This window comes from Haliotis rubra, unplaced genomic scaffold (assembly GCF_003918875.1).
Source record: "Haliotis rubra isolate DU_JTF1 unplaced genomic scaffold, ASM391887v1 Scf154, whole genome shotgun sequence".
Lineage (NCBI taxonomy): Eukaryota > Metazoa > Mollusca > Gastropoda > Lepetellida > Haliotidae > Haliotis > Haliotis rubra.
The window spans coordinates 110,570-241,812 of NW_025765492.1; the positions used below are offsets into that span (position 1 = coordinate 110,570).

Genomic DNA, 131,243 nt, shown 5'->3' on the forward strand with positions numbered 1-131,243 from the left:
ATAAGTGGCCATGGTAGTCTGTGATTCGTAGTGAAGTGTAATGCATCACGTGTAGCGTATGATATAGCCTGTAATGCATGTATGATATGTATTGCATGGTGTGTAGTGCATGGTGTGATATGAAATCTGTCTAATGCATGGCATGATAAGAACCACGTGTAATCATGGTGTGTAGTGCTTGGCGTGAAGAACCATGTTTCATGCATGGTGTGTAATGCATGACGTGATGTGAAGCATGCATAACACTGAATTTGTTACACGGTATAAGGATTTCACAAGATTTCTTCAACGTGAATACTGATTTCATTTTGATATACTAGTACGTGTTCTCATATTTGCAGGTATTGGGACACACACACAGATATGTATACATTCACATTCAAAATAGTATGCACATAGATCGGTTTGGGTGAGTAAACGAGTTTAGGTTTACGCTATGTAGTGTTATTATAAGTGTTTCTTAACTGATTTTATCCTTGTTGATAAATTTATTGATTTGTTTCTATCCCTCGCATAATGTTTTCTTCTACATGGGGGCATGTTACCTGCATGGACCCTAGGTGGATCTACACCATCCCTCTGGCTACTGGCGATTATAAGAGAATTTAGCCAAACGATTAAGACAAGCAATTATACTACGGAGTCTTTGAAAGGCATTTAGAAAAGACACAGATAAAGGCGAGAATTTATGGATGTCAGCTTCTTTATTAGAGGAATACGACGTTTCGTAGTAAATTCTTACTATTTCGTCAGGTGTATGAAGGACTCAACATTATCATCAAGTTTCGGTGTTTTACGTCCACTTCTGAGTGTCCCATTTTCGTGGACGGAGCGAGGCTAGCTAATGATTTTAGGATAATAGAAATTAAGAACAGGTTAGATTAATAAGTAATAAAAAAAACTGTCCCCAGAAATATATAAAAAAAAAAAAAAATTATAGGTATACAGGGCATATTACTAAAGGGTAAAAAAAGATAAACATTTTATAAGAACCTGCATTAATAATTATAATCCAGAGCGATCACTCGTCACCAACAGACCGGATTGATGACTGAGAGACCACGCTCAGGTCGTCCAAGGGTGACAACTCCCAGAGAGGACCGATACTGGCCACCCTAGCCCGGCGGAACAGGTTCACCACAGCCAGATCTCTCAGAATGACCTCCAGAGAGTTGCTGGGAACAGAATCTCCACACAGACAGTGAGGAACAGACTCCATGCTGAAGGTCTCAGGTCCCGAAGACCAGTGCAACGTATCCCACTGCCTGCACACCATCGTCAACAGAGACTGAATTGGGCTAACCAACGACGTAACTGGAGAGTCAATCGCTGGCGTAATGTTCTCTTCACAGATGAGTCAAGATTCTGTCTGGACTTCAATGATGGTAGGGCTCGTGTGTGGAGAAACCGTAACGAACGATACGCCAACTGTACGATTGCTGAACATGATCAGTATGGAGGTGGGAGTTTGATGATCTGGGCAGGAATCCAAGTTGGACGACGAACTGATCTTGTGGTCATCAGACGAGGTACCATGACAGGTGTGAGGTACCGAGACGAAATTGTCACACCTGTGATCATTCCGTGGGCTCAGCAAGCAGGTCCTAACTTCATCTTCATGGATGACAATGCCCGTCCACATCGAGCAAGAGTTGTCACTGATGTTCTTCAGACCAACAACATCACCCATATGGACTGGCCTGCAAGGTCTCCTGACCTGAATCCTATTGAACATGCTTGGGACATCCTCGGAAGGCGTGTGTACGGCCTCCACGTTCGTCCTCAGACTCTGGATCAGCTTGAACAGGCATTGCGGAGAGAATGGCAGAACATTCCACAACAGACTCTAGACAGACTCATCTGGTCAATGCTTAGACGTCTTGAAGCGTGTATTCAGGTCAATGGTGGCCATACACGTTATTAAACTTTGGATCAGTGCTCAAAACTGACAGTAAAAGTGTTTTCAGACATTTTCATACCCTGATGCAACACATTTTGCACGGCTTTTTCAGTGACACTGTTTTTGATGATTTGCAAGTCAGTTATTGTTCAATGAATTTTGATTTCTTTGTTGGAAAAAGTGTGTGGATATGCTTTATCTTTGTTATGTTTGATTCAGTTGTAATGATCATGAGTAAAGGCATATGTACTGACCAAAAATACACTTGTTGCTTAATTTTTTGTGAGGAGTATATAATAATTTAAAATAATTTGAGAAATTGTGGGGTGATGTTGATATTTGAATGATAGCGGCAAAGCGACAAAGAAAAGGGGGTAAAACGTTACTGTTTGGGCTTAGTGGGAGGCGCAATTGGGGGTAAAGGCGGCTTTTGGTGGGTGAGAGTGGCGAGGGAGACTTTGACATAGGGTTGGGGTTTTTATGTGCGCTTTAATCGAAACTTTTGGGTTGTATGACTGAAGGCTATTCTATGTTATGGATGTACAGATTTGGGGAGATTTTATGTGTGCCTCTTTTTTGACAGATAATGTGTTTGAATGGGGTGATTTGAGAAGTAATGATGTGGGGTTTGTATGTACGCTTTATTTGAATTGTTTCCTTATGTAGGGAATTATAGTGTTTTTATGAAGGTTGGTATGTTTGATGAGGGTGGTGATTGCTGTGGATATTTTTATGGGGTTTGGGGTGAACAGTTTTTCGAGGTAGGTCACAGATCACTGATAGCGGGGGCATGTGATGTAGATTATCAGTGATGTTGCAGTGAATGCATTTGTCGGTGTGGTATAGTAAGTATACGAGTTGGTAAATGTTTTGCCACTGTAGATTTGACTTATAACTTTGTAGAATTTTTGAATTTTTATAGAAAGGTGATTAAGAATAGCATAGCTTATTTTATCTGGGCCTGTGGCTGGGCCTGTTTTTGAGGGCTGATTGTACTTCGTATAGGGTGAGGTGTGCCTGAGGTGGTTTGTGTGTATATCTCAGATAGTTTTGGGTTTTTTGGGTTTTTTTAATGAAGCTGTGTGATTGGTGGAGCTGTTAGTTTCCCAGAGGTTTGCAGCAATTGCGTTTGCATTTTCTTTTGTTTGTGGCTGTATTCGGAATATTTGGTGATGAGGTAGACTCATGTAAATACAGCTAGGGTCCATGCAGGTCTCCAGTATGTTGATCTAACTACAACTGCTGGTGATACATAGCCCGGTCATATATTTCACTGTCCATAATAGTGTTCTAATTTTAATGTTATATTCTAGCTAGTTTTAATTCTGCCTGTGACATTCTATTTGTTTTACTGTGCTTTGCTGACAGATTTTTAAAATGAAACATTTCTTACCAATATATAACTTGTTTCGGTCACACGATATGGGTGAAATATTGTCAATGTGACACTCACTCACTCACTCACTCACTCACTCACTCACCCACGCACTCACTCATTCACTCATTCACTCACTCACCCACCCACTCACCCACCAATATCTATTTGGTGGGAACATCAGCTTTGAACAGAACTGTACACAACGTCGGGTCGGACCGTGTTTGCAATATCTTCAGTTACATTCAGAAAGCGGATCACTTGTGAACCCGCTGGATGGAGTCCGCAATGCGGGCATCTGTTGTCTGTTCTTCGCTGCTGATTCTGCTGGCTGCGTCCATAGATGGAACAAAGGCATTTGATAAAGGAAAGCGAGCAGACAAAGCATTCGGTGTTAATGTTGCAGTTACACATCAGAAGCAGGCGGTTTCTCATCTCACGTGGAAAGCAGAGGACAGAGGATCTCCATTTTGTAAGACAAATGGGTTGATCGGTTCTACTTCGTCCTGTAACTCGTACCATCTCTTCGCCCCCAAAGAAGAAGGCAATCCAGACACACAGGCACATGTGTCTGATGTCAGATTCTCAATCACGAAAGGTAAGTAAGGCCGTTTGTAATCACAGACTTCTTGTTTGTTGTTTGTTGTCTTACTCGACAGTATTCAGTCTATATGATGACGGGCTGTAAATCATCGGGTCTGGACCAGACAATCAAATGATTTACATTATGCACATCAATCTATATAAATGCGAAACGATGACATGCTTAAATTCAGTCAGTAAGTCGGACCACTTGATCCCGTTTGTTGCCTCTCTCTTGTCGACAACCATTGGTTGCCGAAAACGGTTCTAACCTTGATCTCCACGGATCTGGAGAGAGCTCAGCGTAAGATTTAACCCTGCTGTCTCAGCTTGATGTGGCAGCTGTATTGTTTCAGTTTGTAGAATCAATCATAGTTTTGTTACTTTGTTGATTGCTTATATATACTGTTTGACAGAAACTAGGGGCTTTCGAATGAAACATTTCAAATTCGTGCGCCTGATTTGAAGAATTCCATGTCTAAGTGTAGTGTTATTCTCACTTCTGAGAACAGGGTGTCATTAAATCAGACTAAAACAGTACCAGAAATCGTGATAAAGGTTCACTTATATTTTAAGCAGGTAACAGTAAATTTGACAAGTAATCAAAGCCCCAAACAACACTGATAGAAAAAACGGAACTTTGATTACGATCAGGCATACTTGGCATAAAAGGTGCAAGTATACAGTTAAGAATACCTAGGATGGCGGGATGGTTCCCATGGAAGATTGTACAGTTTTCATGCTGGTACTGCAGAATGTACATTCATTATTTTAAAACACTTATTTGTTTACAGTTAACGTTCATCACATTGGGTTTTTTATAAACAGATTGGTTTGGGATATATGTTTTCCAAAGGCGTTTGATGAAAGGGCAGAGGAAAGTGGAATTCATTGCCAACATCAAACATGTCAAGGAAACTGGATCTATTGTCAAAAGATCGTAGGCGTCATGTTATCTTTAAGCTATCCTTTGAAAGGCCTATGGTATCGTAAGAATGTCCTAAATCTTAGATACATGCCTGCCGCAAGTGTGTTTCATGATATGGACAGAGTTTGCCGTAGGGAACGATGAATGAATTGAAGAAAAGTGGCAAAACCCTTTCAAAATTCATTATAAATGACCAAAGTGTTCCAGGGAGAAGGGAGAAGAGTTCCGTCATTTAGTGTTGTGCGATAGTGGTGTACTTATAAATACAATCAAATATGGGTTCTTTCTTGGGACGTGAACAAAATCAAGCAAATGCATTCAATTTCAAGCTGTATGAACTCTAGTTGACAACTCGTTCACAACATCGGTTAGTCATCGTAGATGTAGGCCGAACGTTCATGACTCTTCGTGTTTCATGTTGTTTATCATTTGGAACAAATCCTCACAACAAAGGTTATCTATAGGTCACTAAGCTAGTAAAACCAAACAAATAAAGTACTCAATTCTGAACAACTTTATTTGTAGAAGTTGTTCACAATGACAGTCCTTCTGCCTCAATTTGCCGGGACATGTTCCGATCTACCTGTAGGACTACAACTCCACGTTGGGTTTATCCACTTTTAACAGTAAATAATGATGGAGGAAAGACCTAAGTAATGCAGCTGGTAGATGTTTACCACTTTTTTGACACCCTCGAGTGAGTGAGTGAGTGAAAATTGTACATCACATCGGCACTATGACGACAAAGTCAGAATATACTGAGAATAAATATGTTTATACTTTTTAAAATGCTTTCAGCGAAGGACAGTATAACAACTAGATTATCACAAACTAATTAAAACTAGTTTGTGATCACTGTAAAATGCTCAGTCATTTTTCAACATTTTTCAAAAATCGGGCTAGCAACTGAGGGTAGATCACCATACGTTACTTTTGCTACCTACAAGGGCCCTACCTGGATTTACATCATTCCTTCAGCCATGAATTAAAACAAGAAAAAATCTGCTATTTAAACTCTGGCAATGATAAACGTACATTGGATGATGTGGTCTTATAAGTACCCTCTTCGCAGGACAATTATGTTATGCTTCAAACCTTCCGAGGGTACAGCCACTAACAATCATAGTATTGTAATCGTTTGACAAAGGGCCGGTGGGGTAGCCTAGTAGTTAAAGCGTTCGCTCGTCACGCCGAAGACCCGGGTTCGATTCCTCACATGGGCACAATGTGTGAAGCCCATTTCTGGTGTCTCCCGCCGGATATTGCTGGAATATTGCTAAAAGCGGCGTAAAACTAAACTCAGTCAGTCAGTCGTTTGACAAAATGTAAAACGAACGTCAGTACACAATCAAAATTTATGAATCAAGACAATTTCCTTTAAAAAACAAGAGTTAAATGAGGATTTAAATTAAACAGATTCTTTAAGGATGATTCTGTGCAATAACAATCCCTTGTAATGGCAAAATCAATAGAGTCGATCAAGACATGCCTGACTGTGATTCGTTCATCACAACGACTTTTAACAAATCGAGTGCCTTCATGCAGTTGGCTTTTAGGTATTTAATGTGTGGCATGATGGTTAAATACGAGTCCAAGATTAGACCCAGGAACTTAGTTTCCTTTACAACTTTGATGGGTCTTTATGAGACTGACATTGTTTGCAAAAGTGTATAGAATTAGTTTTGAAAATTTAAACCAGTTCTCAAGGCACCATCTATGAATTTTGTTGATGCAAATTTGTCAGTGTCTCTCTTATTGGTTTCCAAATTACTGAATTATTTACTATCCGTTTCATGGTTTTACAGACACAACTGGTTAAATATATGTAATAATTTATTAGAAGGATCTGTCTGATACCAGCCAGGCTTTGGTATAGGTACTACAATGGCATTATGCCACGAAATTGGAAAATTCCCTGAACTCCATATTTTATCGAATATGTCCAAAAGGATCTCTGGACACGATTCAGGCAAGTGCTTCAGGAGATGATAGTGAATATTACCAGCCCTTGTTGCTGCATCATGATCTTATGCAAGTGCAGTATGTAGCTTATGTAATGAACATATGCCATTGAAACTCGGGGACAAAATTTGACGAAAAACAATGTGTGCGCGAAGCGAGGGATATATAGTATGACCAGAAATTATTGAGAATTTTAGGAATATGTTTAATTATATTTCTAGTATAAACAACCTTGACCAGCTTTCAAGTGCTTGGTTTCATTCAAGAGAGACAACCCCGTTAATCCTTTTTCATTAGTTTGTGAAGAGTTATCCCCCTTTGTTTACTTGCTAGCAGACGACATTTTCAGTGATCCTCAGTATGGATGATTTAGAGAAGAGGAAGTTGATTTTAAAGTATTAAAACAAGGATATCAGATCAGCTAAAGTGATTTCAAGTAGAACAGGCATCCCTTCGTCCACTGTTTATCGTGTTTTGAAAAATATTGCAAATGGATATGGCATTGAGCACCAGGGAGGCGCAGGTAGGCCCAGAAAATTGACTGTCGGTGACAGGAGGCGGCTTGGTATACTTGTTTCTAAAAACAAACGAAGGAGTTAAGAAAACTTAAGGCTGGATATGATTGAAAGAGGAACTGTGGCTGTCTGTAAGGAGACAATTAGAACTGAGCTGCATGCAATGGGTTGGCAGAAAAGTCGAGGAATTCCATCACCGATCATGAAACCTGAACAAAAGGAGCGAAGGTTGAACTGGTGCTTACAGCATAGAAATTTTAACTGGGACAATGTGGTTTTCTCAGATGAAAGTTCTGTGTGGCTGTTTCCTAATACACTAAAATTTTGGACCAAACAAACTGAAAAACCTTTGTATCAGCGCCCAAAGTACAGTCCGAAATTTAACGTGTGGGGTGGCATATCTGTGTTAGGGGCAACGCCCCTCTGTGTATTTGAAGGGAATATGAACAGTGAGCGGTACGCAGATATTCTCGAGGGACAGTTACTTCCATCTGCTCACGTGTTCTGTGGAAATGTTTGGATTTTCCAGCAGGACAACGACCCAAAACATCGTTCAAAGCATTCACAGGCCTGGTTTCGGACCCAAATATGACATTATTAGATTGGCCAAGCTATAGCCCTGACCTAAATCCAATAGAAAATGTTTGGGGACTTATGAAGGAAAGTATCAAGAAGAAAAATCTGACAAATATTGCTGAAATGAAAGAAGAGGTGGTCCGATATTGGGCATGGACCACGACTTTCTAACTTCTTTGATCAGTAGTATGCCCCGCCGCATTGAAGCCTGCATTGCTGCCCATGGTGACTTAACAAAATACTAACTGTTCACCTGTCTTTGAATCTGGAGTTATGTTCTGCTAATATTCACATTTAATACGTGAGTAATGAGTAAAAAAAAAAGAAATTACAATCTTAAATTCTCAATAATGTCTGGTTCTACTGTAGTATTAGGCTCCATCCGTCCGTCCGTACGTACATACGACTTGGAATATCTTAAGAACCGTTGTAGATTCTTTTCATACATGGTACCTAGGTCCATCACAGTATGCGAAAGGGCCCAGTCAGGTTTGGTGACCTTGACCTTCATTTCAAGGTCGCAAGGGGACATTAACAATTTACCCTTGACAGCAAGATATCTCAAGAACCAATCATTGGATTTTCTTCACATTTGACAGCAAGCACGCTTCCCGTAATGTTCAAGAACAGCGACACTTTGAAGATTTCAGCATGTTAACCTGCATGTTAAGCTTGTCAGCAAGATATCTCAAGAACCGTTCACTGGATTTTCTCCATATTTCACCAAGCTTCATTTAGGGAATGCGCAGGGCCCAGTCGATTTTGGTGACCATCACATATTTTTCAAAGTCACACCGACACTTTGAAGATTTCAGTATTTTAAGATGGTCAGCAAGATATCTTAAGAACGGTTCACTTGATTTTTTTCATAGACTTTCAAGACTTCTCTTGAATGTACCCGTGAAGGTCGTGGTTAGAATGCACCTTCAGTAACCTGCTTGTAGTAAGAGGCGACTAACGGGATCTCACTCACTCACTCACTCTTGAATGTTTTTTTTATAAGGAATTTCTTTATTACAATTTTGTGCATATTTCATACACCATGACATTCATGTCAAGGTCAAAGTGTCTTGAAAATATTTGTGTGTTTGATCAGCTACAGAACAAGATAGCAAGAGAGGTTGACTGGTCATGTTTTTGTTGACATTCCAACTTCATCTTAAACTACGACCTTCACTTTCATGACTTTTTAAGTTTGATTTGATCATTTGCGGCGGGGGATTATGTCACCTTAGTAACAACTGCTTGTTCAAAATTGCCTCTGTTCACCTAGCAAAAAAGGTTATCTCCCATTCTTCAGACAGCTTAAGACAAGAACATTAATTTACGGTCTAATGCACAGCAATCGAGAAAACTGTTACCTAATGGAAGAACCCAGTTAAATATTTCAATTGAGAAAAGGAACACAACCACATTGACATATGTATGTATATAACTTATTCATATGATAGCATCATGTTGTCATGTATAACATGTTATCAAGGTAATGATATGTTCATATATTGTATGTTTATCTCTATTCATATATGTAAATTACAATTAGGTGGTACATTTTATGCTCTTTTGGTAGATTTCTCGAAAGCATTTGACTCGGTAAATAGAAATAAACTATGGAATCTTTCACGAATGCATGGTTTGAGTAGGAAGATGAATTAGAGTACATCTAGTGTTATAGTTTATGGTTAATGTGGTAGATTCCCGATGCCTATATTTTCTCAAGTTAAGGCTATCAAATACTGGTTAAGATTGTTGAACGTGCCTGCACATCGATTTGCCTAAAGGTGTGTCAATATGATGATAGTTTATGACAATAATGGAAAAATAATTGGGTAACGAATATAAAAACATAATGCTGTCTAAAACTGTTTTTGGTAACGCATGATATGACCCAAACTTTAGCTGATACCCTAATTTTATCATGTCACTGACCCAAGGACTTAAGGATATTTACGGGTTGACACGGTTTGAATCGCTGACTCTATCAAACAAATGTTTCTATTACAAGCTTTTTAAAGCGCAAATAAGTTTGGAGTGGTACCTCTCTAAGATAACAGTAAAGAAGTTCCCAGTTGCATTATCACGTTTTTGATGTTCATCTCATGATTTATTTGTAGAAACTGGACATTTTCCCTAATATTAATCGACAAGATAGACTATGTTTGTCCGCAGTACTCAGATCTTAAAGGAAAGATTTACCAAGTTATTTGTATAGATATCCAAACGTTATTACTAACAAGTACAAACATTTATATACTTCCTGCAACATTGCAAAGAAAGAAAAATAATAATATTTGAAAAAAATGTAAAAGTTACTACTAGGGCGATATAAATGTATGTATGTATTATGTACTATAGGCCTGTGGCCCCTTTTAGTTCGGAATAAAAGTTGAGTGAGTGAGTGAGTTAAAATTTTACATCGCGCCGGCAATATTACAGCCATATAGCGATGAAAACAAGGTAATCATTTTAAGATATCTTTTTGACAAAGGTGAGGTGAGGTGAAATTGGGTTTAACGTCGTGCTTGAGAATATTTCGCTCATATGACGACGTGCATGCGTGTGTATGTGTATGTGCGGCTGCTTGTACTAGCCCGGACTTAAGCTGGTTTTATAGTGCTAGCCCACTGAGATACCACGCCGCAGTGAAGCATGAATACCCCACTCAGACACATTATACTGACTCCGAGCCGACCAGTCTGTCGACAAAGGACAGTAAAATAGGTGTATATATCACAGTTTTTAAAATAAAACCAACCTGACCATAATTAAAATAAGAAGAGAGTAGATCCAATAGATGCATTCGTACCAATTAAAACTAAGCTATAAACCACCAACAGCCAAAGGTTGACCACCTTACTGGGGATCAAAGGGACTTACAGTGCTTTCGCTTCCTACATGATTTCCAAGCAGGATTTATGCGATCCCTTTGTCTATCAGTGGTTGTAAGTTATGCTAGCCAATATTTAAAATGCTCAAGCCAATCAAAATTCTAAAACACTAGACAATATTATGAACTTTGATCAACAATAGACTTATATTTCACTGGAAGAAGGACAATATTTTTACACTACTTTAACCCTCTTAGTGACACCGCCATATATGTTCTCAGTTGATCATAATATTAATCCAACTTAAAACACATATCGATTTCAAAATTTATCTATCAGTTCAATTTCACTTAAAAAGCCAAGTATAAAATGAGCATTGACATTTCTAAAAAGATCCATTACACAAGTGGAATGATAATAGAGATCCCTTGTGAGAGAGAAATCGACACAATCTAGCAAAACATGCTTGACATTGATTCTCTCATCACAAGGGATACAGAAAGGAGGATCTTCAGCTTTCGACAAGTATTCATGTGTATAACGAGTAAAACCAAACTCAGTCAGTCAGTATAACGAGTATGGCCAATGCGACACCGTCGAATAATGACCTCTTCAAATCTGGACTTACAGCCTAAGCAGGTGTAACCGATAGTTGGTTTTATTGCATGTAATTTATTGAAACCTACTTGGGTGTCCCACTTCTTCTGCATCAGATCACGGATATAAGATCTAATGACAGGTTTGAAATCACTATATGGTAGAAGAAGTGGTGTCACAGATTTCGTGAGTGCTTTTTTTTGCTGCATCATCAGCCATTGTGTTTCCTACAATGCCAACATGGCTGGGCATCCAACAGAAGACAATGTCGTATTGGCTAGTGGCAAGATCATTGTATAGTTCCAATATATCTAGAATGACGGGATGGTCCGAAGACATGTTTTTCATTGCCTGAAGACATGACAATAAATCAGAAAATAATACAAATTGTTTATGATGAGACTGACGTTTAATGTATTCCAAGGCTGTCTAATAAAAGTTGAATCTCCGTTCAAAAATCTCTCTACTCTCCTGAGCACTGAGTAGGCTAATTAAGCTGTTTCATTATTGCTGTGGGGTGAGGGTAATTAATCCCTCGACTCAAGTGTCTGAAGAATGACTGTCTGAAGAATGGGAGGGCACTGCAGAAAATGGGTACCCGGTGGGATAAGTCATGTGACTATTAACCTTCTAGCGCAGCTTGGGTTATCCGGGGTTATGATATTCAGATTGTGTTTGTGCGCTTTGACCATGCTTAGGCATGGATATATACGCGGTACAAATATACTATTAATAATCAATTTATGTCAACTTTATTAGTCAATAAAGTATCACCGTCCTAGAGATGTTGAACCTTTACCTTTATTGTTTATATCATGTTCCACGCCTTTGACATGGGTGTATGTGAATACGTTTTGGAAACATAGATCCTCGAAGAATTTGTTTAGATACACGTCAAGCCTTGGCATTTGGAATTTATATTGTATCTAATTTAGGATGTCGGCGAAAATATTTTTTTCTGCCTTCTTCCTACACTTTCTGGTTAGTTTGCATTCATTATTAAACCATAGTTTACGAATATGCGGATTTGCAGAGGACTTAAGTATTGTTTTAAATTGTCAATACATGACATCTCATATAATGACTAGTTGGCCATGGTGAAGTTCCTTCGTGATAAAGCTGTCAGTTAGACTGTGAGTTAATAGCTTCAAGAATGGTGGGTAAGTGATCACTTCCAGATAGGTCATCATGGACCATCCATTCGAATTCATTATACAGGTTTGGGTTTCAAGGGTCAGATCGAGGGGAGGATATGTTCCAGTAGCTGGGTGTAAATATGTGTTTAAATCATCAATATATACACAAACATTGTTGTCCTAGAAACTCTAAAGAGCCAATCTTCCAACCATTAAAGGACCAACGTTACTTTACTTGAACTTATTATGCACAAGAGCACAGTCCACCACAATTTACAACTTCCATTTAAATGGATTAAAGAATAAACGTTTCATGAATACAAAGAGAACAGCCAAACCGTCCAACTTGAAAATATTGCACAAGCGTTGGTAAAAGTAAGTCAATAATTGTACGATTCCGACCATATCGTGAGTACTTTCGTAATGACTGACTGACTGAGTTTGGTTTTACGCCGCTTTTAGCAATATTCCAGCAACATCACGGCGGGGGACACCAGAAATGGGCTTCACACATTGTACCCATGTGGAGATTCGAACCCGGGTCTTCGGCGTGACGAGCCAACGCTTTAACCATTAGGCTACCCCACCGCCCCTATCTTCGTAATGAATCACTATCAAATACCACTATCACTAAGCACTGGAAAACGAGCTCATGTATATCAGCATAGGTTTGATAATATCCCATAGAAAACTCCATACATAATAACGCGACACACACATACATTAGTTGTATCATTATATATCGATTCACCTTTTTCAAGACACATTCCATCAACTACAAACTAGAATGATAAGATATATTGAACTATATATGCGAATACTTTTCAGTGTTATCTCTAAATAATATCGTGAGAGCCAGAATTTGAACCTGTGATCCATCTTGATGTTCTCATACGTAAAGATACATTTTCCCCGTTGATGCTATCTGTGTATCAAGTATACAGTTGTTGACGTTGTCAGATGAGAATGCAACACATGCAATAGATTTTCCCAGAACACATTTGGTTATCTGGATAAGCCTACTTCCGATAAAGCTAAAACTTAGTCGAATGCATTCAAGCAGAATTGGGTTTCAGTGAAAAATGTCACCGGATAGGCAAAACGTATGATGAGAATGTTCAAGATTGCCAATCTTTCATGTGAGTGAATATTTTCCCAACGCCAAGTCAATCTTGGAAGATCTTAACTGAGTTACACGTATTGTATGAATGGATTTTAATCCTGTTATCTTACCCATATTCAAAATGCGTCACGCCGAAGACCCGGGTTCGAATCCCCACATGGGTACAATGTGTGAAGCCCATTTCTGGTGTCCCCCGCCGTGATGTTGCTGGAATATTGCTAAAAGCGGCGTAAACCCAAAATCAGTCAGTTAGTCATATTCAAAATGAGTATGTGATAATTATATTATAAGTCATCAGTGTGTTTGTTTGTTGTTTAACGCCGCACTCAGCAATGTTCGAGCTATATGACGTCATTCTCTAGATAATCGAGGTTTGACCAGATAATGCAGTGATTGACATCATGAACATCGATCTACACACCTGGGATACGATGACATGTGTCAACCAAATGATTTAGCCTGACCACCCGATGTCCCCTTAAGACAAGCATGGGTTGCGGAAGTCGGAATTCTAATCCGGATCCTCACGGGTAATATGACATAAGCTTGCATTTCTGAATCACCCTTAGAAGTGATGACACCAGTTGTGCGCGAAAATATGAGATTATCCTGTTCGGGCACCCGACACAAATACATGCAAAGGCAGATCAATTGTTCACTTGAACAGACCTGGGAGCAGATGGTACAAGACAAAATAGTACATTGTAAAGGACATCATCTGAATCAAGATTCCGTCAAAATGTCCTCCACAAAACATTCTGAAAGTCTTCGATGTTGTAACCCTAATCAAACATCGTGTTAATATTCCAAATCTTAGAAACAACATGCTTGGTTGTAATCCTGTGAAGACAACTAAGGTTTGAGCTGATAGAATACTGATCTACATACGAAATGTTGACAATTGGAAGTTTGATTTCTTACAGCGGTCTGGTTTGGTCACTCTGAATATGTCTGGTTAGATCAAAATGCAAATCAATTGGTGGTATCTACGTCTAGTTTAGGTGGATAAAGTGAAAGTGTGAGTGAGTGAGTTAAGTCTTTACATCACATTACTAGGCAATAGAACACCAGCAACCAAAGTAAGACCACCTTACTGAGGATCATGGGGACTTACAGTACTTCAGTGCCCTGCATGATTCCTAGCAGTTTTATACGCCGTCACATTGATGTACAAGACAAGAATGTAGAACTTAAGGTTTGTTTAATTCCATGAAAATGTTTATAAGTACGTTAGTGTTCCACTTCGCTTGAATGAACTCTCTGGTATACTATTTAATACAGGGCCCTAAAATCAGAATGCGTATTAGTGAAGGAACCGGCTTATCAAGAGCTGCTTTAGCCGCAATACGAACCTGGCTTGGCAGCCAACAGAAGACAATGTCAAACTGGCCAGAAGAGAGTTCATTGTACAGTTATAAAATTTGAAGTATGAAGGGATGTTTTGGAGGTAAATATTCAAGTGCTTGAAGGCAGGAGAAAGTTTTATTGAGATTAGTTTTGTCTGTGTTGGATCGCTTTGGCTTCAGCAGTAAAAATGGAGCTGTTATCTGGCATCTTTGACGATATAAGTTTAGATCCGATGACATCAGCAATTGAGACCAAGCCTTGATCTTTGGATCTGTATTTAGTTGGTTTATTCATGTTGATATATTAATTAATTTGTTTTTACGATTTAGTCAGAGAATGAGAAAGTCAGAGACCTCTCTGATTTCCAAAGATAAGTGGACAGAACATGTATAGGGGTAATATATCCAAGTCAACATTAGCAGCAGTAATGTGGGGATTCAAGTGGCGTGACAAGCATTAAAGATATTAATGTAGGCTTGATTTCACATTCAAAATATCGTTTTAAACGATGTTGTTTGAGGGGAGGTTCATCAGCCTCCACATATAAACTCTCTACTGGAGAGGTACCAGAGACAGAGCCTCAGTCGTCGATGGTGTATACTATTTTTAAATACTCTTGGAGGCTCCACCATCGAGCCATAATCTAGTTTAAATCGAATTAGGGATCTGTACAGGTAACGAAGGTTGTATGAACATCTCTCCACTTAGATATAGCAACAACATTTAGTAGATCAAGAGCCTTCAAGCACATGGTTTTAAGATATTTTATGGGATTAAGATGTTAAATGACCGACAAAAATAACACCGTAATGTTTGGTCTCCACTATTACCATCCAGGAATATGTCTATGTCGTTATGCGGTTGATAATTTATACAAAAATGTACACAGTTGGACTTTGTTTTAGAGAACTTAAAACAATTCTCAAGTTACCAATATTGGATTTTATTGAGGGAGAGTTTCTGTTGTAACTGCCTCTTAATTGCCCACATACTTTTTGTAAATACAAGAAAGAAACGCAAATCAAGATGTTGATTACAATATTTAGGGACATTTTATTTTTTTTAAAATTACAAGGAGGATTATTCAGTAGTCAAGGCCACAACACAAGGGTGCAAATTTCATAATGTCACGTCTTGCCCGAAGTCCTGCTTCTCGTAATCGGTTCCTAACTGTTTTGGCCGATATCCTACGCATAGCAGGTATGTTTGATGCCGTAGATGATGCAGTTGTGGTTATGTCTCGTAGATGACGTAAAGTGATGTACCGGTAATGGCCCCTGGTAGTCACTCGTGGTCTCCTTGACCTCGGTCGGTCACGGTTTGTTTCTTGATTTTGATACCGGTTCCAGTCTTGTTATGGTGCGGAAAAACACTCTGGCTACTGCAGAATGTGATTCGGCAGCTTCTGGTCTACTGATAGCGTTGTTCCTCTATGCTTCGCTGAGTCGTGGATTACGAATCAACTGAAAACCCCGCGCTTTGTTTTTTGTTAATACAAGCATGTTTCACGTGCAGTTCATGGATGTGTTTGGGTGACATGTTTAGCATGTGGCTGCCTTTTGGTCAATTTTGCATGTTGTTCTCCGTGAGCAATTCTGAAGGAAATTTCCATCTCAACGCAATTGGTATTTTGTACCGATAACTCTTTGGGGGGTGGGGGGTGTATATGTAAATATCATCAATAAAATGTGACCCACCAATTGAATAAATTAATACCTTTATTTAATACTATTTTCCCTGGAATTAATTGCATGGTCTGGTTAGGTAAATGTTTTTGACTAGAATTTTTTTTTCGAGTTTATAATAATTTTGTTTGATAAACCAGCCGACATTGTTGACAGTTGTAGGTGACGCGTGCGGGCGTGGCCAAACTCGCGGGTTTTTTTAGGTGACAAGACACGAAGGATGTTTAAAAATACGAGTTCATAAGCAGAATCTGAACCCATATACATTCAAAGAAAACGACTCAATACCTAAATAATGCAGATCCTGAAAAATGATCACAATACTTGTATTTGTAATTGTACCCACCCTTGATGAAACCGGAAGCACGTACGCCATGGCACCCCCATATGGAGGTAAAATATGAACGAGTTTCTAAATTGAAACAAATTCTCGTAAAATCCAAATTAAATATATAGTAGAATTAAATTTTTATCACCTTCAATTGGTTACTGTTGGCTGTTTTCAACACTAGTTGTCATTTTTGGCTTGTGTTGTATAATTTTCCCCTCAATAATGCCGCCGGTGCGTAATGAATTTCGCGGTCGGTGATTTTCGAATAATGTTCTGACACGGGGAGATATTTTAAAATGTCAGTTATTATCATAACAATAACATAATATTGTTATGTGTCTATCGTCACAAGGACAATTCTGATGATCGAAGATGTTATGCATGGATTCTTTTTCCTTTCACAGAAACGGATGAAACCAGATCTAGTGTAAGAATGTAATATAACTGGATTTCTGATAAATTGGAATGACGGGATAAAAACACATTCATCGTCTGTGTGAATGCATTTCACTTAAAATCTTATTTTAGATATTAAAACAGCTAAACAGCACATCTTTTGTTCACCAAGTAGGATCAAATTTGAAATAATTTTGGTGCCTCAAAAACAGAGCTTTCAATTCTACCTACTCGTTTTTCACATTGTTTAACGTGTGTCCATTTTAAAACAAAAAAATACTGGTCAACTGAGCCGATGCATGGCTCGATTTAGCATTTGGAATTTGCACTAGTGCAACCTAAATCTGCAAAATGTAACCTCATATTTATACCCACTTCCACACTGTGCCTGTTCATAATTTGCTGTTAAAAACAGATTTCATCTGGGAAGCAGACTGATAACCCAGACTTGCTTCATTATAATGGTCAGGCAAGGTTCTTCCCATACAAACTTGATATCTTTTGAAACATTGGTCACAAATCGAAGCAGGTAGCCTCTTAAACCACAAACATGTAAATACCATGTTTCCAAATGTTATCACAAGTTTTGTCAAGATACAAAAGATAGATACAGAATGTTGTTTTTTGACGAAGGCATTTTGATCATTTTTTTAAACAAACTTTTCTCAATGTACTAGATGGTCGATAGTACTTAGATGTCAACCCAATTGAATGTTTGAAATCAGATTATTGGTTTTTAAATGTCACACTAAACAATTATTGACTATTCGAAATATAGTTTCCGGAGTTAGGTATAAGAACAAGAATGTCATTACGCCAAGAATGGATCTATATTCTTAAAGTCCAATTGAAATTGCATTAAATATGTCTAAAGATATTGCAAGACATGATTCAGGTAAATTCTTCAAGAGCTAACTGTGAATATGAAGGGCAGATTGAAAATGGCGAAGACTACATCAGCCACAGAGTCGAAATTAATGTGTTTTGTTTGCTTCTGTCATTTCTGAAATTTCGGGAAGATAGTTTGCTGAAGCCGAGCGTTTAGCTACTGTTGAACCAAGTTTATTTGCAATACCTGACGCATCGTCCAGAAAGTGACTCCCTTACTTAACATAACGCATGTCATATTTGGGATTAAACTTTCTCAGTTAAGTAGTTAAGTACAGATTCTAAGACTTTTGTTGGGTTGAGTCCCCTCCATTGATCTTAAATACTACTACTGCTGGAGTATATCATCCCAGTATCCTTGGTGATACTCTTTTGTGGTGGGGAGCTGGGGTGATGAACGTTTATTAACTTACCCCCAAAATAATTCAAACGAGTGAGTTGATATTTAACGTCACATCGGCAATATTTCAGCCATTCCGTGACGACACATTAAACCTAAATGTATCTAGAACATAAAAACCGTCAATGGAAAGTACAATAACTGGAGTGACACAGTTATGATTAAAGTAACAAGTAACATTGAAATAATGGCACTTTTAGGACAATATAAAAACAGGTTATAGTTTAATAAATGGTTATGGTTATAAATTTAACGTCACCTCGGCAGTATTTCTGCCATATAGTGACGAGAAAGGTTTTGCATGCACAATGAATAAAATTTGTCATCGAAGGACTGTAAAATAGCTAGAGTATCACAGATGATGTCTAAAGCTAGCGTGTAAATCTAAAACTGTTATATTTACAAATACAATATAAGATAAAAACAGGCTATAGATCGCCAACAACTGAAGGTAGATCACCAAACTATGGACCATGAGGACTTACAGTACTTTTGCTACCTGCATGGACCCTAGCTGGATTCACACCACCCCTTCAGTCATTGGTGGCTGTGCTTAGATTTAGGATTAAATTAAAATGGCAATTGTTCTGCGATTTAAAGCTTGGTAGATCAAAGTTAACTTTGAATTTTTGGGACTTACGTATCCTCTCAGGAGGACAATAATTTTGCAGTTCTATAACCCCCTTTGAGGATACAGCCACAAATAATCTCCATTGCTAATCCAATCTATCAATCATAACATAACAAATGTATATCTAGAAAACATATTAATCATCATTTTTCAATCAATTCTATTTCTTTTAAAACATTAATGATGAAACGAAAACTAGCCCATTATGTATTTATTGCCTAGACTGGGCCACGGGTGAAAAGTAGTCCTATGTAAAGTAGCCAAATGTAAATGAGGCCAGGTCTGTTGTCTGTCTGTGGCTTTCATTGCTTGAAGATATGTACCATTTGGATTGAATGAACTTAGGAAATCCCAACTTTGCAAGATGGTGAACATTGAAATACAGACATATCTATCTTCAGAGGTTCAGGACAATTTGTCAAAAATGAAAGCAAATGCAATGTGAATTTTACCGAGAAAACGATATGTGAAATGCTGGACTTTCTCATTGATAACATCTATGTGAAATTTGGAAACATTTCTCCAAGAAGTAGGCATCCCTATGGGCACCAATTGTGCTCCCCTCCTTGCGGATCTGTTTCTTTATGCATGTGAATCAGAATTTCTGCTTAGGTTGGCATGTGAAGTTTACCGAGAAAACGATATGTGAAATGCTGGACTTTCTCATTGATAACATCTATGTGAAATTTGGAAACATTTCTCCAAGAAGTAGGCATCCCTATGGGCACCAATTGTGCTCCCCTCCTTGCGGATCTGTTTCTTTATGCATGTGAATCAGAATTTCTGCTTAGGTTGCCAAAATCAAAACAATATAATTTGGCCTGGAAATTTAACTTAAGCTTCCGGTACAACTAATTTCGTTCAATAACGATCAAACAGATCTAGCCAATGTCCTTCCCCTCATTTACCCACCTGAACTTGACATTAAGGAGACAAGTGAAACCGCCTCAACTGTTTCATATTCATATCTATGCATAAAGATTAAGAGTGAGAAAAAACTCTCCACAAGGCTGTGTGGCAAAGGCGATGATGTTAACTTTCCAATGGTCAACTTCCCTCTCATGTCAAGCAATATTCCAACAACTCCAGCCTTTCGTGTTAACATTTAGACGCACAATCGACCGTGCACGTTTTATCAGGATTTCACACAACTCTTGCTCAGAAGTTGTTTGATCAAGGTTACAACATTCAAGGTCTCAGTAAAGCTTTCAAGAAGTTTTATGTAGACATATGGAGGACATTTCGAAATTCGATGCATCAGTGACAAAAATGATGTCCGATGCAATTCCCTATTTTACCTCATACTATACGTTTCCGAATTATTTCAGGTGAACAATTGACTAGATTCAGCATATGTTTACGACGCGTGCCACCGGTGGGGCAGGATACGCGCACCTTTTCGCGAACATCTAGTATCATCAATATTTCATAGTGGATTCATAACCACATGCTCTGTCATCGTATCGCATGCTGACAATCACTGCACTGTCTGCACCAGACTCGATTTCCGATTTGTTTACACACAACATCGTACAGCTGTAATACTGTAATACAAATACATACTCATGCTATAGTCACAATTGTACAATCGACTCTGCTTTAAGCAGACATTTCTTATGGATGTGGTAATTGTTTTGTCGCTTCTACTTACCAGCTGTCTCACAAACTGTCTAGTCTATGTCATTAATCAAGGCAACTCAATCACATAATTATGTCTTGTAAATAGCTTCTTTCACAAAGTTCTTGAAGAGAAATGTGATTGTATGTTTGTAAAACTACCTAATCAACGCTTTTAAAGAAAGTAAATTATGGTGCATTCATTGGGAATTAAGCCTATGAGAATAATACTCCAAATACCTTTCAAGTTTCATTCCGAATTACATCTGTGCGCTTAGTATACTAGTATATGGGAAACCATTTACGTGGTCATTTGCAATACACACACTTTCAAAATGAAAGCAGGATTCGCACTTCTAGTCTTGTAGAACCATCATGTGCCATTATTTCATTTACCTTTCAGTGGATGAAAGCAGCGGCGTATATACCTTTGATCTTAACTACGGACCGAATCAAAATGACCGTGAGTATTTGGACTAACACAACACATTGTCTTAGCAACAAAAGTTACCTTTAGCTCAATCGAGTGAAATCAAGTGCGCTCATTTTGTAACCGTTTTCTTCCGCCATTCGTCTAAAACACGTTCTCCTCGCAACCACTGAACTAACACAGTTGCACACTGTGCCTGGATATGTTAAAACGTTCCCAATTCGGATTACAGCAGCATTTATTGGATCAGTAGTAGGATTCAGCTGATGTATTACGCGACTTAAATTAATATTACCTAAAGTTGACCACTCTTTCATAGCAAGAACGGTACACTACAGTATTATACTTTCTTGATGAAAACTTCTTTCTTATATTATGATGCGACGTTTTGGTATACGTTCTGACCCTACGTAATGAGATCCTTTACCGATTGCGAAACGTCACATCATGATATAATAAAGACGTTGTCATCCATAAAGTATCATGTCTCTTTTATTATTCATCAGCTTCTAAAATGTCAATCAAACAGATCACTGTTTCATAGTCTCACAACATATACATTGTCTACATCAACTTGTTCTCCTCTGAAACGGGCAGCCTCAGGGTGGTTAATGTCGTATATGTTCCTTATGATGATGACTTTTGCTTCTCATACTGAGATTGTAGTGTAAGGTTTTATGCCGGGATAGTTCTAATATCTAATCTGAAAGTAATCTTTGTTAAGCAATATTTTTGTTGACATCACTTAACTGTTTACTTCATATGACTTTTAGCTTTTGTGCCATGACTTAATATGTTCGAATGTTTGGATTGCCATTTTCAAACCTATAGGACGTACATAAATCAACTCACTTTAACACAGTCATGGAAACCAAATATGATTTGGGGATTTGTGATATAACTTATTTTGTGTGAGAAAATAGTATTACTGTGAATTATTGGAATCAAAACGAAAATATTCAGGAGTCTTTGGTTCGTTTCGTTGGCTGTACAACAGAATAATACGCTCCTATATAGAGTCCATTACTCCTGGACACACCAATCACTGTCGAGTGCCTTTAGAGTGATGTAGGCAAAGGTGAGGTGAGGTGAATTTGGGTATCACGTCGTGTTTGAGAATATTTCGCTCATATGACGATGTGTATGCGTGTGTATGTGTATGTGCGGCTACTTGTACTAGCCCAGACTTAAGCTGGTTTTATAGTGCTTGCCCATTGATAAAGCATGCCTCAGTGAAGCATTATTACCCCACTCAGACACATTATACTGACTCCGAGCCGACCAGTCCTTGTTGTACCCATGAATGCCGAGCGCCAGGCAGGGAACAAAACAAGTACCATATTTTAACGCCTTTTGGTATGACGCGGTCGGGACCGAACGCGCGACCTTCCTAGGCAAAGAGAGGCTGTGGGTAACCTAGTGGTTAAAGCGTATGCTCGTCATGCCGAAGGACCGGGTTTGATACCCTACATGGGTGCAATGTGTGAAGCCCATTTCTGGTTCCCCCGCCGTGATATTACTTGAATATTGCTAAATGTGCGTAAAACCCAAATCGCTCACTCATTGTATGCAAAGACGTATGTCCACGAATGAATAACGATTTTTCCTCAACATTTAGAACGGAAGTATTCCGATGTCAGAGTGTTCAATGTTTTATGACTGTGGACGACTTCTTTGGCTTTTCGTTTTTGTTTTGTGGGGTTTTATTTGCTTGGTTGTATTTATTACGATCGAGGAAAACATGAAATCTAATCAATACCTATTAGATGTAAAATGTCGATGTCTTATATATTAATGCTTTATCGCCCTAGTCATGCATTGTGTGACTCCCGCCAACCTGAGCCACGCGAAGCTAGCCCGTGTAGTGACAACCACAATCAACACAACACTGACATACACCTGTGATCCCGGGTACAGTAACATTGGCTGGGATGACACCATCACCTGTCAGGAGAGGTTCCTTCTTCTAACTTCTTCGCAAAACATTATATTTAATGTTACCCTGCCTATATATCAAGTTAGGGTGCAGAACCACTGTGCTTGACCCGCTGATATCTCTGGGACATTCCCGAAAGTGATTGCCTCTTTCACTGGACTAAGAGTGAGTGGAGTGAGTTAGTAAATATTTAAAGTTACATCGGCAATATTTCAGTCATATCGTAACTAAAACAAGTTATAAAGTTATAATAATTAAATGTAATTTACAAAAAGCTGTCAACGAAGGACAGTAAAACAACTAGATTATCACAAACATAAATCTAAAACTAGTAATTAACTTAAAACATTTAAACTATAAATGACAAGACAATATACAAAACAGGCTATAGAATGTCAACAACTGAGGGTAGATCACCATACTAGGGACCATGGGGGCTTACAGTACATTTGCTTCATGCATGGCCCCTAGCTGGATGTACACAATCCCTTCAGCTATTAGCATTTTGGACAATTTTAGCTTGAAATTTAAATAACATATATACTTCGAATAAAAATAGTAGTATGCTTAAATTTATTTTAATTGTTTTGGGACTTACGTACCCACTTTGGAGGACAAGTTTACAATACTTTAACCCCCTTCGAAGATACAGCCTCTGAACATCTAAGTTGAAACTTAAACTCTACACAATATCATAATTTATCAATGAACTCAATTTCTTTTAAAAATCCAAGTACTAAATGTGGAATAACATGAATTAAAAAGATCTTTCATTGTTTTTACATCGAAATATGTTTCCCTTGTGATGGAAAAATCAATACAGTCAAGCAAGACATGCTTGACAGTTTTACTAAGAGTACCGTCTAAAATTAAATCCGGGTCTATGCGAGGTGTATATACTCGGCCTCATTAATTAACGGTCAAGCTATTGGTAACACTATTTTTTAAACGTTTAAAATCTTCTTTTTGTTTGAAATATATACAACTGAATAATTTACAAACTTTCTTAACAGTATGCAAAAACACACCAGGTCGTTGAAATGTCTTTATTGTGTTTCTTAACGTCCCATACATTCTGTTACAAATGGCACATTTTTTATTCAAATTGTCAATATGGAAATTCGCCTGCCACTTAATGTCAATTATTTGCACGTGCAAGTCGCCCTAGCCATGGAAAGTGGAGGGCAACACACATGCATTGATGCATTTTGGAATCTGGTCAAAGTCAGCAGTTTGCTGTCCACTTTAATGTGAGTCAGAGTGCTTTTGGTAGCACGTCGACCAGGTCGCTCAAGAGTCACAACAAATCCGCGATGATAGGCACACGATTAACACTGCGCTACGTAACAGATTCCTTTACGCAGCAGAATCTTCAGACAGAAGACTTCAATGTTAACAATTGAAGGATATCCAGGAGCGCCATTCATCGATGCTTAAGGGCAGCCGAACTCCGCTATAGGCGACCTGCAGTTCGTCCACCACTAACACCACGTGACCGGCAGGCGCGTTTGTGATGGAGAGGACATCATGGGTGCTAGAATCAACGTCAATGGTCTCGTGTGATCTTCAAAGGTGAAAGCAGATTCAATTTGTCCTTCCATGATGGTCGGCAGAGGAGATATTGTCGCAATGGAGATGGAATGACAGATGCCACTGTGGCCACGCACAACCAATTGGGCCTGGTTTTGGTCATGGTTTGGGTAGGGATGACTCCTACTGGACGTACTCCTCTGCACGTGGTCAACGGTAATCTTACCGGACAGCGTTGAGATTCTGGCTTCTATAGCAATACCATTCCTGCAAGCTATGCATAGCTGTTATGGTCGACCCTCTTTACTGCAAGACGACAACGTTAGGCCTCATACGACCAGGATTGTCACGGGATTCCTTAGGCAGCAGGGTGCAGACCGGATGAAGTGGCCAGCATGCTCGCCAAACCTCAACCCAATTGAGCATGCCTGGGATGAACTCGGTCGACGTGTGTACACCCCAGAGCTCTTGAGAGGAATGGAATGCGGTTACGCAACTTTTCTTTATGAACTTGACATAAGGAACATGAGATCAAGGTGCACCTGTGACTTCTACGCGCGAGGAGAGCGTACACAAGCTATGGAATGACCAAGTGCTTCATGTTTGTAATTTTCATTTTGGATGGTTAATCAATACAACTGATGTTTGCTGTGCTGTTTGAACTTGTTGTCTGTATGTGACGATGTATCACGTTTATCAACCCCTTAAACATTATGATGGCACTGTTAGTTCTATTATTCCTGAGAAACTTTTCTTTACTATATATCATCTGTGCTATATATCATTTGACCCTTTATTAATGACTCCTAGTATAGTTCTTTAGCAAAGAAAACAATACAATTAAATGGTATCAGTAAGTCATTAAAATGTCACGGATATGTGTAAAAGGCAGTTGTATGATAAATGTTTAGTCTCCCCCAGTGGATTGCGGACCTCCTGACAATCGGAGCAACGCTGAACCCAGCCGTGTGGCAGCCACCACGTCAAACACGACGGTGACTTTCACGTGTGCTAAAGGCTACAGGAACCATGGGGCTAATGACACCATTGTTTGTCAAGAGAACGGTCAGTGGTCACCTACATCGCTGGACTGCCAAGGTAAACCTCACCCTTTTATTCATTACACCCTTAAGATCACTAGTCGTACATCGCAACACTATTGAAGTCTTCGCTTATGTCCATGAGTGTGTTCCAGTTGAAAATTTGAAAGGCATTACTTATGTCTGGTAAAATGGTAAACGTCACAATACATTGTTATTAAATATTTAATGCGATCTTTATCAAACTATATCTTATACTATTCAATTATCATTTATTAATGACGTTCACTATATATTTAGCAACATCAATATAAGACCAATTTGCAGAAAAAAAATGTGCATTTATATTTTCAATATTTTCGCCATTCACCCCAATACACTTACTCCATTTATCCTTCAAGTTTATTAATACAACTTTTATAGAAATCCGGAGATTGGCCTTCTTACCACGCCTCTGTGGCAACCTTTATGCCTGGAAGCGTCTTCCGCGTAAATCAGATTTCATTTGCTGGAACAGCAAATAGTCACTGGGGGCTAGATCTGTGCTGTAGGGTGGGTGATTCAACAGTTCGAATCCACATTCACGTATTTCGGCTCCTGCAATTCTCGACTTGTGAACCAGTGCGTTGTCATGCAAAAGTAGAAAACCACGTGTTAACATCCCACGGCGTTTCTGGCCAATACATTTTCGAAAATCTGTCATTGAATTAGCATAACACTGTTTTTGATTGTAGTTTTTGGTGGCATATATTCAATCAGCAATATGCCTCTTGCATCCCAAAATATGCTGGCCATTACCTTGCCAGCCGATGGTTTAATGCGAAACCTCTTCGGAGGCAGAGAAGTGGTGTGCTTCCATTGCATGGATTCCAATTTAATTTCTGGGTCCCAGTGGCGGATCCATGTTTCACGATCTGTCACTAGAAAGAAATCCGGCTTCGTCAGCAGTATAGAGATCCTCGACAATTTCCAGTTCTCTGATGGCGATCTTGAACTCTAAGGTTACTAGTTACTCATCATGCAGATACTTTGGACATACCAAGATCCTCATGAATAATGGTTTCAATAGTTCCAACTGATCAATTTTGAATTCCTTAGAAAGTTCAGAAACTTTTATTCGTTGGTCAGACAAAATTCTTCTTTCTTCAGCGGCTATGGCTGGGTAGCATCTGAAGACCTTCCTCGCCTTGGGTCATCGTCTATGGACTCCCTTCCCTTTTAAACTGCATCCTTACCCATCACTTTACACATGCGGTCATTGATTTCTTTTGCCTTGCATCCCTCCTTGGTAAGGAACTTTATTACAGAGCCCTGTTCGTGTTTGAGAGAATACATGATTTTGACCACCCTTAGGTGAATGGAGCCATCATATCTTACTTATTGTCGTGTCTGGAACTTGTTATGACACGTGTCAACTTGTTGTTATGACTAGTGTCACACCGGTCACAAGTTGACATTGTTTTCTTACACACAAATACCCAAGTTGCAAAACTTATTGAACGCCTCTCGAAGTTGCACGTTTGTAGAAATTAATACCAATATTCTACATTCCTGCCAAAATGTTCCCTCATTCGCATTATACTCATTGGCATCAAGTGAGGTAATCCACCCAACTGTTCCCTTGTGTTGATCCAATCCGTCATTTCGTCAAATTGTAAATTGTGGTCCATGTTTATAGGAGGACAAAAAACAATCAAGATGTACCATGCAAAATGCCTTTCATTCACATTGTCCTCTCCTTATTCAAGGAACCAGCAAATAGTGAACATATTTCACTAACTGCAATAGATCCAGATTCTTGCATCTTGGTTTAACAGGTTCTAGAGCTCTAAACGAAAATATTCAGGTATCTTTAGTTCTTTTCGTTGGCTGTACAACAGAATAACACGCTCCTATATAAAGTCCATTACTCCTGGACATATCAATCACTGTCGAGTGTCTTTAGAGTGGTGTAGGCAAAGAGAGGCTGTGGGTAACCTAGTGGTTAAAGCGTATCCTCATCATGCCGAAGGACCGGGTTCGATTCCCTACATGGGTACAATGTGTGAAGCCCATTTCTGGTTCCCCCGCCGTGATATTACTTGAATATTGCTAAATGTGCGTAAAACCCAAATCGCTCACTCATTGTATGCAAAGACGTAATGTCCAGGAATGAATCACGATTTTCCTCAACTTTTGGAATGGAAGTATTCCGATGTCAAAGTGTTCAATGATTTATGACTGTGGCCTTTGGACGACTTCTTTGGCTTTTCGTTTTTGTTTTGTGGGGTTTTATTTGCTTGGTTGTTTTTATTACGATCGAGGGAAGCATGAAATCTAATCAATACCTATTAGATGTAAAATGTCGATGTCTTATATATTAATGCTTTATCGCCCTAGTCGTGGATTGTGGGACTCCCGCCAACCTGAACCACGCGAAGTTAGCCCGTGTAGTGACAACCACATTCAACACAACACTGACATACACCTGTGATCCTGGGTGCAGTAACATTGGCTGGGATAACACCATCACCTGCCAGGAGAACGGAACTTGGTCTGAAACCTCGCTGGACTGTAGAGGTAAATTAAAATACAGCCTTTCATGTATTTATAACACGTGAATCATTTACCGTATCTAACATAATACTCACAATCTATCAGTGTATTACCTCCCCACTCTGAACGCTTGGATACTAAAGCAAATAGACCTTGTGGTGATACTTGTCAGCTAACGCATTTAATACAACCTTTAACAACATATTCTTTAATTCTGATCAAAGATCTTTTGATCCTTCAAGTCGACCATTTTGTCTTCATGCAACCACAACTATTCTCCAAATTTACAGTTACTTATGATAAAAAATCAAGCATCTACCAAGTCCACAAGACTGTCCACCCGATCCTATCAGTTGCCTCTTACAATAAAAAGGTTCCTTCTTCTAACTACTTCGCAAAACATTATACTTAATGGTCCCCTGCCTATATATCAAGTTAGGGTGCAGAACCACTGTGCTTGACCCGCCGATATCTCTGGGACATTCCCGAAAGTGATTGCCTCTTTCACTGGACTAAGAGTGAGTGAGTGAGTGAGTTAGTTAATATTTAAAGTTACATCGGCAATATTTCAGCCATATCGTAACTAAAACAAGTTATAAAGTTATAATAATTAAATGTAATTTACAAAAAGGTGTCAACGAAGGACAGTAAAGCAACTAGATTATCACAGACATAAATCTAAAACTAGTAATTAACTTAAAACATTGAAACTATAAATGACAAGACAATATACAAAACAGGCTATAGAATGCCATCAACTGAGGGTAGATCACCATACTAGGGACCATGGGGGCTTACAGTACATTTGCTTCATGCATGGCCCCTAGCTGGATGTACACAATCCCTTCAGCTATTAGCATTTTGGACAATTTTAGCTTGAAATTTAAATAACATATATACTTCGAATAAAAATAGTAGTATGCTTAAATTTACTTTAATTGTTTTGGGACTTACGTACCCACTTTGGAGGACAAGTTTACAATACTTTAACCCCCTTCGAAGATACAGCCTCTGAACATCTAAGTTGAAACTTAAACTCTACACAATATCAAAATTTATCAATGAACTCTATTTCTTTTAAAAATCCAAGTACTAAATGTGGAATAACATGAATTAAAAAGATCTTTCATTGTTTTTACATCGAAATATGTTTCCCTTGTGATGGAAAAATCAATACAGTCAAGCAAGACATGCTTGACAGTTTTACTAAGAGTACCGTCTAAAATTAAATCCGGGTCTTTGCGAGGTGTATATACTCGGCCTCATTAATTAACGGTCAAGCTATTGGTAACACTATTTTTTAAACGTTTAAAATCTTCTTTTTGTTTGAAATATATACAACTGAATATTTTACAAACTTTCTTAACAGTATGCAAAAACACACCAGGTCGTTGAAATGTCTTTATTGTGTTTCTTAACGTCCCATACATTCTGTTACAAATGGCACATTTTTTATTCAAATTGTCAATATGGAAATTCGCCTGCCACTTAATGTCAATTATTTGCACGTGCAAATCGCCCTAGCCATGGAAAGTGGAGGGCAACACACATGCATTGATGCATTTTCACTGTCGTTCACTGTTCACCTATTTGAAATCGCAACTTAAAATGAGATGTTATTGACACTTGCTGAAAGGGGTCAGTCTATAGGCCTTTGGGAATCTGGTCAAACTCAGCAGTTTGCTGTCTGCTGTAATGTGAGTCAGAGTGCTATTGGTAGCACGTCGACCAGGTCGCTCAAGAGTCACAACAAATCCGCGATGATAGGCACACGATTAACACTGCGTTACGTAACAGATTCCTTTATGCAGCAGAATCTTCAGACAGAAGACTTCAATGTTAACAATTGAAGGATATGCAGGAGCGCCATTCATCGATGCTTAAGGGCAGCCGAACTCCGCTATAGGCGACCTGCAGTTCGTCCACCACTAACACCACGTGACCGGCAGGCGCGTTTGTGATGGAGTCGACATCATGGGTGCTAGAATCAACGTCAATGGTCTCGTGTGCTCTTCAAAGATGAAAGCAGATTCAATTTGTCCTTCCATGATGGTCGGCAGAGGAGATATCGTCGCAATGGAGATGGAATGACAGATGCCACTGTGGCCACGCACAACCAATTGGGCCTGGTTTCGGTCATGGTTTGGGCAGGGATGACTCCTACTGGACGTAATCCTCTGCACGTGGTCAACGGTAATCTTACCGGACAGCGTTGTGGGGATGAGATTCTGGCTTCTATAGCAATACCATTCCTGCAAGCTATGCATAGCTTTTATGGTCGACCCTCTTTACTGCAAGACGACAACGCTAGGCCTCATACGACCAGGATTGTTACGGGATTCCTTAGGCAGCAGGGTGCAGACCAGATGAAGTGGCCAGCATGCTCGCCAAACCTCAACCCAATTGAGCATGCTGTTTGAACTTGTTGTCTGTATGTGACGATGTATCACGTTTATCGACCCGTTAAACATTATGATGGCACTGTTAGTTCTATTATTTCTGAGAAACTTTTCTTTACTATATATCATCTGTGCTATATATCATTTGACCCTTTATTAATGACTCCTAGTATAGTTCTTTAGCAAAGAAAACAATACAATTAAATGGTATCAGTAAGTCATTAAAATGTCACGGATATGTGTAAAAGGCTGTTGTATGATAAATGTTTAGTCTCCCCAGTGGATTGCGGACCTCCTGACAATCGGAGCAACGCTGAACCCAGCCGTGTGGCAGCCACCACGTCAAACACGACGGTGACTTTCACGTGTGCTAAAGGCTACAGGAACCATGGGGCTAATGACACCATTGTTTGTCAAGAGAACGGTCAGTGGTCACCTACATCGCTGGACTGCCAAGGTAAATCTCACCCTTTTACTCATTACACCCTTAAGATCACTAGTCGTACATCGCAACACTATTGACGTCTTCGCTTATGTCCATGAGTGTGTTCCAGTTGAAAATTTGAAAGGCATTACCTATGTCTGGTAAAATGGTAAACGTCACAATACATTGTTATTAAATATTTAATGCCATATTTATCAAACTATTTCCGATTATTGTATGCAGAAAACACCAATGAAAATGAATAGGACTCAATTTAGATGATATTAGTCTTATACTATTCAATTATCATTTATTTATGACATTCATTATATATTTAGCAACATCAATATAAGACCAATTTGCAGAAAAAAATGTGCACTTTTATTTTCAAAATAATCTCCATTCACCCCAATACACTTACTCCATTTATCCTTCAAGTTTATTAATACAACTTATATAGAAATCCGGAGATTGGCCTTCTTACCACGCCTCTGTGGCAACCTTTATGCCTGGAAGCGTCTTCCGCGTAAATCAGATTTCATTTGCTGGAACAGCAAATAGTCACTGGGGGCTAGATCTGTGCTGTAGGGTGGGTGATTCAACAGTTCGAATCCACATTCACGTATTTCGGCTCCTGCAATTCTCGACTTGTGAACAAGTGCGTTGTCATGCAAAAGTAGAAAACCACGTGTTAACATCCCACGGCGTTTCTGGCCAATACATTTTCGAAAATCTGTCATTGAATTAGCATAACACTGTTTTTGATTGTAGTTTTTGGTGGCATATATTCAATCAGCAATATGCCTCTTGCATCCCAAAATATGCTGGCCATTACCTTGCCAGCCGATGGTTTAATGCGAAACCTCTTCGGAGGCAGAGAAGTGGTGTGCTTCCATTGCATGGATTCCAATTTAATTTCTGGGTCCGTGGCGGATCCATGTTTCACGATCTGTCACTAGAAAGAAATCCGGCTTCGTCAGCAGTATAGAGATCCTCGACAATTTCCAGTTCTCTGATGGCGATCTTGAACTCTAAGGTTACTAGGTACTCATCATGCAGATACTTTGGACATACCAAGATCCTCATGAATAATGGTGTCAATAGTTCCAACTGATCAATTTTGAATTCCTTAGAAAGTTCAGAAACTTTTATTCGTTGGTCAGACAAAATTCTTCTTTCTTCAGCGGCTATGGCTGGGTAGCATCTGAAGACCTTCCTCGCCTTGGATCATCGTCTATGGACTCCCTTCCCCTTTTAAACTGCATCCTTACCCATCACTTTACACGTGCGGTCATTGGTTTCTTTTGCCTTGCATCCCTCCTTGGTAAGGAACTTTATTACAGAGCCCTGTTCGTGTTTGAGAGCATACATGATTTTGACCACCCTTAGGTGAATGAAGTCATCATATCTTACTTATTGTCGAGTCTGGAACTTGTTATGACACGTGTCAACTTGTTGTTATGACTAGTGTCACACCGGCCACAAGTTGACATTGTTTTCTTACGCACAAATACCCAAGTTGCAAAACTTATTGAACGCCTCTCGAAGTTGCACGTTTGTAGAAATTAATACCAATATTCTACATTCCTGCCAAAATGTTCCCTCATTCGCATTATACTCATTGGCATCAAGTGAGGTAATCCACCCAACTGTTCTCTTTTGTTGATCCAATCCGTCATTTGGTCAATTTGTAAATTGTGGTCCATGTTTATAGGAGGACAAAAAACAATCAAGATGTACCATGCAAAATGCCTTTCATTCACATTGTCCTCTCCTTATTCAAGGAACCAGCAAATAGTGAACATATTTCACTAACTGCAATAGATCCAGATTCTTGCATCTTGGTTTAACAGGTTCTAGAGCTCCAAGCGAAAATATTCAGGAGTCTTTCGCTCGTTTCGTTGGCTGTACAACAGAATAACACGCTCCTATATAGAGTCCATTTCTCCTGGACACACCAATCACTGTCGAGTGCCTTTAGAGTGATGTAGGCAAAGAGAGGCTGTGGGTAACCTAGTGGTTAAAGCGTATCCTCATCATGCCGAAGGACCGGGTTCGATTCCCTACATGGGTACAATGTGTGAAACCCATTTCTGGTTCCCCCGCCGTGATATTACTTGAATATTGTTAAATGTGCGTAAAACCCAAATCGCTCACTCATTGTATGCAAAGACGTAATGTCCAGGAATGAATCACGATTTTCCTCAACTTTTGGAATGGAAGTATTCCGATGTCAAAGTGTTCAATGATTTATGACTGTGGCCTGTGGACGACTTCTTTGGCTTTTCGTTGTTGTTTTGTGGGGTTTAATTTAATTCTTTGTATTTATTACGATCGAGGGAAACATGAAATCTAATCAATACCTATTAGATGTAAAATGTCGATGTCTTATATATTAATGCTTTATCGCCCTAGTCGTGGATTGTGGGACTCCCGCCAACCTGAGCTACGCGAAGCTAGCCCGTGTAGTGACAACCACATTCAACACAACACTGACATACACCTGTGATCCTGGGTGCAGTAACATTGGCTGGCATAACATATACTTTAATTCTGATCAAAGATCTTTTGATCCTTCAAGTCGACCATTTTGTCTTCATGCAAACCACAACTATTCTCCAAATTTACAGTTACTTATGATAAAAAATCAAGCATCTACCAAGTCCACAAGACTGTCCACCCGATCCTATCAGTTGCCTCTTACAATAAAAAGGTTCCTTCTTCTAACTACTTCGCAAAACATTATATTTAATGTTACCCTACCTATATATCAAGTTAGGGTGCAGAAACACTGTGCTTGACCCGCTCATATCTCTGGGACACTCCCGAAAGTGATTGCCTCTTTCACTGGACTAAGAGTGAGTGAGTGAGTTAATATTTAAAGGTTACATCGGCAATATTTCAGCCATATCGTAACTAAAACAAGTTATAGAGTTATAATAATTATATGTAATTTCAGAAAAATTGTCAGCGAAGGAGAGTAAAACAACTAGATTATCACAGACATAAATTTAAAACTAGTATTTAACTTAAAACATTTAAACTATAAATGACAAGACAATATACAAAACAGGTTATAGAATGCCAACCACTGAGGGTAGATCACCATACTAGGGACCATGGGGGCTTACAGTACATTTGCTTCATGCATGGCCCCTAGCTGGATGTACACAATCCCTTCAGCTATTAGCATTTTGGACAATTTTAGCTAAAAATTTAAATAACATATATACTTCGAATAAAAATAGTAGTATGCTTAAATTTACTTTAATTGTTTTGGGACTTACGTACCCTCTTTGGAGGACAAGTTTACAATACTTTAACCCCCTTCGAAGATACAGCCTCTGAACATCTAAGTTGAAACTTAAACTCTACACAATATCAAAATTTATCAATGAACTCAATTTCTTTAAAAACTCCAAGTACTAAATGTGGAATAACATGAATTTAAAAGATCTTTCATTGTTTTTACATCGAAATATGTTTCCCTTGTGATGGAAAAATCAATACAGTCAAGCAAGACATGCTTGACAGTTTTACTAAGAGTGCCGTCTAAAATTAAATCCGGGTCTTTGCGAGGTGTATATCCTCGGCATCATTAATTAACGGTCAAGCTATTGGTAACACTATTTTTAAACGTTTAAAATCTTCTTTTTGTTTGAAATATATACAACTGAATATTTTACAAACTTTCTTAACAGTATGCAAAAACACACCAGGTCTTTGAAATGTCTTTATTGTGTCTTTTAACGTCCGATACATTCTGTTACAAATGGCACATTTTTTATTCAAATTGTCAATATGGAAATTCGCCTGCCACTTAATGTCAATTATTTGCACGTGCAAATCGCCCTAGCCATGGAAAGTGGAGGGCAACACACATGCATTGATGCATTTTCACTGTCGTTCACTGTTCACCTATTTGAAATCGCAACTTAAAATGAGATGTTATTGACACTTGCTGAAAGGGGTCAGTCTATAGGCCTTTGGGAATCTGGTCAAACTCAGCAGTTCGCAGTCCGCCTTAATGTGTGTCAGAGTGCTATTGGTAGACTGTGGCAGAGACTTCAAGCCAATGGGTCCGTGGAATATGCACGTCGACGAGGTCGCTCAAGAGTCACAACAATTCCGCGATGATAGGCACACGATTAACACTGCGTTACGTAACAGATTCCTTTACGCAGCAGATCTTCAGACAAAAGACTTCAATGTTAACAATTTAAGGATATGCAGGAGCGCCATTCATCGATGCTTAAGGGCAGCCGAACTCCGCTATAGGCGACCTGCAGTTCGTCCACCACTAACACCACGTGACCGGCAGGCGCGTTTGTGATGGAGTCGACATCATGGGTGCTAGAATCAACGTCAATGGTCTCGTGTGCTCTTCAAAGATGAAAGCAGATTCAATTTGTCCTTCCATGATGGTCGGCAGAGGAGATATCGTCGCAATGGAGATGGAATGATAGATGCCACTGTGGCCACGCATAACCAATTGGGCCTGGTTTCGGTCATGGTTTGGGCAGGGATGACTCCTACTGGACGTACTCCTCTGCACGTGGTCAACGGTAATCTTACCGGACTGCGTTATTGGGATGAGATTCCGGCTCCTATAGCAATACCATTCCTGCAAGCTATGCATAGCTTTTATGGTCGACCCTCTTTACTGCAAGACGACAACGCTAGGCCTCATACGACCAGGATTGTCACGGGATTCCTTAGGCAGCAGGGTGCAGACCGGATGAAGTGGCCAGCATGCTCGCCAAACCTCAACCCAATTGAGCATGCCTGGGATGAACTCGGTCGACGTGTGTACACCCCAGAGCTCTTGAGAAGAATGGAATGCGGTTCCGCAAGTTTTCTTTATGAACTTGACATAAGGAACATGAGATCAAGGTGCACCTGTGACTTCTACGCGCGAGGAGCGTACACAAGCTATGGAATGACCAAGTGCTTCATGTTTGTAATTTTCATTTTGGATGGTTAGTCAATACAACTGATGTTTGCTGTGCTGTTTGAACTTGTTGTCTGTATGTGACGATGTATCACGTTTATCAACACGTTAAACATTATGATGGCACTGTTAGTTCTATTATTTCTGAGAAACGTTTCTTTACTATATGTAGATGCAAGAACAAAATCCGATACTCGCATCAGAGTTTATTACATCCGTGCAGGTTACAATTTAACAATTCATCAACATTTCATCCTTGAAACTTGGTGAACACTTGGACAACGAATCAGGCTACGATGAAAACTGATGAGCTCTGATGAGGTTAAAAAAACTACAATATAAGCAGAAACAATTTCATAATCTTTGCTCAATAATGCACTTTAAACATATTTACTTTTGGCATTAATAAACTCTACAATGCTTATTGAAATTGTACAAATACATTTGGATGACTAAACATTTAAACAACATTTCGTTGAACTGTTATCAAAATTGTTTATCAATAATTTATTATTAATACAAATGATAATAATGCAATAAAGTTAGAAATACTATGAGTTGAAAGTAACTTACATTTGTTTCTTGACATGCAGTTATTCGCAGACAGTGAGGTGAAGCAACTTTCCAGCATGGTGGTCAGGCACAGACTGAAGTGCATGCTTTTTTAGACCATGTGCTTCCTTAGGGATGTCATGTGATAAACAAGTGTTAGAAATGAGGCTAATTTAAATACTTTATGTAAATTAGTTAAATTAGTTACAAAAGTTTAGTTGGTGTAAGTGGGGTTTGAACTTGCAACCTTTGGATGACAAATCCACAGCCTTAACCATTAGACCAATGAGTTAAGATATTTGCATTTTAAATTTTAGTAAATTTAAGTTTAAGATTAAATTTAAACTTTAAACAATATTAACACATAGAATTTAAGGGAATATTGAAACATGCAATCTTGCATTTACACTATATATCATCTGTGCTATATATCATTTGACCCTTTATTAATGACTCCTAGTATAGTTGTTTAGCAAAGAAAACAATATAATTAATTGGTATCAGTAAGTCATTAAAATGTCACGGATATGTGTAAAAGGCAGTTGTATGATACATGTTTAGTCTCCCCAGTGGATTGCGGACCTCCTGACAATCGGAGCAACGCTGAACCCAGCCGTGTGGCAGCCACCACGTCAAACACGACGGTGACTTTCACGTGTGCTAAAGGCTACAGGAACCATGGCGCTAATGACACCATTGTTTGTCAAGAGAACGGTCAGTGGTCACCTACATCGCTGGACTGCCAAGGTAAACCTCTCACCCCTTTACTCATTACACCCTTAAGATCACTAGTCGTACATCGCAACACTATTGACAATCAGCGTCTTCGCTTATGTCCATGAGTGTGTTCCAGTTGAAAATTTGAAAGCCATTACTTATGTCTGGTAAAATGGTAAACGTCACACTACATTGTTATTAAATATTTAATGCGATATTTATCAAACTATTTCCTATTATTATATGCAGAAAACACCAATGAATATGAACAGGACTCAATTTAGATTATATTAGTCTTATACTATTCAATTATCATTTATAAATGACATTCATTATATATTTAGCAACATCAATATAAGACCAATTTGCAGAAAAAAATGTGCACTTTTATTTTCAAAATAATCTCCATTCACCCCAATACACTTACTCCATTTGTCCTTCACGTTTATTAATACCACTTTTATAGAAATCCGGAGGTTGGCCTTCTTACCACGCCTCTGTGGCAACCTTTATGCCTGGAAGCGTCTTCCGCGTAAATCAGATTTCATTTGCCGGAACAGAAAATAGTCACTGTGGGCTAGATCTGTGCTGTAGGGTGGGTGATTCGACGGTTCGAATCCACATTCACGTATTTCGGCTCCTGCAATTCTCGACTTGTGAACAAGTGCGTTGTCATGCAAAAGTAGAACACCACGTGTTAACATCCCACGGCGTTTCTGGCCAATACATTTTCGAAAATCTGTCATTGAATTAGCATAACACTGTTTTTGATTGTAGTTTTTCGTGGCATATATTCAATCAGCAATATGCCTCTTGCATCCCAAAATATGCTGGCCATTACCTTGCCAGCCGATGGTTTAATGCGAAACTTCTTCGGAGGCAGAGAAGTGGTGTGCTTCCATTGCATGGATTCCAATTTAATTTCTGGGTCCCAGTGGCGGATCCATGTTTCACGATCTGTCACTAGAAAGAAATCCGGCTTCGTCAGCAGTATAGAGATCCTCGACAATTTCCAGTTCTCTGATGGCGATCTTGAGCTCTAAGGTTTCTAGGTACTCATCATGCAGATACTTTGGACATAGCATGATGCTCATGAATAATGGTTTCAACAGTTCCAACTGATAAATTTTGAATTCCTTAGAAAGTTCAGAAACTTTTACTAGTTGGTCAGACAAAATTCTTCTTTCTTCAGCGGCTATGGCTGGGTAGCTTCTGAAGACCTTCCTCGCTTTGGACTCCTTTCCCCTTTTAAACTGCATCCTTACCCATCACTTTACACATGCGGTCATTGATTTCTTTTGCCTTGCATCCCTCCTTGGTAAGGAACTTTATTACAGAGCGCTGTTCGTGTTTGAGAGAATACATGATTTTGACCACCCTTAGGTGAATGAAGCCATCATATCTTACTTATTGTCGAGTCTGGAACTTGTTATGACACGTGTCAACTTGTTGTTATGACTAGTTCACACCGGCCACAAGTTGACATTGTTTGCTTACACACAAATACCCAAGTTGCAAAACTTATTGAACGCCTCTCGAAGTTGCACGTTTGTAGAAATTAATACCAATATTCTACATTCCTGCCATTATACTCATTGGCATCAAGTGAGGTAATCCACCCAACCTTTCGCGTGTGTTGATCCAATCCGTCCTTTGGTAAATTTGTAAATTGTGGTCCATGTTTATAGGAGGAAAAAAACAATCAAGATGTACCATACAAAATGCCTTTCATTCACATTGTCCTCTCCTTATTCAAGGAACCAGCAAATAGTGAACATATTTCACTAACTGCAATAGATCAAGATTCTTGCATCTTGGTTTAACAGGTTCTAGAGCTGCTTGCTTGTCGTAAGAGGCGACTTACGGGATCGGGTGGTCAGGCTCGCTGACTTGGTTGACACATGTCATCGGTTCCCAATTGCACAAGATCGATGCTTATGTCGTTGATCACTGGATTGTCTTGTCCAGCCTCGGTTATTTACAGACCGCCGCCATATAGCTGGAATATTCCTGAGTGCGGCGTAAAACTAAACTCACTCACTCACTCACTCTTGAGCTGCTAATCACAGGGTATGATGGTATAACAGAAGTGAGAAACTGCACAGGGTGCAACAATGCAATAGACTTACAAAAACATTTAAATGTACCAAAATGGTATGCTTAAATGTGCGTGAGTCCCTGTTTGCAAAGCACATGTATATGACATCAGCCAGTCTTGAACCGATTCTTCAAACTTGAGACAAAATTCGTGCTTAGCAAAGAGCTAAGGTCACATTACATAAATGACTTTAACTATATGCACCACGGCTTTGCGTTACATTGCTATTACCTTAATGTTCTTGCGCTTGATCGTCAGTAGATTGCATACGTGCTTTTAATGGGGCAGAACAGTACTCATTCAGATTTCTGACTTTGGGTAATTCTATGATGCGGTACATCACAGCTCTAGTCTGAACAATATCGACGTATACTTGACAAAAGTTGTATCAGGATAATTTCTGCAACTTTCATATACTCTACGGATCCCTAAACCTGTGTTTGTAATTTTCAGATGCACGTGCTCATGATATAGTCGAAATTGTTGTTACAGTTTAAAAACTGCTCTGATAAAAGACTTGTGAGTCTCCTTTAAACCAGCAAAACAAAACACGGAGTCTATAATATTCAATTATATATTGTACTAAAAATAAACAAGGTTACAATGAATGACAGTACAGATTTCTAATAAAATACTATTGGGTCACAAATCTAAAATATTAACTAAATGTCTTTAGCTACCAGGGTCTTGATTCTTGTAGATGCAATGATAGACGTTTGTTGTCAGCTGTTGAAAGTTCAATGTAGACGATGTTAGCAGACAGATGAGCGTATATCCAAAGTAGTTCCACCATACATCTCAGCAACAATCCCGTACATACCCTTTTATACAATTCCAGAGAAGTCTAGCAAAACCCACGCCACGCAACTAGCATTTAGAAATTACTGGAATCCCACGTTTTCCACCGAAAACACTGGAAAAATAACAAACAAAGGGGAGGCAACTCCCCAGCCCACTCTCAACAGCACGAAAATACATAGCATATGTTCAAGGTATGAGTTTAAATCCACATTCAGCGCTTTAAACTTTGGTGACCCATAACAACTAAAAGTTAGTAATGTGACACTATCATTAACAAAAACACACCCACATAACACTCTTTCCTTATGGAAAAGAAGGTTTCAAAGAAACTTTCTATTACAATCATATTAAGATAGCTCACATCATAAGATGACTAACATGAAAAGCATTTTTCAGAATCACCATAATATTATGCCGATACAAACATACAGCATCATCAAGTCATTATGCATTTACAGGCTGGAAAGTGCAGCAGCAGAAACATTGTCTTTGCCTTTAATATGCCTAATCACAAGATCGAACCCTTGCAAAGTTAAACTCCACCTCATAATTCATGCTCTTGTTTTTCTGAAGAAATGTCACGGGATTGTGATCAGTAAAAACTTCAATTGGAGAGTGAGTGAGTTTAGTTTTACACCGCTTTTAGCAATATTCCAGCAAAGGGCTTCATGTGAGGAATCGAACCCGGGTCTTCAGCGTGTCGAGCAAACGCTTTATCCACTAGGCTTGGGACTTTGAAGATGATATTACATAGTGCGTTGTTATTACATAGTGGGTTGCTACATTCCCCACCGCCCCTTTTTCAATTGGAAAAGTAGAGGTACCTTGGTGCAAATGCTGCAAAAGACCTAATGTATATTTCTCATGGTAGAATAATTTCTTTGATGCCTGTCATACTTCTTGGAAAAATAAGTACTAACAGTAAATGAAACACATAACAGTAGACTCTAATAATGAATGAAACGAATTACTGTAGACTCTAACAGTGACTGAAACAGTGAAACAGGAGATTGCGTGCGTGTCTGGGGATTTAAGTCGACCGTTTCAGATTAATGTATATAAACGTATATCAATCATCTCCTACAGGAGATATTAAGTACTACGTAGGAGATACTATGTCCTACGTAGGAGATACTATGTCCTACGTAAGAGATGCGTAGTCCTACGTAGGAGATGCTTAGTCCTACGTAGGAGATGCTAAGTCCTACGTAGGAGATACTATGTCCTACGTAGGAGATGCTTAGTCCTACGTAAGAGATACTAAGTCCTACGTAGAAGATACCCACTTAGGAGATACTAACTCCTACGTAGGAGATACTAACTCCTACGTAGGAGATAGTAAGTCCTACGTAGGAGATATTAAGTACTACGTAGGAGATACTATGTCCTACGTAGGAGATGCTAAGTCCTACATAGGAGATATTAAATACTACGTAGGAGATAGTAAGACCAAAATCCTTTTTCACCGTGGCCCTACTACGCTTCCGTAGTCTGACAAGTGCTATCCGACTGAAATGTTACATTTTTCCCCAAAATGTTTGTAAGTGGCGATACTACATCTGAAAGATTTGACAAAACTTTCTGTAATAGCCTGCCATACCCACGAATCTCATGAATTCTTTCTTAGATTGGGGTACTGGAAAATGTACAATAGCTTCAACTTTAGCATGAACAGGCTGTACCTGGCTGTGCGCTACAACAATGCCCTAAAATACAACTTGTGCATTTCAAAATTCGCACTTTGCAAGATTCAGTCAATTCTGCTTCAGACAGTCTTTGGAGGAGAGCACGGATTCTCTCCAGATGGCTCCCCATGTCGTAACTGTCATCATCATTCATGTAAGCTTCGACACTATCAAGACCAGATGTGACATTGTTGACAAATCTCTGGAACGTCGCTGGTACGTTCTTCTGATACAGTAATCTGATGTAGCGAAGGCGGATATTTTCTTCGCACGGTCTGTAAGTGAAACCTGACAGAAGCCTTTCAATAAGTCAAGCTTACTTATGTATTGAGCTTGATCAATGCAATCTTCCACCCTCGGAATTGGTTAAGAGAGCTTCCACCCTCGGAATTGGATTGACAGCTTGTATGTCAGCACAGCAGCGCCAACCACCTCTACCACTCTTCGGCACAAGAACACAAGGTGACTTCCATGAACTGTAACTGGGTTCAATAATGTCATTGTCTAACATGTATTTCACTTCTTTCCGCAGAATTTCACTTTTCACAGGATTCATCCGATACGGATGTTGTTTTACGGGTACAGCATCGCCTACATATCATGGCTAACAACATAATTTCGGCCAGTCACATCAGGAAATAAGTGAGAGAACCCACGAATCAAATCTGACATTTGAGCTTTCAGCTCAGGGGATAAATGTGATAACTTCCCATCAAGTTGAGCTAACACATCAGAATTTCTTAACTTTGGTGAAACATTATCACTAAGGTCATCAAACTTCATATTACTAACACCCTTATCAATATTGTCAACATGTGTCGACTTGCCCTGCCATCTGAGCTGTCTAGATGAAATCTCGACTCATCAGTGAACAAAACACCATCCCAGTCTCCTGTACCGTAGATGCCGTCTGCATCAGGCAAGACGTGCCTGACGGTGACGTTAGAGCAAAACTGGACGCATTGCAGGTCGTTGTGCTCCCTCAGTCGGTTCCGTACACTCCTGTAACTGATTGGAGGTAAGCCAGGGATGGTCCGACCAGTCAAACTGGCAGTCTGGAAACGATTCCTTTGATGGATCGGTCTAATGTGGTTCTCTTGTTTACGTGTTCCCATTATATTGAAAACGTCTCCATAGAGATGGGATCGTGTTTCGATGGACATCAAAATGCCTGGCCACTTCATTTTGGATCAGTCCAATCTCAGGCATACACACGGCGCGGAAAAGCTGACTTACTGTAAGCCGAGGCATGACGTACGCCCAGTACAGGTTGAAATTAACATGTTTTCCACAACATTTAGAGGCTATAGGATAATCAACCGTTCTTCAATTTTCAATATCAGGTGTGTGAACTTCAAGTGTCAAACATCATGCAAAAAGTGAGTTAGTTCGCTGTGCCACGTGCCACGCGCGGTACGTGACATCAAATTTCATGCAAAATACTAAAAATTGCTACATGTTTATTTTGGGTTATTTTATAACTTTTCAAATAACTTTTATTTTATGTAATGCACACTTACTTTTTCCGCTAGTATATTTAGGGGTACTCAACACTGTCTCCAGGTGTAGATAATATGACTGCCATTTTCAATATTGACAACAACAAAAACAACAACGGGAGGAGTCATTCGTGCTAATCATCTTCTCTGATTCAGCTGAACCTTTGCTTGTTCTCACCCACAGTTTTATACCTGTTCAGATATTCTATTTGTGTCTTCAATACTTGAATAATTCTAAATTGACTATATTTTAATTATCTTTGAAATAACCGTTGGCTTCATCTCAAGATAACTTAACACCCATCTAACATTACTTTGCCACTATATTTTGGAACATATAATAAAGTATATGTGCAAATTTGTACCCAGTGGTGCTAGAAACTCAAAACAGTAACTTTTATGTGTTTATTGCATTATCTACATGTCCTGTATTGCTGCGTCACGACTGCCTTTTGCAACATAGCAACACTATGATGATATCATTAAATTAATAGTTGACATAGATATTGTGCTACGGTATACATAGTGTCGACAGATGCACAAAACATTACATTTTCATTTCATTAGATCCAAAATAGAAATATAGGAGATATACTATCGGATAACTTCCATGAGTGGCATTTGAAATATTGTGAATTACAATATAGACAAACATTATGGTTGAAAACTCAGTTTACTTACGACATTTCGATACAGATTGTTGAAGCGTTGTCACGAAAGCCTCTGAAGGGAGGGAGTATGTGTAGAACTAAACCACTATCCATCCCAAAGAGTCAAAAGAACCATTGCTGCAACTCTCTCACTTTCTTCCATTGAGCCCCCATGAAGGTATCCATTCCCTACATTGGTAAATCATCACATCTAATCAGCAGACTCCTGAAACAAACAAGCAGGGATAGATACCACCTTTTCCGCACCACCCAGCCTCAACAAACTTTTCCATGCTAAAAACCGTCAACAGCGACAACATTTATACAATAAACTGGGATTGTGGACAGGGATACATTGGCGAAATATCCCGACCCGAATGAAAGAACATCAGTCTCCCATCACCAATTCCGACAGCATATCAGCCATCTCTGATCACATCAAATCGAAATATGTGGGTCTATAGACCATATAGGCTTGTATGACATCGCCATTCTTGCGAAAAATCAAAGGGACTTCAAAACGCAAACTCACCGAAACCAGTCACATCAAACGCCAAAAGCCCACCATCAACTATGAACAAAGATACTTCATACGGGATACACCCGAATCGGCCCCAAGCCGAACCGGCCCCTGGATATTTAACCCAAACCGGCCGCGCACCCGAACCGGCCCCTGGGTTAATTAACGGTAATCAGACAGACAATTAATCAGACAGACATGAAGATTTCAATTAATTTATTATATATATACATACAGACATGAAGATTTCAATTAATTAATTCATTATATATATACAGACATGAAGATTTCACTGCAGGCACTGTTGTCTTTCGCGGCATCTCAATGAGCAGTAAACGCAAGAATCGGACACGTTATCCATGATGAACAAATTATGAATCATGTCCTTCAGATAATGTCTTTTATAAGATTATACGCAAGGTGAAGATAACAGTATACGGTGCAGTTGACATTGAGTGAACGCAATCAGTGTCAAGTAAGAGCATACGCTTAAGACAACATGTACATTAATTCGCTCACGATAATCCGTTCAAAGAAATATTAAAACAACACATTCACTTTAATCGCTCAGTGAGACGTGCGTAAAATAACAGTTTAATTTTGGAGCTGAAGAATGTTTTAGTTTTCATGATGTTAGCAGAATTCACTCTGTGAAAGGTGGTTAATGTGTGTTGAAAATCTTGACAAATTTTCCACACATGGAAACATGCGAAAAGATGAAGGACGACATTATTTTTCGTTACTGGAAACTTGGGCATAACAAAGGTGAAACGTGAATTCATTATATTGGATTTATGTGCTATTCTTGTATTGAATTAATGTGTCAATTCTGTGGATACGATACAACGAAATGTAAGTACACGTTTTACTTTAGTATTGTTTTGCAATTGATCTTTTAGATTCTTAAAATAATTACATAAAATGTCCTCTACCACGGGATCTCCGTGATCAGCAGCACTTGCATGTTCACTTGCCTCTCATCGACACTAATATTCGCTAATATATTTTCAAAAATCGATATTACATGTAAAGACATATGAGTAATATGTTTTCGTCATTTATGTTAAAGGAACTTTAATTCATATGTCAATGTAGAAATATTTACTTCTCGGGGCCGGTTTGGGTCAAATATCAGGGGCCTGTTCGGCTTGGGGCCGGTTCGGGGGTAATTCCTTCATACCATCCGCTTATGATGCACTCCTCCACAAAGCCCAATCAATTGTATAAACATCTCCCCCTTTTTAAACTACCCTTTTGATTTGTACGTCTCTGGCTTCCACGCATGTCCCATTGTTAACTCACTGGCTTTAGCTTACTGCATAGCCAATCATGTTAATTATGTTGTTTTCTTTGTTACAGTCAGTATACATGCATTTCCTTCATTGCAAGTTACATTCCTGCTTGACAAAGGTACACTCACTGTATCGAAACGTCGCACTCACGAAATGAAAGAAGTTGTTATCCATAAAGTTTGTCCATATTGATTTATTATCGACGAAACATGTCTGAATATGTACTGGAGTGAGTGAGTGAGTGAGTTTAGTTTTACGCCGCACTCAACACTATTCCAGCTATATGGCGGCGGTCGAATATGTACTGGAAGTACATCACGTAACTACTATGGAGTAATCCAGGACATGGAATTTAGATCAGGGAGGAAATAAAGCAGGTTGCAAACGTACGAATGAGAACTGCCGTATATTAGTCATATCTGTGTGGTATGTGTATGTCTGCAGCCATTGCAAACGCGATCACAACGAAGACGTTGTCTGCTGGACCCGCGACGCTGACCTGCACAAACCGGAAGTCCAAAAGATCTGGGCGGAAGGTGTCAGCATCTTGCCAGAAGGATGAGGTGCTGACAGACTGCTCCTCCAAAATAGAAGTAATGCTTTATGTTTTATGAATATTAGTCGTTGTTATAACACATTATCACACACATAATTGTTTATGAACTAGCTTTGTCTGTTTCTTTTCCAACCAAAGGTAAGACTCCAGGCCTCGCTACTCGGGAAACGTTTGGTAAATAGAAATATTTGTTTCTATTAAAGCGACATAAGTGAGTGACCCGTGAAGATCCGGATTAGAATCGATCTTCAGAAACTTGTCGTAAGAGGCGACGATCAGGCTCGCTTGTTGGTGATTATCGGTTCCCAATTGCGTCGATGGTCCAGACTCGATTACGAACAGACTGCCGCCATATAGCTGGAATATTGCTGACTGCGGCGTAAAATTAAACTCACTCACTCACACAAGTGCGTGAGTTAAAATTTAATGTCGCATCGGCATTACTTCAGACATATAGCTTTTCAAGAGCGGTGGGGGCTAGCCTTTGCTGGGTGATATAGGGTGTCGCTTTTTTGCCGCGAGAAAGCAATAGCAAGAGACGAGAAAGCGATTACGCGAGACGAGAAAGCGGATATTTCCCATAATTCCACCGATATTTCCCATAAATGGCGTCTTGCCTGCACATGACGTAATGTAAAAGGAGGCTTTATTGCCATTTGTTTTTGTCGTATAGAAACAAATTACACGTTTTCAAAATCCTGTCATTTTTGTAATTGATCCTTTAACCGTCTCTTTTCGTTGCAATAAATGAGTGCTTTTAAAAGTCTCTTTAAAGGATAACAATCATTATTGTGACATCGCTAATTAGTCCCGGCTTCCATTTGTTTATTGTCATTTCCCTTGTTAAATGCCACCATTGTTATCTCATCAGTCATGTCTGGATCAGTAATCCTTGGCTTCCAGTTGTCCATCAAACCTACCAACTTAGCGCAAATTGACCAATATTGCTGTTCTTTCAAATGTACTGTTACAGCTGGCACTTGTGAAAAGCAACTTCCTCGTGTTGAGTGCTTGGTAATGCTAATGGCTCTTACTGAACTGACTGAACTGAACTTTTATTCACTCAGGCTGCAAACTGCAGCATAAGAGGTACATAAATAATATTTACATTTATACAACATAAAAAGTATATACAAACGGTATGATAGGTGCAATGTACATCAAGCTAGTTACATATTAAGTAAATGAAATTATTTCTTAAATAAAGCCATAATTATTTTACAAAAAAATGAGAGTTTTCTTAAAGTTCCTAGTTTATTGGTGTTAAATAGGATATTCACTTTATACATATTTGGTCTAATATAATAATACTTCTGGATATATTTTTCTCTTTCTAATTCTAATTTAGGACATACAAATAAATAATAAAATTCGTCACCAATATCATTTAGGTTACACATAGTACACCTTCTATCATTTACTGGGATTCGTCGCCATCTACCTGTCTCGATTGGAAGAAAATGATTTGAAGTTCAAAATTTCAACAAGTTATTGTAATGCAGAAAATTTAGGTATGGTTCAAAGTTGAGAGATGGATTTTTGAAAATGTTATGAATGGATGCTTTGGATGAGGTTTCAATTATTGAGATCCATGTTTGCTGGTAAATATCTTTTAATTTACTTTTGATAACTTTTTTTTGGATTTACTTTGATATAATCGTTGAATATTAATTTATATATTAAGAGGCATAATTTTGATGATTTTCCGGTTAACAGTTTAGCCCAAAAACATACCATTCTGCTTTTGATAACATTTACAAGAGGGAATCTACCAAACTCGCCATACTTTTCCTGAATGATACTAAATATTTGTGAAAGCGTAGATGGACATTTTCAAAGCAAGAAGTATTTTCAAAACCCCAGACCTCACTAGGGAATCGGGGTGATAATAATCTACATTTTTAAATTTTCCAGGATAGTATCTCCAATATTGAAAGTTCTTTTCCATATTACGTTTGGGGATCCACCGAAAAAAAGAATTTTGTATTTGGATGTGTTAATTATAAGTTTCCATTTTTTATAATAATTATGAAAAGAATCTAATATATTTTGCAAATCACAAGGATCAGAGGACATAAGGACGGTATCATCAGCATATAGCAAGGCAAAAAGTGTAATGAGCGTATCTAAGCGGTTGTGGAAATCACCGGGTTTAAGTTGTAAACCACAACATGAATCTGAAGCTAAAGCATCTTCAAGATCAGTAAGAAATAATGAAAACAAAACTGGAGACAAGTTCTCTCCTTGGCGGACACCTAGTTTACATAAAAAGAAATTACCGCCGTTACAAACACATGATTTTATATTTTGATACATGTTAAAAATGACCTTAAAGCATTTCCCAGATATGTTATTTTGTAAAAGTTTTTTTCCAGAGCCCTGATCTCCAGACGGTATCAAATGCTTTTTGGAAATTGATAAATGCGCAATACAATTTCTTTTTGCGACATTTTAATAGTTCCGAAAGGTGAAATAAACTGAAAATATGGTCTGTTGGCGAATATGCTTTTCTGAAACCAGCCTGAGCTTCAGAAAGAATTTGGTTTGATTCGATGAATTTATTTAATCGGCTGTTTAAAATAGATGTGAAAAGTTTTCCAAAACAGCTTAGTAGTGTTATTGGTCTATAATTTTCAGGGTTTTTAGGATCGCCTTTATTTTTATAAATTGGTTTGATGATACCAGTTAGCCACTTATCTGGGAAGATACCAGTGTCAAGTACAATGTTAAAAAGTTTAACATAAATATCTAAGAATATATCAATAGTAGTAAAGATATATTCATTTACCACATAATCAATTCCAGGGGCTTTACTATTTCTAAGATTTTTAACACATGATACTATTTCATCATTAGTAATTTCAGAGTTTAGTATAGTGCTATTCCCAGTGTCGACATAGTGAAGATTATCATCATAATTATGTTCGACAGGTGGCTCTTCATTTTGCGATTTAAAAAAGTCAAAAAAAGAATCAATTTGTGGAGAATGTTCTGAGCCCGTTTCTGCTTTACATTTTTTTAGTATTTTCCAAAAGGCACGTGAATCATTTTTCCGAAATTGTGATAGTTTATCCTGGATGGATTTACTATGTTTATTAGAAAACTTTCAAAGACATTTTTTGTAATGTTTACTGGCATTGTGCAATCGAGATTTATTCTGGGATGATTTAAAATTTTGGCATATCCTTTTTGCTTCAAAGTATTTTCCCCGTGAAATTTTGCATTGTTTGCCAAACCAAGGTTGATTAGTACGCCTTTCTAAGGGATGTCGACGCGATTGATTTTTGCATTTAACGCCAAAAACCTTACCTGCTGTAGAGACAAGCACATTGCTTATGGCATCATTAACATGAGTGATTACATGGAGTGGGTCACGAGTGCAGACTCGGTGTAGAATAGGTCCACAACAGCTGGTCGTAAAAGGCGACTTAAATTGGGCAACCTGTTTGCCGTGGCTTGCGCCCCCTTGTCGATGGAGGGCGGGATTCTGGTGGTTGGGGCACTGGTTCCAGGAACAGTGTTTCTTTGCCCTTACGTCATCTGGACGGGTGGTAGAATGGTGGGCATTGGTCGTTCATAATTCCAATGTACAAATTATTAATATCTTTAGTTGCCTGGAGTCCTATGCCAGAAGACCCATGGACCAATATGGTGGTATTGACCTTTGAATGATGTATGTCTCCAATTTCTTGTCAAGGGCTGAACCAGTATGCCAGTGAATTACTAGACAAATACAGCTATACATGTCATATTTGCTTGAGTATAATGCCCCTGTATACCCGGGGTCAGCATCTTTGATATCCGATGCAATTTGACACTGTCCTTGTTGACTCTCCATGGGGAGCAGGAGTGCTGAATCGTTTTCTTTCACCATGTCATTACTACATGCTGGTTCTCGCAATGAAAACAAAAAGGCGTTTACAGGATTTAGATCTCTCAAATTTAAATATTTCTCCAAAACAATGATTCCTGGTCTCGATTTCTGGTGATCGAGGCTGCTGATGTTTTTACCCATTATGCTAAACTCGTTTGCTATCTCCAAGGCTGTATCTGGGATTTGTGGTGGGGTAAATAACGTTACTCGTCTGAACTTGTTATGGATCAAAACATTTGCAAATATTGAGGTTGCTGCGTCTGTGCACTGAAAACTAAACTTTTGTCGAGGCATTGTTCAGGCCCCGATTTCTCGAAACAAACTTAAGTCTGAGTTTTGACTTAAGTTAAAGTTTTTTACTCAAATTTGAGAAAATGCATTTCGCAGAATGGTCTGAAATCGATATTAAGCTCAAACATAGAAGACAATTTGAGTTTGGTGGATAGATTACTTAAGTTGTTTGGGCTTTTTTTATTTATAAAATGCAGTTGAGTTAAGAATTCAGCTGTTTCAAATTGTCAAACTCAGTTTGAAATTTGAGTAAAAAACTTAAGTTTGTTTCGAGAAATCGGGGCCAGGACAGCTCGTTGCCTGTCACGACATGGCTGAGGAAGGTGTCGCTATGGAACAGGCGGTAACCCCTGTTGACACAGTAAAACGGTTTACAATCAAGAAAGATGGTGTCATCTTAAATACAAATTCTTATGCGATGACATTTGCTCACGTATCCCTACCTGAATCAACCAAGGCAGGATGTTTCAATATCAGAGTGGAAGTGGATGTCCCCAATCAACTCCGATGCTACAAATGCCCACAGCTCGGCCATGGGTCTCACACATGTCGTAACTCTGTGGTTTGTTACCGCTGTGGTGACAACCATGAGGGCACTGGCTGACAGAAAGAGTTCAGGTGCCGTAATTAAGACGGCAAACATGCTGCATCTTCGACGTTTTGCCCTGTGTGGCAAAGTGAATCTAAAACATGGAAATTAAAATGTTAGGAAAACATTCCCTATCAAGAGGCAAAGAAGCTATTTCGAACTCAGTCATCAACCTCACCGGCGATATCCTACTCTGGTGCAGTATCTAGATCTGTTTCAACATCAGCTGTATAGTGCCAAACTGACTTTACATGGGTCAAGTCAGAAAAACCTGTTACTTCAGCTACTCCACCAAACTCACCAGTGATTCCACCAACGTCCCAAGTCACTCAGTCTTCGTCTGCATCTCAGACAGAAAATCAGTCTGATATGCAATCACAAGCGCCTGTTAAACAGCCAGCCACAGTTCAATCAACCACAAAAAAAAAAAAGGAAAAACCTAAATAGAAAAGAAACACTTCACTACCATCACTTCATCTCAAGAGGTTTCTTTACAGAACTCAACTGAACCTGACTTTCCCTCCAGACATGGAGGTTACTCTGTCCTCGCAGAACAGGAGAAGGAATACAATGTAGTTCCTTCTCACATTCACGAGAGAGATATCCAATTGAGCCATCATGTATTAGTTGTCCAGTATAATATAATGGAATTGCAGAGGACTAAGGAAGACTTTTAATGAAGAATATATTATTTCCAGATTATAAACCGGCAGCAATGTGTCTCCTAGAGACATATCTTAAATATGCAGATACTTTTGAACTGAGGCAGTACCAATGTCACCATTCATTTTCCCATATTGATAAACCAAATTATTTTAGTAAGACAAGATATCATTCAAAGTAGTGTATATCTGAATACCAATCTTCAAGATGTTGCCCTTCATACTACCTTGCATATTGCCATAATGCTGTGCTCTTTATATATCCCACCTTCGTATGCCCTCCGTCAATGTGAACTTCAGTATCTGTATGATCAGCCAAAACCCTGCATCATCATGGGCGATTTAAATGGGCATGACCCTCTCTGGGAAAGTACAAGCACAAATAATAAGGGGAAAATTATCTAAGATTATACTTCGGATAACATTTTATGTGGGTTTTTTATGATGACTCAAACACGTATTTACACTCAGCCACTGGGAAATATTATGTCCTCGATTTGTCCGTTGCAGACTCAAACCTGTACAATGAATTCGAATCGGCGGTTCATGATGATCTATGTGGGAGTGATTACTTCCCAACCATTCTTAAAACTATTTACCCTGTCGATTATCCACCTTTATCAAGAAAGAAGTTCACCAAGCGGATTGGTCATCATATGAGGCATTATGCGTTGAACACTTAAAGCACGACCTTTTCAGGAACAGTGAAGAACCTATACAGTCAATTTCGGATATACTAAATAACACTCCTGACTAAACAATTCCACAGTCCTCTGCATTTCCACACATTCGTAAACAATGGTTTAATAATGAGTGTAAACAGGCCAGAAAGTGTATGGAGAAAGCTGAAAAGTATTTTCGATGACATCCTATTGTGTTTAATTTCAATAACGTTACAGTATTAAATGCCAAGGCTCGACGCGCATTTGGAGAAAATATTTTTTCCAAGATCAATTCCCGCACGCCTATTTCAAAGGTGTGGAACATGGTACAAAGAATACAGTTCACCATCTGAAGGATTTACAATTTATTAACTGATAAAACCGACATTGCCAATAAACTTGGTGAAACATATTTTATTCATGAAATTTAAACATGATATGAATATGGATTGGCACATCAAGCCAGCGGCTTATGTAAGCGCCGCTCCATAAAATATAATACAATACAATCAATAATTAATTTCAAACAAAGCACAGAAGCAATTATTCTCACAAAGGCATGAAATGCATAATAACAGGAAAAGTCTACAACTGACTTACTGAGATTGGTTTTACGCCGCTTTTAGCAATATTCCAGAACATCACGGCGGGGGACACCAGAAATGGGCTTCACACATTGTGCCCATGTGGGCATTCGAACCCGGGTCTTCGGCGTGACGAACCAACGCTTTAACCATTAGGCTACCCCACCGCCCCGAAAAAGTCTACAAAATTGCATTAAATGATTTATAGTAATTTCACACATAAGAGTTTAGAATAATTTGAATCTATTTGAAAGTAGTATGTATTTATGAACAGAGTCAAGAATAAACTGATTTATTCTGTTGCTTGAAATTTGATTACCATGAAGAATTGAATTTAAGTCAAAACCATTAGTGTAGAAATATTTATCTGATCTTATTAAGTCATAACAAGGGCAAGAAAAGAAGTAATGGAGAGAATCTTTCCATGGATACCCACATGCACAGTTTGGATTATTTGAAATATGTCTATCAAAACAATGAGCGTTCAAGTCACTGCAACGAAAACTGAGGCGAGCATGGGTTATTTGACAAAATCTAGAGCCAAGGGTTTTTTTTCTAAGAGAATATTTCCTTGTTTGGTCTGTAATCGTGTTTTGAACGACTTTACTGATTGTGAGTTAATTGGTCTAGACGTATGGTCTAGAAACCAGACCCCCAAAATGGTGAAAATGTGGTGCAGGTCTGACTAACGAATGGGATGTGATTTTTCACAATCAGGAATGATGTAGCTTTGATTTAAAGCCGGTTGTCATCAGCTACCGTGCATGACAACCGTGCAGGGGCCCTTTACGGTGCATCATGTCATGTCAGTTATGGCAGTATTTTAACAGATAACTAGATGGTTTAATTAAATAACTCTGGTTTGGTTTGACCGATTTTAATCCCCAGAAAAGGTTTTGGAATGCTCAGACCATGATTTAAAATTGTGGAGAATTATATTACATATATGCTCAAAAATAGTTGGTAAGGTCAAAGGTCAATTTTAATAGACAGGGCATTTGATGAGAAACTTCACAATTTGAAGGTATTTTTTTCAAACAATTATGTTTTTCGGATTCAGCTATATCATCTGAAGATCATATATACCTTTGGTTAGCATTGTATTCATGAACAACCATTACAAGGAAACAGAGGTTGGTACTTTGTATTTAGATCAGCAAAATATAAGATAATTTTAGTTCCATGCTTTACAAAGTATCAACAATACTGAATATGTCAAAGATGCTGTTGAACTATCATACAAATTTGCGTTTATGTACATTCTGAAAGAAACAACAATTCAGCTGATATGTTTTGGTGTGCGTCAGTATTACACTGACATGCCGGGAAACCCTTAAAGCTGGTGAATAATAATATGACATCCTTGTTTTAAACATATTTTATTCATTCAAGAAAAGGATTGTGCACAAGTTATCCAACTTAGAAAAGCCCTCTCCAGATAATTACACAATTCATCTTACAACAAAGTACACAAGTGACAGACATAGGCTAGGATATGTACAACAGATGTTAACTGAGAAAGCTTTTTGTTTGAGAGATATAGATATGTACATATTTGAAAACATTCTGGTTGTCAGTGATTGAGAGACCTGCATTGCCTTGTAAGATAAGATTAATATCAATCAGTGTTCTATTTTTGACAATATGTTCTAAAGATTTTAACAGTTTATGTCTTTGAAAAGTATACAAAGGACATTCAAGGAAGTAATGAAAAACATTCTCACTTCTATGGCCACATTGACATGATGCGTCATTTTATACATTTATTCTATATAAATCATAATTAAGTGTACTCGTCATATATCTTAATCTAGTGTGCATAACATTGAACTTCCTTATTCCATATGAATAATATATAGGTGCACATTTTACCTTCACGTGTATATAAAATTTAAACGTGGCAACAGAGTCGCAATTTCTAATAGCTAAGGGAATATTATTCCACACTTTAACTGTTGATGGAATAAAAGATGACGTTGAGTACCTCAGTCTTGTATATGGTTGACTAAAGTTATTTGAGTTTCTTAACTGATAACTTGTCTGGTTGCTAACTAGAGGTGGGAGTAAATCTTGAAGAAAAACTGGTGTCAGGCATATTTTAATTTTATAAAATAATGTTAATTTGCGTCTTCTCCTTCTCTCAGAAAGTAAATCCCATCCCGTTTCACAATACAATGAACTGGAAGATGCATATCTTCGAAGACCAGTAACTATGCGCACTGCTTCAAGTTGAAGTTTTTCTAATCTATTAGCTTGTTCAATTAAGCATCCATCCCATACCTCGCATGCGTACTCAAAGTGTGGCCTTATGAATACGGTATATATTTTCGCTAGTGTTGTTCTTTTTAATAAGAACTTTAATTTCCGAAATGCTCCAATCATTTTAGATGTCTTTTTGATAATGTTTTCAATATGATGATGCCAACTCCCGTTAGACGTGAAGATTAAACCCAGATGTTTATGAAAATCGACTGTTTTTATATTGCAGTTATCAAACTTCAAATTAATGTCTTTTTTGCCATCTTTCAAAGTAAATATTATAGCTTCAGATTTTTCCGGATTGTAGGAAATTAACATGGCCTTTGCCCAATCGTTTAATATTTCATTCATGGCTCTTTCCATCACTTGTTTGTCCTTTGATAAAGTTCCCAGTGAAGTATCGTCAGCGAAAAGCCGAGTTATGCAATGTAGCTTATCAGCTATCTCATTTACATACACAATAAAAAGAAATGGGCCTAAAACTGATCCCTGGGGAACTCCTGCTTTCAACACCATAGGCTTGGATAGCGACCCATTAACAAAGACCGATTGATTGCGATCAGTTACATAACTATTAAACCAATCAAGGAGTTTTCCACTGACTCCATACATCTATAATTTAAGCATAAGCCCTCTTTGCCAAACTCTATCAAAGGCCTTTGATACATCGCAAAAGACCATACAATAGTATTCTTGGTTGGTACTTTGTATTTGGATCAGCAAAATATAAGATAATTTTAGTTCCATGCTTTACAAAGTATCAACAATACTGAATATGTCAAAGATGCTGTTGAACTATCATACAAATTTGCGTTTATGTATATACATTCTGAAAGAAACAACAATTCAGCTGATATGTTTTGGTGTGCGTCAGTATTACACTGACATGCCGGGAAACCCTTAAAGCTGGTGAATAATAAAATGACATCCTTATGGAAGGTTTGCAAGTGACATTATCGTGTGCCATTTTTTCTGTTTACAATGTGAACTATTGCGGCTTTGGTTTTCTTGGTTTATTTTACACCGGCAATCATTAATACATTGTAAAAGATATAACACACTGATCCGAAATGCGTTATGGTATCTTACCACAAAATATACACACAGTCATGTCAAAATGACGCAAGCAACATTGCCTTCATATCAGTTCGTATTTATTGTTCTTAATACTAATAGTCCTAGTGTATTCCCAGCTGACATGTATACTCAATGTCAACATTGTCAACATCCCGGGAACACCTTTCCCACATGCACATGCCGAAGTACACAACAGGTTCAACTTGCAGCTACACCTTCCTGTACATTGGCGTTTACATGCACAGATATGTTGAAGAAGGTCCACGGCAACTTATTTGCAACTTAATCACAGAGGAACAGAGGAATATTTGATGAAGATCTATTACGACAGAAACGTACTGTTTTAAATACAAACATTAAGTGCCTACTTTTTTGGACAACTCAAAGAAATTCCTGGACAATATTCATATAAACATCTTGCGTCTACTGTAACGTTCATAAAAATAGTAATATGTAATGATATGAGTAAAAGAGTTCCACATAGCATGGTCATGACACTATGAGCATCGATCTTCACAAGTGGGATACGATGGCATGCATCAAACAAGTAAGTGAGAACGACCACCCGATCACATTAGTTCGCTCTTACAACATGGGTTGCTGAAGATCAAGTTTGACCCAACATATTTGTGAACCTGTGGGAATGGTTAATGAATAAATGCATAAAGTTTCTCGTCTCGCGCTATTGCTTTCTCGTCTCGCGCTGTCGCTTTCTCGTGTCGTGATATCACTTTCTCGCGACCGAATTTTAAGGCGAGAAAGCGACGGCCCTTTTCAGCCACCACAGGTTCATTGCAAATACTTCTCCATATATAGGCCCATCATCAGACCCTTATTGTTATTATCATGAGCAGGTGATTTCTGTAGCCACTCCAGAAAGTCAATACCCGCATTTTGCAGGAACGTTAGACCATCTGCAGCTGCAATCGTGCCCAGCGTAGACGTTCCTTACGGTCTGTCTGCGTCGGAATCGGCCCAACATAAGGACGTTGGGCTTGAAGATACGCGGTTACGCGACCCCTTAACAGTGTGTTACTGGTTGCCGTTGCCATTGCCGTTGCCGTCGTAACATGATAACGCAATTTGACTGTCCTAGGCATGAGACGTCACACGTAGCCGTCCAGACCTGGGGCAATCAGAAGTTGTATTCGTTTGATACCCACGTCTCCTCAGGTTGCAAATTGTGCGTCTATTGCATCTCCTGGCACGTCCAACAAGCACTGTAGACTGGCCAACTTCTAACATGAAATCACCGTTCACGTTCAACATTTGTAAGGCGTGGCATGAGAATTGTTTATCTCTTACGGATTGCTAAAGTGTTTTGGGTGGGGATTTTTAATCGCCAGCAAATTTGACTCAGCTGATGGAGGTTAAGCATACGAAATTTTGGTCACGTGACCCCACACACATGTAGGATAGCGTTTACACAAAAGAGCGTGGTTGACCACAATTAAAATGGGCGGATACACCAGGTTAAACCTAAGCATCATGGTACTCGACTAATTATAACTACATTGTACTACCCATTTTTCATATAATTCATTTCGCCAAGCGTTCAGTTCGTAAGAGATGCTGATTTGGCTAGGGAGACTTTTCACCTACGTGTCTATGACATACTACTAACAGAAGCATATTTTAAACAAAGTCTGTCTAATGAGACGAAACCAGTATATAGATGCGGGACTGAGGCGTAACGTGTAGTGATCTAATACTAGTGACGTCAAAGCACGTATCACTGTGTGATGCTATTAGTCAACAAAGTCGTAAATAATGAAGCTGCTTCAACAACTAGCTCACATTCGTAAGTGCACCCTTCAGTTTGTACCAAACGAGGTTCATTAGTACTCCCATTTCCTTCGATGCCGCTGAAATACAAAATACTGGCCTGCTCTTTCCAAAACACTGTACGACGCACGTACACCCATCTTGAAATGTAAACTAAGGAACACTTATCATCAGAGGAGTTATGTACAAACTCTGAGGTGATGGGCCTTCATGACTAATGTTTGACAGACTATTATATTGATGTTCTTATTAAGTTGATATGCTGATATTACAGTCCAGAGGCAGAAACAATGGTGTCAAAATAGTCGTGGCCAACCATAGTCTCACATGCCTATTAGACGCAACAAGACTAAGTGGTAAGTACATGGAATGTTCAAACGGAATTGATGCTGTCATGTTTCTGAGCCAATGTATTTGATATTACCATGTTAATTCTCTCGGTATATCAGAATTTATTGGTCAGCGTAAATCAACATCGACTGTCACTTGTTCCTGGTTAGGTGATATTCCCAGGCGAATGAGGGCTGTGGCTAGATGCTGTAAACTGGAGGGGATCCGGTGCGAGTACCTCACCGATGGACCTACAGGAAAGAAAAAAGGGGAGCGTATCAGATCAAAATGCGCAAAACCTTTCCAGGTTATGGGTAAGCGATATGATGTTGATTCTTCCAAGTACACTGGTGTCGTTAACAAAACCCTCTGTTTGTTTTCTCTTGATTTGTGGATGTGTTTGTGACACTGAAGTGGAAGATGTAAATGTTTATCAGTCTCTGCCTTTCTTTTCCAGGATGCAGTGCATTCATGGTTGACGGTTGGCTGGATGGAGTACAAATTGTACGCGACTACTGCAGTGCTTACGTAGGGTTGTTTTCCAAAACAGGTAATCACAGGAAGTCACATTCGTAGTACAGATACACTGAAGACAGTGCACTGTTCATCCTCGTGTAGAGTCATCAAATCGAACCTATTTACTTTGGCCTCATGGACTTGAAACAGTTTGGGTAAATGCCATAACATTATTACATATGGATTCATTCACTCGAAGATTCATTACAGAGACAGATTGGCAGCAAGGAAGCATTTAGCACAATTGGAGTAAGACGAACGGCAAGGGCTTGGAACCAGTCACATACAGCGGGGTGGGTGACGCACAGCCCCCTTAATGGGATAGAAGGCCGTTATTGGATTGGAAGCAAACATTTACATAATGTGGTGAGAAGTAAAAGCCACGAATGGGATGGGATGCTAAAATACCATAATGAGATGGGAAGCTAAAAGTGTGGTAATTGGATGGGAAGCTAAAATACCAGAATGAGATGGGATGCTAACAGTCCAGTAATGGAATAGGAAGCTAAAATTCCATACTGGGATGGAAAGCTAACAGTCCCGTAATGGGGTCGGAGGCTAAAATCACAAAATGGGTTCGGAACTTCAAGCTAACAGTCCGGTAATGGGATAGGAAGCTAAAATGCCATAATATGATGGGAAGCTAACAGTCCGGTAATGGAGTGGTAAGATAAAATCCCATAATGTGATGGGAAGCTAACAGTGCGGTAATGGGATGGGAAGAAAGATCACCGGCTTCACTTGACAGAAAATTACAAACAAAGACACATGTGAGATTTATGATATATTACTCTTACAAACAGAAATTATTTTCCAATAATCGGACTGACATTTCATTATAATGCAGGTCTTTTATTTGCCACAATTGTTTAAGAAATAGTCAAGGTGTGAAAATTAAAGATAACACAAATCAGAGTTAATTTAAGAAGTGCATAAAGTGTCAACAATGAGACATGAGCCAGGAGTCACCTCATCAATAGTGAGTGTGACCACCCTGGGCATCTATATACGCCCAGACATCTCTCCTCGTGTCAATCGGCGGATGACGTCAGCAGGAATATTGTTCCAAACATCCGAGAGAGTCTGTTCAAGTTCCTGTCGGTTCGCTATGGATGGTACACGTTGTTTCAGCTGACAATCAAGATGATCCCACATATGTTCAATGGGGTTCATGTCCGGAGAACGCGCTGGCCAAGGTAATACGTTGACGTTAACGTTGTGCAGGTATTCTCCAACAATTCCTTAGAGACCTTGCATTGTCGTGCTGCACAATGTCTCCTTGTGGCTGTTGTCGAATAAAGGCCACCACAAAAGGTATCAACACCTCAACCCTGTAGCGCCGGGCATTCAGATTTCTTCGGACGATTACTTGTTGTTCTCTGGTAAAAAAAAAATTCCGTATACCACGACGTCTACTCCAGCGAACGGATGAACACCTTGAACGCAAACCTCTACGTCGAAAAACTCGAACCCTGCCATGGTTTCTGAATAGAAAGAACCGACTTTCCTCTGTTAAGAGCCCTCTCTCCCAGGCACGTCACTACCACTGACGTACAGTTTGTGCCCATTGCAGATTGTGTTGGTGTAGCCGGGTTAAGGCCATACCAAGTCGTCAAAAGAATGTTCGTGTACTGATGGCGTGTCCTAGTGCTGTCGCTGTCATCAACCTGGAGCTGGATCAGACGGAAGAAGGGGTCTTCGTGACGCTTGGTCTTCCTGATCTGGGGCGGTCTTGGGTCTCGCCTGTTTACTGATATCCATTTATCAGTTTCCTGATGGTCACGTTGTAAAGCCCTCATATTGACCATACCTATCACCCTGTCTCGTTGCACGTGGATACGTCTTGTCATATGCGTGGTCTTGTTTGTTGTTTCTTTTTTTTGGTTACTGCATGCTTGTTCTGTCCAACATCGGTATCTATGCCACAACCATGCATGTGCAAATGGACCAAAATCTTAAAATGTCTCGAAATCCTGTAAGAAATATTTGATCAAATATGGATTCGTGGCTTTTTCCTCCTTCGTGGCATAATGTCATTATAGTCCTTGCACAAAAGCTTGGTCGGGATCATGAAGAGCCTTCACATTACAGACGGACCCTGTTTTCAAAAAGCAACGAGCCATCGTTTAAACATCCTCGTATCAACTTTGCAGTATGTAATAAAACTATATTCTAATGAGTCCAACCCTGCATACAGCTGTGCTTGTAATCTTATTTATGGGGATCTGTGTTATAGCAACACCTTCTCTTGTTCCGCTACTTGATATCAGAATTATTCCTTTCCTTTCTGCTAGTAGTACTGAAATCAAAATTACATCTCCTTATCGCCTGCCGTCTACTCCTCCCTTCTGGGAATTGGTGAGGCCACAAGTAGAACAAACACAGACCACATTTAAGTCATCAGCAGACCAGAATTGTATCAGTTAAGAAATAAATATAATATACTGAAAGGCAAAAGAAACGCCGTAATATTGGAAATGCGATTAAGTATCAATGGAGTATTTGAACCTATTTCTTTAAATATACACCGGAAGTCAATCGTGGTTATATAGCCTTTATTGCCCAAAAAGTATTGTTTGAGATTGAGGTTTGCAATGATTTTGTTTGTGGAAAGGGAAGAGTTCGCACAAACACAACATTGAAATCGAGATGCACGTGCACCATGCATGCAATCAGGCAAAAATTGCCGACTTGAATGGCAATCGTTCACTTGTTTTCTGAACACAGCAGCTATGGCAAGGTTAACGACAGATCAACGACAACAAGCCATTGGACGTCTAGAAGCTGGTCAACGTGCTCGAGTCATTACTAATGACTTCAATTGCAGGGTACGAACGATAGAACTTCTTAGACAACAATACAACGCCACCAAAAGCACTGATGACCGTCCACGTGGTGGTCGACCCCGTATAACAACACGTCGCCAGGACCGTCATATCGTCCATCAACACCTCTCGAAGCAACATTAGGACTTGATATATTCTGACATCGATGCTATGACTGATAAGGTAGATGAAGGAGCGAAAAATTATCAAAGTTTGGTGAAGAGTTGGATAGCCTTGAATCGATCAGTCGTCGTGACAATGTTCTTGTTTATGGTATCCCCGAGTCAGAAGGTGAGAAATCTATGGCCTGAAAACAAACAGTGCTGTCAATTTTCAACCAACTTATGCGTTTAAGACCTGGCAGTCCACCGACGTCATACGTGCCCACGTCTACGTGTGCGATGCGTTAACGGCCACGCCCTGTGGTCGCCAAGTTGCAGGTTTCGGATGACAAGGTCAGAGTGCTTAAAGCACGTAACGATCTCAAAGAAGCTGGATATGGGATCTCGAGCGACCTCACTACGCGGCAACGCCGACAACTACAGGAACTGAAAGGAACCGGAAAGTACGGATTCTTCAAGAACTGGTAACCAAGCAACGCACGGATAATGACGCAACTGCACAACGTTGAACAGCAAGTAAGCGAACAGTGGCAAGTACCAGACGCGAGAGACGTGAACGTGAAACGTCTACCTATGACACTGGCTGAAGTCGGGATAGTTTCCCAGGGGGAACAGCCAACGTTAGCACCACGAAACTAAAATACATGTGAACGGTGTGGAGGAACAATCTTTTTCTTTCTTATGCTTGAATGTGAATGGATTGTTAAGTAAAATAAGAGATTTTAACTTCAGTCAATACCTTCGTAAATTTAAGGTAATATGTCTTGTTGAAACTTTTCTCGTGTCTATCCCGATTAACTGGTCAGTAAACTATGACATTTCCAAAGTCCTGTCATTAAAGTATCCGACTACGGTCGTCTATGTGGTTGTGTTTTTGTATGCATACAACAATCTTACAGTAAATTCTGAAAACTGATTCCATCCACACAAGATAACGTATAATGTTGACACTTGTCACATGTACCTATATTCCACCATCTGGCTCTTCTTACTACGGTGGTTCCAATACTACGTGTAGTTTAGAATATTTAGAAGGATAAATTTTAGACAAATCATTAATTATTCAGGACTCTCACACTATAATTTGTGGCGATATGAATTCTCGATGGGGGGAAATGAATCATCAAAATTCAAGACGATTATGATGAAAATGATAATATTCATTTACCTTGGCCAGAGGAAGATGATACCATACTTAATGATCGTAAATCTCATGACAAAGTTACAAATAAGTTTGGACAGTACCTGATTGATTTTTGCTACGTGTTTGACCTATTTATAGTATGGGAGAGTAAACTGGGCATAGCGAAGAGGAATTTACCTACTGTGGTCATCAAGGCACAAGTGTAAATGCAGGAGACATGTTGAATTCTGACCATTTTCAACTGGAGTTAACTTGTACATTTGCTGACTCGACAGTGAGTGACACTGGTAATCTGTTTGATGCAAAGATCATTTGGAATGATTCTTTCTGAAACATATATTCATAATTCACAAGAACGATTGTTGACCTATGGTGAGAGCTTAAGCGAAGTGAACGTGAATTTTGCTATTGATGTCCTGATTACTTAGTAGATATTTTAATAGATTCCGCGGATTGTATGATAAAACAGATTTTATTCAAATAGAAATATCAGGAAACGTTAGTCAACAAATCCAGAATGCATAAAAACAAAACAAACAGCGCGCAGAGCCCTAAGGCAGTTAAGAACGAATCACACTGATTATCGCCGCACAATTTATTGTTGACAGGAATGCATTTACATGTTGTAGAAAATATAAATCTGATCTCGCTAAAGTATGATTACATAGGGTTGTGGGGTAGCCTAATGGTTAAAGCGTCCGCTCGTCACGCTGAAGACCCGGGTTCGACTCCCCACATTGGGTACAATGTGTGAAGCCCATTTCTGGTGTCCCCCGCCGTGATATTGCTGGAATATTGCTAAAGGCGGCTCGAAACCTTACTCACTCACTATGATTAGATAATCTTTGTAAATCTGCAACATCTCCTGTACTCGCCGTCTCTCGCTAGAGAATCGGAAAAAGATAACTTCTCCAATTTCCAGTCTAAGTATACTTAGGCTCAGTATTATTCGTTACACTGCTATACTGAGTCTAACAAAACCTTGTGGAAGGTTGCGTCAGCTGACCTTTTCAATGGACCAATCAGAACACAGCTTACCAAATCGCGAAAGCTGACGTTCGCACATAGCTTTTGAACTTTTACCTCCAAAAAGTTTTGTACCCGAACGATTCCGAATGCTATTTTCAGTACGATCGCTTTTGACTGATGCACATGGAGCACGCCCTAACCGTGACTAAACACTCGCTGAAAATAGCGTTTTGTCAGTATTCAATGATGTCAGCTTTCGGAAATATTAGCTAATGATAACCATGTCAACAGAAACCCAAAAGCGGATATTCTGCAGGTCATATATCTGTGTTTTATGCGGGTTTTCATTTGTTGCGAGATCAGTGTTGGCGACCCGGGAAGAGAAAATCCATTTTGTAAGTCCCGCCAAACCATAAATAGTAGCCTTTGTCTGATTGGTTAAATCCGTTCGGCCGTCTCGCGTTTGATTGGACGGTCATAGGTCGCTCAAAGGTTACCTGACGCGACCTTTCACAAGGTTTTGTTACACTCAGTATAGCAGTGTAACGAATAATACTGAGCCTAAGTTTACTTAGACTGCTCCTATTTCTAAATCCGAATGGCTCGGATACTTCAAAAATCTATTTGCAAATACTGATATATATTCAACAAGAACGCCTCTATAACTGATGATGATACCATATACTCCGATTACGATGATAAGTGAGTGAGATAAAATTTAAAGCCACATCGTCAGTATTTCATCCATATCGTGACTAGGAAAGTTGTAAGTTTATATGTAAATGAATAAAATCAATTACGATGATGATGTTGATGAATAAGTGTTAGAGTCACCAATAACAGAAAGGGAATTAAGGGAAGCTATAAGACATTTAAAGAGGGGTAAGCAGCTTGACCTGATAATGGTATTATAGAAATGTTAAAATGTTCGCAAAATGAAACTATGCCGTTTCTCATAAAATGCTTCAATTACGTTTTTAACAGCGGCACTTTTCCTTCTAGCAGGTCCCGTTCTATCTTTATTCCACTGCATAAAATGGGGACTCTAGTAATCCAGATCCTTACAGAGAAATCTCTCTGATGAGTTTACTGGCAAGGTATATTTACAACAATATTGAACAATTGGATATCTCAGTGGGCACATATTCGAGATACAATTCCAGAAACACAAGCAGGGTCTAGAAAAAAGTACTCCATGACTGATCATATCTTCACTTTATATGCTATTATTCAAAAGTGTCTATCACGTAGAAAACATAAATTATATCTTGCAATTGCCGACTTAAAAACTGCATTTGATTCAGTTGATAGGTTCAATCTCTTGAACTGCTTTAAGAAATACTGGTCTGAGGGGCAATATGTATTCGATGCTGAGGGAAATGTATTCAAACATAAAGTCTTTTGAGACGGGAACAACAGACTATTTTGATTGTCCTATAGGTTTGCGACAAGGCTACATCCTCAGTCCCATCCTATTTTCATTTTTTATCAGCGAATTATATAATAGTATTGCTTCTTATGGAAAACATGGTATTCAACTGTTTCCAGATTACTTGGAAATTTTAATGTTTCTCTTCGTACATGATCTGATTTTACTATCAGATACAGTGGCGGGATTACAAAAACAACTTAACTTCCTAGATAATTACACTAAAGAATGGAAACTCTTAGTAAATCTTGATCAAACCAATGTACTTATTTTTCGGAGGGTGGTCAAATTTCAACAGATAAATGGTTTCTTGGTAATCAACTTATGAAAACAGTTGATGGTTACACGTATCTCGGTGTTCGTTTTAATCATACCTTCAATATTAAAAAATGTATTTATGATCTCTCCCAACGCGCTAAGAAAGCTCTTTTCCAGTTAATATCGATTATTTACAAAACTGGAATGCAAAACACCAGGTCTATTTTAAAAATATTTTTATGCCCAAATACAACCAATTTTATTATAAGGTTCAGAAAAATTGGGATATCAACGTGTCGACTGTGTGGAAAAAATACATTTATTAGCATGTAAAAGGATTTTTGGGAGTTGGATCGTCAACACAAAATATTATGGTGTATGGGGAGAGTGCGGGATATATCCACTTCACATAAATTCACAGATAAGATGTTTCAAATACTGGCTTAAAATCCTTAACATGTCTAACCATCGCATTCCAAAACTGTCCTATAATATATTAGTTCACTTATATAGTATTGGCAAAGTAACTTGGGGATCAAGTATAATATATTCATTATTTTCTCACGGTTATGGGTATGTCTGGTTAAAACAAACTGTTGGTCATATTCATGTTTTATGAACGATTTTCACAATCGAGCTGTTAATATACTCTCCTCAAAAAAGAAACGCATCCTGAAAATAGCAATTTCATGTAGCAATGAATTCAAACGTGATTCATGTTACAAAAGGTTTTGCTCTGTTTATGAGTCCTATGGTGTTTATGTTTTGAAACATCACAACAAAACGCACCATCCGTAAAATACCCGTATTGAACAGCATGATTTTCAATTTCGGCGTGTAGTGTCACAGGATACACAATTCACATGCAATGCACGTGAATGTTGGGGATCGGATAGTCTCAATGATGGGTATAAAAGGTTGATCGCTTTCTGTCGATTATTCACTGTATTTGGAATATTGTTGACGAACGCAAAATGCCAACCGTCATATCGCCATTGGTTTGCTTGAAGCTGGCCAGTCTCAACGTGCAGTTGCCCGACGCATGAATGTTCACCAAAGCACCATTTCACGGCTCTGGGAGAGATATCGCCGGCAGAATGCGGTAGCAGATGCCCCTTGTAGTAGGCGACCTCGAGCGACCAATGCGGCGCAGGATCGCTACATCCGGGTACATCACCTGCGTCATCGAACAGCTACGGCGACCAGTACTGCTCGACAAATACCCGGATTGAGGAGGTTTTCTGCACAGACCGTCAGGAACAGGTTGAGAGAGGCTGGTTTACGTGCCAGAAGACCTTATTTTGGCCCTGTGCTTCGACAGCTACATCGTTGACATCGAGTTCAATGGTGCACCAACGTACAGGCCTGGAACCTACCGAATTGGCGTAGAATCTGGTTCAGTGATGAATCACGATTTCTATTGGAACGACGCGATGGAAGAATGCGGGTGTACAGACGTCGACGCGAACGTTTCGCCGACGCTTGCGTTCCCCAGGTGGACAGATTCGGCCGGGACAGTGTTATGATGTTGGGAGAGATCACCTGCCGTAGGAGAAGTGATTTGGTGATGATCCAGGGCAACCTGTGACGAAATCCTACGCCCACACCTCCTTCCAATCATTGATCGCCAGAGGGAGTTGTTTCAACAGGACAATGCCAGGCCCCACACAACACGTCACACTAGAGACTTCCTCCAGAACCACAACATCAATGTGCTCCCCTGGCCCTCAAGATCACCGGACTTAAACCCGATCAAACATCTGTGGGATGCCCTGGACAGACGGGTGCTACGCCGTAACCCTCAGCCCCAGACACTTCAGCAACTCGCACAGGCACTACAGGCAGAGTGGGCTGCGATTGGGCAACACGAGATTCTGAAACTTATTCGTTCGATGCCGAGGCGATGCCGTGCAGTTCTGGATGCCCACGGTGGTCACACGAGGTATTGACTTCAGCTCCACAACACGTCTCCATGTGACACTCAAACTGACGTTCCTCGATTTGGTGCCAAAGACGGATAAGTCTGCATTCCCAGTGTGCAATTTCGCTATATTTCATTGACTCATAAACCTACAAGATGTTTCAAAATAAACATAAAAATACAGTTGAAATTCCTATATGCGTTTCCTTTTTGGGAGAGTATATGTTTCACTAGGAATGGCAATCAAGTTTGAATATTAGCACACGCTATGATTGTTATAGGACATTTAAAACTTTACTACAACCAGCAAACATATTTATATGTACTTAGATGCAACGATTTAATGTATCGGTTAATAAAAGTTTGACAAGGAAAGCTAAATTTGATGGTAAATGAAGGAAGAAAAATGTCCATTGAAAGGAATCAAAGAATCTGTCCATTATGCAAAGAAGCAGTAGAAAACTAAATTCACTTCACTTTCATCTGTAAATCATATGTTGACATTAGAAAAAAAATATATACCAGACTATTACCTGTCAAAACCTGCCGATGTAGTGTTTAAATCATTATTATGTTCGTGCAATGAACAAAAACACTCCAGTAAGATAAGAGATGAATTGATGAAAAATTTGTTACAATTGACTTGTTAAACTTACTTATGTATAACTCTGCAAAATGTATGTGGGCCAGAGACCTTGAATACAATAAAATTATTGTCTTGTCTTGATAAGAGTTCATTTGACATTTGAGACTTTTTGTAAAAAATATTATTTCAAATTTCTGCATTTTTCGAACAAGATAATTTTTGAAGTCCCCTACCCTTGAAACAGTCTGTGAATTGCAAATAAGATTCATTGCAAATTTCTGCACATTTCAAACCTGCTATGACGAAGTTTCAGATTGTGAAAGTTTTGTTGTATCACCATATTGATGAGGGAGTTTTTTGGACAGGCAGTTTTGGAAATGGTTAAAGAAGAAATGGAATTTGGAAATGAAAAGACGTTCAGTTACAAATTCAGTAAAAAGAAAATAGAAAACAGGAAGAACTAAAAAGTCTAGAAATAGAAAAAGAAGAAAGGGCATTGAAAAAGTTGGAAATGGAGAAAGAAATAGAATTCTGAAAAGAATTCGACTAAAGAAAATTGGAAATTGACAGAGAAATTGCGCTGAAAAACCTTGAAATTTTTTCTCCTCGTTCAAACCCTTCCTCTTTCGACATTGCAAGGCACGCTAGACTGGTGCCCACTTTCAATGGAAAAGAAGTAGATACATATTCCTACATTTTGAAAAAGTTGCTGTAAACCTCAAGTGTCAAGAACTATGGGTAAAGGTCACGATTCATATTCGACTTTATCGACAGAGTGAGTGAGTGAGTGAGTGAGTTAATATTTATCGTCACATCGGCAATATTTCAGCCATATCGTGACGAGAACATTTTATTATTATATTAAAGATGAATAAAGTTAGAAATTAAAAACCTGTTGACGAAGAACAGTAAAACTACTTGTGTATCACAGATATCCATTTAAAACTAGCAATTAAATCTAAAATATTGGAACTAGAAATGACAATACAATATAAAAACAGGCTGTAGATTGCCAACGACCAAAGGTAGATCACCATACTAGGGACCATGGGGACTTACAGTACATTTGCTTCCTGCATGGAACCTAGCTGGATTTACACCATCACTTCAGCCGTCAGCAAGTTTAGACAAATTAGCCATAAGTTAAAATAACACATATTCTACGATTAAAACTAATGGTATGTTTGAATGTTTTGGGACTTACGTACCCCCACAGGAGGACAATAATTTTACAGTGCTTCAACCCCCTGTGAGGAGACAGCCACTAACAATCTCAGCTGCTCAATTAAACTACCAATTATATAATATTTATCTATTTACAATTCATTCAACAAATCTAATTCTTTTAAAAATGCAATAACTAAATGAGAACTAATATTATTAAAAAGATCCTTCATCGTTTGTGATTTGAAATAGATATCCCTTGTGATGGAATACTCAACACAGTCAAGCAAGACATGCTTGACCGTGATTCGTTCATCACAAGGGATACAAAACGGAGGATCCTCACCTTTGAATAGGTACTCATGCGTATATCTTGTGTGGCCAATACGACATCGTCCCATGATGACCTCTTCAAATCTGGACTGACAACCCAAGTAAGTGTAACCGATATAGGGTTTTATTTCATGTAATTTATTGACACCTACTTGGGTGTCCCACTGCTTTTGCATCAGATCACGGATATAAGATCTTATAGCTGCTTTGTAATCAGAGAATGGGATCAGAAGTGGTGTCACAGATTTGTTGAGTGCTGCCTTAGCAGCAAGATCAGCCATGGTGTTCCCAGAAATGCCAACGTGGCTGGGTAACCAACAAAAGGCGACGCATTGGCCAGTAGCAAGTTCATTGTACAATTCAATAATTTCTAATAAAAGTGGATGTTTGCAAGAAAGATTTTTAATAGCCTGAAGGCACGAAAGAGAATCTGAAAAGATAATATATTGTTTATATTTATGGTGTTTATTAATATATTTAAGAGCTGTTAGTATTGCGTTTGCTTCTGCTGTGAAAATTGAACTGTCATTGGGTAATCTGGAAGATATTGTTTTGGACCCAATGACAGTGGCACAAGCAACCGCGCCACCATCCTTGGACCCATCAGTAAATAAGGATTTATATGTATTATATTTACTTTTTAATTGATTATATTCTTGTTTATATTGTAATTCATTAGTTACAGATTTCTTAAACTTTGTCAGAGTTAGGTCAACTTCAGGCCTCACCAGTTGCCAAGGAGGAGAAGAAAGAAGACGGGAAGGAGATATATTTTCCAGCTCAATGCCGGCAGCAGAAACAAATGGTTTAATTCTTAAACCAAGAGGCGGAAAAGAGAAGGCTTTTGGTGTACAACTCATCATAAAGAGGATTAAAAACACAGTTAAATGCAGGATTAGACTCGTTACAATAGAGTTTTGTTATAAACTGTAAAGAAAGTTTGATACGACGTTGAGTAAGGGATGGCTCATCAGCCTCAACATAGAGACTAGCAATAGGAGAGGTTCTAAAAGACCCAAGACAAAGTCTAAGGCCTTGATGGTGGACAGAATCAAGTAGTTTTAGGTTGCTTTTGCAGGTTCCACCATATATGATGGAGCCATAATCAAGCTTCGAGCGGACAAGTGATCTGTAAAGGTGTAGGAGCGTAGCTTGATCCCTTCCCCACCTTGAATTAGACACGACTTTTAATAAATCGAGTGCCTTCAGGCATTTAGTTTTTAGAGATTTGATATGCGGAAGAAAAGTTAAATGGGAGTAGAAACCTAAGAACTTGGCCTCCTTGACAATCTTGATGGGAGTGCCATTTAAAAACAGTTCCGGGTCTTTATGTGGTTTATATTTACGGCAGAAATGTATGCAATTAGTTTTTGATTTAGAAAATTTAAAGCCGTTTTCAAGACACCATTTATGTATTTTATTTAAACACAACTGTAATTGCCGTTCTATAGTATGCATATTCTTACCGCGACAAGAAATGTTAAAATCATCCACAAAAAGTGATCCATCAATTGAATCGTTTAAAACTTTGGATAAGCTGTTGATCTTAATGCTAAATAAAGTGACAGACAAAATACTTCCTTGTGGGACACCCTGATCCTGATTATAATGGTCAGACAGGGTTGAACCCACTCGGACCTGAAATTGCCTGTCTTTTAAAAACTGTGACATAAAAAGAGGTAAACGACCCCTTAAACCAAAATCATGTAAATCCTTTAAAATGCCATGCTTCCAGGTGGTATCGTACGCTTTCTCGAGATCAAAGAATATCGATACTGCATGTTGTTTATGTACTATGTTGCATTTTTGACAAAGGATTCTAATCGTACCAGAAGATCAATGGTACTACGATTTTTCCTGAAACCACATTGAATATTTGTTATAAGGTTGTTGGTTTCAAGATACCAGGTTAATCTATTGTTTACCATTCGTTCCATGGTTTTACAGACGCAACTCGTTAAAGAGATTGGTCTGTAATTTGATGGATCAGTATGATCCCGGCCAGGTTTTGGAATAGGGACAACAATGGCATTACGCTACAAAGGTGGGAAATTCCCTGAAGTCCATATTGTGTCAAAAATATTTAGAAGTGTTTCCAAACATGATTCAGGTAAATGTTTCAAGAGCTGATAGTGTATATTATCAGCTCCTGTTGCTGTATCATGAGCTTGCTCAAGGGCGGTATGTAGCTCATGTAGTGAAAACAATTCGTTATAGTCTTCACCATTATCTGATTTAATTAATTCTTTAGTTAATTCTTTCTTCTGAATGTTTGGCGAGAGTTTCGCCAAGCTTGTTCGCAATATCGGTTTTATTAGTTAATATATTGTCACCATCCTTCAGATGGTGAACAGTAGATTTGGAACCTTTGCCCTTAATTCTTTGGATCATGTTCCACACCTTTGAAATCGGTGTGCGTGAATTTATCTTAGAAACATATTTCCTCCAAGACTGACGCTTATTCTGTTTAAATGTACGTCGAGCCTTGGCATTTAAAATTTTGACTTTATTTAAGTTATGAACAGTAGGATGTCGCCGAAAATATTTTTCAGCTTTCTTCCTGTTCTTTCTGGCCTGTTTACATTCATTATCAAACCATGGCTTACGAATATGTGGAACTGCAGAGGACTTGGGTATAGTTTGGTCAGCAATGTCATTGAGCATATCTGAAAACAACTGTATGGGATCTTCACTGTTCGCAAATGCATCATGTTGTAAGTTGTCAGTACACAGTGTCTCATATAATGACCAATCAGCCCTGGCAAAGTTCCTTCTTGATAAAGGTGGATCATCACCAGGGTTGATTGTTTTGAGAATAGTGGGAAAGTGGTCACTCCCACATAGGTCATCATGGACCATCCACTCAAATTCATTATATAAATTGGAGTCAGCAAGTGATAGATCCAGGGAAGAATATGTTCCCGTAGCTGGATGTAGATACGTGGCTGAATCGGTATTGAAAATACATAAATTATTATCAGAAATGAATTCCTCGATGACTTTACCTTTATTATTTGTGTTGGCACTTCCCCAAAGCGGGTTGTGTCCGTTGAGGTCACCCATGATGAGACATGGCTTTGGAAGTTGATCATATAGCTTGTGAAGGTCCGATTGACGAATGTCAGAAGAAGGAGGGATATATAAGCTGCACAGAGTCAAGGCAAAATGCAGCGTCAGACGAACAGCTACAGTTTGCAGATTTGTGTTGAGTGATACAGGGCTATGTATGATGCCCTGCCGAACTAAAATAGAAGCACCTCCAGTTGCTCTATCTCCCACAGGAGAAAAGGAATGATAATCGGTGTATTGTCTTAAGTTAAAGGTGTCTGTGTTTTTTAAATATGTCTCTTGAAGACAAAATGCTGACGGTTGAAGATCTTGAATTAGTAATTGGATTTCACTGAAGTTATTCTTCAGTCCTCTGCAATTCCACTGAATTATGTTGGCCATTTGAGTCATGGTGGCGCCTCAATTGGCGATCGCTCTCGTGAGTGTGAGGAAGAGCTAGTCCCCCTCCTGTCTTGGGAGGACAGGGTAACTTCCATGTCAAGAAGTCCAAATGAGTTCTCTAGGGGAACCTCTGAAGGTGAAGGGACAATAATTGGTACTTTCCTTTTTAATTTCTTCCCTTTCTTTTTTGACAACTGAACGGTGTCGGGTTGTTTCTTATAAGGTTGAGATGGCGGCTTAGGAGGATTTTTGTGTGGGTACCAGGTACTGGCTGAGCTTCTGGGTAAGCTTCTGTCTGGGTGGATGTTCCGTAGCCTCTTCAGAAATGTTATAAAGAATAGTCTGCTTTTCTGAGACCCAGGAGATGGCCGTCTGGCACTCATGGTCAACCTTCGGACGGGAAGTAGATACTGCAGCAGAGTACGTTTTTTGTTGAGAGATTTGAAAAGTGCTTGGTATCAATTTCTTTGCTTCAGCAAAAGATATATTATTTGTGTGTTTAATTTTCAGAATTTGGGCTTGTCTTTCAAAGGATGGACATGATCTGGAGGAGGACATATGTTCACCATGACAATTTGCACACTTGATGTCATTTGTGCAGTCGGCATTGTCATGTTTTCCAGTACAGCGAGAACAAATTTGAGTGTTGTTACATGCGGTAGCACTGTGTCCAAACTGCTGACACTTAAAACACCGAAGAGGATTCGGGATGTAGACTTCCACCCCGATGTTAAAATATCCGGCTTTAATTGTTGTTGGTATGGTTGAAAGACAAAATGTAAAAAGATATGTGTTAATTTTGAGAATCTTCTCCCCATCTTTTCTTGTGAATCTTTTCACAGAGGTAACACCTTGTGACTGAAGTTCTGATGCAATGTCGACTTCTGTCATATCAGACAGACATTGTGCCCTATCGCGGACAATGCCTCGACAAGAATTCAATGTTCTATGTGGCGAGACATCAATCCTGGTATTTGCAAAGTGACGTGCTTTGAGCAAATTGAGTGACTGTTGCTTCCTGGCACATTCCACCAGCAAGGCACCTGTTCTGAGACGAGTAATGTTTTTGACATCGCCACATATTCCAGCAATAGCTTTAGATATTGCAAAAGGGTTGAGCTTTAGTGGTTGTCCTTCAATTCCCTGTACAACCAGGAAACGGGGCCAAGAATCCAAACCAGTTGTCCCTGATTCGTCATCAGAAGACGATACAAAGTCTAAATCTATGTTTTCTCTTTGGTTGAGAACGAGAACCAGAAGATAGTTGGGTAGCCATAATGAATAAATGTAGGTTCAACATCCCCGCTCCCCACCCACCATGGAGTGTCAACAAGGACGGTGTTGAAGTGGAAACCGACTAGAGAACACCAGGGTTACAGGGATGTTATACTCGAGCAAGACAGACACAGGAAGCTAATATTGCCAAACAGAAGAAAAGTCAGGCTGGTCCGCCCTTGACAGTTTTCTGAAGACGATTAGAACCCGGAGGTCAGTAATGCCAGATTGGCCCATGAGCCACCGCCTTCTGGCATAGGACTCTAGGCAATACAATATCATGAATAATTTAAATTTAGAGTAGCCAAGACCAAAATAATATATGAAATATGTGCAATAATACTCACTATGCACAGGGCCTGGCGTGACCAGCCGATTGAGAGAACCGGGCCAGTTCTACCACCCGTCTAGGTGAAGTAAGGGTCAAAGTGGTGTGTTGGGCAACAGGAACACGGTTCCAGGCTCCTATTGCCCTCAACCACCAGAATCCCGTCCTCCACCGACACAGGGGCGCAACCCACGGCAAACAGGTTGGTGGACCAAATATTCCCCAGGTCCACAACGGGGGGTTGAAGGGCGCTTAGCGTTACCCAGCACCCACCACGAGGAGGTGGCCCTTCATGGGTGCCCTTTATCGACAGAACAATCTTCAGATTATGATCTTGTCCAAAGGACCCTTCTAAAAGCTTATGAGTTAGTTCCCGAAGCTTATCGTCAGAAATTCAGAAAAGGACAATGAGACTTTTGTAGAGTTTGCTAGAGAGAAGGAAACTTTGTCACAGATTTTGATGGTTTGAGGCAATTAGTTTTGATGGATGATTTCAAGCAGAGTGTTCATTCTGATCTCAAGACTGATTTGGATGAATATAAAGTTGATGACTTAGGATGGTGGTTCTGAGGAGAGTTTTCTTTGTGATAGTAAGTCCCCAGATTCTGTAGTTCGGAAGGAGTATTCGCCCTTTGTATCTAAAGGTTATGTGTCACTTATGGGAGATGATTCCACCCCAGGGCCCACTCTTCAGTCTCTGACTTTTAAGGATATTTTGCCTTTTCTGATGAGTCCTCAGCGAACTCAGATGTTTTGCTTCAGGCTATAGGGGTCAATTTTGCTGCTCCTCTCCATTTTGTGAATTTGACTTCAGATCTGATTTCTAGTAAGGTGAAAGTTGGGGTTCTTGACTCTCTCCCAGTTCTGGGTGTCAATTTGTTGATTGTTAATGATCTTATGGAGGCCAACGTTGGTGCTGATGGTATTGTCACTGTTTCTCCGGAGAGCTCAGTTAGTACAGAAAAGTTGGGGGATGATTTTCCGGGTATTTTTCCCTCTTGCGCAGGACTCGTTCCATGTCGAAGGTCATTTCTTTGCCAACTGATTCCATTTATGATTTGTCAGGTACTTTTATGGATCATTCTTTTTGTGATGTAGAGGCTGATCTTCAAAGGGTAATAACTCTTCAGGTCTTCTTGATAAGTCTGATAGTTTGTTAAGTGGTGATCACTTTCGTTCCAGTGAGTGAGTGAGTGGGTTAAAATTTAAAGTCACATCGGCAATATTTCAGCCATATCGTGACTAAAACAAGTTTTTAACTTCATCATAAATGCATGTAAATCGCCAAAAGCTTGTAAAAGGACTGTAAAACCAACTAGAATATCACAGACATCAAAAATATAACTAGTATCTATCTCTGAAAATGGATTTCAAATTAGGACAATACAATACAAAAAACGGGCTACAGATCGCCAGCAACCGAAGGTAGATCACCATACTAGGGACCAGAGAGCAGGTTTTTAGTGCGCGGGGTGAGGATGTTGAGTTGCAGAAATTGGCTAGTAAGGCATTTCTTTTGAGGAGGTCAGCAAGGTTCCAGTTTGTTATTACCTCAAGGATGGTGTTCTAGTGAGGAAATATAGGTCGCCGGAGGTTTCCCGCGGAGGATGAAATTTTATCACCAAATTGTTGTACCAAAACTATTTCGAAATCATGTACTATCAATGACAAATGCAAGTCCCATGGCAGGTCATCTGAGTGTAAACAAAACTTGTGAGAACATTTTGGCACATTTCTTTTGGAACAGCTTGAGACAAGATGTGGCTGAATTTTGCAAGACCTGTCATGCATGCCAACTTGTTGGAGAACCAAATCAGAAACGTCCTACCGCTCATTTAAACCTATACCAGCTTTTGAGGAATCTTTCCGTAGAGTTATCGTTGATTGTGTTTGTCCACTACCTAAGACTGGTAATCAGTATCTGCTCACTATCATGTGTGCTTCTACCAGATTTCCTGAAGCAATTCCTCTTCGTAGGACTGTCGCTCCTGTGATTGTCAAGGCTTTGATCAGGTTTTTCACCTCAGTTGCAATTGGTTTGACAGATGTTGTTCAGTCGGATCAGGGCTCAAATGTTATGTCTAAAGTGTCTGAGTTATGTACTAGTTGGGTATTGAGTAAATTAAATCTAGTGCGTGCGTGTGTATTTTTACACTGCTTTTAGCAATATCCCAGCGATATCACATTGGGGGATACCAGAAATGGGCTTCACACATTGTATTAAGTCTAGTACTTATCGATAACCCAGAGTCACAGGGACCTTTTGAGAGGCTTCATCAAACTTTGAAGAATATAATCACGACTTATTGTTTTGAGACAGAGAAAGATATGGATGAGGGTGTGCATATGTTGATGTTTGCTGTCAGGGAGTCAATTCACTAAAGTTTAGGGTTTAGTCCCTTTAAACCTGTATTTGCTGAGTCGACGGGGCGTCGTCATACCTGGCTGAGCGACCTAATTGCCATCTATAGTCTGATCTATTTTTTCAGCAGCTATTCGTATTTTTTCCCGATTTTACGAGTAAAAATGCTTTTTCTGGAAATCCTATTACGCATCCCACTAAACGCCCAGCAATTGAGTAAATTTTAAGGATACAGAATAACAGCTGCAAAACAGTTTTTTTTCTATGTCCGACAGTACTTTAATATACTTGGGCTGTCAGATCCACGCATGAAGCTAAAACTAAATTCTGTATCCCATGTAATGAAAGAATCACCATAAGGGATCTAAATCTAAAAACAATCGAGAATCGCTTTACTTATGTAAATCTTCATTAAATTATTGATTTGTTTAAAAATAACTGTTTGAAAACGTTTGATTGTTCTGTAGATAGATGTATGTTATTTTATAAATGGTAGGTTTAAAAAGGCAACTGAAATCGTTAGTTGTTGTATCCTCAAAGGGGGTTAAAGTATTGTAAAATTATTGTCCTCCTGAAGGGTACGTAATTCCCGATTTTTAAAAATTGGTTCTACCCCATTTTTAATTGTAGAAACATAATGTCATTATAATTGATGGCTATATTTTGTTCAATCGCTACTATCTGGGGGGATGGTGTAAATCCAGCTTGGGTCCATGCAGGTAGCAAACGTAGGCTGCTTGGTCCCTAGTTTGATTATCAACCTTCAGTTGCTGTCGATCTTTAGACCGGTTTCATAATGTGTTGTGTATAGAAATATTGTTTTGTGGTTACTTGCTTTTCTATATGTAATTCTGTGATATTCTAGTCATGTTCTGTCTATGTTGACAGGTATGCATATCGTTTAAGTTTGTTAATAATCTGTAACGTTCATAGTCACGATATTGCTGAAATACTGGCGATATGACTTTATATTTAAACTCACTCACTCATACATTGTACTTATGGGAGATCAACTGGTGATTTTGTCCTAACGTGTCAAATATTTGACGTACTTTTAAATGAAAAAGTGAAGTAAAGCGGATATTTATAACATATCAACGATAAATCACCCATATATCCGCGTTTTACAGAGATACCATACCGCCAGTTGTTACGAACATAAAATTTACACCAACTTCATAATAGCTTCCTTCCATTTTTTCTTTCATTTTTTGTTTTGTTTGTTTGTTATTTGTTTTGTTTTGTTTTTTCTTAACTTGCGGATGGGGGTGACGATTAGGTTGCAGCAACATTAAGAATAGGGTGTTCTCAGCATGTTATTTCAAAAGTCGGTCGTGATGACTCTGAATGAAACAGGGTGTGACACTGACATCAAGGGCCCTTATTGCAGGTGTCTCAACCTACAGTACCTGCTGCAAAGCTCCGGGTCTCTCTTGTAAGGTACACAAGGGCTCGTCAAGAATTCAAAACAGACTGATGACGAAAACCTGTCCCCGGGGATCAGTGCTCACTGGTTGTGCAGGATATGAAAGTTTGGCGCAGCAGCGGGGATCCTTTATAAAAGGTAAATTGATAACAGATCGGTGACACTATCATAGGTACACAGGCATAGTTCTGAGGTATGGTTAATTTATTATTCTTGTGAGATTTTTCAGTCACCGCGTCTTAATCTAATTCCTTCTTTAAAAGATATTTAGATATGTTCAATCCTTGCAAAGTTACTTACCTTTTAACCCTTTCAACCTTACGTGGTCAGGAACTTTAGTGCCGAGTTTCGGTAGCTTTGGGTCCACGTGTATCTGTGGAAGAAGAGTGAGTGAGTTTAGTTATACGCCGCTTTTAGCTATATTCCAGCAATATCACGGCGGGGAACAGCTGAAAGGGGCTTCAAAAATTGTAGCCATGTGGGGAATAGAACCCGGGTCTTCGGCGTGAAGAGCGAACGCTTTGACCACAAGGCTACCCCACCGCCCCGTGGAAGAAGAGACAGAATGAGGAACCTTTTATAAATATGTTCATAAAATAATAACAAAATGAAACAAAATAAAACGTTTTGCAACCTGCATAACCAAACAGCCAGCAGATACAACTGACTGAACCAGCTGTTTTCCTCTGCTTTCGTTAACTTCAATGTTTTCAATTCGTCTCTTAGATATGTTACATTTAATATTCGGAAAATTTCAATCATTATTCTGTAACAAATAAGACCTTTTATTAAGCAATTACCTAATAATGCATGATGTTGTTTTTAATAAGCAGCATTAAACGCCCCACTATCACTTTGTCGACTCTTGGGGAGTATTTTCACTCTGGAGTACATGAGTGAGTGAGTTGAGACTTTTATTCACATGGAAGTGGCTAAAACAAGCTATACATACTGACTCCGGTGGTCAGGTTTGCTGACCTGGTTGACACGTGTCACCGTATCCCAATGAGTTGGTTGATGCTGATGACGTTGATCACTGGATTGTCTGGTCCAGACTCGATTATTTACAGACCGCCGCAATTTAGCTGGAATATATCTGAATGCGGCGTTCAAAAACAAAACAAAACATAACAAAACATGCTTGAAAGAACATATCATAAAACCTCTCGAAAAAACACAGTATAATCAACTAAAACATACAGGTTTGTTCAAGATGTAAAACCTGGCTTGTAATTATAAAACTATTTTACTATTGAAGACAATTCAATATATAAAGGGGCTCTTAATGGCTAGCAACTGAAGGAAGATCACCATACAAAGCACCACTGGGACTTTTCCTACCTGCATGGACCCCAGCTTGATTTATGGTCTAGAAGCCAGAACCCCATAATGGTGAAAATGTGAAGCAGTTCTGATTTTCACAATCAGGAATTGATTTAAAGCCGGTGGTCATCAGCTATCGTGTGTGACTTCCGTGCAGGGGCCCTTTTAAGGTGCATCATGTCATATCAGTTATGGCAATATTTTAACCGATAGCTGGATGGTTTAAATTAATAACTCTGTTTTGGATTGACCGATTTTATCAAAATAGTAGTTTGGGAATGCTAAGATCATGATTTCAAGTTGTGGAAAATAATATTGCATATATGCTCATCGCAAAAGTATTTTGGTGAGGTCAAAGGTCAGTTTTAATAGAAAGGGCATTTAAAGAGAAACTACGAGTTGAACTTTACAAATTAAAGGTAATTTTTCCAAAATTATGCTTTTCTGATTCAGCTATATCATTTGAAGATCATGTATACCTTTCGTTGGCATTGTATTCATGTGAGTGAGTGAGTTTAGTTTTACGTCGCACTCAGCATTGACCCAGCTATATGGATGCGATATGCTCCCGTTTGTCGCCTCTTACGACAAGCATGGGTTACTAAAGGCCAATATTCTAACCCGAACCTTCACGGGTGGCATTGTATTCATGAAAAAACATACAAAGGAAACAAAGGTTGGTACTTGTATTTAGATTACTTAATGTCTGTTCAACAGTAACAGCTCCATGCTTTACATAGTATCAACGATACCAAATTTGTCGAAGATACTGTTGGACAATCATTATAATCACACAACATAACAGAAAGCTTTTAAATGTATAAATCTATTATTCCATATGTCTTTCTTTGATCATCAAAGAATGATGAGTGAGTCATGTCATCATAACCCCAGCAATATTTCCTTCTTATCAATTCGTGTCTATTGTTCCTAATAGTCAGTGTCAACAATGTCAAGATCACGGGGACATGTTTCAAGTCCACATCCACATGCTGAAGTACACGACAGGTTCAACCTCTTACAGCTACACCTTCCTGTACATTGACGTTTACATGCACAGATATAAAGTTGAAGAAGGTCCACGGAAACGATTTAGTCTTAAGTTATTTGCAACTGTAATACCCCTTAGGAATATTTGATGAAGATCTATTACGACAGAAACTACAAAATATTAAGTGCCTACTTTTATGGAGAACTCAAATATATTCCTAGATAATATTCATATAAACATCTTGCTTCTACTGTAACGCTCATAACAAATATGTATACCTCAGTTTTAGTAATATGTAATGATATACACAAAGAGTTACATATAGCATGGTCATAACAGTATGAGCATCGATCTTCACAAGTGGGATACGATGGCATGCATCAAACAAGTAAGTGAGAACGGTTGCTGAAGATCCATTTTGACCCCAAAAAAATTTGAGTCAAAAAAGAAACTTCACATTCTTTCTTCAGGGCACTATAAAAGAACAAGAGATGGTAAGATGGTTAAATTGTTATTATTTCATTGCTGAGATCTGTGTGATGTACTCGATACACTGACAGTGCTATAATCAGTTCCATTAGGCTACACCGCCGTTCCAAAACATGGGTATACAGAATGTCAAGTCACAAGAATAAAAATGCGAAATTTCTCAGTTCAATATCGTGTATGGCCGCCCCGCGCATTTACCACTGCCAAACACCGTCTCCTCATCGACTGCCTGATGCTTGTGAACACGTGGTTGGGGATTCTGCGACATTGCTCTTGCAAGGCAGTGCCAAGTTCCTGCAAATTCTGAGGTTGGTTCCTAAGACCACGAAGCCTTCTCCCAAGTGCATCCCAAACGTGCTCTATTGGATTAAGGTCAGGGGACCTCGATGGCCAGTCCATGACGTTGATTCCAGCGTGTCAACATCGCGGTATGCGGCCGAGCGTTATCATGCTGGAACTGTAGACCTGGGCCATGAGCCGCCATGAAAGGAACGAGTTCAGGAGTGAGCACCTGGTCGCGGTAAGCAGCAGCTGTGAGGTTTCCACGGATGACCAGAAGTCGGGACGGTTTATCCCACAGAAAGCACCCCACACCATGCCACGCCCCCGAATCTGTCGACTTCCTGTACACAACATTGGGCATACCGTTCACGACGTCGTCTCCAGACTCTATGCCTGCCGTCCGCGAATCTGAGGGTAAACCTGGATTCATCGCTAAAGACGACTCGATTCCAGTCCCCTCTGGGGCCATCGGAGGTGACGTTGGGCCCACAGCAGACGTTGACGTTGATAAAACGGCGTCAATATTGGCCCACGATATGGACGTCGAGAATGGAGATTGGCAGCCCGCAACCGATTTAGAATGGTCTGTGAGGACAGTCGACCTCTAAACCCTTCAGCCCTGGTTCGTGTTGTCGGCAGAAATCTGTCACGTAGGTGACGTAGGACGATTTGACGGTCTTCTGCTCGTGACGTCACACGTGGACGACCCGACCTTGGGCGATCAGAAGTGGTGCCAGTTTGTTGTAGACGACCTCGCAAGTCATACACAGTACGACGGCTGCATCCCATTGCTCTTGCGACGTCAATAACTGATCTTCCCGCTTGCAACATGCCAACGGCACGTTCACGTTGCACATTTGACAATCGTGGCATTTCAAGTACCGTTAGAACTGTGGTTTGAAAGTGTTTTTTCAATTCTTGAGGCCAATGCAAACACGTGCATGTGAAGAAAACTTCGATGCGAAGATCCACGTGATCGACTGCACGTGCAAAACCTGATTTGGCACTAACGTCATTTGCACGACGAATGGATGGGTTTGAGTGGGTTTTGCTAACGTTTTTCTAGAGTCGACAGATAGGGATCCCATGTCGGATACATAGATGTATCATCAGAGAAAAATTATTTATTATTTTTCAAATTACATTTTGTGAAGTTTCTTTTTTGACTCAGTATATTTGTGAACCTGTGAGAATGGTTAATGAATATATACATAGTCAGTCTCGTCTCGTCAGCTGATGACCGTCGACAATACAACGCCAGCTCTAAAATATTGACAGACCTGACACCCAGATGAACACTACCAAGTCTGCTGTTGTCAACTGCATTGTTCCAACAGATATTATGAAGCCACCAGCTGTGATCAGCAAAGCGTGTTTCAATTGAAGGACATCTTCTGCTTGCCCAGATCTATTTATTTATTACGAATGCTAATATTATTAGGAGATTAGGTTTTTCAAATGCGTACCCCTCCTTGTAAGAATCACATTCGCTCTGTATCGCTGGGACTTACACATGCCAGTTGTCTGTCTCATACTCCATACTTTCGGCCCAACCCTTCCTGTAATGGAATAGTCTTGACCCCCACTGGTTCTGAATCCTATTTTCAGAGGCTTATGCTTTGCATAACGTGCTATCATACTGTAATTATGGATCCAAACATGCCCCGAATATGCCTATTGGTTTTTCAAGACCATATCTATATTTCTGAATTTCTCCCACATTAAACAACTGTTGTTAGATCCAATATTAAACTTGCACGTTGCGTAGCCTTTTTACGTCACCGGGTTTTGTGCGTGCGTTTCTAAATAACACAGAAAGTAGCGAATTAAGTGACTTACTTTTTATTTGTACCATACTGACTGACTGACTGAGTTTTACGCCGCTTTTAGCAATATTCCAGCTACATCACGACGGGGGACACCAGAAATGGGCTTCACACAATGTACCCATGTGGGGATTGGAACCCGGGTCTTCGGCCGTGACTAGCCAACGCTTTAACTACTAGACTACCCCACCGCCCCGTTTGTACCATAAGAGTCCGGTGTGTGTTTGTTTCTGTGTCGGTCTGTCTGTCTGTCTGTGTGTCTCTGTGTCTGTCTGTGTGTGTGTGTGTCTATGTGTCTGTCGGTGTGTGTGTCGGTCGGTCTCCGTCGGTCCCTCCCCCCTCTCTCTCTCTCTCTCTCCCTCTCTCTCTCTCTCTCTCTCTCTCTCTCTCTCTCTCTCTCTCTCTCTCTCTCTCTCTCTCTCTCTCTCTGTGTGTGTGTGTGTGTGTGTGTGTGTGTGTGTGTGTGTGTGTATGTGTGTGTGACGGGGACTAAAGGTAGGGCAAACTGTGCCAACCATTTCCGCAAACACACTTCAAATCAAGATGGACGTCTTCATGACCATGACTACATCCTAGTCGCTATATTTAATCAGGGGTAAATTTCTTAATGTTTGCACTGTAAACTGATCACCATGTAGATGCTTGATGGGCATTTCGAAGTTGGAAGGTAACATAACAACGTATTGTATGGATTTACATTTACTTCTTTATTTGTTACAACACGACGTTTCTGGGCTGCATCTTGCCCCCTTCACCTCATGAATGGGCAAGAAGTAGCCCAGGGGCTCCTTTCATAAAGCACTAAGATGATCGTAAGTCACTAAGCTAACCTTAGGTCAATGTTAAGGAATGGGAGTTAAGGTTAACCTCAGTAAAGGTTGCTTCGTGAAAGGAGGCCCTGAAACGCCGTGTCTTTATGATATTGAATATCTGCTTGATTTTATGGAATATGGAAAGGTTGATCCAAGTACATTGCATGTACGATTGCTTGTGCGATCTTTTAATCAGCATGATTATTTTCTCCAATTAGCCATGGGGCAGTGGATAGAGAGGAAAGATGGGTAGGTATCTCTTCAAGGCGTTAATACGTCCAGACCTCCAGCGTTGCTAAAAAACACTATTTACAAATCAATACATTTGAAAACAACCTTACCTAAAAGAACTTTGAAAAGTAAAACAACATTGTGTGAAAGTACCTGTGAGTAATGCAGCTGTAAGCAGGTTGTTTACAGATGTTCTGTTATTGATTGAATACATGAATCATGAATCAAGAACTGCATTGCATAATGCATGGATGCGAAACATGTCGCAAATTGTAATGTTGTTGTCAGTTAATACTCAATAAACCAGAAGACTTATAACATATTGCATAGCCTAAACAACTAGTAAACATTAAGCCTGTAACGTCTGTAGCCCTTTTCTCCCACTCACATTTGTCTGAAGAACCGACATTGGGTTGAAGCGAAGTGACCTAATGGAAATCCGTCCGCTTGCAAAATTGAAAATTTACAAACGTTTCCCCATCTGAGGATATATTCATATTTCGAACCCAAGTAAACTTACGAAAGAATCGGAAATTACATCACCTATTACAATCAACAGCAATGTATTGGAAATAATGTGTATTTCAGAGGTATATGGGGTGTGTATATATTTGGTAGTAAGATACCAATACGTCTTTCAGATCAGTGTGCCATATCTTTTACAATGTATTCATGATTGTCAGTGTGAAATAAATCAACAAACCAAAGTCGTAATATTTCACCTTGTAAACAGAAATAAATGACACACCATAATGTCACTTGCAAACCTTCCATTAGGATGTCATATTACTATACATCAGCTTTAAGGGTTTCACAGCACGTCAGTGCCGTGCCGCTGGAGCGTGAAGTGACACACATATAAACAACATTGACACTTATCAAAACATATCTCCTTCTGACGTCATCTGAATTGTTGTTTCTGCCAGAATGTCAATAAACGGAAATTTGTATGACAGTTCAACATTATCTTCGTCATATTTAGTATTGTTGATATATTGTAAAGCATGGAGCTGAAATTGTCTTATATTTTACTGATCTAAACACAGAGTACCAACGTTTGTTTCCTTGTTAATGGTGATTCATGCTGAATTAGAAAAACATAATTTTGGTAAAACTACCTTATATTTGTAAAATTGATAAAGTTGCAAATAGCTTAAGAGTAAATCGTTTCTGTGAACCTTCTTCAACTTCATATCTGTGCATGTGAACGTCAATGTGCAAGAGTGAGTGAATGAGTTTAGTTTTACGCCTCACTCAGCAATATTCCAGCTACATGGTGGCGGTCTGTAAATAATCGAGTCTGGACCAGACAATCCAGTGATCAACAGCATGAGCATCGATCTGCGCAATTGGGGACCGATGACATGTGTCAAACAAGTAAGCGAGCCTGCCCATCCGTTCCAGTTAGTCGCCTCTTACGACAAGCATTGTCGCCATTTGTGGCAAGCATTGGTTGCTGAAGACCTATTCTACCCCGGATCTTCACGGGTCCAATGTGCAACAAGGTGTAGCGGTAAGAGGTTGAACCTGTTGTGTACTTCAGCTTGTGGATGTGGACTTGAAACATGTCTCTGTGATCTTGACATTGTTGACACTGACTATTAAGAACAATAGACACGAATTGATATGAAGGAAATATTGCTTGCGTTATGATGACATGACTCACTCATCATTCTTTGATGATCAAAGAAAGACATATGGAATAATAGATTTATACATTTAAGAGCTTTTTTATGTTGTGTGATTTTAATGATAGTCCAACAGTATCATCGGCATATTTGGTATCAAATACACAATGCCATTTTAGAAAGTGGTCAAATATAACATATGTTATATTTAGGATTACACTTTCTCAGTAAAGTACAGATTCTAGTACTTTTGTTGGGTTGAGTCACATATGTTATATTTGGTATCGTTGATATTATGTAAAGCATGGAGCTATTACTGTTGAACAGACATTATGTAATAGTTTGCTTTTGGAAAAATTACCTTTAATTTGTAAAGTTCCACTCGAATGCCCTTTCTATTAAACTTGACCTTTGACCTTACCAAAATATTTTTGCAATGAACATATATGAAATAATATTGTCCACAATTTTAAACATGATCTGAGCATTCCCAAACTACTATTTTGATGAAAATCGGTCAATCCAAACCAGAGTTATTAATTAAACCATCCAGTTATCGGTTATAATATTGCTATAACTGATAAAGGGCCGTAAAGGGCCCCTGCACGGTAGTCACGCACGGTAGCTGAGGACAACCGGCTTTAAGTCAAAGCTTAATCATTCCTGATTGTGAAAAACCACATCCCATTCGGTAGCCAGAACAGCACCACATTTTCACCATTTAGGGGTTCTGGCTTCTAGACCATTACACCACCCCTTCGGTCGTTGGCAATTGTACTCAGAGTTATCCATCACTTAAAACCACAAATATACTTATATTAATATACTACTATCTTGTAGGCCTAAATTTATTTTGAATGCTTGGAGACTTACGTACCCTCTCAGGGGGACAATACGTTCACAATACTTCAACCCCTTTCAGAATAGTGCCACTAAAAATATCAGTTGCTAATATAATCTACCAATTATAAACTAACATATATCTATTTACAAAACATATTTATGTGACTTTTTCAAGCAATTCTGTTTATGTAATGATAACTAGACATTTTATTTTGAAGTCGCGAAAGGTCTGAAAATAGTATATATCGTTTTTACCTGAACTGTTTATGGATATAGTATAGAGCTGTTTATGTGGCATAAACTGGAATATGCTGTGAAAACAGACATGTTATCTAGTAATTGAGAAGATGTTGTTCAGGATCAAAGACAGGTGTATTACAGTCTCACTCGTAGTACATATAAAACTTCATTTACATATACAGCATAAAGAAAATATGCTACGACCAGTCGCTCAGCCACTTACGAGAGTTACAGTTACACCAACAACTGCACCACCATCCTTAGGTCCATCAGTAAATACGCGAGTGAGTTTAGTTTTACGCCGCACTCAGCAATATATCCAGCCATATGGCGGCGGTCTGTAAATAATAAAGTCTGGAGCATACACTCCAGTGATCACCAGCTAATAGTAGAATAGGTGTCATTTTAATGTATGGCTAGATTTGTCTGAATTGCTAACAGCTGGAGGGATGGTGTAAATCCATCTAGGGTCCATGCAGGTAGCAAAGGTACTGCAAGTCCCCATGGTCCTAAGTATGGTGATCTACCTTCAGTTGTTGGCAATCTATAGCCTGTTTTTATATCATCTTGTCATATTTGTTTTAGATTTAATTACGAGTTATAAATTTATATCAGTGATAATTCAGTTGTTTTACTGTCCTTCGTTTACAGGTTTATATAATTTACCTTTAAATAGTATAAATCAAGAACTTGATTTAGTCACGATATGGCTGAAATACTGACGATGTGACTTAAAATCTCAACTCACTTACTCACTCAGTGATCAACAGCATGAACATCGATCAACGCAGTTAGGATACGATGACATGTGTGAACCAAGATCCCATTAGTCGCCTCTTACGAGAAGCATGGGTTATTGAAGATCAATTCTAACCCGGATCTTCACGGGTCCATCAGTAAATAAATATATCCAAGTTATGTGACTTTTGTATGTTTCTTAATAGATTTTGTTCTTGTTGCTATATTTGTTGGTTGGTTTCTGTTTTCTTAAGTTTGGTTAAAGTTAGATTAAAAGTTGGTTGGGAGCAATATATTAAAGGTTGATATTGGCAACAGATGTAGCATATTTGCTTTTTATCACACCAGGTGGTGGAATGAGATTACTGTAATATATCTGCGTACACAGGTCAGTTTGTATTTATGTCATACCAGTGTTGCTCTGGTATCATACCTGTATTCACGGATTCCCATTTCGGTTTCAGATGTCAGGGGAACCTCAAGATGTCACGTGGAAGGCAATAATAGGAACACCGTTGTTTACTATGTTTGTTGCCGATCAAGACCGACCTAACTCAAGCTCCTGGTTCTGAGCTCTGATAATCTCCCATACGGTTTTCGTTCTTAAATAAGCGAGAGAGTATACTTCATTAATGCAGGAATGGCGTCTTTTTTCAAATTGTAACCAGAGTTTATCTTTATTAAACTGCATCTGCAAACGCATCCTGTCATGATCTTTTAGTTTTGACTTGCATCAATAATTGTAAGGCAAACTACTTCGTTCGACTGACGATCATACAGATTAAATTATAGTACAATAGGGATCGGCCTCCGGGGCAATGCCGTAACCCATACATTATGCCAGGCGCTGTGTAAATGCAATAAATTCAATACAACAATAGCTTCCATCTTCAACTAAGGCCGTGCAAACATACAATGGGAAGGCTAAATTGTACGGAACAAGTAAGATATCAGGAAGATGTTCCAGGTAGCAGTACCCTTGTGCAATCATAGAAATGTGACCTCATGATACCTTATCAGTAGAGGACATGTTGTAAATAAGAACTACACGTAAAGGACAGGCAATGGATGAAAATGACAGAATGCACTTCGATATAAAACGTCAATGAACAAGAAGCATTGTCATGATGTTTCGCCGACACTTCGATTTTGACTCCTAGGGTATAACAGCTGTGAAACTCATATGAACATACCACTGAAGACCATAGACGATAAAACAATCATGCAGATACAATACATCACAAGCAGCGGAGGGTTAGAATATATATTATGATACCTGAAAAATTCCTTATCATGATTTATTCCCAACGCTCAGTCATCATCGGTTGTTGACAATGTCCACTGTAACACCCCTTTTTGATGGTGCATCAAACAATAGCATGTCATTTTAGGATACTTCAACTCATGTCGAGGGTTCAACAGCCAATGTTTTACGATTTTGCCAATGAATATGATTTCTTCATCTGTTCCTTGACGACATGCTATATCGTCCATAATAGGAATCTTGAATGCGTGTCAGTGTATATTGACATTGTGCTATATCGTCCATAATAGGAATCTTGAATGCGTGTCAGTGTATATTGACATTGTGCTATATCGTCCATAATAGGAATCTTGAATGCGTGTCAGTGTATATTGACATTGTGCTTTGTTGTCCATAATATGAATCTCCGACTCATTTAAAATATATATTTATTATTGAGAGGAGTCAGCGATTTTGCTTTTAGCAATATTCCAGCAATATTACGACGGGGGACACCAGAACTGGGTTTCACACATGGTACTCACGTGGGGAATCGAATAGCGTGACGAGCGAACGCTTTAACCACTAGGCTACCCCATGGCCCCTTATTGAGAGGAACAAGACATTCTGTACTAGCCATGTTTGTTCTCTTACGTGTTGATACCCAAGCTGAAACGTAACTGTTAACCGAGAATCAGTCTGTAAGAGAACTATGCGTGACACCAACAAACAAATGTGCTGTGATTAGCAGTTGTATTATAAACTCGATTGAGTTCACAAATCAGAACAAAGGTATCACTACCACAGCACTAAATTGTGAGGCAGTACAAATTCAGACCCAATATCAACCAATAATTAGTGAGTTAAAATCGATAACTAGCGACTTGATATCATTCAATGGCAATCAATAACCAGTGAGTTGTTTTCAATCAATGGCAATAAATAACCAGTTAGTTGTTATCAATCAATGTCAATGAATAACCAGTGAGTTGTTATCAATCAATGGTCATCAGTAACCAGTGAGTTGTTATCAATCAATAACCAGTGAGTTGATATCAATCAATGTCAATCAATAACCAGTGAGATGTTATCAATCAATGGCAATCAATAACCCGTGAGCTGATATCAATCAATAACCAGTGAGTTGATATCAATCAATAACCAGTGAGTTGATATCAATCAATGGTAATCAATTACCAGTGAGTTGATATCAATCAATGGCAATCAATAACCAGAGAGTTGTTATTAATCAATGAGTTGATATCAATCAAAAACCAGTGAATTGTAATCAATCAATAACTGATGACTTGAAGTCAATCATTGGCAATCAATAAGTAGTGAGTTGATATCACTCAATGGCAATCAAAAAGTAGTGAGCTGATACCATGTTCATATTACTACGTGTCAAGTACATGAGTTGATATCATGTAAACGAACTCCAATTTCGTTATTCAGTTCAGTTGTTGGCAATAAATAACCTGTTTTTATATTGTATTGTCATCTATAGTTACAATGTTTTAGTGTTAATGACTAGTTTTAAATTGAGATAAACTAGTTGTTTTACTGTCCTTCGCTGACAGTTTTGTTTTTAATTTACTTTTATTTATTGTAAACAAATTATTTTTGTAAATGGTTTGTACATATTTGTAGTCATGATATGGCTGAAATAATGCCGATGTGACTTAACATCTTAATTCACTCACTCACTCACTATACAGTTCAGTTTTTAGTATGACCCACGTCACTAATCCGCATCAAAGGATTTTCACTGTAATACCAATTGTGTTTTCCAGGGAAGACACCGACTGTATAATCAAAGAGCAGCGGTTATAACTATAGTGATTGTAATGTTCAGCACTCGGCAACGGTAAGCCAACTTGCAACTAGGGTTAGGCAGGATATAATCGTCACACACAATGCCTTAATGGTGCCTTGAGATGTGATGTGAGACAAGAGGCAATAACCAGCTCCCCTTACATACCTAACAAAAGATGCGATCTACACAAAGGCAGATGATTCTGGAATAAGCCCCTCGGGGCCTCTTCCAAATCATTCCACACTACTGTGTCTAAATCCAGTCTAAATATATCATACCACTGCCCCACTGAATGTACAGGTACAATGTATAATAGTTAAAACATAAGGAAGGATGAAAATATATGGATGAACAACTTCTTTATTACATTGAGCGCGATGTTTCGGTGAAGGTTCTATAACACCGTTATCAAGGTAGTGATGAAAACCTACGGTGTTAGAACCTTCACCGAAACGCCGCTCTCACTGTAATAAACAAGTTGTTCGTCCATATTTTGTTTTGGTTAATAATTTGCCGTGACAAAAGGTTAAAAGTCCCCTTTGAACCAGCAAAATAGAACACAGACAAGTCTAAAATATTCAATAATATATTGAACAAACAATGAGCAGACAGCCTCCCGTGGTGTAGTGGTTAGAGCGTCCGCCCGGAGAGCGGAAGGTCGCGGGTTCGATCCCCGACCGCGTCATACCAAAAGATGTTAAAAATGGTAGTTGTTGGTCCCTGTCTGGCGCTCGGCATTAATGGGTACAACAAGGACTGGTCGGCTCGGAGTCAGCATAATGTGTCTGAGTGGGGTATTCATGCTTCACTGCGGGATGGTATCTCAGTGGGCTAGCACTATAAAACCAGCTTAAGTCTGGGCTAGTACAAGCAGCCGCACATACACGTACACACGCATGCACGTCGTCATAATTATGAGCGAAATATTCTCAAGCCCGACGTAAAAACCCAATTTCACCTCACAAACAATGAGCAAGCTACAAAGAATGACAATACAGATATCTACTACAATGCAATTGAGTCACAAATCTAAAATATTGGATCACAAATATACAATATTAACTCACAAGAGTCTTGCCATTTACAGTGAGAGCAGATATACTGATTGAAGGTTGTATACAATGACAATAGACGAATAGGCAAGCACGATCAGTCTTGAAATGACGATGGCGGACAGGTGTTGATAAATCCAGTCAAAAGTCCCGTCGCACAACACAACAACCAGCCTTTATATAGCTCTTACACAGTTCTCGAGCATTCTAGTAAAGGTGGGCAGCATCATTATCCACTCAGAACATTAGGCGATTTTCTCGAACATACGACCGGAAGTCAAAACAAAATAAAGCCAGCCAAGATGGGCATCTCTGAAGTGCTATCTCAAAAGGCGAACCGCTAAAAATACTAGTATTGAACATATATGATGCGAGATGCGAGCCAAAACCCACACTCAAAACTTTAAACACTGTGACCCATAATGACTATCACCTAATCAATGTGATATTACAATTAAATATTACAAAAACCATACTCTCGTGACAATATTGTCATCCTTCCAACTTCTAAATGCCTCTCAAAGAAGTTAAAACACTGCTCTAAAACGTATAACACTGCTTCATAGCAGTTCACAAAGATGAAATTGTTTCTGTAAAGCGGAGTAGCACAACTTTGGCTTTTTAAATTATATGATGATATGAAAATATCCTCCCCAGCCGCATTGTTATAATTCAAATCTAAGTGTGTATAACATTTAACCCGTCACAGGCCTTCCAAAAGAGACAAACAGAACACCCGAATACGAGCTTTAAATAGCATAGCCACAAACTTTCCAGCCATGATGCAATATCCATGTACTTTTATATTGTGAAGATATATACCCTACACATATTAATGGAGACCAGGACAAACATGGGTGTAAGTGAGATGGCCTGTTTCTTTACTTAAAATGGAAGTAAGAATAAGTATTTTTTTAATCCGCTGACTTGTGCGTGCTGGAGCAAAATCATTTATATATTTGATATTTGATATTACTACCCCAAAGCATTGATTTGCAACTGAGGGATCAACACCTGAATGCACTTATGCCCACTGAACTGATAACCATGCTTAAAGCAGGGTCAACATAACGTCACGTTGCAAATATGTCTTATGTCAACATAAGGGTATGAAGGAGCCATTACCAGGGAGGGACTAGAATCCATCACGTTTTGGGGTGGGTTCAGCAGAGCTTGAAACACGGCCTCTATTTCCGACTGCGTGACAAATGTGAGCTACAGCGAGGCTAACCGCATCAATGCAACCGTATCGTATGGTGCAATCGAACTGGTCTGCATCCTTATGGACGACAGCACAAGCCTCCATCGTGCTAAGGTCGTTGATTCTTACCTGGAGCAGGAACAATGTTCGCCTGAAGGGACCCACTCGGTCACCATACCTTATACCTGTCCATACCTTATACTTAGTGCAATCGATCTGGTCTGCATCCTCATGGACGACAGCACACGCCTCCATCATGCTAAGGTCGTTGATTCTTACCTGGAGCACGAACAATGTTCGCCTGAAGAGACCCACTCGGTCACCATACCTTATACCTGTCCAACATTCGTGAAACGAGCTGCAGATCTGCCATCACTCACCTGTCCTTCCAGAAACCCTTTAAGGAAAAGTAAAACAACCGTGCCTTGGCAACCATCCACACATTTTTGGGGTACATAATTATAATACAAAGTGAGTGAGTATGCTTTTACGCCGTTTTTAACACTATTCCAACAATATCACGGCAGGGGAAATCAGAAATGGGCTTCACACATTGTACGGATGTCGGGAATCGACATAATACAAAGATGCCAGGGTGTGACCGTGTCACGTAGATGACACACGCACCACTGGGGCTTCACGTTTTAGGGTTTGTTTTTGTGACTTATTGTCAGTGATGGCGCACATGGCGTTATCGATGCTTTAAACGAGTTAAATCTAGTGAGAACAGAACATAAAATAATTTACCGCTTCATTTGTTGACATATAATAAAAGTTATTATAACATATGATATTACACCATCCATCTTATCTCTAAGTTTTACTATGTGTGTATAGGGATATATTTTATCTATGCATTCTTTTATGGAGTTTATGTGTCTCGTAGGCCTGTAAAGGCCGGGCAGATGTTTCTCTCTCTATATAATAAGTCATCTTCTATAGCGCACAGCCTCCAAACACCAAGTCTTTGCTCGCGACGCTTAATCGGAATCTGATTTATATTACCCCGGATAACCCAAGGTTATAGGTTATAGTCACATGGCTTTATCCAACCGGGTACCCATTTTCTGCTGGGTGAACAGAGGTAATTTCAAACAAACTCACTTGCCTAAGGAGAGACCACATGTATCACATATGTACCACGCAGATCCATTCATGAAGGTAAGTCCCCATGGTCCCTGGTATGGTGATCTACCTTCAGTTGTTGTCAGTCTACAGCCTGTTTTTATATTGTATCGTCTTGTATAGTAAATATGTTTCAATTTTTTATTTACTAATTTTTAACTTTACATCTGTGATAAACTAGTTGTTTTACTGACATATATTTATAATAATTATAGGTAAATTACAAAAGTCTAACTTGATATAGTCACATTATGGCTGAAATACTGCCTATGTGACTTAAAATTTTAACTCACTCACTCACTCACTCATTCACGAAGGATGGTGGCACAGCTGATCATGAGTGCCCAGCTGACACAAAACGTTTTGGCAACGTTGTGGGAAGGCTGTAGACTGGAAGCATATGAAGGTATGGTGTAAATCTAGCTTGGGTGGAGAAAGCAAATGAACTGTGTGGTGATCTGATCTATAGCTTGTTATATATTGCCGTGTCTTTTACAGTTAACATGTTTTAGATTTAATAATTAGTTTTACATTAATAAATGTGAGTGCTAGATGTTTTACTGTCATTCGTTGACAGGTGTTTATAATTTACTTTATTTATCATGAATCTATAATTGGTTTTACTCACGATGTGTCCGACTTAAAATCTTCACTCACACTAGAAACGCAATAAGTCTGGGGTAACATTACTGGTAGTATCAGAACATGAATTCAACGTTTTCACTTTTTGGGTGACGAACGTCTACATTTATCTGTTTAACACCCGATAGGATTAGTATTCGACACCGTTTCAATGGCGCGAGTTCGTACATTGTAGGTCTAATGCTTAAGAAATGGATTTTATTTGCTTTGGGAGCACTTCTCTCTGAACCACATTTTGTCAGGGAACATAATTCGATCACAGTACACAGCTTGGGATGACATTGGCATACCCGGGGTTGAATTTTGAATTTTGATTTCTTTTTAAAATGCCGCCTAGGTATTTACAGGAATCGACCATTCCAAAAATATCGTGACCAATTATATTCCTATTTTATCCGATAGGTATTTATTTTGGGGGTTGGGCTGTTTTTAACGCCGCACTCAGTAATATTCCAGCTATAGAGCGGCGATCTGATCAACGTCATGAGCATAGATCTACGCAACTGGGATACGATGACATGTATTTGCATGTCAACCAAGTCAGCGAGCCACTCTCCTACCCAGAGTTCCATGCGTCAAGCCAGCATAGTACCTATGCCACAGGCCAGAAAGATGTGACGATTCGTCACATCTTGCACCGTCCATTCAATATAATCTACATATTTCTTAACTCTTTTATTTTTGACGAGTCTACACATCTAATTAAACATCTTTGATAGAATGGTTTAGTTTCACTGAGAAAATATCCTAAAACATGTAACACTATTTCCATTTGCGTAGCGATCCTTTGTTTACATAGGTTAACCTTGTACGGCTCCACGTGCTGTCATCGAAGCCAACAGAGAGCAAACGATGCAACCAGTTTGATATCTAAATATGTACTGTCATAAACCTTCCTGGCGCAGCCCCCTCTTGTGACAAGCATGGTTACTGAAGACCAATTCTAACCCGGATCTTCACGGGTCTATTTAAAGTTTTAGTTTTGGTAATATTACTTAGCCGTCAATGTATACAACATCTATGAAATGATTGTAATGTACATAATTTTGATAAGCATCCATGGCACACTGCATCATCAACATGCGTCATTGTACGTGTGTGCGTCAGTTTTACATATCATTGTTATTATGGACGGTAGCATTTCATTTCCGTGATAATGCGAATGTTTGCTTAGTCGTTATTTGATATGCTTTGTAGGCAAATGTGAGGTGACAACGCGGTGTTTAGTTAAGGAGTAACTACCGACACCTGTGGGGCTTCGGGAAATACAAATAGACTCTCGAGCTACAAACGAACTGCGCACTGTAAAACTACCACGTGCTTTCAGGGGGAACTGGGAACTGCGCGAGGTGAGTACCGAATGAGCGTATAGTGGCAATGTGATTGTGAACTACGTATTGCTTGAAACTGACACTGCAGTACTGACACAACAATGGAACGTTCACTATGAACTTGTTCGCTATCACTAAGGACCAAAAAGCAACGCGAATGACACATAGGCGGTAAGGACAAATATATCTGTTTTACAATCGGTGTGAACCCGAGTCTGGTCGATCAGTCGTCTGTCAAAGATTTCCAAGAGCGCAGATCAAATAGCGATTGAGAAGTTATAATGCATGATTACTTCCCCTGATGTTCGAACGGTCGGATGCATAGTGTCTGTTATATATCATCAATATTGTACATACATCCGTTGGTTTGTCATTTGACGCTGCAAGTCACGTGTTGTGTGCTTTTAAAATAGAGACCACGAACAATCATAGACCCATGCCTTTTGCAAATACATGATAATTCCCTCATGTATTCATTTGCATATCTCACCTCATGATCTCACCTCATAAACACACATCTCACCTCATAAACACACATCTCACCTCATGATCACATATCTCACCTCATGATCACATATCTCACCTCATGATCACCCATGTCACCTCATAAACACACATCTCACCCCATAAACACACATCTCACCTCAAACTCACATCTCACCTCATAAACACACATCTCACCCCATAAACACACATCTCACCTCATAAACACACATCTCACCTCATAAACACACATCTCACCTCATAAACACACATCTCACCCCATAAACACACATCTCACCTCATAAACACACATCTCACCTACAAACACAGACCTCACCCCATAATCACATATCTCACCTCATGTACACACATGTAGATCACATCGCATGTACACACGCCAAGCAAATCTCTCCTCATATACACACATCGTACACATCGTACACACATGACCTCGTGTAAACACTAATACATCTCATCTAGTATAAACCGTATGCATGACGTACATACACCATACAAATATCTCCTCGAATACATATCACGTCGCCTTATTCTATGCACAACAGAATCACGTTGTTGCGTACCCATGCCCAAAAGAATGTTCTAGTGGACACACAGACATACCACATGATTAATACGAAATCCAGTTTCGCCAAATGTAGGTTGGACCCAGGCGGTGCGTAAGACTACCGTGCTGCATGTTGAGCTGACCGGCAGTGTCATATGCGGGGAGTAATCGTCATTGTTTACATTACCTCGCACATACATGTCGTTTTCTGATTGGCTGAGCGCTCTTCTGTAATTTGCAATGTACCTAGCTAAGATGAACGCTATGTATCTTAGCTACAATGTACCCTGCTTGCAAGCGAGTAGCATTTTCTGTTACACGCTGGGAATGCCGAACTGCGGGAATTCATTTGGTACTTCTCGTTAGTAATTCTTTATCTCGAATAACTGAGTCCTGTGCTTCAAGCAGTTCAAAGATAACATTGAGGTTTTCCGTAAGATAGACATACAGACAGAAACTTTTATTGACACAAGCCATAATAAATAGCCTCTGGCCATAAACATAACACTTTGGTTATCAAGATGACTAGGATATAACAAATATTAAGCTTTTTGTACAGATTAGTGGTTTCGTCGCAGGAAAACTCGAGACACATATGCTGCCAAGTTTCATAATTCTTTAACGTTATCAGTAGAAAATAAACTGAGGGCTGTTTAAAATAGTATTGCTTTAAATATTTAACTATTTGATCGCTGTAGAAAGGGCATTCTATAATGAAGTGACATACGTTTTCTATTTCATCGCTGTTACATGTTATGCATCTTCTCTGACCTAGCTCTACTCGGTTGCTGCCGTGTCTCCCTGTCTCCATGTGTAGAGTATACGATGAAAGACGGAGTTTACATTGGGCTGTTCTATGCTTACTATTTCCAACTTTATTCAGATAATCTTCATCTTTATGTGACATTTTAAATTCCTTGTACAAGTAGAGTAGTGGGGATTGCCGTAATTGATTTTGTCATAGTGCTATGTAATTCTCCTTAAATCTGTCTTAAAAGAGGAATGAATTCTGAAATGTTCACAGGGTTTAATAAGATGAAGCCGAAACCGTTGTATTCCAATATACGTTTGATCTCCCTTCATCCAGCTGATGGGTACATTCTTCGCTGCTCGATAGGCGCTATTAAGGATGCAGTTTTCAGATTTCATCAATTTTACCAAGTATTTGATCATATTTATCTGTCGATCGATGATCAGTGGGAACCTTCCTAGTTCCCCGTACAGTTGAATATTGCTGGTACTTTCCTTCACACCGAGTAGCATTTTGACAAAATTTTGCTATGTACCATCCCTATACATTCTGTAGTCATCCATCTCCATATATCGCTCCAATAATGTAGTACAGGTTTTACACAAGTATCAAAAGGTTCAACAGATGATTTAATATCCAGCTGGTGTTTCCTTATATCCGACATGAGGGCGTTTACTGTGTTTTAGTCCTTTTCCTGCTAAAGCTTGCACTGTTTTATTAAATTTTCCGTTAGAAGATAACATTAGTCCCATGTAGTTGAACGCTGATTAAGCATCTCAATCTCTTTTGCATATAATTTGGCTCTTTTTCTTAGTCTGTCATCTTTCCTACGTTCGCGTCTGATATTAAAGTTTCTATCGTTTATTCTTGTATCTGTCCAAGAGCGTTCGTTGGGGGTGCTCTCGGGTGGCAGTTCAGGATGGTGGGCAATAGACGGAAGACAAGTCAGGTGTGAAGTTGAAGACAGCAGCAGCCATGTGTATTATGGTTGGGGAATAATGGTAGTAATGGTACATAAGATGGAAATCACGTGACAGAACGCACATCAGGACCGAGTGGCCAATGTTCCTGATGTGGAGACCCGCTCTGTCACTTACACACATTCAGAAGTCGGACAGCGGTTCTTCATCGTCAACGTAGTCGTTGGTGAGGCGACGGCCTTGGACGACGCCCCTACTAGCCGCACAATCCGTCCGCTTCTGTTGATGATCTGGGCCCGTCTCGTCGCTGACTGGTCTCCCTGAATGACCATGTCAGTCAGCTTAAAACATAGGGACATTATGCCACGTAAGGCAAGGTCACTGACCTATGCACATGTACATACGTAAGATCCGCTGACGTAGTGAGGTGTTGATTGGCATTTACTGATAGCATTAAGAATTAAGGGTCCTGCCCGGAGGGTGGTTTATGATAAGAGGGCTACACAGAATGATTGCTGAATACATTAAACAGACAAAGGGGATAGAATTTCGGTGCACTTTGGATATATATTGAAACACTTGTGTTTGAATATATGAAGTTTTACAGAAACTTATTGAAATGGTTTACTCTATGACATATCGTACACACTATGGTGGGATATGGGTTTTAACAGGGAGTATAAACGTGTTTAAAGCGGTATATCTAAATCTTTGCAGTGCTGCAGATTGACTATTATTACCATGGCCATCAGGTCCTTCTTAACCTTAAGACTATGCCATAATACGTTGAATTCTTATTGTAAGAGGACTTGACCCTCGGACTGCGGTAGGCAGGAGAACTGACGATAGCCTCTGAGATGCTATACTGTAATGTAGCTTTGTATCTAGAGTCCGAATAACGTGTTCTGGATTCACTGATACTCGTCTTTATTTGAAGAGACAATACCTCTACTATAACAAGCCTTGATACATGGTTCGTCATTAGGGCTTTTACTCACAGCTTTAGATGGAACATATTGATTTGTATGCTCATTAAAGCATTCTTCAATGCATCCTTACGCTTCATCCACATTGTTAAAATGGTGAAACAGATCCAATCTGTACCACTTATAAGTGCATTCACCTTATCATTATTACCATCTATAGAACGCCAACTTACTCTTTATATGTTGTCTGTTCCACATGAAGCCAACAAAATACTTAAGTTTCTTTTTTCGATGTGTCGTCAATTTCGTTGGCAGCGAAAACATGTGACAGAATCTCGCACCATTCTTCCCAAGTCGACTTCCGGGGTTTGAATTCCAACAATCCCAGTAACACATTTGAAGTTGCCATATTTTTCTGTGAATACTAGTAAATCCAGAAAAGCGAAACACAATACCTTGACCGCCACTTCCAACTTCATGCCGGTCGAAAGTACTTGCATAATTCAAATGTCTTAACTCAAACCCACGTGCGCGAGTGTCCCGTGCAGTGTCAAACACACCTCGCCATAGTTTCGTATTCACAGCAATGTTCATTCAACAGACTTCGGAAACTTTACCGTTCTTCTTAAACGTCTCTGTAAATCTTCAGTCCCGTAAAATCCCATCCAATGTTAGGTTCGTCAATTAATTAGTTCATGTTCCATGCACTAGCACATGCACAAACCACACAACATCTCGACTGGGTGACTTCTGCTGGGCCCCTTATTCGGTGACCAGTATATTGCACGTGCAGCATGGGATAGTGATTTCGCAACGACTAATTATATATCATAGCGTCATGCAGCGGTAGTCTAACGACCTACAATTTTTAATAATTTCAAATTTATTACCAATTATAACAATGCGAATTTAGTTGAGATATATACATCTATGCAAATATATGTCCCCTTAAGATCGTGTATTGTGTTGTATTAAATTCTGTGACACCACTTTCTCACACATCTAAAGCCTTACTTATCATAATTTGATCTAAACGCGTACTTGTAGTTTGGGTGTCGCTGGTGGGTTCCGTTATGACGTTACGCGGGTTATTTTTTTCGATGATATTATTTACAGGAAGATTTCTTTGAGAAAGTAAATCTTTGATTAAAACACCTATAAATACTAAGTTATCATCTGAATTTGCCGATTACATAATGTTGTCCAATCTCCCAAAAAGAAGTACTTGGCTACATTCCGATCTGTAGTCCGTATATAACAATAAAGACTTTTTAGGAAGAAATACATTTATCCAAATGGTATCGTCATACATAGTTTCAAGACCTAGAAGTCTAAATGCGAAATCCTTGCAGTATTGTCCTGTTGAACCTGTTCATGAAAATGTTTAAAGGTTAATCATCGTTCATGGCTCCAGATAATGTTTAAACATCAGGAGTACGTACTCCTTATTTTTTCAATACAGGAGTACTGGAAACCTTAAGAGTACGTTTAGAGTACTGAATGGAATGTAATGGAGTATCAGTAATCTTGTGTTTCGTTTCATATATGCGCCACAACATTGCTACTCTTGTGTAAACACGTCAATACATAACAAAACAAAAAAGTTGCAGATAAATACGTCTGTAAATGATTCTAAGACCGTACACCATTGTTGTGGTGCGTATCTGCTACGTTTTCTAAATTATTTTCCACCGTATCGTGCATATTTTTTATCCGTATATACGCCGACACGGCCCTTATCTGGAGCCCAAAATTCGTTATTAACAGATTCATTAAAGTGAGTTTTGGTAAAACAGACAATGACATAATCAGACAGAAGCTCACATAAATAGTGTTGATTTTTTTAATGCTTTTTAATATTTAAGTGAAATATTGAAAGCTTTTGCTCAATAAATATTTTCATTGTGATGTTTGGGACCAGGGTTGGACTCCCACCTGCCAGCTGTGATAACAATGAATAATCAGGATCACGTTAACATTGTTTAACAGAGAAACAAAGACAGCACAATACTAGCTTGACAATGTGCTAATTACACGATGACCTGAATTTTGTGTGATGGAAACGAACAAATAATAGTTTCCATTGTTGGAGAACAAGATCAATATTAGTCTATGTTACTTCTACCAGAATATAATACGCAAGCGATAAACATGAACTGGGTCGTTACCAATAAGGTAGATTTAAGCTGCAGAAAAAAAACTTTATATTGCGGGAAGGTGACCTGGAGAACTGTAATGTTGTCATAGATATATGCGTTAAAATCGAAATATCATTTGGCAGTGTAGGTTTACTTATCACGATAAATATAAGTGAATATCTGAGACATAATGTCAGCACTATTTTAATCGCGGATGTACTTGACCAAATACAGGGAAACAGAGAAACAGATGAGGTAAGATTATATACAATATAGAGGAAGGATGATGTCATTGACAATTTTTTATGGATATGCAACTTTTCTTATTCTGTGAAATGCGACGTTTCGACATAGATTCTAATATCGTTGTCAGCAAGTAATGAGAGGACAGAGGAGTATGTACGTAATGACAATAGTACGTTCATTAACACGGTAGGTTAAGGCTGTTGTGTGACAGTACATGGATAATTCAAATACATGTATAACACCAATAGGCATACTTACATCACAGTTGAACGTTATCGTCGCAATTGTACAATCGACTCTGCTGTTAGCAGGTATTACGTACGATGTGGAAAGGGTTTTGTCGCTTCTTTCTATTAGATGAACGCACTATACTTCAATAACACATGAGCGAGTGAGTGAGTTCAGTTTTACGCCGCTTTTAATCCCAGCAATATCACGGCGAGGGACACCAGAAATGGGTTTCACCCATTGTATCCATGTGGGAACTCGAACCGGGGTCATCGGCGTTACGAGCTAGGCTACCCCACCGCCCCCATGAACTGATACTGTTTGCACACTAGCTGATCTTGTGTCTGTCTGTCTCTATTACATGAACGATTCCTTCAGAGATGCAGATCCTCCCAAGTTGTGTAAATCTTCCGTTCTCTCTTCAGATCTCTGTCTAGACTGAAACAATGAGTGCGATGTTTAAAATGACGATTCAAATGTTTATGGACCTTTATGTCAATGGTATCATACAACGACAGAACTGTTTTATACAGCATATGCCTGGTTCCCATGCTTAACTGTGGCATAACGTTGAAATATTGTAAATTCATTTTGCAATCCGATCCACCTCTCGAACAATGCCTTGTTAAATGTTTTATCGTATTTGTCACTACCAACTGGTTTAACATGCTAGCTACAAAACATATGTGTTGATAAGAAGTATGTTACCATATCAACACACTGATGACATCATAAAGGATTTATAGTGAAATTTAAAGTCATTATTTCTGTCTCGAAGGACTCAGTACTTTCGCTTCCAGTCAGTGTTCAAAATCACAGCATTGGAAACAAACGAACTGGGGGTGTATATAATTATTGGCGATTCTCATAATTACATCAGCTGTTATTTCTGTCATATATATTTGAAAATGTAAGAAATTAGTTCATCGCGCTTCCAAAGTTGGGTGGGGTGGGGGTGGGGGTTAGCAATGTCACCCCACTTAAAAATTGTATGAAAATCTATGAAGGTCACATAATTGAATTGAATTAAACCGGCTTTTCCTTTTACAATAATGAGAGACTGTAGTAAGTGGTAATAAACAAGCTATCAATAAGAACTATTCTTTCATCTAGAAATAATATTATTGTATGTATTAAAACACATTTCTCCGTCGTTGTAGAATATGAAAGCAGATTGCGACAAGATGTATTATTTTAAAGATTTTCAGTGGACGCAGAGCTGTTCTAGCTTTGTATATTTTTTTTATATAAACCACATATCAAAATTATTCTCTGATAATATTCATGTTCCTAATTGCCGCATGGAATTATATAAACGATCTTTTTGCCGTCTGCTATTGTCGAATGGAATGATCTCGACGAATCTATAAAGGATTCCGAATCGTATTCAATGTTTAAAACATATTGAAAAATTTCAGTGCATATTGAAAATAGTGATGGACACGAAATTGTGCAGGATTATGGTTTGAGAAATAACCAATGTTTACATTGTCGTATAAAATGGTCATACATTTGATGCATTTATTTACCTGAAAATATCAGTATGTCACAATGTTTTTTTCTAAATGAATGTATACTAATTTCTGATGTAAATATCATTTTGTAATATGTATTCGTTTGGGTAGAGACATTAATATAGGGGAAACCCTGTTTGTCAATCCAACTGTACATGAATTAAGTACAATAATAAATTTTGTTTGAACTATATATCCAAATTACACACACTTTGCAAAAGATTATAATGCAAGTCGTTATCACACTGTTCTTACATAACGCCCGGCTTTAGTTCCGCATCTTCAAAGGGGAAATTCCTCAATCGTTTTTTTCCCGTGGGTACAAGGATGATATCCAAGGATTCCTGATGGTTCAGACCTCTGCGTAGGAGGGGGTATCCTCACATTGTTCAACAAAGATGAATTAATGTTTCGTCTTGGATTTTTTTGGAAACTGTAGTCATCTGTGAGACCCGTTAATATGTCAGTTATTTTACAAACAGTTTGTACAATATGTAAATCCAGTTTATTATTATAACAATTTTCATCTCCCATCTACGTTGTTTGATCGGCGTTCTAGAAGTTTGTGAGTCAGTGATAAAGCATACGACTTTATGGATAACAACTTCGTGTTTTATTGCTTAGAGCGACGTTTCGATGCCGACTCCTATACCGTTTTCACTCGTAGTTGTAGCTTGAAATTGTGATAGACTTTAGTAAGAATAATAACGTAACATAAATACTTTTTTAGCAATTTTCATAACAAGTACGCAGTATAAGATACATTCAACTGAACCAGACCACTTAATGATAAATGATAAAAAAGTCAGTTTCAATTTTGCATTACCTTTATTAAATCCCATTTATAGGATTAATTCTCCATCAGTCTGGTTAACGCAGCTGTTATGATAAATAGCCAAGAAATCATCATTTAAATGTCAGTAGTATTTGTAACATTAGCTGTTTAAGATGTTAATCCTTGCTGAAAATTCTTGACAGTTATCTTGTTCCTGTTTTCCAGAATACGTTCTAACATTCAGTTCAAGTTTCCTGACTTGATAGTATTCATCTCACGGATCACCTTCAATTTCATCACTGTCCCAAGCCACCTCAGCTGTTAATCGTTTAGTCTGATCAGCCTTGAATGTTTCATCTCCTTTACCATAAGGATACCTCGGGTACCTCTCGGTTGTGGGGGCGGTGGGGTAGCCTAATGGTTAAAGCGTTGGCTCGTCACGCCGAAGACCCGGGGTTCGAATCCCCACATTGGCACAATGTGTGAAGCCCATTTCTGGTGTCCCTCGCCGTGATGTTGCTGGAATATTGCTAAAAGCGGCGTAAAACCAAACTCAGTCAGTCAGTCATTCTCGGTTGTGGTCAACCCCAATGCCACTGCATCATCTGGAATAAAATCACTGACACTTGCTCCATTTACTTGAATTGACATAAGGTCTGTCAGACTGTCACTTTTCAGCCTTGGCCACCAGTCAGGCTTGACTTTTTTCAAGAGAGAGAACCCACAAACAGCAGAATTTACAGGCAGGGAAATATCCTAATTAAGGCTATGATGTCCTTGTGGTCCCTCTAATGTTGTTTCATCGATATCTTGCAATCCTTTGCCAAAATCAAGAGATCCCTCAAACCTTAAAATTCTAATACTTGTTTCTTAGTTGATGTCCACTGAAACAAGATGTTTTGTAAACTGTAACGGTTTGAAGTAATAAGAAGTGTTAAGTAAGTCAGGACCACCTGTCTGGAATGAATACATAAGAAGACCCACAGACATTGACTTCAACATGAAATCTCTTGTGTTCGTTCCTCTGTTGCGCTACGTGGGATGCATCAGACACAGACAGTACTTTCAATCTCTGTTTCTGGGCTTGTTCTTCTTTTTGATCTACTTATTGTTCTCTCGGGGATACTTAACACATAGTCATGGTCCCTAGTATGGTGATCTACCTTCAGTTGCTAGCAATATACAGCCTGTTTTTACTTTGTATTGTCATCTATAGTTAAACTGTTTTAGAGTTAATTACTAGTTTTAATCTGTGATAATCTAGTTATTTTACTGTGCTTCGTTGACATGTTTTTACAATTTACAATTAATTAATATGTGTAAACTTAATTGTTCTCGTCACGATATCGCTGAAATATTGCCGATGTGACGATAAATTTTAACCAACTCACTCACTCACTTAACACATAGTCCAGGAACTGTACTCATCCTACTTACCCTCCTGTGCACAATGTACACCATCCAACATCACCTCCTTCAGTCTGTCTTTGTCACACATCTTGTCAAATCCAGCTGATGTTGCATCTACAGACTCATGTTCTGTATGAAGTCCAGCTGCACTTGTCCGGGAACTATTATTGATGACGTACATCACAGTGACCCTTACCCTGCCATTAAACGTTACTTCAATGTGTCCTCATGACACCAATTCCACACTTACTACCATGACAACACGCGCAAGAATCTGCTACGTAACTGATTTATGAGTACACACGTTTCTGCTTGAAACAAGTCACGCAGAGAGAAACGTATTACTTCCAGTCTCTAACTTCCCAATTAAAACACACAATGAGAGCTATGAGATGTTTGAGGATTTATTGTTCCTTGCATCGGGTGCAACCACTTACTAAAGGTAACCTGCACTGCCACGTTTTACACTCAGCAATGCAGGTAAGAGCTAACAGATGTGTTCTTATAGCAGCTTTGGAAATTGATCGTTATGATACTCTGCATGCACATCCAATAAAATACTCACAGAATGTCATAGGCAATGCATTTCCTACAATCGTAACTGTCTCCAGTAAATGTGATACGTATTGACATGCAATGATCAAAGATCGTACCAAGATATTATAATCTCCAATACAATCTACTAATTATATATATAACAATGATATCTACAACCTAACACTATGAGTAGACATTGTGATAGTGTCATTTAGTTGGGTAATACAACCTGGTTTAATTCTCAGTATTGTGAACTACCAGATATGTATGGTTAACAAAGATATTCAAGAGTGATAACGTTTTACTTTCACCATCAAGCACGTGTTGTCAATAACTAAATCTATCAACAAGCGCCCTTGGTGAGAGACACACACATACAAGGGGAGACCACAGGTGTTGTTATCACACATGGCGAGTAGCATGCCCTTGTTTGGTTGCACGTGTGTGCAAGGAGGGTGTTGGACATGAAAGGTTTATAATATCAGGAAGTAACCTTATTCAAGTAATGTATCCATCAATATTTACATATGTGTATGCTTTTACAAAACACACTTTACAACTGGATAATGGGTGTATTCCGCTTGCGTAAATAAACATACATACCTGAATGAAATGTTAAATTAAACTAACTTTGGATAAATCCACAATATAATAGTGATTAATCAGTCAACGTATTGTAATATCTCTTTTCGCCGGAGCGAAATGACGAAGATGGCTGTCTGGGGTCAATCTTTTATTCAAAGTATTGTGAGTGTTTTTTTCTGGTGATCCAGCATGGTACTGATAACTTAGTGCCCTGGAACATTTAGGCAGTAATATAGTTAACAGTATCTTGACATTCAACACATCACATCTTAATTCATGACATACTTAACATATCAATCATTACACCATGTTGAAATAACAGAAGTCATGTTAAGTACATTGAATTCAATACACCAGATTTAAATGGCAACAGATTTCATTTCATTACACTTCATTGAGTTCTAATACAAATGCCCAAAATATTGCATAATTACATACACATTCTCATATTACATACAAAGAATAAAACCAAGAATGACACAGCCTAATACCATGTAGCAAAATCCTTAATACACAATCAGTCACTTACATATATATGGTATACAGCTTATCAAGCGCATGGCGGCGCCCTCCCAAGACCACATGGCATACTGCAGCATACACGCTACCGTCTGTAGTACACAAACAGTACAACAATTCATTCAGTCAGTCACAAATCACACTTTGGGAAATTATAATGTGATAGGAATTAAATTATGACGTGGAATAATTTAATTTGGCAAGTAACTAACTTTGTAAAGATAATGTTTGAAATGCTTATTTAAAGTACCATAGAATTATTACTTTTAATTTATATTAACTACAAGAAATTACAATACAATATTATAGTTAAAGATAAAATAAGCTTTTTACTATGAATTTGATTATAACACTTATTTTACTTGTACTAACAAGCACTGTAAAAATGTCATGCCAAAACAAAAAGGCTCATCTGTCAATCTCTGTGTCCCAATGTGAAATGAAGGTTAGTTGCTCAGGTGCAACATGCAGAGACAATTGTTTGCCAATCAACCAATCAGAAATCAGCACAGCTGATCACAAGATAAACAATTGCTAGTGTCATGACCTGACATGACACAACCTTGAACTATGAGCCTTGACTGACAACCTTGACCTTGCCCAGAGCTAAATATATACAGTGATCTCAGAACAAATGCATTTCTCTTGAAATGCTACCTTTGTCATCAATACAATTGATGAACTCTTTCACCACAAATGAACTAAATAACCTATAAAATACTACCACCTAAAACCTTTTTTTTATGAACTATTATTTTATAGTTTTTATTTGCATTTTATGACATATTATAATGACCTCACCCGCAACATAATGACATTGCTAAAAATACAAGATGGAAATTGATACATTTTAATTTTAAATCAACCATATGAAATGCCAGGGGAATAAACGCTGAAATTTCATCACTGCTACATATTATCGGTTAATCCTTTGATCAATGTTTTTTAATTCAGTTGATAATTCCTTTGATGCTAGTTGCCATGTGTAGATTGCATAGCATGTAGTGCATTTGCCACATTAGACCTGAATGAATATTGGTGAGTAACAGACACGTGAAATGTCAACAGGGAACATTCGTCAGGTAATCTGTATTCTGTTCACCACTTGTGATGCATGTTATACATTCATTAACTGGCCATCAAGTGACCGGTGACAAATGACCAAGTGTAGGTTTATACCACCAAATATGGATGACAAGAGAGGAGCAAGACCTGTTGTATTTATGCAATTAAGTTGCCTAAAAACTGAAGGGTTGTTGCGTCATGGTTGCATACAGTTATCTGCGTACATTTGCTGTGTACTGAAGTTTATAATGGTATATGTATGTTTACCTAAGCAGATATTTAAACTATACCAATGGTAAAATGGGGTTCATTTTGTTTACGGCTGCAAATAAATCACGTGTGTGTTAACTAAAATTAATATCAAGGTTCTAAACACAGAAATGGGATCAAAATCAATCTCAGTCATCGAACCATCCACGCCACAGAAATCCGAAAATGCTTCCACTGTTGGGTTCTTTATTGAAACCAGACTACACACATCAGGAATACTTCAAAGTAACAGCATCTGGAGGGCATTCGCCGTTGTTTTGATTATTAACACACGTTCTTTGGGACTCGTTTATATGTTACATACATTATCTAAAAGTTTATATCCGCTGTCCTTGCAGACAACTTTGGAACCATCTGCACTAGGCCAATCTGTGATGTATGTACTGTATATATACATGTAGCTTTTTAGAAAAATGAAACTTTGATTAACCTTCTACACTTTTTCCAGTCCAAGATGTCTATAGGATGACTATGTCAAAAGGAATTTTATGATGTTTTTCTGCATTAATAAAGAAATTCTTATGATCATACATTCACGATTGGAGCTATTGCCAGTATATTCACATGTCACAAAAGAATCAGTCTAAGTAAACTTAGGCTCAGTATTATTCGTTACACTGCTATACTGAGTCTAACAAAACCTTGTGGAAGGTCGCGTCAGGTAACCTTTTCAATTGACCAATCAGAACACTGCTTACCAAATCGCGAATGCTGACATTCGCACATGCCTTTTGAACTTTTACCTCGAAAAAGTTTTGTACCCGAACGATTCCGAATGCTATTTTCCGTACGATAGCTTCCGAGTGATGCACATGGAGCACGCCACAACCGTGAGTAAACAGTCGCTGAAAATAGCGTTTTGTCAGTATTCAATGATGTCAGCTTTCGGTAATATTAGCTAATGATAACCATGCCAACAGAAACCCAAAAGCGTATATTCTGCAGGTCATATATCTGTGTTTTATGTGGGTTTTCATTTGTTGTGAGATCAGTCTTGGCGACCTGGGAAGAGAAAATCCATTTTGAAAGTCCCGCCGAACCCTAATTAGTAACCGTTGTCTGATTGGTCGTCTCGCGTTTGATTGGGCGGTCATAGGTCACTCAAAGGTTACCTGACGCGACCTTCCATAAGGTTTTGTTAGACTCAGTATATCAGTGTAACGAATAATACTGAGCCTAAGTTTACTTACACTGCAAAAGAAGGAGACCATGTGTTAATTTGATGCATGACTATGGTTATTTAGATTATATCATCCCAAAAATATTTAACAATAAAAATGAACCAATCTTTAAACCCCAAAACCAGTAACAATGCATGTTTCGTATTCATTAATGGTAGGTTGTTTGCCTTCCTCGGCTGCCATCATCACATTATAGCCAAGTTGAGCTACACTCGTGGAACGTGGTTATAACACTCAGGACATAATGTGATGACATTGTTTACGAGTGGTCGAACTTAAATACTGTATAACACTCAAATGACTGTCATTGTTTGGTAAATCATCCACGAGGAGGTTGACACACATGGCTGTGCTTTCATTTACCCAAAAGTCAATAGTATAAGCACCTTTGACATTAGCGGGTGACGTAAGTACACAGGGGAGGAATCTGAAACGTTGCTCGAAGTTGGAGAGACAGCATGGTCAGAAACTGGCCAGCGTCACATTAATCAACTTTAACATGAAGAAAAGGGTTGGATCATGACCGGCAGTCTGAAACACTGACCAGTGAACCCTACTGTCTGTTGAACTCGAGTAAGGCAAATGACCCATTAAGTAGGTGGAGGCCACGTCATGGAAGGAAATAGCACGTAAGTCTATTCATTCATCAAGCTAAGACTGTTTTAGATTGGTAAACTTGCCAATTTCACAAAGTGAAAAGTGTATATGATTTAGGAGGTTTATTGGTTATTCTGCCTAAAATGTGATTATTCTTAATCACAATTAACAGAGTTTTGTAATATCAGCTGAAAACAGTGTTCCTCTGCCATAATGTATGGCGGAGGGGTAATCTAGTGGTTACAGTGTTCGATTCTTCACATGGGTACAATGTGTGAAGCCCATTTCTGGTGTCCCCCGCCGTGATATTGCTGGAATATTGCTATAAACGGCGTAAAACTAAACTCACTCACTCACTGTGCATGTGTGAAGATCCAACTCCACGTCACCACCTGCTAAAGTTGAACACAATGTTGAGACATAAGGGCCATAACAGTCAGGAGAGTGTGGGTGCAAACAAATAACATTTTGCAAACAATTAAAAGAAACCTTGGTTCATTTGTATGCATAAAGCCTCTAAAAGACGATTGATGTTATGAAATATTGATGATATAAAAAGAAGGGTGTGTGTCATGTTCTGCTGACATCAGTGTGCACATTCCATACTCCTGATGTTGTCGTCAAGTGACTTAGTCCACATTAGATTAAATAGGGCACACACATTGTTGTGACACCGGGGACGTTATCCAAAATTATTGTCAGACTCATCAGTTGCAACAAATTCAGAAGTCAGGTTACCATGACAGCTGTCAAAGAGTAAACCATTTCAATAAGTTTCTTTAAAACTTCATATATTCACATATTGTTTCAATGTATGTCCAAAGTGCACCGAAATTTAATCTCATTTGTCTGTTTAATTTATTCAACAAACATTCGGTGTATCCCTTCTTATCATAAACCCCCTCCGGGCAGGACCTTTCATTCTCAATGCTATCTGTAAATGTCAATTAACACCTCCCTACGTCGGCGGATCTTACGTATGTATATGTGCATGGATCAGTGACCTACCACATGACGTAATGTACCTATCTAATATCTTAGCGCCATGAGCATGCTTACGAGCGTGATATGTGCGCATTATAAATATGTACTATTATTATTATCTATAAAACCTGACTGACATCTCCCGTCTAGTAGACGAGCCCAGACATTGGCCATTCGGTCCCGGGGTGCGTTTTGTCACGTGATTACCATCAACTTGTACCATTTTTACCATTATTCCTCATATTCCATCACAAGGGATAACTATTTCAGTGTCAAAACGGTGAAGGATCTTTCATGTACATGTTCATTTAATTATTGAGTTTTTAAAATAGATTGAATTAATGGATAAATTTTGATATGTTTTGTAATTAGAATATGAATTTTAATTTGCGAGAATGAATTAATGACTTTGACTGTGAGTGGCATTACCTTCAAATGGGGTTTAAGTATCGTAAAATTATTGTCCCCCTGAGAAGGTATGTAAGTCCCATTTCATGCAAAGGTGTTCATACCACGTGTTTTTAATCGTAGAATATGTGCTATTTTAATGGGCTAATTTTGACTACAAGCGCCAGCGGCTAAAGGGATGGTGTAAATCCAGCTAGGATCCATGCAAGTAGCAAAGGTACTATAAGTCCCATGGCCTCTAGTATGGTGATCTACATTCAGTTGTTGGCGATCAATAGCACGTGTTTTATATTGTATTGTCTTTCATAGTTACGATATTTTATACTTTCATACTAGTTTTACAATTATATCTATGATATTCTAGGTACTTTTACTGTCATTCGCCGGCAGGTTTTTATAATTTACCATGATTTATTATGAAATTATAACTTGTTTTAGTCACGATATGGGTGAAATATTGCCGATGTTACTTAAAATCATAAATCACCTACTCACCCATTATTCCTCAACTACAAAAAAATGCCTGCTGTCGTCTTCAGTTCTACCGCTGACTTTTTTTTGCAACATTAATTTTACGTGATATGCATATTCATTAACCTGGCCTACACAAAAAACAGGCAAAGAGAATACCATACATAATACTGTTGCCCGCTAAACTGTGTGACGCAAATAAGAAATGGTTTTGTGTAACTTTTTATTGACTTTTTAATTAACGTCCCGGCCACATGCAGTCTGTCTATAAAACAGCAATAGAATCAAACAGATACATCAATACATTGTATCGTTCATTGATTTCACAACGCTCACAATAAATGTATATTGGAAGGACATTTTGATTACATAGGGAATTATCCTTATGCTAATTACGGCGCAGAATTGCTTAATTATTGCTTTGTTTTGCTCAGTGCTGTATCTTCACCTCTTCTTCTGTTGGGTCACATGGATTAACTGTTCCATTACACAAGACCGGTGATGTTATTATCAATATGTTGTGTATACCACTAGTTACATTTATGTTTCCATTATCAACAGTTAACAAGTGAGGGAATGGGTGTGGAAAATGACGTTGCTATGTCCCCCACCCCCGTCCTGTCCTGTCTGTCAAATAACACTGAAACAGTTGTACAAAGGACTTAAATGGTGAAACCGTCCTCAAAGAACTTTAGAGCAAGATTTTGCTTGAATTTTTGAAATGTTCGTAGAAAGCACATGCTTGATTCTTATTTATAAATGATGTAAAATGTGGACACCAAAGGCTGTGCATGTCGGAATATTGTCCAACATGTGAAAGGAATGTTGACTATTTGAAAGTTGAGCTTCCCCCCTCATGCCATACAGTCCATCAGGGCATAGTGTCAGTATCTGTTATCACTGTGTCAATATGTATATGGACCCGATCAGTGACAATGGAATTTTATTTGAATTTTATATGAATTATGTTATTTATGTTCCTGTGACAATATGCATGTGAAAGAGAACAATGGGATACCGTAAATGTCATTGTGTCAGCATGTATAGAAACGTAAACAATTGTATTGGAATTGTGTCCAAATGAAAGCCCTTGACCCCGATTTATAATGTTATGTGCAATTGATATTAAAACCGCGCCTCTCTTACAGATAGGTCCAATACGGTGTATCAAGATGGTCAAAATCCAGTGCTGGAAGATACTTCAGACAGTGTGGATATTCTGGTCTTTGGTCATGGTGGTGAGTACCATTCAGCATAGGTCTTCAAGTAAATGGGTCTTCACCATCAAAATCCGTGTATGTAAAAGTAGACCTCTGTTCTTAGAAAGCGTTGAACAGCTGTTGTACAATGGTCTGAAGATTTATGTTATGCAGTGTGTGGAACAGAATAGCAATCCAACTGACTCCTACGCCTGGATGAAGTCGGCTGGTCTTAAATGCGAAACTGAGGGTTTCCTTTTTGCTGATCAGGACCAGTCACTTCCAACTCGCAATCGCCTTAATGTGATTCTTAAAGAAAATATCAATATGAAATGTTGACTGTGTAATGAATTTACAGACACTGCCCAAGACCTTGGCACAAACAGCATATCTTAAAAGACGTGATGGCATGGCTCGTTGCTTCTATTATCGTCTTCGCCATGCCTGTGGCTTTGACTCCGAGGTCCATACATGGTACGGCCCTGAACATGTCCAGGGCGTCATGGAAAATGACAGCGTTAAACTTCTTTGGAATAGGCCCATATACAGCCTCAGAAGAACCAACAAACCTGATCTTGTCCTTTTTGATAAAGCCAATGAATTTATTTATATCATTGAATTTTCTGTCCCGTTTGACAGCAACGTGATTTGCAAGATTCAGGAAAAGCATGATAAATATGCGGACCTCGCCTTTGAAATGTCTCGCTTGCATCCCAAGTACACTGTCGTCAGACTCTCCATTGTTCTTGGTGCCCTTGGTTCTGATCTCTTGGCTCAGATCAGAAGAGTGCCCAGGTTCTCCACCGGGAGCACAGCCCAACAGACACTCAGGGTAATGCAGAAGGCTGCAGTATTGGGGAGCATTCATATTCTCCGGAAAGTTCTTGGTGGGTTCGTCTAGGCAGCGTTTCCTGGCAAAAGTCCCATTCGCTGTCAGGGCTGCGTGTAGAGGGGACAAGGGCGCTGAGCTGATTGTGAGCCTCACCAGCCCGACTGTGCCAGGATCACCCGAACCCTCTCTGCTGTATTTTGCATCTTCATCTGTAAATGATGTTTATGTAAACCTCAACAGTGAATAAGACAAGGACATACTAGTACCTCTGCCAAAGCGACCAACCTCACCGCTCTCGTCGCCGAAACATGTTAACTTACATGTACATGTAGTACTGTATCCATGGGACATCATTTTAAAATAATCTTTTTCTCGAGAACATGACGGGGGAACATGAACGCAGCAACTATCAGGTATTCTGTATCTTTGCCTTGTACTTGATTTGAGAAATGTGATATATAAGTCCTCTTTCCAGGGTGTTAGCGACTCTCTCCTTGGTCCAAGTCTTCTGGAACTCCAGTCTCTGCTGCAGGTAGACCTTCAGCAACTCAACTTCGTCGTGCTGTCCACCGGACTCGGTGACTTCGTCGGCGCCATTCTAGCAGGCCTTCTCAGCAAGACGTGTGGCTGTGACTTGAGACTTTCAGTCTCTGTTTTGCTAGGAAGTCTCAGTGTTGCTCTGTCTGCCGTGATACCCAATTACTACTACGTGTTGACATTTTTCACATTACAAGGCTTTCTCAGGGGATTTGTGTACTGTTGTAAGTATATACCAAGTTCAATATATTTGTTTCTGACATAGCTTGTTTAATGTAACTGGATGAATTACTTGTTCTTTGGTAGGCTTCATGAGTGTTTGAGTCCTCCAAGGCACCTCTTCGTTGGTTCCAATCACGGTTCGACCGGATCATGTTTCTTGGTTCGTCAGCGGAATTACTGTGAGGTGAGGTGAAATTGGGTTTAACGTCGTGCTTGAGAATATTTCGCTCATATGACGACGTGCATGCGTGTGTATGTGTATGTGCGGCTGCTTGTACTAGCCCAGACTTAAGCTGGTTTTATAGTGCTTGCCCACTGAGATACCATGCCGCAGTGAAGCATGAATACCCCACTCAGACACATTATACTGACTCCGAGCCGACCAGTCCTTGTTGTACCCATTAATGCCGAGCGCCAGGCAGGGACCAACAAGTAGGAATGACTGTAATCGTCACTAAACTAAAACGCCTAAAACCGGTATCACTATGGACTGTCTTGACAATCCAAACTTACACAATAATATAATGTTTTAATGATGTTTTGTTAAAGTATGGGCTTCCACGCAGTCTATTCCCTGTTTCTGTGTAAAGCACATTATTGTTTGGGGCTTATGTTAAACACTTTCTGTTCGAACTGATTTTCCAACATAATGGTCTTAGCAGCATTATCGCAATAATGCATGTGTTAATAATGAATCTTGGAAAATGTAGACATTATACGCTGCCGGACATCAGTACAAAACTACAATAAATGCAACAGTGAGATATGCCATTACCGTGTCCTTACATCTTATGCTGTTTCAGATGCAATAGAAAAATGCAACGCCCTGTGGAGAGAGAATAAAGGGGTTCCATTTCAATGTATATTACTCGGAACAACCACTGGAGGAATTATCTCACCCTTGTTCATCAAACTATTTCTCTGTACACCATACGACCCCGAGACGGCATACTTCACCGCCACCAACGTCAGTTATGAAAACGTGAACATCACTGACCTTAAGCACCCAGTATTGTACAGGCCACAAACACAGAGCTCCGAGTTGTCAACGTTTGCAAATGCTTCAGACAACGCAACTTTATCAACATCTTTAAGATGTTTACCCCAAGACGTTTATATCACATATGCTTACTATATATTGGCGATCCTTGTTCTGCCACCTGCATTTGCATTCTTCATCTACTGGAGACAAAACAAGGGAAAATCATCCGACGATGCTGTTAGAGTAACACGGGAAGATCTTACCAATCACGAACCCAAACAAGCCCTTGTTATATTGTTTTCCGTATTATTTGTTATATTATATTTTCCCCTACTTGGCAGCAGCGTGATGTACTCCACATATCTAACAGAGTTTGGTGTTAAGGGACCACTTCACCTAGAGAAACCTAAAATGGTTATGATGACGTCATTATATTGGGGTTCGTCACTTCTAGGAAGAATTATCGCTATATTTCTGACACCGTTTATTGGCGTAGAGAAACTCATATATTGTTGTATGATCCCATTACTTATTGGTGAAACAGTTTTGGTTTTTACAGTCCAATATTCGGAAGTTATTCTGTGGATTTGTACATGCACAATCGGAATCTTCATATCGCCAAATGTTGGAGCCGGATATGCATGGTGCGCGAAATATGTGAAATTTGGTCCTCGAATAATTTCCGCTTCCGGTGCCTCACTAGGTCTCGGGGCGATGGTTCTGCCATTTGTTGGTGGGGTTATGTTTGATGTTTTTGGACCTATGTCCTATTTATACTTATGTTATTCATTGTACATTTTTGTGGCTCTTTTGTTCTGTACAATGCTTATACTAACCAAGAAAATGAAATCTCCCTCAGTAGAGATAGACGTAGATGTGGACATGTGTGAAGAACGTCTTAGTCCCGAAAAATAACGTTTCCTTGTGATACTTTTGAACTAGCTATTCGATGTCCGTCATCCGTCGTAAATATATTTGCAGCCCGAAACCATCAATTTAGTCACACGATTGTGTTCATGAACACGCATGTTCATTTTGCGTTCATTTTCGTGTCAAATTGGTTGGCATGTCATAAATTGATGTTCTGTTTGTAGTGAGCACAAAATATAGTTTCAGATTTTAATATATTGTTTTTAACAGTGTTTTTACCATCATCTCTTTCGAAAACTAAGCGAGCTGAACTAGGAAATCAGTCGTGCTTGTAAAGCATACTCTGCAGTATACGTTTCTTCTATAATCATATGTTGTTTTACAGATAGCTCGTCAGGTACATAATACTAAAGGAGAGCTAAACTAGTCTGTGCATGATCAGTGCTATGAATATTAAAATCATAATGACAAGACAGACGATTTTTAGAAAAGACATTTCTTTTTCTTCTCAAAATATGTTGACCCAAATTTACTTAAACTAATAAATGTTGTTTTGCCTGCATTATCCCTTCGAGGTGATGAACAAGATGAACAGGTTCCTTTTATATGTTATTATATGTTTTAACAAAACGGTTTGTGATGACGAGGAATTGTAATTATTTGCCTCATTGACATGGGTTTTTAAATCAAAACTGTCTGTCTTTATTATATTTCGAGCGTATCAGCTGCATGTAGGTTTATCACAAATCGTTAGAGTGTATCGTGGATTCAAACCCCATATATTATTATGCAAAAAATGATATTAAAAACACTCCTTTAAATTAGCTAACACCTGAATGGGGTAATCAGTACGGGATCAGATTCATTAATTTGGCATTTTAAAGTAAACAAGATCAAAGACTGATAAGTGTGCTTACCAAGAGGTGCAACCGGGTACACTATTTCACTGGGTAGATATTGATTGAACTGAGTGTTATTGTGTACATTTCCAAAAAGTAGTGATCCTTGTTCGGGCTTGGATAGTTTAATGTGTGTGAGGAGCGTTATTGTTTTGTTGCTCACGGTTGGCATAATGTTTTTAAAAACAAGCGTCATTTTTCACCTTATTAATTGTTTAAGACAGCTGGGTATAACAGCGGGGTATAACTTTACAGCTCACATGACTAACCTTCCAAAGCTGTTGACTATAGAAATTTATTGTCATACCACTGTGTTTTAATTATGTAGTAATGTTAAATGTGTGTTTAATAACGGTAATGTGCATCCATGTGTAGAAACATATGTGTGTGCTGCAAACTGTATAATAGCATTATGTTTATGAATACTATTCTGTGACAGATGGTAATTGTTCGAATGTTATCATGACATTGATCATATTATTGTCTCCCTAGACTACACTAGCGGCTGATTAGGACTGCAATGTGGTCTGCTTACACAATGGGAATTGTTGTTCTCAAGGATTTTCTTTATCTCTTGAAACACTGTAATTCCTCTTGCACCATATATATATATAGGTCCAAGATATTCCGAATTTTACATATCGCCAACTTCTTAATCGAACTGTTTTTGTGTATATCCACCATTTTACAGAAAACATGACATTTTACAGGGCAGGCGTTTGACATTATATGATTTTTATGTATATCACATCTCTGCAATAAACATTAAACTATTCTATTGTTCTGGTGTGTACGGGGGCGCGGTTCGAGTCGCTTTAGCGCAGAGCCTCGCTGGGATTAGCTGCATCCCTTTACTATGCCATAATCCAGTGCTGGGTACAAAGTTACAAACGTTTGCCAATGATTAACGATAACAATGCCACTGGTATACAACAAGTGACGACATGCCAATGTTTTGTCCGTTCCATCAATAATAAGGTAACGGCAAAATGTAATAATGTCGTCAGATTGTTCGAGTGGTCAGACGCGATGTTTACAACGGCGTATAACATTGCTCATAACATCAATCACTAGTTTAGGCTCGATTATTTCCAGGGGATCGTAACGCGCGTGGAACGTTGCGGAGTTTACCAGGAAGACTATTTGTACTTCAGCAACCCATGCTTGTCGTAAGAGGCGACTAACGGCATCGGGTGGTCAGGCTCGCTGACTTGGTTGACACACACCGTCGTATCCCAGTTGCGTAGATCTATGTACATGCGTGCTGTTGATCACTGGAATGTCTGGTCCAGACCCGATTATTTGCAGACCGCCGCCATATAGCTGGAATATTGCTGAGTGCGGCGTTAAATAGTAACCCAACCTACCAACCTCAAGGAACAGTATACGCCAGTTGCAATCAAATTGCGTGCTTAGTAAATGTGTGTACATTATTCTGACACTACCTTCGTCGCTAGCAGCTGAATATTGAAGGTGAGTTTTGCTTTGATGTCTTGTCGAATATAGTTATGCAAATTCAAATCGCATGTCCATAAGTACCTTAAAACCTTTTCCAAACCCCATGAACATACGTGTGTGGACAAGCGTTGTGCAAAGCTGTCCTGGAAGCGCGACAAGTGCCCTAGATTACGACGATGACGATGACGCTGAATGCATTGAGTGTGAGGTGAGGTGAAATTGGGTTTAACGTCGTGCTTGAGAATATTTCGCTCATATGACGACGTGCATGCGTGTGTATGTGTATGTGCGGCTGCTTGTACTAGCCCAGACTGAAGCTGGTTTTATAGTGCTAGCTCAATGAGATACCATGCCGCAGTGAAGCATGAATACCCCACTCAGACACATTATACTGACTCCGAGCCGACCAGTCCTTGTACCAATTAATGCTGAGCGCCAGACAGGGTCCAACAAGTACCATATTTTAACGTCTTTTGGTATGACGCGGTCGGGGATCGAACCCGCGACCTTCCGCTCTCCGGGCGGGCGCTCTAACCACTACACCACGGAGGCGGTTGCATTGAATGTCTATAATTAATATGCACATACTGGATAAATAACAAGTAATGGGTTCAGTGATAGTAGAGATCGAGCTTTTTAGGTATATTTACATTTTTCAAATCTCTTTCCACACTTTAGCCATTGTTAGCGGAATGAAAGTAACATATTGTCAGTATGTTGTATTGAAACTAAGGGGATGATATGTATAAATGCATAATATATTATTTCGGAAATTTGCTTTATCGGATGTTAATTGCCATAATTGGTCACCTAAAGATGGTAACTCTCCTTAAAAAATGGTGGAAGCGACTGTCCTACATTTCGCCTCTGTTCCGGTTCTAGTTTCAATATTCACTCAAAACCTCTTCTTCAAAACTGGACGTTAGCTTCTGAATATAAAAACTATACGTATTCAAAAGTTTTTCTTTAAGTATAAGCAGTTGTAAAGAATTGCAGAGGTAATTCCATAATAATGTATCGGTTTTAGTTTCAATACGATCAATATATGCCCTATTGTAACAACGGGTTTCTGGTTTGTTTACAAGCCTCTGTCGCATGGCAGTTGTGTTTTGAGGCACGAGGCAGCAAGCACTTAGTTTATCTTCGTGGCAGATGTCGTTGATTCATTCATACAATAATTATCGTAATGTTTCCTTGTCCGTCCAACAGCATCTGTTTCTGTGGATACTCGAGACTGGTTGACGTTGACGTTTTATATTTAGACTGTAGTGATTATTAGTGATTCCTTCAGTCTGCAGATACAACCATCAACATATATTGGCGCCATTCTACACACAAAGTCCGAAATAGTGTAATAAGGGCTCCAAGAACCCGTTGTTCTGTGTTATTCTACGAGCATTCAGTTTGCTTGTCGTATTTTCCCACATGACATTGTTCGGTAGGGTGACGTCGTCCATGGCAACTGGAGATGGGCCGAGTAGGGACGAATGTGGTAGGCACTGTCTTTACATTTGGAATAAGAGGAATTGTTGGTATTTGGATTCTTATAAAATGATTCTGAAGCAAAGATATTTATTTACAGAAAATGGTGCTGTTTCCTCCAAGGTCGAGGTAAACATTTGTTGTGACTTTAGAAGCTTGAAGTCATTACATGCAACACTTTAAAACAATTGTAGCTAAACATCATCCAGAAATATTTCAGCGTGTTTAAGGTGTTGGTGTCTATAACATTCAGACAGCGTCTGATCAATGGCGGGACGAGGATGGAAGATTCTGCAGACAATGTGGATATTTTGGTGTTTGGTTCTGGTGGTGAGTAAAACAGTCCAACCTCGAGACAATATTAACCAACACCTATGACATATGTTGAAATAAAAGTCATGAGTACTATCTGACGTTCCAGTGATTGAGACCCGTGAAGGTCCGGGTTAGAATATTGGCCTTCAGCAAACCCATGCTTGTCGTAAGAGGCGACTAACGGGATCTGGTGGTCAGGCTCGCTGACTTGGTTGACACACGTTTATTTATGTTTAACACAAATTAGTGACGAGTATTGGGAAATATTGGATGATAATTTCATACTGATTATTGGATTGTCGTGATAGTTCATGGGTGGACTCTGTTAATCGACGTGGTTGCTATATAACTTTCAACACAATCCATCAGTGGTCATCCCTTATTGTGATGTTTAAATTTCGTATAGAATAGGCCTACGTCTGTGATGCGCACCATCTCCCAAGCACAAATACTGTTAAAAGCGACATTAGACCAAGCATTTTCAATCAATCTTATTTCTGCCTCACTAAACTTCCAGGGAATTGGCGATTCTCTCCTTGGGCCAAGCCTTCTAGACCTCCAGGCTCTGCTGCAGGTGGACCTGGGACAACTCAACTATATCGTGTTGTCCACCGGACTCGGGGAGTTTTGGGTGCCATTTTGTCGGGAGCTCTGGCCAAGACGGCTGATGTTCACATCAGAGTTTGTATCTCGGTTCTGCTGGGATCTGTCGCTGTTGCCGTCTCGACTGCTGTTGCTAATTTCTACTACGTGTGTGTAATGTTCACGATCCAGGGTCTTCTTAGGGGGAGCTGTGTATTGTTGTAAGTATCTACAAATCACATCAGTATGTGGGGCAGATAGATAGCCAAGTGGTTAAAGCATTCACTCGACACACCGAAAACCGGGTTTGGATTTCCCTCATGGTCTGGTGTCCTCCGGAGTGATATTGCTGGAATACTACTAAAAGCGGCGTAAAAACCTTATTCATTCACTGACCCAAAGTGGTAAACGTCCAATCATGTAATCGAGTAACATTCCAAACAAATGAATTCTTGCCTTAATGTTTCAAGCTGGTAATTTATAATAATATTACAGGTACAGGCTGCGCATTACCCATCGGATGATGTTGTTTTGGTTTTATTTCAGATGCAATGGAAAAATGCAGTATTCTTTGGGGTGACAATAAGGGTGTTCCATTGCAGTTTGTTTTGCTTGGACCGACTGCGGGAGGGAGTTTGTCTCCTTCAATCGTGAAACTATTTCTCTGCAAACCCTACGATTTGGACACTTCAAGGTTTAACAACTTCAGTCAAAACCAGATCCATAATGACACAACCTTTGGTTGTCTAAACATGGTGACCTGGCGGTTTTGAACACCACGGGAGACATAACAGATCGTGTACACAATAATACAGTAAAGTCTGTAAATGTAAATGGTTCAGATAATACTACGGATTTGATTGCCACTAGCTGCTTACCTCATGAGGTAAATCTCACAATGCCGTACCTATTGTTAGGATTAATAACACTTCCGCCTGCTTTTGCATTTTTTTTCTACTGGAGGAAGTCAAAGGGTGCCGTACCTGAGAACAACGTGACGGAAACAGTGCAAGAAGTGCCACCTGTCCCCAAGAACCGAAAGCACGTTTTGTTGTTTTCTGCTTTATTTGTAATATTTTATTTTCCCCTCCTCGGAGGCAGTGTAATGTACTCCACGTTCTTGACAGAGTTTGGCGTCAAAGGACCTCTCCATCTCGACAAATCAAATATGGTTCTGTTAACCACACTGTTTTGGATTGGTTTGCTTGCTGGAAGAATACTTTGTATATTGTTAACCCCTATGCTTGGTGTGGAAAAATTAATCATTTTAAACATCATTCCATTAGTCTTTTGCGAAACAATTTTAATCTTCACCGTCTCTCACTCTGAAACCATGCTGTGGGTGTGCACTTGTGCAATAGGCCTGTTTATATCATCATATGTTGGCGCTGGCTATGCTTGGTGTGCAGGTTATGTGACATTTGATTCGCGGATTATATCTGCATCCGGTGCTTCGCTTGGATTAGGTGCAATGGTGTTACCTTTCCTCGCCGGGGTCGTGTTTGAGAAGCTTGGTCCAATGGCATACCTGTATTTTTTTTATTCTCTCTACATATACGTTGCCTTTATGTTCTTTTTGCTGCTGACAGTGGCTAAAAGGATCAACCAGCAAACACTAACTCTTGATGTTACAACGGACATCACTACAGAGCCACTATGCCATTCAGAGGACACAAGTCAATTGAAATTCGACTTAGATGTCATGTAAATGAGTGGACAGTCGGGAAAATTATTCAGAATCTTGATTAATGTAAGACATTGTTATGCCATAAAAGAATGCTTCCTAATACAATGTACATGTATCAAAATGACCAGTACAACGCTCTACACATCTTCTTGTTGAGACGACAATATAAATAGTAATTATATTTACATCTAGGATGTATTTGTTCAAAGGCATGGTCACCAGTATATTTGTATTCCATGTTTCTCATTGAAAAGAACATTCATCAGCACGGATATTAATGATTATCATTATCATAAAAAGTTATGACTTACACATCATTTAGTTAGTTAGTTAGTTAGTTAGTTACTGTTAGTTTGTTAGTTAAACTGGTAAAAGCACGATACATACAGAGAGGAAGAGAGAGAGGAAGGGGTCCGACAAGTTCTAGAGCTTCAATTGCTGGTCCGCCTGGAAGGGGACATGTAAGCCTAGCACAGCATGAACATCCCGCATTGTGGTTCGACTGCCTTTCTTCGTAGGACTCAGAACCAGCCGCCCATAGAGGTAGTCTTATTAACACAATATTCGATTGGTTGACCTAACCAAGTTCTCGTCAAACTTTCTAATTTCGTCCACGGAGATAAGAGTGACATCTGATTAAGAGTCTATTTTGAGTATCTGTGTCACACCATCCACGCTTATGTATTCCTTCATCTGGGGTGTCAAGTTCACAACAGTCCACGTTCCTATTTTCACAAACTGGCGAAATGTCCTTTTCACTTACACTTTTTACACTGTTCACCTCTGGCAGGGCAATACCCTAGTCACAAGCTGGGAGCAACCACAAAACTCTTTTCCTTTGAATTCCAAATGAGTTATCTGTATCTGCCTCTTCTGGGAACTTCTAATCCAAGCTTTCGGCTGAACTTCTGTCCTCGTTATTAGCATTATTTCTGATGCTGGAGTGCTGTTCTACTTGCTGTTCCTCAGCTATTTCCTTCGGTCTAATCCATGAACCCATGCTTGTTGTAAGAGGCGACAAACGGGATCAGGTGGTCAGGCTCGCTGACTTGGTTGGCAAATGTCATTATATCCCATTTGCGTAGATAACTACCCATGCTGTTGATCACTGGATTGTCTGGTCCAGACTCGATTAATTACAGACGGCCAGCATATAGCTGGAATATTGCTGAGTGCGGCGTGAAACAACAATCAAACCAAAGTTTCGGTCAAGCCATTTGTTCAGCCTTCAACAGAGTCAGGTTTTATCAACCTCCGTGCTGGAACTGAGGGTTTTATCATGGATTCCGTCCACCATTTTAACATCATACAAAAATCTATACGTGTTTTTCAGAATATGTAAATCAGATATGAAAGAGCCTCACCTCCTTTCTGTACACGTATTTTGTACACTATAATTCTACAATTCTACAGGCACGTGCTGTATACTTGTTACAGTATTTCTATCTTAATATATGATTCCAGCTGACGTGGGATGTATTCTGTCGGGAATCAGTAGACGTTCACGTATTTCATTTCTGTCGGGAATCAGTAGACGTTCATGTCATTGTGTCTTGACAATAGTTAGTTGTCAGGAATGTGTTATCATCTAATGGTATCAGTGGTGTTTTGAAATATTTCGATGAGTTTGGTGTTGTCTGGAATCTCCAAGAACAGAACATTTAACTTCGACAAAGTATGGAAAGTTCTAGAGGATTTTGAAGACTACATAAGGAGGCAAGCTCATGTGTCTGTTATTTCACATTGTTCGAAGACCATGCAGGGTATCCATCCAGCCATGGCCTATTTTCACCACTGCCGCTTTTAGGTAAATACTATGATCACTACAATTCTGTTTTAAAAAACCACTGCAATTGTATTGCTGTAGCAGGATTTATGGTCTTATTGAATTTGGAGACACGTCAGGTGTTACTGATATTAGGTGATGGTGTTTTGTGTATTCATATGATTATGCAAATGAATGTAAATAAATAGCTTAATATAGTAACGTACAATGATTCAGGGTTATTATACACACAATGTGGATCTCTGCTCAGCAAAGTTGATAAAATGTTTGTTGAGGGTTTGGTGATGGAATTCTACATGGTTAATGTGTCGATTATGTACCTTTATGGAATATTTAGATCACCGAGAGAGTGAGGTGGTTCTGTATATTATTACATATATATTTATTTACCTTAGTATCTGAGCACCTGGCATCCAGCCTCAGCACAGTCAGCCATCAGGACTAATATTAGTTCAAATTGATTTCAAATGGTAGTCTTTTGAAACAGAAAACTGAAGCTATACGTTGTTCAGATTAATATTCTAATGTTCGAATAAATATTGTGCAATACCATAAATATATACATAATTGCTAAATTAGTTATTTATAGTTTAACAATTGTCATTATTTTACCGATGCATTGATTGTCAGTACATGTATATCGTATGTGACATGGACATTGATTGTCAGCACATGTACTGGATCAGATGTGACCTGGACATTGATTGTCAGTACATGTACTGGATCAGATGTGACATGTACATTGATTGTCAGCACATGTACTGGATCAGATGTGACATGTACATTGATTGTCAGCACATGTACTGATCAGATGTGACATTGATTGTCAGTACATGTACTGATGTGATTGATTGTCAGCATGTGATCAGATGTGACCTGGACATTGATGTCAGACATGTACTGGATCAGACATTGATTGTCAGCACATGTACTGGATCAGATGTGACCTGGACATTGATTGTCAGCACATGTACTGGATCAGATGTGACCTGGACATTGAATGTCAGCACATGTACTGGATCAGATGTGACCTGGACATTGATTGTCAGCATGTACTGGATCAGATGTGACATGGACATTGATTGTCAGCACATGTACTGGATCAGATGTGACATGGACATTGATTGTCAGTACATGTACTGGATCAGATGTGACATGGACATTGATTGTCAGTACATGTACTGGATCAGATGTGACCTGGACATTCATTGTCAGCACATGAACTGGATCAGATGTGACGAGGACATTGATTGTCAGTACATGTACAATGGTGGTCGGGGCTATCAACATCGCGTACAGTGAGTGTATGTTGGAATTGGGTGGAGAAGCCGGTTTATTGTAGTAATGTACTGGATCAGTATGACCTGGAAATTGATTGTCGTGCCTCACCCAAAACATGTTTCCTTGTTGACAGTCGATCCTCCAACGAAACAGATTTCAGTGAGTGCAAAAGCCAAAATAGCAGTGAAAACCTTACGAATCGATTACTAAAAATTAGTGATGACACTAAAACTGTGCGAAAGCATTATGTTCTGTCTCAATAGAAACACCGACCACTCAAATAATTTGCACAAAATAAATTTGTCCCTGTTACCTGACACCGTGCCGCAGCACCACTTCCATGCGACGACCAGCGTGATGGACAAATCACAATGCATCCATGACACAAACAAGTGATGGACCAGAATCGCACACAGTCACAGCGCCATGACCTTACAAACCAACATTTGTTACATCAGCAAAGATTTGAACTCAACAGGCAATGATGATGTCTAATTTCATGTATTAGATTCAAATCAACAGAACTGTATTGTCAAATAGCGCGAGATATCTCTCAATATGGAACCGATTCACTGACTGACTTTCTTCATATTTGACACCAACCTTCATCTCGGCAGTAGAAGGTCCGTAACAAGTTTCAGTCGATTTTGGTGACCTTCACAACATTATTGTCAAGTCGTCATCTGACGACACTAGAATTACAATTTGAAAACCAAGATTTTCAGTCATGTTAAACTGCATGTTCAAGATTGTCAGGACACAATTATATTGTAACTAGGGTATATACCTTTTGCGACTTAGATATCCGCGAGAACAGTTCACTGGATTTTCTTCATAGACTTTCAATTTTGGTGACTTCCTTTGAACAACGTTTTTTAAGATTGTCAGCGAGATAAGCAATTTCTTTATTACTATTTTTGCAATATTTCATTACACTATTTTTGCATATTTCATTCACTAAGACATTCATGTCAAGATCAAAGTGAGTCTTGAAAATATTTGTGCGTTTGAACAACTACAGAGCAATATATCAAGAGAGGTTGACTGGTCATGTTTTTGTTGACATTTAACTTCATCTTCACGACCTTCACTTTCATTACGTTTTATGTTTGATTTGATAATTTGCGGCGGGGGATTATGTCCCCTTAGTGCCAATGCTTGTTTGTAGTCTGATCGCCTCCGTGGTGTAGTGGTTAGAGCGTCCACCCGGAGAGCGGAAGGTCGCGGGTTCGATCCCCGACCGCGTCATACCAAAAGACGTTAAAATATGGTACGTGTTGGTCCCTGTCTGGCGCTTGGCATTAATGGATACAACAAGGACTGGTCGGCTCGGAGTCAGTTATAATGTGTCTGAGTGGGGTATTCATGCTTCACTGCGGCATGGTATCTCAGTGGGCTAGCACTATAACACCAGCTTCAGTCTGGGCTAGTACAAGCAGCCGCACATACACATACACACCCATGCACGTCGTCATATGAGCGAAATATTCTCAAGCACGACGTTAAACCCAATTTCACCTCACCTCATAACTGGTTTCTCCGCTCAACCGGGAAACCTAATCCCATCAACAGAAATACAACACTTCGTCACACTTGTTTAAAACAGTATATACCTCCAGAGCCATACCCTGTACATCACTTGCTTTATAAGGGTGTTAGACTGACTGACTGAGTGTGATTTACGCCGCTTTTAGAAATATTCCAGCAACATCACGGCGGGGGACACCAGAAATGGGCTTCACACATTGCACCCATGTGGGGATTCGAACCCGGGTCTTTGGCGTGACGAGCCAACGCTTTAACCACTAGGCTACCCCACCGCCCCTATAAGGGTGTTAGAACCTACATCGAAACGTTCTAATAAGAAAGATGTTCATACACATATTCTAATGTTTCCTTGGTACTCTAACTTCTAAATGCCTTGTATAATAGTTCCCAAGCTAAAATTATATTTACGACTGAATACATGTTTAGTCACTGTTTTGACATTAAATTTTGTTTCAACGAATGTGTAGTTGACACTCCTTACCGTTGGTTTTGAACAATTTGGCATTGTCATTTTTACACATATGACAATACAAGTAAAATAACCATCTTTAACTGACAATCAATGACAAGTTTTTTTTCATACAGTTGTTTGACCCAAGACGTTTACCTCGTAATAAGGCTGTACTGAACTTCGAGAATGGACCTTTCTCGCTCTGATTCACCTGTCTTAATGAGGCATGCAAACACAGTATAATCCAGCCCCTACGTTATAATAAAATTATTGATATTGAACAAATGCGAGAGTGACTGAATATACGCGATATGGTAAACGTCATAGTTAGACCTACTCACGATGATTATACATGTGTTGTTTGACGTCGCAATAGCCGTGTTCCAGCTGAATGACTGTTGCATGTAAACACTCAAGTCTGGGCCAAACAATCCAGTGACTGATAACACGAGCAAGTCGTTTGTTGGGACACGATGTCACGAAATCAGTTGACTCTTGCGCTTGAATATATTTTGGGGGCGGTGGGGTAGCCTAGTGGTTAAAGCGTTGGCTCGTCACGCCGAAGACCCGGGTTCGAATCCCCACATGGGTGCAATGTGTGAAGCCCATTTCTGGTGTCCCCCGCCGTGATGTTGCTGGAATATTGCTAAAAGCGGCGTAAAACCAAACTCAGTCAGTCAGTCTTGAATATATTTAGCCACCATTCACGACAAGTATAGGTGTAAAACCTATTCTAACCTGACCCCGTTCCACAAAGCGACCATAGCGCTACGAGTGTGGTGAGTCTATGTTAAAGTATGGGAGTTACGATCATCTTAGCGCTACGATCGCTTTGAGGAACGGTACCCTGAACTCCCCATTGGGTACCAGCTGTCATGTTGCATGACTTTGGTTTCTGAATTACACTACAAAGACATTGAACCATGTACAGGCAGTGAGCAGTAGACGAACATGAAGGTGAGGTGAGGTGAAATTAGGTTTAACGTCGTGCTTGAGAATATTTCGACGACGTGCATGCGTGTGTATGTGTATGTGCGGCTGAGATTCCATGCCGCAGTGAAGCATGAATACCCCACTCAGACACATTATACTGACTCCGAGTCGACCAGTCCTTGTTGTACCCATTAATGCCGAGCGCCATGCTGGGACCAACAAGTACCATATTTTAACGTCTTTTGATATGACGCGGTCGGGGATCGAACCCGCGACCTTCCGCTCTCCGGGCGGACGCTCTAACCAGTACACCACGGAGGCAGTCACGAACATGAAGAACACTATTATCACAGATATTGATTTCGTGAAAGACGACGAAGATCCTACACTAGGTTTAATTGATTACAATCCTTACGAATGATAGCCCGTGGACAAGGTCATCTCGATGTCCCTTCCCGTAAAGGTGAAATGAATGGCACCGCTTTATATATCTCTGAAATCTAACGGCTGTCGACATATTCATCAAGTGGACGTGATGCAGTGCACTGGTCTGAGGCACATCAACAGAAGTGTAGCAATGCTCTCAAAGATCAGCACCGCTGGATTGGAATCAATTCCCAAATTCAACCTGATTATGAACCTTGGCGTGTCTCGCCCGTTCTTCTGATATCAACCTTTATATCTTGGGTTCTTGTCTTTCCTCCTTGTTTAAAACCAATGGAAACTTAATACCACTGAAACCGCGATATAAGATCATCATCACACAACCTCGCTCATAGATGTAGTGGAAATCCCCGTATACAGTGAAATCGTTAGATCCTTGTTTAAACATGAGCGTTCCGTGCAGGCATTCGTACATATTAACACCATTACTCACTCACAAGTATTGAATGTCTCACCACCGTGCCGACGCATCGCTATTACATATTAAACATATGACGTAAGACAGCTTAATGAGTCCCTCGGGTGGGAGCTCGCTCATCTCCGGTCGTCAAAGAATACCTATTTCCGTGTTCCATCACCAGGGGCCACGTACAGTTACCTTCCATCCAGCGCCGTCACAACCCAACGTAATCGCTGAGGTGGTTCGGGCACTGGTCCCACAAGGATCCTGCGAAATGGCTTTCTAGGTTAAAATCA

The 131,243-nt window shown here is 39.2% G+C and overlaps 1 protein-coding gene and 1 long non-coding RNA gene across 2 annotated transcripts; both read left to right on the forward strand.

The window, feature by feature from the left end:
* The first annotated feature begins 59,001 nt into the window (after window positions 1-59,001).
* Window positions 59,002-88,756, forward strand: LOC124270707. Its single transcript, XR_006896864.1, has 3 exons — window positions 59,002-59,095; window positions 78,618-78,791; window positions 88,521-88,756. It is a non-coding gene; the product is annotated as an uncharacterized LOC124270707 (long non-coding RNA).
* A 7,684-nt stretch (window positions 88,757-96,440) lies between these two features.
* On the forward strand, window positions 96,441-119,358 carry LOC124270706 (sodium-dependent glucose transporter 1-like). The gene is made up of 4 exons (XM_046705739.1): window positions 96,441-96,484; window positions 114,188-114,277; window positions 115,546-115,831; window positions 116,633-119,358. The coding sequence occupies exons 2-4, from the start codon at window positions 114,212-114,214 to the stop codon at window positions 117,724-117,726; spliced, it is 1,446 nt and encodes a 481-aa protein (XP_046561695.1). The 5' UTR covers window positions 96,441-96,484; window positions 114,188-114,211; the 3' UTR covers window positions 117,727-119,358.
* The last annotated feature ends 11,885 nt before the right edge of the window (window positions 119,359-131,243 follow it).

Bases quoted from the DNA above. Each gene is read 5' to 3' on its own strand.
- LOC124270706 (XM_046705739.1), top strand. From the start codon at position 114,212: ATGGTCAAAATCCAGTGCTGGAAGATACTTCAGACAGTGTGGATATTC. The intron at 114,278-115,545 runs GTGAGTACCATT...TCCTCTTTCCAG, and splicing joins TCTGGTCTTTGGTCATGGTG to GGTGTTAGCGACTCTCTCCT. The intron at 115,832-116,632 runs GTAAGTATATAC...ATGCTGTTTCAG, and splicing joins CAGGGGATTTGTGTACTGTT to ATGCAATAGAAAAATGCAAC.